At 44.9% G+C, this 144,179-nt stretch overlaps 2 protein-coding genes across 3 annotated transcripts; both read left to right on the forward strand.

Moving 5' to 3' along the window:
* Positions 1 to 6,943: 6,943 nt before the first annotated feature.
* LOC130357457 (uncharacterized) lies at positions 6,944 to 17,698 on the forward strand (the record flags this gene model as incomplete). Its single annotated transcript, XM_056560152.1, has 2 exons — positions 6,944 to 7,126; positions 16,688 to 17,698. Coding segments are annotated over exons 1-2 (1,194 nt in total), but the record flags the coding sequence as incomplete, so codon positions are not given.
* A 16,928-nt stretch (positions 17,699 to 34,626) lies between these two features.
* Positions 34,627 to 53,031, forward strand: LOC130356398 (uncharacterized). 2 transcript variants are annotated; one of them, XM_056557908.1, is made up of 10 exons: positions 34,627 to 34,836; positions 37,746 to 37,853; positions 37,937 to 37,993; positions 42,043 to 42,195; positions 43,362 to 43,530; positions 43,685 to 44,140; positions 44,759 to 44,874; positions 49,905 to 49,981; positions 50,070 to 50,109; positions 52,637 to 53,031. In XM_056557908.1, the coding sequence occupies exons 1-9, from the start codon at positions 34,831 to 34,833 to the stop codon at positions 50,104 to 50,106; spliced, it is 1,179 nt and encodes a 392-aa protein (XP_056413883.1). In that variant the 5' UTR covers positions 34,627 to 34,830; the 3' UTR covers positions 50,107 to 50,109; positions 52,637 to 53,031. The 2 variants fall into 2 exon arrangements, with proteins under 2 accessions (XP_056413883.1, XP_056413882.1); XM_056557907.1 differs by having other exon boundaries at positions 43,685 to 44,874.
* Positions 53,032 to 144,179: the final 91,148 nt, after the last annotated feature.

The raw sequence follows: 144,179 nt of genomic DNA on the forward strand, positions 1-144,179 counted from the left end.
CGTACAGTTGGTGTAGTTCATAATATAGTGTATGTACCTGTGTTTGATGGACAGTCTCGCGATTCTGATGTGATCTTTGCCCCATTGTTCATTTTAGCAGCATTTTTAGGATCATACAGTACAGGTGTTGAAAGGGAGCCTGTATGTGATTCAATGGGTGTAGCGACCACTGGGTGGGAGGAAGATCATTCTCCACAGAATCACAGAACACATGGAAGGGAGCTCAGCTGTGCTACAATGGGTGGTTGATGTGTGGGAGGGAGAAAAGTGACCTTACACTTACAAACATGAGATCCTGGGACTTGTAGTTGGAAGGAGGGAACTCCAACAGTAAATAGCCATTTCACAAAAAGAAAGCATCAGAGTTATGGAGAACTAAGTGACTTACTAAGTGAGTTTACTTGGATTTTGCTTGAAGGCCGGACTAGGGAATTGTGGCCTATTTGTTTTAAGTGTGCCTGATTTTAGCTATATCCAAGGCTCATCGTTGCAGTCTCTTTACGTGTGTGACAGGAGCTATAGAGCAACACATGCTCTTTTAAAGGCCATGGCTTGCAGTAGTTATTTGCCGTGGTTCCTAGTTCCCTGCACCCCACTTCGACAGGGGAGTCAATGGAACATGCTCTGCAACACTTGAAGTAGGATCATCCTCATCTCCTCCTCCCATGATTGGGTCTTGTCTACTTAATCAGGCATTTCCCCGCCCCCTTGACTGAACTACATGGGTTCTACTCACAACAGGCATGACTGGCTGCTGTTAGGGGGTTGGGTTGTCTAGGATGGGGTGTGCCAGTTGGAACATGTCCCTCTCCAATTGCCTTTCTTGATACATCCGATGACTTTGTTAGCCTTGGCAGTAGCTGCATGGCACTGTTCACTAAAGTTGAGCCTAATGTCCACCAGTACCATCAAGTCCTTTTTTGGTAGAAGATTTACGTAATATTTTACCATTTAGCACATACTTGTATATTTTGTTTTAACGGCCCAAGTGCATAACCTTACATTTATCAACATTAAACTTAATTTGCCATGTCTGTGCCCAAGCCTCCAGCTTCCTCAGATCCCTTTGTAATATTGTGTTATTCTGTTCAGTATCATCTGCAAGTATTGAAATTCTACTCTGTAATCCCTCTACAAGGTTATTAAAAAAAAACATATTAAAAATAGAAATATTTCTAGAAAATGAAGTATTTCTCACAGAAAAGGATTGCAGTAACACGTTTTGCTATACATGTTTATTCCCTTTGTGTGTATTGGAACTAAACCAAAAAAAGGGAGGAAAAAAAGCTAATTTGACAAAATGTTACACCAAACTCCAAAAATGCTTAATGTGGCACACACAGACACACAATGCAAAGACTAAGTGAACTTCTCTCATTTTTATCTGCTTTCAGGTGTGATTTTTATATTGCCCACACTTGTTACTTGCCCCATGTGAGATTAAAAGAGCATCACATGCCTGAAACAATCTTATTTTTTCACAATTTTGAAAGGGTGCCAATCATTTTGTCCAGACCATTTTGGAGTTTGGTGTGACACTATGTCCAATTTGCTTTTTTTCCTCCATTTTTTGGTTTAGTTCCAATACACACAATAGATAAACATGTATATAGCAAAACATGTGTTACTGCAATCCTTTTCTGTGAGAAATACTTCCTTTTCTAGAAAAATGTCAGGGGTGCCGACATTTACAACCATCACTTTATTCTCCCCTAAGACAAAAAGAAGAAAAAGGACACGCGCCCCTAGTGTAATACTTCCAGACCTTAACCCCTTAAGGACCAAGGACGTACCGGTACGTCCTTGGTCCTGCTCTTCTGATATAACGCGGGGTTACACAGTCATATCGTCATATCACGGCGGGCCCGGCGTCATAGTGAAGCCGGGACCCGCCTCTAATAGCAATCAGCGCCGATCGCGGCGCCGCGCGCTATTAACCCTTTAGCCGCGCGCTCAGAGCTGAGCCGCGCGGCTAAAAGTGAAAGTGAAAGTTCCCGGCTAGCTCAGTCGGGCTGTTCGGGATAGCCGCGGCTAATCGCGGCATCCCGAACAGCTGACAGGACAGCGGGAGGGCCCCTTCCTGCCTCCTCGCTGTCCGATCGCCGAATGACTGCTCAGTGCCTGAGATCCAGGCATGAGCATTCATGCAGCAGAATCGTTGATCACTGGTTTCTAATGAGAAACCAGCGATCAGCATAGAAGATCAGTGTGTGCAGTGTTATAGGTGTTATCCCCCCCTATGGGACCTATAACACTGCAAAAAAAAAAGTGAAAAAAAAAGTGAATAAAGATCATTTAACTCCTCCCCTATTAAAAGTTTGAATCACCTCCCTTTTCCAATAAAAAAAAAACACAGTGTAAATAAAAATAAAAATATACATATATGGTATCACCGCGTGCGGAAATGTCCGAATTATAAAAATATATCATTAATTAAACCGCTCGGTCAATGGCGTGCGCGCAAAAAAATTCCAAAGTCCAAAATAGTGCATTTTTGGTCACTTTTTATATCATTTAAAAATGAATAAAAAGCGATCAATAAGTCCTATCAATGCAAAAATGGTACCGTTAAAAACTTCAGATCACGGCGCAAAAAATGAGTACTCATACCGCCACATATACGGAAAAAAAAAAAAAGTTATAGGGGTCAGAAGATGACAATTTTAAACGTTTTAATTTTCCTGCATGTAGTTATGATTTTTTCCAGAAGTCCGACAAAATCAAACCTATATAAGTAGGGTATCATTTTAATCATATGGACCTACAGAATAATTATCAGGTGTCATTTTTACCGAAAATGTACTACGTAGAAACGGAAGCCCCCAAAAGTTACAAAACAGCGTTTTTTTTTCAATTTTGTCGCACAATGATTTTTTTTTTCGTTTCACCGTAGATTTTTGGGCAAAACAACTGACGTCATTACAAAGTAGAATTGGTGGCGCAAAAAATAAGCCATCATATGGATTTTTAGGTCCAAAATTGAAAGAGTTATGATTTTTTAAAGGCAAGGAGCAAAAAACGAAAATGCAAAAACGGAAAACCCCCGGTCCTTAAGGGGTTAAGGTAAGGGAAGGGGTTAATATTCCACTTACCGAGTGGTGTTGCGCTATGGGCACAACACCTAGATGAGCTTGAGTTTTAATGTGGTGTGCTGAATGCAGCCTGGATCCTCCGAGTATCAGCGTGGCTGGCCGGCATGCAGTGATATCAGGAACAGGAAAGGAAAGATGATCCTCAATAGGCGCAGTTAACAGCAGTGAAGAAGATTTCAATAGTCATTCATTATTCATGTAGAGGCTTTATTGAGCACACAATGGCAACGCGTTTCTTGCCCGGATCGGGCACTTCCTCAGGCAAATGCACATTTACATGAGGAAGTGCCCGATCCGGGCAAGAAACGCATTGCCATTGTTTATTCTCCCCTAGTCACAGCAGCTTCATTTTTATGTACTTTTTGTGTGGCACAGTATTAAATACCTTAGAGAAGTCTAGATACAGAAAGATATTTTCATTAAGATACTTAAGATCAATTTGTTGAGAAAAACCCCTTTCTATGTTTTAGGGAGTCCTGATCAATGAATATTGGTTTTGGTTCATGGAAGCCACATGACACAGTACTCACGATGTGCTATAAGAACAATTACCTTTATTTAGTTACTCACAGGTTTTATACACAAGTGAACAATATAAAGGCAACATGGTAACACGGTCAAACATGGTGTTATCTTTTGTGAGGACAATAATTTTTTAACTTAAACATGCTGTGTAAGCAGTGCTTGAGTCCTGCAGAAACACGTGGGAATGGCATTCCTGCACTTTCTCCAGTTCCTGTTACAGTAGTGCTGCAGGTCCGACCCATTAATTATGCGTACCCTTCCTCCGCACATATCTTTCTGCTCTTTCTTTATTTACTTTGCTGCCATGCAGATAGGCGACAGCAGTTGTGGCAGAGGAAGGGAGCACCTACTCCCCCAACCTGGCCTAGTAGATGCTGTAGGTGTATGACCTGTGATTATATCACCATTGAGTGACCAGTAGTGTTGAGCGGCATAGGCCATATTCGAATTCGCGAATATTCGCGAATATATGGACGAATTTTCATCATGTTCGCGAATATTCGCATATTCGTGATATTCTCGTTTTATTTTCGCATATGCGAATATTCACGTGAGCGAAAATTAACATAAGTGAAAATTCGTATATGCGAAAATTAGCATATGCTAATTTTCGCATATGCGAAACTTCGCACACCAGTCTCACACAGTAGTATTAGAGCCTTCTTACACCACATAAGCTGGAAGCAGAGAGGGATGATCACTGTGAATACGAATATTCGTAATTACGAATATATAGCGCTATATTCGCGAATATTCGCGAATTCGCGACTATGCGATATTCGCAAATAAAATTCGAATTGCGAATATTCGCGAGCAACACTAGTGACCAGTAACATTTTGGGGGCAAAGCTCAGCTGTGCAGGATAGAAAAGATCATAGTTGAAGGGCCTGTGGTGATGCTGTCCTATGTTTCCTGCACAGTCACTGCTGTTGAGTTGTGTGTGGAAATCTCTGCTTCTTAGTGTCACTGATATTAAACTTTGATTTGTGACTTCTCACAGACAACTTGTTGGTCTCGCTGTTTTTACCATATGATTACTGATTCTATATAGAGACTTCAACATTTTTTCTTTAATCTTCCTTAAAAATACTCAAATAAAAATAATTCACTATCTGTACGTGAGTACTATAAACAATCCACTGATGCGCACAAGCCTATTCGTCTGCCATCAATCTCTGTTATGTTATGTTATTATTATATATTCCATACAGGTGACATGAAGCTTGCACTTATATAAGGAGATCTCATAAGACATAACAGTTCAGGACTTATACTTTTACTATATACTTATGTATGCAAACGTTTAGGCACTCCTTACAATTTCCATGATTTTTATTTATAAATAACTGTGTTTGGATTAGCAATTTAGTTTTGAACTATCAAATATCTGAAAGACACAGTAATATCAGTAGTGAAATGAGGTTTATTGGATGAATAGAAAATGTGCAATATGCATGAAAATGAAAGTGCATAAATTTTAACACCCTTGTCATTTTGCTGATTTGAATACCTGTTACCTAGCAGTGATTAATTGAGACACAAATATGGTTGGGGGAGCTTATTATTATTTTAAGCCTTAAACTTTATAGACCTTTTGGAATGTCCGTTTTTGTATTTTTGTGTTTTTATGTCTTGGGGTCTGTTCAGACAATGGTATTCTTGTCTGAGCAGTTTCTGTGCTTGGAAGAGTTAATGCTCTGAGCCAATTGCAACTCAGGTGTGGCTATTTAAACCCTAGCTTTGCTATACTCTGGTTACTGTTGATTGAACTTCCTTGTCTGTTTTATTATGCACCTTGTATTTATTTTGCGATATTATCTGAGTTTTAGCCATGGTTAATAGTCCTGTTTATTATTTTAGTCTGTAGTACATCTGTCGGTTTTTAGGATTGTATGTCTGCTTGTACCTTGTTTCCTAGTCTCTGTTCACACTATAAGACTCCGGACCTGTGTCCCTTCACATTGTAAAGTTTGGTTTTCTTGTATCCGTTTTTATAGAGTTCATTATAGCTCATCTTTAGAGTTTTTAGTACATGCACTGATCATAGAGTTCATGATCACTTATCTAGTGTTTCCTCTGTGCTTTACCTTTGGTCTATAGTGTCCTCTGTGCTAACTCACTGATCTGTGTCCTCTGAACTTAATCTGTTTATGTTAGTGTTACATGCATTATATTTCTGTTTCCTTCTAGGCCAGTATCCTGTTCACACACTGGAGTGTGCCAGCTGGCTAGAAGTCTATCTGGAGTTATTATTTCTGTCTACTCCTTTTGTGGACTGGGGTGTCCAGTGTGTTTTTGTTCTGTGTCCCAGTGTGAACAGTGTTCTATGTTCCTGATCAGTTTAGTGTTTAACATTCAGTTCTTTTGTTGATCCCCTGCATATCCTGGATTCTGCTATATACTTGTTCCATACCTAGTCTTGTTCATTTATTCATGTCTGTCATTCATCTGGATTCCGGTTTATGAACTGTTTGTTAGTACACTGCATACTGTCCTGTTTGTTAATTTATATTCTGTCTGGTATATTTGGTTGTTTGGTAGTTTTCACGTTCTCTTTCTGGCTAGTGACAGACTATGGGGGATATTTATCAAAGGATTTAGACTGTTTTTTCCTGTCTAAATTTGTCGCACAGAAAGTCGCAGGCTAAATATGTGCGACTTTTCTGCGACTTTTGCTCTATAGGATTTTTAGAACACGATGCATGCTAGTTTAGTGCATTCTAGTCTATTTTTGATGGAAAAATGCATTGGTGCTGAATTTATCAAAAGCGACTTTTCAGCGACAAGTCGCATCGGCTGAAAGTACGCCGAAATGTCAGAAAAAATGTTGGAGCAGGTTTAAATACAGTCTACAGCATAGGTCCTGAAGTCCATGCGCAGAATTTATCAAGAGCCTTACACCTTTTTATAAATTAGAAAGACCGGCCTAACCCTCTGTAGTTTAGTCTGTATTGATGCGGGACATAGACAGCTTTGATAAATATCCCCCTATGTATATAATTCTTAGTTTTTACACCCACTGCACTTTAGCACAGGTAGGGACTGGAACCATGGTTGTCGTTCTGCCGTTTATGGTGGATGGGCAAGTAGGGACAGCTTAGGGTCATGACACCTTTAATTAATTTAAGGTGGCCAATTGCAAGTTGTTGTTCTCTTTGACTCTTCTCTAAAGAGTGTCAACATGAGGGCATCAAGTTATCGCAAGGTTTTAAGCTGTCAGTGTCAACTGTAAGGCATAGTGAGGAAAAAGAAGACCACAGGCACTGTTCTTGTTAAGGCCAGATGTGGCAAGCCAAGTAAAATATTGGAGAGTCAAAGGCAAAGCATGGCGAGAAAGGTCAAAAACAGCCCACAGACCACTTCCAAAGACCTACAACATCATCTTGCAGCAGATGGTGTCACTGTGCATCGTTCAAACATTCGGTGCACTTTGCACAAGGAGAAGCTGTATGGGAGAGTGATGCAGAAGAAGCCTTTTCTGCACACACCACTAACAGAGTCGCTTGAGGTATGCAAACACAAGCCAGCTTTTATTTTGGAAGAAGTTTCTGTGGACTAATAAAACAATACGCTCCAGTGTATTATGCAGCGAAATATTATATGTCAATTCCACATGGCATCCTCAGTTTTACTCTTTTACAAATGACGCACCAAGTGGCGCAGTGTCACAACTGGCATTGCTTACCACACTTATATCTCTGCTAATAGCATATTGGACTTTGTTAGTCAATCAGTACTGAATTATTGCACAGTCCCATCAACGCATTCAGGCTTAGCACTTTACAATCCCTTCTCAGGGCTCACAATTTTCTGTTAAATTGTTAGTTAGGATAAGTCACATATAACACTGGCAATTGTACTATCCCATCAAAACATCCAAATTTGGCGATCCGCAATGCATGGACAGGACTTTGTAAACTTTGCTGTTCAGTGACTAAACATCCAATTGGTTTAGATATTGCATAATCCAATCACACACATAGAATTTGCTTCCTCTATATCCACACCTCAGTATTAGTGTTAAAGGGGTTTTCCATAAATCCATTTGACTATGCTACAGGGGCTGTAAAGTTAGTGTAGTTCATAATATAGTGTCTGTACCTGTGTGTGACGGTTTTCTCACAATTATTATGTGATTTTCACCCCAATATTTATTTTTAACAGCACACGAAATGACTGTTGTCTCAGATTTCTCCCAACTTGCAATGTAGCCGAGAGCTGACTCACTAATCAGCTGATGACAGGGAGCCTGTTTGCTTCAATGGGTGGAGGGATCGCTTGGTGGGAGAGAGATCAATCTGCAACTGATGATACAGCTGTAGGCACCCTGATTGAAAACCACAGGTCTTTTGAATGGATACAGCTCATTTATGTTTCAATGGGTTGGGTGGCTGATGTGTGGGAGGGAGGGAAATGGAATTTTGGGATTTGTAGGCAAAAAAGAAAACTCAAACAGGAAATACCAGTTCACAAAAAGCTAGCCACAGTGTTATGGTAATCTCCCAACATAGCAATTTAGCACCAAGACAAGTGAAGATCCTTCCTAAGCATGTCCATTACTGTCTGGCAGGTACATACTAAAATCACCTTATGGTGGATAACCCCTTTAATCCTCTTAGGACTTCCAATGCTGCGTGCAGCAATACAATAAAGCCTAGTGTGTGCAACAATACAATAAAAAAAAAAAAGATTATCAATAGAGAAATACTTTTTAAAGTTCCTGCCAATGTCACGAACTGTCCAGAGCAGGAGCAAATCCCTATAGCAAACCTCTCCTGCTCTGAACAATTCCTGACATGGATGTGGCAGCAGAGAGCACTGTGGTCGGACAGGAAAGAATTATACAACTCCTTATGGCGCTTACAGTACCTAATAAGTACTGGAAAGATTAAGATATTTAAATAGAAGTATTTTAAAAATCTGTATAACTTTCTAACACCAGTTGGTTTAAAAAAAATTCCACCAGAGTGCCCCATTAAGCCTCCTTAGTGTCCCTCCAGCCCTAAGGTTATTACATGAGGAGGGGGTTAGTTACAGTGTGTTATCTCAGTAGTAAGGTAATTACATGAAGAGTAGGTTTGTTACCATGTGTTATCAAGGTTGTAGTAATATGAGCAGGTTTTTGTTGCGGTGTATTATCAGGATGCTAATTCCAAAAGAAAGAGTTTGTTAAAGAGTTTTATCATTAAGGTAATTCCATGATGAGGATTTGTTGCAATGTATTATCAGGAAGGTAATTCCATGAGGAGAGTTTGTTACAGTGTATTATGGCAATGTTAATTCTAAGAGGAGGGTTTGTTACAGAGTTTTATCAGGAAGGTATTCCGTATGAAGAGTTTGTTACAGTGTGTACTCTTGAGTGACAGTCGCCCAGGGCCTGCACCCCCACATTATGAATGCAGATGTCCTCTACCACTTTAAATGAGCAGTGGCTGCTGAGAGCAGATGTGTCAGGTACAGGCACCCGTGCCTACTCACCAAAGAGGAGCGGGATAGCCGCCGCTGTGGAGTCAGACTGTGGTGATAACTAACTTCAGTCGGGGCCTACAACTTGTGGGCTATACAGGGGGGGTTGGTAATTCCTACAATGGGGGGGGGCATTATTACTGTTTGGGGAACTTTAGGTGCCTGAAAAGTGCAGAGCCTAAAATATTTAGCCAATATCCGTCCACGCCCAGGGAGATTAGCTCACGTGCCATGGGTTGCAAGCTTTTTGATAATGTTGCGCACTGTGGACAAAGGCAAATCTAGATCTCTGGAGATGGACTTGTAACCTTGAGATTGTTGATATTTTTCCACAATTTTGGTTTTCAAGTCCTCAGACAGTTCTCTTCTTCTTTTTCTGTTGTCCATGCTTAGTGTGGCACACACAGACACACAATGCAAAGACTAAGTGAACTTCTCTACTTTTTATCTGATTTCAGGTGAGATTTTTATATTGCCCACACCTGTTACTTGCCCCAGGTGAGTTTAAAGGAGCATCACATGCTTGAACAATCTTATTTTTCCACAATTTTTAAAGGGTGCCAATAATTTTGTCCAGCACTTTTGGTTGGTCAATATATCTGAAAGTTCATATGCAGGTGGTCTATAAGTATTGGGGTACACAGCAATGCCAAACATGTTTTGTGGGGGTCCCCTTCCTCAGTAGCAGTGTATAGTAGCAGGGGCGTACCTAGAGTATTTGGCACCCGGGGAGGACCCTTTGTTTGGCACCCCCCTCCCTTCCCCTCTTTAATTACACCCCCTCCCTCCACTCCCCCCAGGAGCAGACTGACAACAATCAGGGCCCTCAGATCAAAAAAAGGCAAGGGCCCCTGCTAGGCTCTGCAGCTTGTCAATCTTCTGCCACGCCCCTATTCCACCCAAATCCCCCACACACAATAAACTAAAATTTATATATGTAAGAAACACTTTAATGTAGGCAAATTTCCATGACCAATAATACTGGTATACAAGGAGTAAATATATACCACCACACAATAGCTGTATAATACCGCCATACTGCACTGAATAAAACCATTATACACAGACCAGTATACTATACAGGATCTGTATAAGTGATTATATACAGGACCATATGGCGGTAGATAACAGCTGTACACAAGATGTGTATACCATATAAGTGATTACAGTTACAATTTGGGACTCACAATTGCGCCTTTTCTGATCAGCGGCATCCTCTTTCCTTTTCTTCTCCATCCGGATAAGACCGCCATGTAGATCTCTTAACATCTGCAGGAAAAATATTTCAGATTTTGCATTTTTCCAGTGGTCGACCCTCCTCTACACAATCTTTCCATCTATAGGCCCACAAACTGTAATAATGCCCTCCTTGGTGTCCTGCACAGTAAAAGGGAAGGTAGGTAGGTAGCCAGGTAAATAGGTAACTAGGTAGGTAGATCAGGAAGCCAGATATGTAGGTAGGTGACAAGTTAGGTAGGTAGGGGGCTAGCTAGGTAGTTAGGCAGCCATGTATGAAGGCCAGGTATGTACATAGCTGGGTATGTAGGTAAGTAGTTAGGCATTCAGGTATAAAGTTAGGTAGCCCCCCTTCCCTGTAGGTATAGGCAGCAGGGTTAACCCCCCCTTCCCCAAAGGTATAGGCAGCAGAGTTAGCCCCCCACCCTCCCCCATAGGTTTAGGCAGCAGAGTTAAACCCCCTTCCCAATAGGTAAAGGAACAGAGTTAACCCCCTGTTCTCCTTAGGTATAGGAAGCAGAGTCCCCCCACCCCCTTTCCCCGTAGGTATAGGCAGAGTTAAGCCCCCCCCCCCGGTTCCCCATAGGTATAGGCAGAGTTAAACCCCTTTTTTCCCATAGGTGTAGACAGAGTTATCCCCCTCCTTTCCCCATAGGTATAGGCAGAGTCCCCCTCCTCTTCCCCATTGGTATAGGCAGACGTACGTCTATCGCGCATACAGGAGAATGTAGCGATGTCTGCTGGGGATCTAGGACGAGTGTCCCGGATCCTCAGTAGTAGTGGCGGCAGGTCAGTCCGCCCCTGGCACCCCCCTTTTGAGTGGCACCCGAGACGGGACACCCCCCCCCCCCCACCCCTTGGTACGCCACTGTATAGCAGTCTCCATGTTGAATCTGAGTGTTTGTATAGTCTTTGGCTTCTGATTAACAGGTGTCCCTGTCATTGTGAAAACATGGATTATAAAACATGGGCTGGACTTATAGATTGCATCTGACACATGGAAGAATCTTGGTTGCCAGAATACATTGAGAGCTGGATTAAAAACTTTTTTAAATGCATTAATAACATTAATAGCATTATCTAGAACTAGCCATATCAATGTTGAAGTTCATGTTACATGGAATATTAATATAATAAAATGTTAATATAATAAAATATTGATATAATAGAATGTTGTAATAGATATACTATATATATATATATATATATATATATACACATATATATGTATATATATATATATATATATATATAGATTCTAGTAATATAAAGTACGATCGAACAGAATATAAAATAAAATACATGAAATGTTAAAATGAAAAACATGAATATAACCATATTTATAAGGTCAAAGATCGTAATAGCCTCAATGGTAGGTAAAAATCAGGTGAAAAATCATGTTGTACTGACTCTCTTCCCATTGTTTTTGAAAAGAAAAAAAAAGAAAAAAAAATGAAAAACATGAATATAACCATATTTACAAGGTCAAAGATTGTAGTAGCTTCAAAGGTAGGTAAAAATCAGGTGAAAAATCAGGTAACAAGTCAATAATACGGATGTGGACAATTGTCCAATGCCTGTTACATTTATATCTAGATATAGACCGCATAATAATAGTTGATGTAGATAATTGGGCCAGACAAATAGGCTGGAAGTAAGAAAACTCAGTATGGGAGTATGTGTTGAAGGTCTGTGTGATAGTGTGGTACATATGATAGGTAACAAAATGGAACGAGAATGAGAGATTGGCAGGGTAAAAATAATGAGAAAAATAAGAGCAATAATAGTATATAGATATAAATAGATGCAATATAATATAATAGAATAAAATAATAAATAAATAATGGGAAATAGAAATGAAATAAAAATAATAAATAAAAAATAATAAAAAAAAAATAATAAATACTAATAGATAAATAACTACCAGGTGGGCTCCGCCTCTCGACCTGTCTAGTGCCAGGCTGTATACCCAGCGCCTGGATGGGTCCATGGTAAAACATGGTCTCAAACATTTTCACCCTGTGTTTTATTTAAGTTTATTAAAAAAAAATTATGTTTAATATTTCTTTTATTATTTATCTATTAATATTTATTTTTTATTTTGATAATTTATTTTTTATTACATTTTTATTTATATTATTTTTATTTCATTTCTATTTCCCATTCTTTATTTCTTATTTTATTTTAGTCAATTATATTGCATCTATTTATATCTATATATCTGAATTAATACTATTATTGCTCTTATTTTTCTTATTATTCTTACCCTGCCAATCTCGCATTCTGATGTTCCATTTTGTTACCTATCCTATGTACCACACTATCACACAGACCGTCAACGCTGGGCTATTAACTTAATAATAACAAAACAAAATATATTTAATATTTTATACCGAACTCTAACAACGTACATCGCTCTCTCCCTTCATTTACCCACCCACCCTCTCTTCTATATGGCCCACCCTCTCTTCTATATGATCATGCAAAGTAGGAATTGCTTTTTTTGAAAAATAACGGCGACCAGGTATGCGCCACTTGGGCTGAGCGCACCCAGTTAGTTGTCTAAAGGTGGTGGAGTTTGCAGAGATGGTACTGTGCTTGGTTTTCTGCATCTGGTAAGGTAAAAAAGACTGCAGGCCCCCCTGTAGACAGCAGCCCCCCCATAGACAGTGCCCCCCCCCCCGTTTAGACAGCAGCAGAGCCCCCAGTTTAGACAGCAGAAGCCCCCCCCCTCGTTTAGACAGAAGCAGCAGGGCCCCCCCCCCTTTAGGCAGCAGCAGGGCCCCCCCTTTAGGCAGCAGCAGCAGGGCCCCCCCTTTAGGCAGCAGCAGCAGGGCCCCCCCTTTAGACAGCAGCAGGGCCCCCCCTTTAGACAGCAGCAGCAGGGCCCCCCCTTTAGACAGCAGCAGCAGGGCCCCCCCTTTAGACAGCAGCAGCAGGGCCCCCCCTTTAGACAGCAGCAACAGAGCCCCCCTTTAGACAGCAGCAGCAGAGCCCCCCTTTAGACAGCAGCAGGGCCCCCCTTTAGACAGCAGCAGGGCCCCCTTTAGACAGCAGCAGCAGGGCCCCCCCCCCCCCTTTAGACAGCAGCAGCAGGGCCCCCCCTTTAGACAGCAACAGCAGGGCCCCCCCTTTAGACAGCAGCAGAAGGGCCCCCCTTTAGACAGCAGCAGCAGGGCCCCCCTTTAGACAGCATGCCCCCCTGTAGACATTAGCAGCAGCACACAGCTCACCTGCGGCTGTCCTCCATCGGGTGCTACCGCTCCACTGCCCCGTTCTTCCGTCCTCCCGGTCCGCATCATGGCGTCCTATGGAGGAGCATGTGACATATACGTCACTCCGCTTCCTCCGTAGCGTTACGCTGGGCGCAGGGGGGGAGGCGGAGTGACGTGTGTCACATGCTCCTCCATGGAACACTATGAAGCAGACGGGAGGACCGGAGAACGGGGCAGCAGAGCGGCAGCAGGTATCGGACGTGGTATCGGGGACAATAAACGAGTCCCTGATACCATGTAAATGGCTAGTATCGGCCCCGATACCGATACTAGTATTGGTATCGGGACATCCCTAGAAAAATTGCTATGTCCCACAGCAACCAATCAATCACTTCTTTTATATTTCACAGGTCTTTTTAAAAATAAAAGAAACAACCTGATTGGTTGCTATTGGCAACTGCACCACTCTATCTCTACACAGGTTTTGATAAATCTTCCCCATGTGTTTCTTATTCCTCATATTCTAGTGCCAGTACCATTCACCCAAAGTGAACCTGGAAAAGTTCTATTGTTCGCCGATCATCGAAATTCTGAGCGAAACCAGGTTCTTCAGTACTGAACTTTGCCTTAAATGACCTATGGATTCTGATAACTCTGCTAAGGCTGCATTCACACTATGTTTTGTCCATATGGGGACCGGATCCAGCAGGGGGATGGGAAAACTGGGCACTCCCGTATCCCAGCCAGCCCCATCTCATTCATTTGAATGATCCGACTGAAGTCAGATAGTGACTCCGGTCGGCTCATTTTTGCCCCATATCCGGTTTGCCGGCCAGACTGAAAACTGTAGCATACCACAGTTTTCAGTCCGGCCAGAAAACCGGATACAAGGCAAAAATGAGCCGACTGGAGTCATTATCTGACTCTGGTCAGATCATTCAAATGAATGAGATGGGGCTGGCTGGGATACGGGAGTGCCTGGTTTTCCCAACCCCCAGCCGGATCCTGTCCCGTATGGACAAAACGTAGTGTGAACCCAGCATAAGACAGGTTCCATTCTCCCAAATCTATTGTTGCCCCTGAGATGAGCAGAAAAGTAAATCACAGGGGTAAAAGGTTTGCAATTCTACAAATTCCTTTGTGACTACTATTTTCCTTATGGAATGTTCAAGGGTTTGTCTGGGAAGTCATTTTTATGTGCAAATGTAGTCAGAAAGGGCTAAAAAATTATCCTCTGATGCCATTCTGATGGTGTCCAGGGTCCTAATGTTAAGCACTTCCTGCTCCGGTCTTGACAAAAAGAAGTGCCCACTCAGTCAATCACTGGTAGCACTCTCTTCACAGCAGTGACTTTAGAGCAGAAAATCAGAGGAGAGGAGGGAGTGTTACAAAGCGGTGTTCTGAAGTCATTTATTGTTTTTTTCTTATGTGAGTCAAATGTATCAACCCCTTGTGATAGTATGATAAATATGTAGTGCATAAGTAAAACTAAAGCAAAAAATAAATAAAAAAATACTTCAGAACTCACTTACCAAAGCAACAATGATAAATGTCCCCCTTTGTCTCCTGAATGAGTAATGATACAGTTATGTTGCTAAACCAGATGTGGCTGGAGCATATGTGTCAGGCTCAAGGCCTGATTATTAACATCCTATATGTGTATTATAAATTATAACTGTGTGTGATGGATTATCCAAGACATGGGTGAGTTTGCGTATTGCATTTTGACGTTTGTGTATTGCATTTCAATGGGGGTCTGGCTGTTTGTTTGTATCTCCTTTGAAGTCAGAGGCTCTTTTGAAGCAGCAGAATGTAAGGGCACTCTGGTCCCATCATATAATCACACAGATAAGAGGGCCAGGAACAGAGATGCCCCCCCCTCCCCTGCCCCTGGTGGGATCAGAGGGGAGGGGGGAATGGAGTCTCCCTCCAAAAAGGCAGATATATAATATTTAACAATGCTAGACTCAGGTTGTTCAATGCTGTGCAACAAGCTGACAAGACCATCCTAAGAACAGCTGGAACTCACTCTCATGGACTGCTATATCATCATGCTGTAAGAACTTAATCTTTTGTTTTCTGAACTTGCCTTGCTAAATTCTTTCATATTTTTGTAACTGTATGTCATTTGTTTCTGTATTTTTATATAGTCAGCACTGTGATACCTTTTATCAGATTAAATGTTTAATTAATCAGCTCTGGTCTTTGATCTCTAAATATATGAGCTCACCTTTCTGAAGGCAGCTCTGGTGGAAACACGTTTATCTAAGGGTTAATTTGGTGACTTGCTGGGACTAGTAGTGGATACCCAGAGGTCTGGTGGCCTTAACCCTTGCACCATCACACTCTCTCTAGAGTCTTAGCTGGACCGATAGGGTGTGATCGTGACAACTGGTGGCAGCGTCAGGATATATTTAGAGATTTTTAGTGCTTGCTGGATTTTACCTGTAAGGAAATCTTAGCACTAAAAAGAAATTGCATACATATTCTTGTGTGTAAATTCCAAAGACAGAGCTCAGTGGTGGTTTAAAAGACATACAAAAAGAGTGCAAGACAGTTCTGTCCTCCTCATCTCCTGTTTTACCTCCTCTGTCTCATCTCGGAAATATGGAGGCATATTGCAAACAGTCCAAGCCTGCACTGGAGCTAATGTGCCAAGGAAAGGATATCCCTACTGCAGGAAAGAACAAGGAACAACTTATTGCTGATCTTGTGGAGTATGATGCCCGTGCAGAAGAGCTGAGTGACATGAGACAAAGTCCTACAGCTGGAACTGCCATCCAAGGACTGATATCTCCTGGGGAATACAACATTACTCCCCATCAGGACAGTACTCCACATGAGGCCTTGGACTCTTATATGCGGACTGCCTTACAACACCTTGGGAATGTGGATGCCAATATGAAACTCCAACTGCTTCTCCAGTACCAAACTGCAGAGAGAGAGGCACAGATACGAGCTGCAGAGAGAGAGAGGCGGCAGAGAGAGAGGCCCAGGCACGAGCTGCAGAGAGAGAGGCAGCAGAGAGAGAGGCCCAGCGGAGGCATGAACTGGAGGTTCTGAGGCTGAGAGAGGATGCTTCATCCGCACGGAGTGATGTGCAGGATCAAGGAGACCACAAACCCCGCTTGGAACATTTCCCTATGTTGGAGAAAGATGGTGATCTGGATGTGTTCCTGAGGGGATTTGAAAAGGTTCGCCGGCAGTTCCATCTACCTAAGGAACAGTGGGGACGATATCTAACCCCACGGCTGCGAGGGAAAGCTCTGGATGTGTTTGCTTTGCTTCCCTCTGAAAGTGACCAGGACTATGAGGCAATAAAATCTGCCCTGCTAATAAGTTTTAATCTGACTCCAGAGGCTTATCGGAAAAGATTTAGGACTTTGCAACAAAGCGCCACAGAAAGCTGCACTGAACATGCAGGTCAGCTAAGGACTGCATTCAGGCAATGGACTGGGGGCCTACAAGTCACTACCTATGAGGCCCTGGAGGACTTGATGGTCCTGGATCAGTTTCTCCAAACACGGAGCTTTGAAGCCAGAGAGTGGATTTTGGACCGCAAGCCCAAGACAGCAATGGAAGCAGTAGAACTAGGAGATGACTTTGCCAATAACCGGGTGCCAGCAGCAAAGCGTGGATCTGCACAAGCTGGAGCAAGTACCTGGAGGGGAGCCACACAACCACAAAGCACCACCAGGCCAGCCAGGAAATTCTTGCCATCATCCCCAAAAGCAACAGGAGCCACATTGGGTCCAGGGGACACCCGCCGATGTTACAGATGCAACAATATTGGGCACCTGAGTGCCACTTGCCCCAACACAAAGAATTCTCCACCAGTAGCTGGAGGACACACAGCCGTTCTTCTGGTGTCCGGAGCGGTGGAGAAAAGAGCGGATAACCTGCAGAGTGTAACTGTGGGTGACCGGGTGACAGTGGGTTTGCGAGATTCTGGAGCCTCCTTTACCTTGGTGCGGCCTGAAGTGGTGGATACAGAGGACATCATCCCTGGAAGAACCATGGCTTTAAAAGGAATTGGAGGTGTGCGGCCTGCTATGCCCATGGCCTGTGTGTACCTGGATTGGGGTACAGGCAAAGGTTTGCGGGAGGTGGGGGTCTCTAAGGACATCCCTGTTAATGTTCTGCTGTGGAATGATTTGGGTCGGATGCTCTGTGATTATGCTCCAGAGGACACTACCTGCACACCGGAAGGGCTAGGAGAGAGCCCTGTTCATTCTGAGGTACTGTGCGAGACTTTGGGAGACACTGCGAAATGTGGTAACTGTGAGGGAGTGCAGGGGATTGATAATTGTTTACCTGTGACTGAACCAGTAATGTTTTCCAAAAGTGGAATGGGGTGTATTGTGAAACATGGTAACTGGGAGGGAGTGCAGGGGATTGATAATTGTTTACCTGTGACTGAACCAGTAATGTTTTAAAAAAAAAGTGGAATGGGGTGTATTGTGAAACGTGGTAACTGGGAGGGAGTGCAGGGGACTGATAATTGTTTACCTGTGACTGAACCAGTAATGTTTTCCAAAAGTGGAATGGGGTGTATTGTAAAATGTGGTGACAATGCATTGCCAATGCCAAAACCTAGTGGAGATGGGCTAGGGGGAGGGGTTGGTGTTCCCCTGGTGACATGTAAGGATGAGGGACCAGCAGTGAGTGATATGTCCCAATCCTGTGAGCCTAATGAGGAGGAGGGTAGGAGTGATAGCCCTGTGTATGATGCCTGTATTGTTATGTCTGGAACTGAGGGGGAGGAAGGTAAACCCCAGGGAGGCATACCAATGGTGGCAGTGGTAACGCGTCAGCAGCATGTCAGGGCTGCAGCTTTGAAAGGAAGGGAGGATGGTGATGCAAGGTGCAAGCTGTGTGACTTGCAAGCTCCAGCAGAGGAAGGCGGAGATGCTAGTTCACCTGGGGGAAATGTGCTCCCTGATACCACGAGATGGGGGGAGGGAAATGAGCATTTCCGGGAAGCTTTGCGCAGTGACCCTTCCCTTGAAGGGCTGAGACAAAGTGCTGAGCATACAGATGTTGACACAGAGGGGCATCGGGTATATTGGGAAAATGATACCTTGTACTGGGAGTCCCTTTCCAAAGGCATGCTAGGGGCCCAGGAGAGAGAAAGGCAGTTAGTGGTTCCTAGGCAGTACAGGAAAGAGCTGCTGAGGTTGGCCCATGAGACCCCCCTGGCAGGACCTTTGGGAGTGGCCTATGCGGTCATAGAGAAGGAATGTCTAGCTGTGGTCTGGGCTTTGCAAAAATTACAGCCATACCTGTATGGCAGGGATTTTACTGTTATAACTGATCACAACCCTCTACATTGGTTGGACAGAGTGTCCGGTAACAATGGCACCTTGAAACAAATGCTAAAAACATTTGTAGAATCGGAGGGCAGATACTGGGAAAAGTAATTACCCCATCTGTTATTTGCTTACAGGGAGGTACCCCAAGAGCCTACAGGTTTCTCGCCCTTTGAGTTATTATATGATCACAAAGTGGGGGGACCCCGAGATTAAGTTAGGGAAGAATGGGAAGGGGGGCTACCTGCCCCTGAGACTTCTGTGGTGGAGTATGCTCTGAGATTCAGGGACAGGATGTAGACATTGACTGGGCTGGCACATGACAACCTCACAGCAGCACGGGGGACCGGGTCTATGAAGTGGGACAGAAGGTAATGGTTCTGAACCCCATCAGGCAGAATAAGTTGCAGCCTGCCTGGGAGGGTCCCTTCCCCATTTTGTAGTGCCTAGAACCCACCACATATGTAGTTGCCCTTGATGAGAAAGGTCAGAGGCAAAGACAGTAGCACATTAATATGGCATACTATGACCCTGAGAAGGTGGTACTCAGTGTATGTAGAGCACCAGAGGAAGGGCTGGGTAGTGATCCCCTACTAGACCTAGTGGAGGAAGCTAAGAGCCAGGGATCCCTTCAGAATGTAGAGCTCAATCCACAGCTCTTAGCTGCAAAGAAAAGGCAGCTAAATGAGGAAATAGGCCCCTTCAGTGCCATCTTTGCCTGGGAATGCAGGGCCTGTGGTGTCAAGAAAAGAAATAGATGGTTAATGGAGACAGATCTATCAGCCTGGCAAGGCAAGATCTCTCTGTCCCCATCTTAAGGGGGAGGTGTCAGGCTCAAGGCCTGATTATTAAAATCATATATGTGTATTATAAATTATAACTGTGTTTGATGGATTATCCAAGACATGGGTGAGAGGTCATTCAGACGGTGAATCCATTTGTGTATTGCATTTTATTGGGGGTCTGGCTGTTTGTTTGTATCTCCTTTGAAGTCAGAGGCTCTTTTGAAGCAGCACGATGTAAGGGCACTCTGGTCCCATCATATAATCACACAGATAAGAGGGCCAGGAACAGAGATGCCCCCCTCCCCTGCCCCTGGTGGGATCAGAGGGGAGGGGGGAATGGAGTCTCCCTCCAAAAAGGCAGATATATAATATTTAACAATGCTAGACTCAGGTTGTTCAATGCTGTGCAACAAGCTGACAAGACCATCCTAAGAACAGCTGGAACCCACTCTCATGGACTGCTATATCATCATGCTGTAAGAACTTCATCTTTGGTTTTCTGAACTTGCCTTGCTAAACTCTTTCATATTTTTGTAACTGTATGTCATTTGTTTCTGTATTTTTATATAGTCAGCACTGTGATACCTTTTATCAGATTAAATGTTTAATTAATCAGCTCTGGTCTTTGATCTCTAAATATATGAGCTCACCTTTCTGAAGGCAGCTCTGGTGGAAACACGTTTATCTAAGGGTTAATTTGGTGACTTGCTGGGACTAGTAGTGGATACCCAGAGGTCTGGCGGCTTTAACCCTTGCACCCTCACACTCTCTCTAGCGTCTTAGCTGGACCGATAGGGTGTGATCGTGACAATATGCAGGAGGAATCAGGATATAGGGGGGATTTATCAAGCTAAGGGTGCATTCACACCAAGTTTTATACATACGGGTGCCGGATCCGGCGGTGGTAGGTGCAAACCGGGCACTCCCGTACACCCGCCGGATCAGCCCGTGACTCCATTTACTTTAATGACCCAACCGGAGTCAAACGGTGACTCTGGTCAGCTCAGTTTTGACCCGTATGCGGTTTCCTGACCGGACCTAAAACCGTAGTTTACTACGGTTTTAGGTCCGGTCCAAAACCGCATACGGGTCAAAACTGAGCTGACCGGAGTCACCATTTGACTCCGGTCGGGTCATTAAAGTAAATGGAGTCACGGGCTGATCCGGCCGGGGTACGGGAGCGCCCGGTTTGCCCCTCCCCCCGCCGGATCCGGCACCCTGTACAAAACGTGGTGTGAATGCACCCTAAGTCTTTGGTATGCATGTTTTCATTTTTTTAAATTTTGCTCTTTGTTGTGCCTTATGTGCGACAAATTTATCAAAAGGTTAAATTATTAATTTTGTTGCATTTATTGCAAAGTGAGGGAAATCACCACTAAGGTTCACCTTCCAAGACAGCTTTGATGTGATGTAGGTTTAAGATGTGTTTTTGCTTGTGCGACTGTTTTTAGTTTTGCAAAATTTGGATGTTGATAAATTTGTGATCACTGCAAGGTGAAATAAAAAAAGCCATACTTATGAGTGTTTGGAAGTTTTGCAATTTCTGCACAGCTAACAGAAAAGTCGTAAAAAAAAATAAATAAATAAAAAAAAACAGGCTCACATGCGACATTCTGTGTGACAAATGTAAGGGGGGAAATCCATAAATGCAATGATAGCTCTCTGTCATAGTCACTTCTGCCAAAATTGTCTTCCCTAGAGTACAGCAAGGAAACAGTTTTCACAGGAGGGATCAAAAGCTCCTTCTATGTATTGTCTTTGGCTGCACCAGTAGCACAATAATTGACTTTTATTGGTGGGGTCCCAGCAGAGAAAGTCTGAGGTTCTGAAGTTCTGGCCTAGTATACAAGCAGCATTTTCATATGTAAATATATGTGGCATAACAAAGCACAAATAAAAGGGAGAAGGATTTGCATTGGAGGATAAGAGGTAGCTCGAGTAACATGTAATGTAGGGACTGATACTAGGATGTTGTGAGTCTGCAGCACACTGATCTGATAGCAGAAGCATTACAGGTACTCCGGTGGAAAACTTTTTTTTTTTTTTTTTTTTTTTAAATCAACTGGTGCCGGAAAGTTAAACAGATTTGTAAATTACTTCTATTAAAAAATCTTAATCCTTCCAGTACTTATTAGCTGCTGAATACTACAGAGGAAATTCTTTGCTTTTCGGAACACAGAGCTCTCTGCTGACATCACGAGCACAGTGCTCTCTGCTGACATCTCTGTCCATTTTAAGAACTGTCCAAAGTAGGAGAAAATCCCCATTGCAAACATATGCTGCTCTGGACAGTTCCTAAAATGGACAGAGAAGTCAGCAGAGAGCACTGTGCTCGAGATGTCAGGAGAGAGCACTGTGTACCAAAAAGAAAAGAACTTCCTCTGGGCACTATTGTGTAATGTAATAATTCTAATCTCATTGATATCAGACTGATCATATCAGATGGGGGGCACTATTGTGTAATGTAATAATTCTAATCTCATTGATATCAGACTGATCATATCACATGGGGGGGCACTATTGTGTAATGTAATATTTCTAATCTCATTGATATCAGACTGATCATATTAGAAGGGGGGGCACTATTGTGTAATGTAATAATTCTAATCTCAGTGATATCAGATTGATCGTATTAGATGGGGGACACTATTGTGTAATAATTCTAATCTCATTGATATCAGATTGATCGTATTAGATGGGAGACACTATTGTGTAATAATTCTAATCTCATTGATATCAGACTGATCATATCACATGGGGGGCACTATTGTGTAATGTAATAATTCTAATCTCATTGATATCGGACTGATCATATCAGATGGGGGGCACTATTGTGTAATGTAATAATTCTAATCTCATTGATATCAGACTGATCATATCACATGGGGGGGCACTATTGTGTAATGTAATATTTCTAATCTCATTGATATCAGACTGATCATATTAGAAGGGGGGGGGCACTATTGTGTAATGTAATAATTCTAATCTCATTGATATCAGATTGATCGTATTAGATGGGGGACACTATTGTGTAATAATTCTAATCTCATTGATATCAGACTGATCATATTAGATGGGGGGCACTATTATGTAATGTAATAATTCTAATCTCATTAATATCAGACTGATCATATCAGATGGGGGGCACTATTGTGTAATGTAATAATTCTAATCTCATTGATATCAGACTGATCATATTAGATGGGGGGCACTATTGTGTAATGTAATAATTCTAATCTCATTGATATCAGACTGATCATATTAGATGGGGTGCACTATTGTGTAATGTAATCATTCTTATCTCATTGATATCAGACTGATCATATCACATGGGGGGCACTATTATGTAGTGTAATAATTATAATCTCATTGATATTAGACTGATCATATTGGATGGGATGCACTATTGTGTAATGTAATAATTCTAATCTCATTGATATCAGACTGATCATATTAGATGGGGGGCACTATTGTGTAATGTAATAATTCTAATCTCATTGATATCAGACTGATCATATTAGATAGGGGGGCACTATTATGTAATGTAATAATTCTAATCTCATTGATATCAGACTGATCATATTAGATGGGGTGCACTATTGTGTAATGTAATAATTCTAATCTCATTGATATCAGACTGATCATATTAGATGGGGGGCACTATTGTGTAATGTAATAATTCTAATCTCATTGATATCAGACTGATTATATTAGATAGGGGGGCACTATCGTGTAATGTAATAATTCTAATCTCATTGATATCAGACTGATCATATCAGATGGGGCACTATTGTGTAATGTAATAATTATTTTCTCATTGATATCAGACTGATCATATTAGAAGGGGGGGCACTATTGTGTAATGTAATAATTCTAATCTCATTGATATCAGACTGATCATATCAGATGGGGGGCACTATTGTGTAATGTAATAATTCTAATCTCATTGATATCAGACTGATCATATCAGATGGGGGGCACTATTGTGTAATGTAATAATTCTAATCTCATTGATATCGGACTGATCATATCAGATGGGGGGCACTATTGTATAATGTAATAATTATAATCTCATTGATATCAGACTGATCATATTAGATAGGGGGGCACTATTATGTAATGTAATAATTCTAATCTCATTAATATCAGACTGATCATATTAGATGGGGTGCACTATTGTGTAATGTAATAATTCTAATCTCATTGATATCAGACTGATCATATTAGATGGGGGGCACTATTGTGTAATGTAATAATTCTAATCTCATTGATATCAGACTGATTATATTAGATAGGGGGGCACTATCGTGTAATGTAATAATTCTAATCTCATTGATATCAGACTGATCATATCAGATGGGGCACTATTGTGTAATGTAATAATTATTTTCTCATTGATATCAGACTGATCATATTAGAAGGGGGGGCACTATTGTGTAATGTAATAATTCTAATCTCATTGATATCAGACTGATCATATCAGATGGGGGGCACTATTGTGTAATGTAATAATTCTAATCTCATTGATATCGGACTGATCATATCAGATGGGGGGCACTATTGTATAATGTAATAATTATAATCTCATTGATATCAGACTGATCATATTAGAAGGGGGGGCACTATTTTGTAATATAATAATTCTAATCTCATTGATATCACACTGATCATATTAGAAGGGGGGGCACTATTGTGTAATGTAATAATTCTAATCTCATTGATATCAGACTGATCATATCAGATGGGGGGCACTATTGTGTAATGTAATAATTCTAATCTCATTGATATCGGACTGATCATATCAGATGGGGGGCACTATTGTGTAATGTAATAATTCTAATCTCATTGATATCAGACTGATCATATTAGATAGGGGGGCACTATTATGTAATGTAATAATTCTAATCTCATTGATATCAGACTGATCATATTAGATGGGGTGCACTATTGTGTAATGTAATAATTCTAATCTCATTGATATCAGACTGATCATATTAGATGGGGGGCACTATTGTGTAATGTAATAATTCTAATCTCATTGATATCAGACTGATTATATTAGATAGGGGGGCACTATCGTGTAATGTAATAATTCTAATCTCATTGATATCAGACTGATCATATCAGATGGGGGCACTATTGTGTAATGTAATAATTATTTTCTCATTGATATCAGACTGATCATATCAGATGGGGGGCACTATTGTGTAATGTAATAATTCTAATCTCATTGATATCAGACTGATCATATTAGATGGGGGGCACTATTGTGTAATGTAATAATTCTAATCTCATTGATATCAGACTGATCATATTAGATGGGGTGCACTATTGTGTAATGTAATCATTCTTATCTCATTGATATCAGACTGATCATATCACATGGGGGGCACTATTATGTAGTGTAATAATTATAATCTCATTGATATTAGACTGATCATATTGGATGGGATGCACTATTGTGTAATGTAATAATTCTAATCTCATTGATATCAGACTGATCATATCAGATGGGGGGCACTATTGTGTAATGTAATAATTCTAATCTCATTGATATCAGACTGATCATATTAGATAGGGGGGCACTATTATGTAATGTAATAATTCTAATCTCATTGATATCAGACTGATCATATTAGATGGGGTGCACTATTGTGTAATGTAATAATTCTAATCTCATTGATATCAGACTGATCATATTAGATGGGGGGCACTATTGTGTAATGTAATAATTCTAATCTCATTGATATCAGACTGATTATATTAGATAGGGGGGCACTATCGTGTAATGTAATAATTCTAATCTCATTGATATCAGACTGATCATATCAGATGGGGCACTATTGTGTAATGTAATAATTATTTTCTCATTGATATCAGACTGATCATATTAGAAGGGGGGGCACTATTGTGTAATGTAATAATTCTAATCTCATTGATATCAGACTGATCATATCAGATGGGGGGCACTATTGTGTAATGTAATAATTCTAATCTCATTGATATCAGACTGATCATATTAGAAGGGGGGGCACTATTGTGTAATGTAATAATTCTAATCTCATTGATATCAGACTGATCATATCAGATGGGGGGCACTATTGTGTAATGTAATAATTCTAATCTCATTGATATCGGACTGATCATATCAGATGGGGGGCACTATTGTATAATGTAATAATTATAATCTCATTGATATCAGACTGATCATATTAGATAGGGGGGCACTATTATGTAATGTAATAATTCTAATCTCATTGATATCAGACTGATCATATTAGATGGGGTGCACTATTGTGTAATGTAATAATTCTAATCTCATTGATATCAGACTGATCATATTAGATGGGGGGCACTATTGTGTAATGTAATAATTCTAATCTCATTGATATCAGACTGATTATATTAGATAGGGGGGCACTATCGTGTAATGTAATAATTCTAATCTAATTGATATCAGACTGATCATATCAGATGGGGCACTATTGTGTAATGTAATAATTATTTTCTCATTGATATCAGACTGATCATATTAGAAGGGGGGGCACTATTGTGTAATGTAATAATTCTAATCTCATTGATATCAGACTGATCATATCAGATGGGGGGCACTATTGTGTAATGTAATAATTCTAATCTCATTGATATCGGACTGATCATATCAGATGGGGGGCACTATTGTATAATGTAATAATTATAATCTCATTGATATCAGACTGATCATATTAGAAGGGGGGGCACTATTTTGTAATATAATAATTCTAATCTCATTGATATCACACTGATCATATTAGAAGGGGGGGCACTATTGTGTAATGTAATAATTCTAATCTCATTGATATCAGACTGATCATATCAGATGGGGGGCACTATTGTGTAATGTAATAATTCTAATCTCATTGATATCGGACTGATCATATCAGATGGGGGGCACTATTGTGTAATGTAATAATTCTAATCTCATTGATATCAGACTGATCATATTAGATAGGGGGGCACTATTATGTAATGTAATAATTCTAATCTCATTGATATCAGACTGATCATATTAGATGGGGTGCACTATTGTGTAATGTAATAATTCTAATCTCATTGATATCAGACTGATCATATTAGATGGGGGGCACTATTGTGTAATGTAATAATTCTAATCTCATTGATATCAGACTGATTATATTAGATAGGGGGGCACTATCGTTTAATGTAATAATTCTAATCTCATTGATATCAGACTGATCATATCAGATGGGGGCACTATTGTGTAATGTAATAATTATTTTCCCATTGATATCAGACTGATCATATCAGATGGGGGGCACTATTGTGTAATGTAATAATTCTAATCTCATTGATATCAGACTGATCATATTAGATGGGGGGCACTATTGTGTAATGTAATAATTCTAATCTCATTGATATCAGACTGATCATATTAGATGGGGTGCACTATTGTGTAATGTAATCATTCTTATCTCATTGATATCAGACTGATCATATCACATGGGGGGCACTATTATGTAGTGTAATAATTATAATCTCATTGATATTAGACTGATCATATTGGATGGGATGCACTATTGTGTAATGTAATAATTCTAATCTCATTGATATCAGACTGATCATATTAGAAGGGGGGGCACTATTGTGTAATGTAATAATTCTAATCTCATTGATATCAGACTGATCATATCAGATGGGGGGCACTATTGTGTAATGTAATAATTCTAATCTCATTGATATCGGACTGATCATATCAGATGGGGGGCACTATTGTATAATGTAATAATTATAATCTCATTGATATCAGACTGATCATATTAGAAGGGGGGGCACTATTTTGTAATATAATAATTCTAATCTCATTGATATCACACTGATCATATTAGAAGGGGGGGCACTATTGTGTAATGTAATAATTCTAATCTCATTGATATCAGACTGATCATATCAGATGGGGGGCACTATTGTGTAATGTAATAATTCTAATCTCATTGATATCAGACTGATCATATTAGATGGGGGGCACTATTGTGTAATGTAATAATTCTAATCTCATTGATATCAGACTGATCATATTAGATGGGGTGCACTATTGTGTAATGTAATCATTCTTATCTCATTGATATCAGACTGATCATATCACATGGGGGGCACTATTATGTAGTGTAATAATTATAATCTCATTGATATTAGACTGATCATATTGGATGGGATGCACTATTGTGTAATGTAATAATTCTAATCTCATTGATATCAGACTGATCATATTAGAAGGGGGGGCACTATTGTGTAATGTAATAATTCTAATCTCATTGATATCAGACTGATCATATCAGATGGGGGGCACTATTGTGTAATGTAATAATTCTAATCTCATTGATATCGGACTGATCATATCAGATGGGGGGCACTATTGTATAATGTAATAATTATAATCTCATTGATATCAGACTGATCATATTAGAAGGGGGGGCACTATTTTGTAATATAATAATTCTAATCTCATTGATATCACACTGATCATATTAGAAGGGGGGGCACTATTGTGTAATGTAATAATTCTAATCTCATTGATATCAGACTGATCATATCAGATGGGGGGCACTATTGTGTAATGTAATAATTCTAATCTCATTGATATCGGACTGATCATATCAGATGGGGGGCACTATTGTGTAATGTAATAATTCTAATCTCATTGATATCAGACTGATCATATTAGATAGGGGGGCACTATTATGTAATGTAATAATTCTAATCTCATTGATATCAGACTGATCATATTAGATGGGGTGCACTATTGTGTAATGTAATAATTCTAATCTCATTGATATCAGACTGATCATATTAGATGGGGGGCACTATTGTGTAATGTAATAATTCTAATCTCATTGATATCAGACTGATTATATTAGATAGGGGGGCACTATCGTGTAATGTAATAATTCTAATCTCATTGATATCAGACTGATCATATCAGATGGGGGCACTATTGTGTAATGTAATAATTATTTTCTCATTGATATCAGACTGATCATATCAGATGGGGGGCACTATTGTGTAATGTAATAATTCTAATCTCATTGATATCAGACTGATCATATTAGATGGGGGGCACTATTGTGTAATGTAATAATTCTAATCTCATTGATATCAGACTGATCATATTAGATGGGGTGCACTATTGTGTAATGTAATCATTCTTATCTCATTGATATCAGACTGATCATATCACATGGGGGGCACTATTATGTAGTGTAATAATTATAATCTCATTGATATTAGACTGATCATATTGGATGGGATGCACTATTGTGTAATGTAATAATTCTAATCTCATTGATATCAGACTGATCATATCAGATGGGGGGCACTATTGTGTAATGTAATAATTCTAATCTCATTGATATCAGACTGATCATATTAGATAGGGGGGCACTATTATGTAATGTAATAATTCTAATCTCATTGATATCAGACTGATCATATTAGATGGGGTGCACTATTGTGTAATGTAATAATTCTAATCTCATTGATATCAGACTGATCATATTAGATGGGGGGCACTATTGTGTAATGTAATAATTCTAATCTCATTGATATCAGACTGATTATATTAGATAGGGGGGCACTATCGTGTAATGTAATAATTCTAATCTCATTGATATCAGACTGATCATATCAGATGGGGCACTATTGTGTAATGTAATAATTATTTTCTCATTGATATCAGACTGATCATATTAGAAGGGGGGGCACTATTGTGTAATGTAATAATTCTAATCTCATTGATATCAGACTGATCATATCAGATGGGGGGCACTATTGTGTAATGTAATAATTCTAATCTCATTGATATCAGACTGATCATATTAGAAGGGGGGGCACTATTGTGTAATGTAATAATTCTAATCTCATTGATATCAGACTGATCATATCAGATGGGGGGCACTATTGTGTAATGTAATAATTCTAATCTCATTGATATCGGACTGATCATATCAGATGGGGGGCACTATTGTATAATGTAATAATTATAATCTCATTGATATCAGACTGATCATATTAGATAGGGGGGCACTATTATGTAATGTAATAATTCTAATCTCATTGATATCAGACTGATCATATTAGATGGGGTGCACTATTGTGTAATGTAATAATTCTAATCTCATTGATATCAGACTGATCATATTAGATGGGGGGCACTATTGTGTAATGTAATAATTCTAATCTCATTGATATCAGACTGATTATATTAGATAGGGGGGCACTATCGTGTAATGTAATAATTCTAATCTAATTGATATCAGACTGATCATATCAGATGGGGCACTATTGTGTAATGTAATAATTATTTTCTCATTGATATCAGACTGATCATATTAGAAGGGGGGGCACTATTGTGTAATGTAATAATTCTAATCTCATTGATATCAGACTGATCATATCAGATGGGGGGCACTATTGTGTAATGTAATAATTCTAATCTCATTGATATCGGACTGATCATATCAGATGGGGGGCACTATTGTATAATGTAATAATTATAATCTCATTGATATCAGACTGATCATATTAGAAGGGGGGGCACTATTTTGTAATATAATAATTCTAATCTCATTGATATCACACTGATCATATTAGAAGGGGGGGCACTATTGTGTAATGTAATAATTCTAATCTCATTGATATCAGACTGATCATATCAGATGGGGGGCACTATTGTGTAATGTAATAATTCTAATCTCATTGATATCGGACTGATCATATCAGATGGGGGGCACTATTGTGTAATGTAATAATTCTAATCTCATTGATATCAGACTGATCATATTAGATAGGGGGGCACTATTATGTAATGTAATAATTCTAATCTCATTGATATCAGACTGATCATATTAGATGGGGTGCACTATTGTGTAATGTAATAATTCTAATCTCATTGATATCAGACTGATCATATTAGATGGGGGGCACTATTGTGTAATGTAATAATTCTAATCTCATTGATATCAGACTGATTATATTAGATAGGGGGGCACTATCGTTTAATGTAATAATTCTAATCTCATTGATATCAGACTGATCATATCAGATGGGGGCACTATTGTGTAATGTAATAATTATTTTCCCATTGATATCAGACTGATCATATCAGATGGGGGGCACTATTGTGTAATGTAATAATTCTAATCTCATTGATATCAGACTGATCATATTAGATGGGGGGCACTATTGTGTAATGTAATAATTCTAATCTCATTGATATCAGACTGATCATATTAGATGGGGTGCACTATTGTGTAATGTAATCATTCTTATCTCATTGATATCAGACTGATCATATCACATGGGGGGCACTATTATGTAGTGTAATAATTATAATCTCATTGATATTAGACTGATCATATTGGATGGGATGCACTATTGTGTAATGTAATAATTCTAATCTCATTGATATCAGACTGATCATATTAGATGGGGGGCACTATTGTGTAATGTAATAATTCTAATCTCATTGATATCAGACTGATCATATTAGATAGGGGGGCACTATTATGTAATGTAATAATTCTAATCTCATTGATATCAGACTGATCATATTAGATGGGGTGCACTATTGTGTAATGTAATAATTCTAATCTCATTGATATCAGACTGAATATATTAGATAGGGGGGCACTATCGTGTAATGTAATAATTCTAATCTCATTGATATCAGACTGATCATATCAGATGGGGCACTATTGTGTAATGTAATAATTATTTTCTCATTGATATCAGACTGATCATATTAGAAGGGGGGGCACTATTGTGTAATGTAATAATTCTAATCTCATTGATATCAGACTGATCATATCAGATGGGGGGCACTATTGTGTAATGTAATAATTCTAATCTCATTGATATCGGACTGATCATATCAGATGGGGGGCACTATTGTATAATGTAATAATTATAATCTCATTGATATCAGACTGATCATGTTAGAAGGGGGGGCACTATTTTGTAATATAATAATTCTAATCTCATTGATATCACACTGATCATATCACATGGGGGCACTATTGTGTAATGTAATAATTCTAATCTCATTGATATCAGACTGATCATATCAGATGGGGGGGCACTATTGTGTAATGTAATAATTCTAATCTCATTGATATCAGACTGATCATATTAGAAGGGGGGGCACTATTGTGTAATGTAATAATTCTAATCTCATTGATATCAGACTGATCATATCAGATGGGGGGCACTATTGTGTAATGTAATAATTCTAATCTCATTGATATCGGACTGATCATATCAGATGGGGGGCACTATTGTATAATGTAATAATTATAATCTCATTGATATCAGACTGATCATATTAGAAGGGGGGGCACTATTTTGTAATATAATAATTCTAATCTCATTGATATCACACTGATCATATCACATGGGGGCACTATTGTGTAATGTAATAATTCTAATCTCATTGATATCAGATTGATCATATTAGATGGGGGGCACTATTGTGTAATAATTCTAATCTCATTGATATCAGACTGATCATATTGGATGGGATGCACTATTGTGTAATGTAATAATTCTAATCCCATTGATAACAGACTGATCATATCACATGGGGGGCACTATTGTGTAATGTAATAATTCTAATCTCAATGATATCAGACTGATCATATCAGATGGGGGGCACTATTGTGTAATGTAATAATTCTAATCTCATTGATATCAGACTGATCATATCAGATGGGGGGCACTATTGTGTAATGTAATAATTCTAATCTCAATGATATCAGACTGATCATATCAGATGGGGGCACTATTGTGTAATGTAATAATTATTTTCTCATTGATATCAGACTGATCATATTAGAAGGGGGGGGCACTATTGTGTAATGTAATAATTCTAATCTCATTGATATCAGACTGATCATATCAGATGGGGGGCACTATTGTGTAATGTAATAATTCTAATCTCATTGATATCGGACTGATCATATCAGATGGGGGGCACTATTGTATAATGTAATAATTATAATCTCATTGATATCAGACTGATCATATTAGAAGGGGGGGCACTATTGTGTAATGTAATAATTCTAATCTCATTGATATCAGACTGATCATATCAGATGGGGGGCACTATTGTGTAATGTAATAATTCTAATCTCATTGATATCGGACTGATCATATCAGATGGGGGGCACTATTGTATAATGTAATAATTATAATCTCATTGATATCAGACTGATCATATTAGAAGGGGGGGCACTATTTTGTAATATAATAATTCTAATCTCATTGATATCACACTGATCATATCACATGGGGGCACTATTGTGTAATGTAATAATTCTAATCTCATTGATATCAGATTGATCATATTAGATGGGGGGCACTATTGTGTAATAATTCTAATCTCATTGATATCAGACGGATCATATTAGATAACGGGCACTATCGTGTAATGTAATAATTCTAATCTCATTGATATTAGACTGATTATATTGGATGGGATGCACTATTGTGTAATGTAATAATTCTAATCTCATTGATATCAGACTGATCATATTAGATGGGGGCACTATTGTGTAATGTAATAATTCTAATCTCATTGCTATCAGACTGATCATATCAGATGGGGGGGCACTATTGTGTAATGTAATATTTCTAATCTCATTGATATCAGACTGATCATATCACATGGGGGGCACTATTGTGTAATGTAATATTTCTAATCTCATTGATATCAGACTGATCATATTAGATGGGGGGCACTATTGTGTAATGTAATAATTCTAATCTCATTGATATCAGACTGATCATATCAGATGGGGGGCACTATTGTTTCTAGTCCCATTGTTACTGCAATGAACATACCAGAAGGGGGGCACATTATTAATGCCGGACTCAGCAGAACTTTTATAGTAATGCATAAACTGTACACCACAGGCTCCAATAGAAATGAATGGATGTTTCGTACGGATTGGATGTCGGAATCTGCGTAAAACCTATTCAGTGTGAACATAGTCAGAGGCAGCAGTAATCCAGAGCGCACAGATCTTTGAACCTGGTAGAAGGCATAGGTCATAGGTCATTCACACCACATTTTTTAAATACAGTTCCCGTATACGTTTTCAATGTGTAAACCGTATGGAACCGTATTGAAAACCGTATGCATTGACTCTCCATTGAAAACCGTATGCATTGACTCTCCATTGAAAACCATATGCATTGACTCTCCATTGAAAACCGTATGCATTGACTCTCCATTGAAAACCGTATGCATTGACTCTCCATTGAAAACCATATGCATTGACTCTCCATTGAAAACCGTATGTATTGACTCTCCATTGAAAAACGTATGTATTGACTCTCCATTGAAAACCGTATGCATTGACTCTCCATTGAAAAACGTATGCATTGACTCTCCATTGAAAACCAGATGCCAAAAGATGCATCAGGTTGTGTCCGTTTTGCATCCTGTACGGTTTTGTCAGTTTTTTTTCCCATACCCAAAACCGTAGCCTTTTTTTTTTTTAAACATGAGAGTCAATGGGAACGTACAGAACCGTATGTTCATACGTTTCCATCCGGTTTTCACCATACGTTTTTTGACTTTAAACAGTTTTTTTTCTTGGAATTTCAATCAAGCAAGTGAAACTTTATTCGAAATGGAGTGAAAAGTTAAAAACGTATACGTTTTTTTCTTACAAAGTGGATGCAACCGGACATCATTTTGCAAACCGTATACGGTTTTTAACTGTATACGAGTTGAAATTTGTAAACACGTTTTGATAGAGTTTTGTGATAGGAAGCAGCATCTTTCTCCCATTGTTCTCTGGCACAGAATTCCCATTCTCCTTACCGAACGAGCCAATTCTGTTCACAGAACCAAGTCCTGGGAAGAGCAGGCACATTGTCTGGCAGCCGCCCAGCTGGGCTTTTCCCGTAAAACATGTGTCTATGTGGTGGGAGAGGCTCTAAGCAGCGAGGTTCTTTATAAGCAGCAAGCGGCGCCTGGCGTTCACATAGGAGCTGACAGACTGCACGACGTCCTCCAGCTCCGCTTCCGTCCCGCGTCACAGAGCCCGGGCTCCCCGCATCTAGGAGGTGGCGACAAGACCCCCGACTGCAGCCGTGCTGTCCGCTCCCCACATTGGTCACCATCGAGCCCCGGGCAGGACAATGCTGGTGAGTGCCTGCTAGTGCGCGGCGGGCATGATATGAAGTTTAGGAGCTTTGTGTCTGGCACAGCTGGCTCAGTCACATGCGCGGTGCCTGCAGAGCTGTAAGCTGGCATGTTAAGGCACTGGCAAGTTCACTGCTCTGAGCTCTATGTAGCCCAGTACTCCATGTACTGGGGCACAGCAGCGACATTGAAACACTCATGGGCATAGGCACTACCAACTTCTCTCATATTGTGACAGTTCTTACCACACGGGTGTCCTGTCTCCTGGGATGATGGCTACTTGGGTATGTTGGGGGTCACCATACCCTAACTACATGTTATGGGCTCAGGCTACTACAAGCTTTGGCTGCCTTCACCTCCATTGCACTTTAGTTTCTGAAGCTGAATTTACAGATAATGTTTAGTATTATTCTGCATTGCTAATAGTGAACAACAAATGTACAAACTATAGAAGCAGCCCATGCAGCTGGCAAGGTGCCTATGTGAAAAGGGGGCCCGGCTGAAGGAAGCCATATTGCTTTAAAGGGGTACTTCCGTGGAAAACTTTTTTTTTTTTTAAATCAGCTGATGCCAGAAAGTTAAATAGAATTGTAAATTACTTCTATTAAAAAATCTTAATCCTTCCAGTACTTTTCTAGTTGCTGTATACTACAGAGGAAATGCTTTACTTTTTAGATTTTTCTGATGTCACGACCACGGTGCTCTCTGCTGACCTCTGTTGTCCATTTTAGGAACTGTCCTGAGCAGCATATGTTTTCTATGGGGATTTTGTCCTGCTCTGGACAGTTCCTAAAATGGACAGCAGAGAGCACTGTGGTCGTGACATCAGAGAAATCTAAAAAGTAAAGCATTTCCTCTGTAGTATATATAGCCCCTAAAAAGTACTGGAAGGATTAAGATTTTTTAATAGAAGTTATTTACAAATCTGTTTAACTTTCTGGCACCAGTTGATTTAAAAAAAAAAAAAAAGACGTTTTCCCCTTTAAACGTGAGGGGGATATAGGCAGAAGGTCAGACTGTTGGTGATGCAGAGATAAGGGAGGTCAGTCACTGGGTGCTCCTGTCTGGAGATGATGGAGTGGGTGGGCATGCCAGCAATAGCAGGGCCCCTGTTTAGATTATTGCTGTCAGTTCCCTTTGTAGGGGTTTGTGATACAAGTAAAAACCTCACTTTTTACCCCAGGATTTTTGTCAATATGTCTGCAGTACACCCTAAACCAGGGGTCTCCAACCTGTGGACCTCCAGATGTTGCAAAACTACAACTCCCAGCATGCCCGAACAGCCAACGGCTGTCCCGGCATGCTGGGAGTTGTAGTTTTGCAACATCTGGAGGTCCGCAGGTTGAACTGCCATAAACCCACCACAAACAATAATAAATATATGAATAGGAATTAAGAAATTATTGTTAACTGCCCCACACGTCTGTCCTTTGTGGCGTGTCCTTATACCGAGTAGCTCACTGGGCTGTCTCATGTGTCTCATAGGTTTACACGGTCACTTTTCTGCACGCTATAGGGAAATACCAGTTTTCCCCACACAATTGGACTTTTGTTATATACCTAAGCAATGTCCTTTGCCGGAAAACCCCTTTTGAGGGAGTGTCACTTAATGTTGTTTACTGAAAGGAAGGTAATAATTTAAAAACATTTTTTTTTTCCAAAATTCTGAGAAATCTGCCCCCTACTGTCCCTTATCAGCTTTTATAGTGTCACCCTAATTCTCTTGGTGAACTCCAGCCCTGGTCCTTATATTCTCTGGACACATCTGTCGCTGCGTACATATGGCTTTTCATATCATTATTGTAAATGCCATGTGGAAGGCTCCTGCAGCTTCTAAGCGTGCGCAGTGGTGGCAGAAGGCAGAGTTAGTTTCTTTATATATACATATATATATATATATATATATATATATATATATATGTGAATTCGGGTAGAAAACAGACATGGTGCACATCTACAATCTTGTATAATGATCTAATTGCTTCTCAGCATAATATCAGAAACTAACAGGTTGTTAGTATACATTTTTGATCAAAAAGTACAAGCCCACTCGCCACGTCAAGGCCACCTATTTAGAGTGGGTCCCTAACGTCCCTAGCATAAAATGGCGTAGCAATGGGCGGCGACCACCACGGCCGCGATACCAAGTGCCCACGGGGGGGGGGGGGACACGACCCACTGGCAGAGCGGCCCCAGTGCCACTCAAACCAGTCTATGGACCGCACCCCCCCACAGACACGGCGCCAACGGACGCCGCACAGCACCACACCAGACCATGCCTGTTTTTTCTACCTGAATTCACATTGAGGGAAATTTATCAAAACCTGTGCAAAGGAAAAGTTGCCTATAGAAACCAATCAGATCTCTTCTTTCATTTTGCAGAGGCCTTGTTAAAAATGAAAGGAGCGAGCTGATTGGTTGCTATGGGCACCTGGACAACTTTTCCTCTGGACAGGTTTTGATAATCCTCCCCCATTTTTAATATATAATATATATATATATATATATATATATATATATATATATATATATACAAAGAAGGAAAGGAAGAAGCACCGTAATGCAGGATTCCAGAGCCGTCTGGGTGCTCAGCTTCAGGGGCAGACCGACCCCCAATGTAATATCCACAAAGAAGCAGAAGCGGCACTCCAAAGTCACATCAAATCATGGTTTATTCACTCATCTGTGAAAGCGACGTTTCGGCTTATCAATAAAGCCTTTCTCAAGCATGCTTGAGAAAGGCTTTATTGATAAGCCGAAACGTCGCTTTCACAGATGAGTGAATAAACCATGATTTGATGTGACTTTGGAGTGCCGCTTCTGCTTCTTTGTGGATATATATATATATATATATATATATATATAGTTACTTGTAGAAAGTGGGAATTTAATAATAATGTGTTCTTTCTAGGCCATAAGCTCATGGATTGTATTGCTGATCTACATGGCTCCACGCATCTTTGCCCAAAATTGCCATCTAAACATTTCAGATGCCCACTACATGTTAATTGACGAAATGGTAAGAACTGATTCCAAGAACATGTAGAAGAAATAGTTGTCGCCTCCACATCCTCTTACGCATGTCTGTTATTTCTTTTACAGATAAGTACCCAAGCAAATCTTTGTAAAATCCCTGTAAAAATCCTAAATAGAAATGTGGTGAGTATTACTATATTTGAATAGATAAAACAATATTTAGTGATGTATGTTACAATCAGTGGCTTCAATATTCCCAGCATTGTCTAGCGCTTTTGAAATGAAAGGCTTCTATAAAAATGCACAATACTTATAGGTTTCTGTAACCACATGGGCATCCTTGAAAAGGTGGCAGTGCCTCTATGGTCATCTCACCATGTAAGTTGTGATGTGGCTCTTGTGATTTCTGTACATATTGGAAAATATCATCTAACCCCTGGGAATCTTGCAACATGGGTTGTTCACCTATACCTGTGTTTCCCAACCAGGGTGCCTCCAGCTGTTGCAAAACTACAACTCCCAACATACCTGGGCAGCCAAAGGTTTGCAACAGCTGGAGGCATCCTGGTTGGGAAAAACTGACCTATACTATATGGAAGAATATAGAATATAATTTAGAATAGAAGGTGGGGATGGCAGAGGTACAACTGTGTGAAGCTGCTGAAAATATGCATCGCCCTGTCATTAGCTCTTTCTATTGATTCCGAAGGAGTTTACCATTGAATTTATTTTTAGAAAAATCTATTACCAACCATTCTCATCTCTGATGCAGTGGACAAAGGGGCAATTTGGGACTAGCTGGTTGCTAGGTAACATAAAACAACATATGTATAGCAACCAATCTTAGATTAATCTGGTCTAAAGATGAATTGGTATGGAAATGAGAGACAGAGAAGCTTGACAGTATCGGGCTTGTTAATCAGAATTTAGAAGTAAAATATTGTGAGAAATAGAATTCCGAATCACGTAGAATTTTCCGGGTGCAGCAATGCTGAATGTATTATTTGTCACATCATATTATAGTGTCAGTGTGTTATCCTTCACTGGCTGTTGCCTAACACTAGTGCTGGGCAGTATACTGTCATACCGAATACTGACATTTTTGTGCTGCACAATATGAATTTTTCACATACCACAATACCGGTTGGGCCCCTCCCCCAATAAATTATCAGCCCAGCGCTGCGCTGTCCCCATTGGGGTACTTCTCACGTCACCCACAAGCGATGCCCTCCTGGTCCTCCTGTTTGTTGCGGGCCGCCGGCGCTGTAACTCTGTACTGTACGTTGTATCGCTATGCCCAGGCTGCAAAAGATAAACAAAATAAACTTTAACGCACCTTCCTTTCCGGACCTGCTTCCTGGGGACGGGAACATCGGAGAGCTGTCAGTCTATCATCGGCCGCAGCGATGTTCCGCCTCGGCCGGTGATAGGTTGAGCCCACTGTCATGTAAGAAGCAGGCCAGTTTCTTACATGACAGTGGGTTCAGCCTATCACCGGCCGAGGCGGAACATCGCTACGGCCGCTGATAGGCTGACTGCTTTCCAACGTTCCCATCACCAGGAAGAGAGTGAGGCCGACGTACGAAGGTGTGCTAAAGTTTATTTTGTTTATCTTTTGCAGCCCGAGCATAGGGATACAACGTACAGTACAGAATTCCAGCGCGGCGGCTCGCAACAAACAGGAGGACCAGGAGGGCAGTGCTTGCGGGTGACGTGAGTAGTACCCCGATGGGGACAGCGCAGCGCTGGGCTGATAATTAATTTGGGGGGGGGAGCAGAACAGCGATCGCAGGTCTCACATGATTTGGGGGAGGGGAGAAATACCGTTACATAACGTGGAACCGCCATAAGTTACAAAAATCCGGTGATACACTTAATTGGTCATACCGCCCAGCTCTACCTAACACCTAGATAAATTCACAGTACAGAATAGTAAATTCTGTTAAACAGTACAGTAGTCTTCAAAAAAGCCAAAAAAAAGTCTCCTAAACCACCCAGAAGCTTGGAAAATGAAGACAAAAGCATGAAAACAGGGCTGAAAAATTTTACTTTTTCAGAGGTTCCATTTGGAAGCTCACAAGAGGGGCTTCAGAAAAGCCACAAGAAAAACCATATCAAAAGAAACGTTGAAATCGGAGGGGGGTTTTGAAGCGGTTCTTGCAAGTGAAGTTTAAAAAGCTCCATTTAACTGTGTGAACATACCCTTTAAAGAAAGGCTCAACAATAAGTAAGCCTTCCTTACATCTGAGCATGTACAGTCATGGCCGTAAATGTTGGCACCCCTGAAATTTTTCTAGAAAATTAAGTATTTCTCACAGAAAAGGATTGCAGTAACACGTTTTGCTATGCACATGTTTATTCCATTTGTATGTATTGAAACTAAACCAAAAAAGGAGGAAAAAAAGCTAATTGGACATAATGTCACACCAAACTCCAAAAATTGGCTGGACAAAATTATTGGCACCGTTAACTTAATATTTGGTTGCACACCCTTTGGAAAAAACTAAAATCAGTCACTTCCTATAACCATCAATAAGCTGCTTACACCTCTCAGCCGGAATGTTGGACCACTCTTCCTTTAATACAATACAGGAATATGGGTTCACTACTGTGGTAGATGTATACAATGACATTGGCTATCCCTCAACACTCTTCCTTTGCAAACTGCTCCAGGTCTCTCTTATTGGAAGGGTACCTTCAGCAATTTTAAGATCTCTCCTCAGGTGTACAATGGAATTTAGATCTGAACTCATTGCTGGCAACTTCAGAACTCTCCAGCGCTTTGTTGCCATCCATTTCTGGGTGCTTTTTAATGTATGTTTGGGGTCATTGTCCTGCTGAAAAACCCAACATCTAGGACACAAACCCAGCCACACATTCAAGGCACCCAGTGCCAGAGGCAGCAAAACAACCCCAAAACATCATTGAACCTCCATTATATTTCATTGTAGGTACTGTGTTCTTTTCTTAGTAGACCTCATTCTGTTTTCGGTAAATAGTAGAATGATGTGTTTTACCAAAAGCTCTATCATCTGTCCACAAGACGTTTTCCCAGAAGGATTTTGGCTTACTCAAGTTCATTTTGGCAAAATGTAGTCTTGCTTTTTTATGTCTCTGTGTCAGCAATGGGGTCCTCCTTGGTCTCCTGCCATAGCGTTTCATTTCATTTAAATGTTGATGGATAGTTTGCACTGACATTGATGCTCCCTGAGCCTGCAGGACAGCTTGAATATCTTTGGAACTTGTTTGGGGCTGCTTAGCCACCATCTGGACTGTCCTGCGTTGACACCTTTCATCAATTTTTCTCTTCCATTCACGCCCACGGAGATTAGCTCCAGTGCCATGGGTTTCAAACATCTTGATAATGTTGCGCACTGTGGACAAAGATAAATCTAGATCTCTGGAGATGGACTTGTAACCTTGAGATTGTTGATATTTTTCCACAATTTTGGTTCTCAAGTCCTCAGACAGTTCTCTTCTCCTCTTTCTGTTGTCCATGCTTGGTGTGGGACACACAATGCAAAGACTAAGTGAACTTCTCTCCTTTTTATCTGCTTTCAGGTGTGATTTTTATATTGCCTACACCTGTTACTTGCCCCTGGTGAGTTTAAAGGAGCATCACATGCTTGAAACTATCTTATTTTTCCACAGTTTTTAAAGGGTGCCAATCATTTTGTCCAGACCATTTTTGGAGTTTGGTGTGACATTGCGTCCAATTAGCTTTTTTCCCCCTCCCTTTTTTGGTTTAGTTCCAATACAAACAAAGGGAATAAAAATGTGTATAGCAAAATAAGTGTTACTGCAATCCTTTTCTGGGAGAAATACTTCATTTTCTTGAAAAATTTCAGGGGTGCCAACATTTAGGGCCATGACTGTAGCATGTGACCACTGTGCTTCTCAGGAGAACAACACAATTGCTGCTGTTCTGCAGATATACTGATATTGTGCCTACAGGACTCGTGGCTTTTGTATTTCTATGTAAAAGGTGGCCATCACATGCAATGGCAGACTTTTTTTTAACAGCATCACTCCTGGGCATGTGCTTTGCTTTCAAAGGTAAAAAATAAACATTGCTCCTTCAGGAATGATACATTTTACTTGCAGGACAGTGCATGTGTGGACAGTGGATGTTTCATAAGAATAGGATGTTATAGAATATCTTAACTGGTTTAGTCATTTATAGGTTTCATCCTGGCCCATAATGTCTTAAATGAATTCTATCTTTTTTTCAGACAGATACGTGTGACTTCTGGGCCCTGGTACATGAGGTAGATGGCCTCTTGAAAAAATTTATTTTCACCCCAAATACAGCAAATTTTAACAGGACATATGACTTGAAACAAATTTACTACGGCTGTTTGAATCAGATCCAAAGTGATGAAAAGGTATGTTCTAAATTATTATGTTAAGAAAGCTTCATAAGCTGCTTTGATGGTCCCACATATATCTGAGTAAGGCTGTGTTCACATGGGAGAATGTCTGCACGGTAAACATGGGCACGTGCACATTTGCTTGCTAGGATCGCTCGGAAATGCAAACATTGAACAGGTTTAACCGTCTTCATAGACGCCAATGCATTTCTGAGTGGAATCTGCAGAAACATTGAACAGGTTTAATGTTTCTGCAGATGCCGGAATCGGGATTTCTGCGGAATCCCTGCTGTTTGCACAGTGCAACAGAATCCCATTAAAATCAAGCTACAGCATACGGAATCCTGCTGGGAAATCCCGCCATGTAAACATAGCCTAAGAGGGTTTCATCATCTGATATTACTATACAGCCTGGATTTAGGACACATTCCAGTATTTGTTTAGTTAAAACCAAGAGTAGATCCTTGGGTAATCATTGGCAAAAATTCCTAAAGTGTTACTGTCATTTAAAACAAAAGTTTCCATCTGTGAAATGTTTTCATTAGTCATTGTCTGGGTGCTAAGACCTTCATCAAATACTAGAATGAGCCAGGAAAATTGCTCAGTTGAAGTGTTCTGCAGCTAGGAAAGAGAAGTAGGGGTCTCAGTACTGAGACCCCAACTGATCAAACTTTTGCCATGTCTTTTTTAAATGACAGTAACACTTTTAGGGTCATTTTAGTCCAGTGATTTACTTTTCTAATGTATTATCTAAAAGGTTAATGAAGACTTCAGGTGTAAATTAGCCAGTTAATATTTCCACCGTAACTGAAGTTGCAATAGCAGCCTCAGTTACAGAAAAAAAGTGCCACAATTTGAGCTAATTCATGGAAATAAGATAGATAATTGCATCCTGTCTTAGAAGAGCTGACTTTTTTTTAAATTAATGTATCAATTATAAATGCTCATAAGCTTGCAAATTGTAGCAATAGCCAGTCCTTAAGACACAAGAGCACATAACCAGCACTGGCATCCCACTGATCATGTGATCGGTAACATGATCACTATGAGTAGTAGGGCCAGATACCTACAATCTTTATAACTACAATAAGCTTAGGTTTACGTGATCTGTTCACAAAGTCAGTTCTTTCTTTCTTTTTTTCTTTCGCTTCAGGGATCTAAAATTATTCTTTATTTAACAGAAAGCGCTTGATATTTACCTCCAAACCAGCGATATGACTGCTACGGAGATTTTGACAAAAGTAAAGGACTCTTTAAAAAAACTGAAAGTGTTAAAGGCCTCTGACTTAAATGAGGACTGTATATCTTATTATGAAACACACGGACAGCATAATAATGATGTTCTTAAAGGTAAGACATATTTCTGTACATATTCTTTTTTTCTGCATAGCAGATTGTGAAGCAGTGTAAACTGTATGTCTGTGCCTGAGCTTGAACTGTATTTTGTATCATGACAGATCATGGCTTCATCGAAGCCTCTTTCTGTCTTTTCTGAATCTTGCAGGTCCTCATTGTACATGCCCTTCCCCAACACCATCTATTTCCTCCAGTGAAGCTTCTCAGACATCTCTAAGTTACTTATCAGAACTTGCAAGCAGCACACATACAAGTTATTTCTTAGATACCAGTTCCTTGGCAGAGGGCATGAGTGGCAGTTATCCTGAGAAACCGATGAGTCCTCAGAAGAACTCACAGGGGTTAGATTCTTCACCATTCATCTCTACAAAGACACCAAGTGATTTAAAACCTCTGTTCACCACCTTGGTGCATTCATACACTGGTGCCAAAGAACAGTCTGGGGCTTATACAAACTCTCCCCTCACCAATTCAGATTTTACAGTGCATAGCACCGAATTTACAAAAGGTTTACACGAACCATCATATGTTAGCCTGAATCCATCTCAAACTAGAACAGATTCTGAGCAAGTCAGTACATCAACGTCAGATGCAACGTCAGAGGGTACGTATGGATTCTCTATTGCCACGGAACCTAATGAAAGACAGGACAGAACTGCAATGAGTGAATTTGGTTCACAAAAACCTAAGGGGTCTGTGTTTCAAACCTTTCTTCCTCTGCCCAGCAAGGAAACTAGCATTGAAACCTCTTCCATCTCTGTGACCAAAATACGTAGATCTCTTGCAAATATGGATGACATTTCCACTGCAGCTGTGACAACTGAGCCAGTCTCTAGCTTATCCGCTAGTGCCAATGATCCAAACCTCCCCTTTCAAAATTCTGTGCACACAAACATCCCATCTAGTGAAATGGGATTGTTAAACACTGAAGCTCCTGAATTCGTGTCACAGGGAAAAGTCACAATGGACAGAAACCTTGGCTGGGCTTCCTCCTATTTTTCCTCTACTATGTTGACTACTGAAACAGAACTATCTATGTCCTCTTCTACGCCTGGAGGCAAGCTTCTTCTATCAGACATTATACCTAGTCCAGTGTTAAATGCTCAGACATCATACAATAATCTTTCACAGCAAGAAAGAGACATAGCAATAGATGACAGGCAAAACAGTTCTTCATATCCCACCCAAGGATCTAATAAGCTCCCTCTCATTGCAACAGCAGAAGAAAGAAATGAAAAACTCAGTCAAAGCAACCTACATGTGATCATCATTGCATTCCTTGTGGTGTTAGTGTTACTGCTGCTATGCGGATTTCTCTATTACCGGCATCAATATAGGGTAAGTCATCATTTCATTTTATGCAAGCAATATGATATAAAGAAGTATTAGATTAGATTTCAGTAGTTTAAACATATTTATAGTTTGGAAAATACATATATTATGTACTGCACCTTTCTGATTCCATAATTTTATGTTATGTATTATGAAGTACTAATACTAAGCATATTCAATAACCTCTTTCTGCAACATACAAATCACCAACATAATCAATTATTTAATAAAATAAATGATAAAGGGGTATTTCAGCTACACACAATAGTTTTGCAATGGATTCTGAGAGCGCTTTAAATGAAAAAAAAGCCATACTTAACTTGCCTAGATTCCATTTCAGAACAATTGTGTGGCATATACCCCTTAAAGGGTAGGGTCACAAGTAACGGATCTGCAGCGTATTTACACTATGAATCCGGTGATGACCGACCCTAGAGTGTGCCTCCTGCTGTACCTGCTCGTAGCAGCAATCCGCCGCTACGAGCAGACACACAGGACCTGTGAATCACTGTGTGCATGCGCAGTGTACTCGGACATCACAGCTGCTCTTGGCCTAGCCCGGGGAGCAGGGGGAGTGGCCGCGATATATGGGAGTACACTACGCGTGAGTGTGGCAACTCTCAGGTCCCTGTGTGTGCTCATAGCAGCGTATTGCTGCTACGAGCAGGCACAGCAGGAGGCATACCGTAGGGCCGGGCATCGCCAGATCCATAAAATACGTGTGACCCTACCCTTGATCTAAAACGTGATATTTTTATTTCACACAAAACTATATATTTAACCCCTTCAGGACGGAGCCCATTTTGGCCTTAAGGACCGGAGCGTTTTTTGCACATCTGACCACTGTCACTTTAAACATTAATAACTCTGGGATGCTTTTAGTTATCATTCTGATTCCGAGATTGTTTTTTCGTGACATATTCTACTTTAACATAGTGGTAAATTTTTGTCGATACTTGCATCCTTTCTTGGTGAAAAATCCGTAAATTTGATGAAAAATTTGAAAATTTAGCATTTTTCTAACTTTGAAGCTCTCTGCTTGTAAGGAAAATGGATATTACGAATACATTTTTTTTTGGTTCACATATACAATATGTCTACTTTATGTTTGCATCATAAAATTGACGTGTTTTTACTTTTGGAAGACACCAGAGGGCTTCAACGGTCAGCAGCAATTTTCCGATTTTTCACAAAATTTTCAAACTCAGTATTTTTCAGGGACCAGTTCAGGTTTGAAGTGGATTTGAAGGGTCTTCATATTAGAAATACCCCATAAATGACCACATTATAAAAACTACACCCCCCCAAAGTATTCAAAATGACATTCAGTCAGCGTTTTAACCCTTTAGGTGTTTCACACGAATAGCAGCAAAGTGAAGGAGAAAATTCACAATCTTCATTTTTTACACTCACATGTTCTTGTAGACCCAATTTTTGAATTTTTACAAGGGGTAAAAGGACAAAATTTTTACTTGTTTTTGTAGCCCAATTTCTCTCGAGTAAGCACATACCTCATATGTCTATGTAAAGTGTTCGGCGGGCGCAGTAGAGGGCTCAGAAGGGAAGGAGCGACAAGGGGATTTTGGAGAGTACGTTTTTCTGAAATGGTTTTTGGGGGGCATGTTACCTTTAGGAAGCCCTTATGGTGCCAGAACAGCAAAAAATACCCACATGGCATACCATTTTGGAAACTAGACCCCTCGGGGAATGTAACATGGGATAAAGTGAACCTTAATACCCCACAGGTGTTTCACGACTTTTGCAAATGTAAAAAAAAAAAAAAAAATTTTACCTAAAATGCTTGTTTTCCCAAAATTTTTTTATTTTTTAAAAGGGTAATAGCAGAAAATACCCCTAAAAATTTGAAGCCCAATTTCTCCCGATTCAGAAAACACCCCATATGGGGGTGAAAAGTGCTCTGCTGGCGCACTACAGGTCTCAGAAGAGAAGGAGTCACATTTGGCTTTTTGAAAGCAAATTTTTCTCTGGGGGCATGCCGCATTTAGGAAGCCCCTATGGTGCCAGGACAGCAAAAAAAAAAACACATGGCATACCATTTTGGAAACTAGACCCCTCGGGGAACGTAACAAGGGGTTAAGTGAACCTTTATACCCCACAGGTGTTTCACGACTTTTGCATATGTAAAAAAAAAAATTTTTTTTTTACCTAAAATGCTTGTTTTCCCAAAAATTTAACATTTTTAAAAAGGGTAAAAGCAGAAAATACCCCCCCAAATTTGTAACACAATTTCTCCCGAGTACGGCGATACCCCATATGTGACCCTAAACTGTTGCCTTGAAATACGACAGGGCTCCAAAGTGAGAGCGCCATGCGCATTTGAGGCCTAAATTAGGGATTGCATAGGGGTGGACATAGGGGTATTCTACGCCAGTGATTCCCAAACAGGGTGCCTCCAGCTGTTGCAAAACTCCCAGCATGCCTGGACAGTCAACGGCTGTCCGACAATACTGGGAGTTGTTTTGCAACAGCTGGAGGCTCCGTTCTGGAAACAGTGGCGTACCAGACGTTTTTCATTTTTATTGGGGAGGGGGGCTGTGTAGGGGTATATGTATATGTAGTGTTTTTTACTTTTTATTTTATTTTTTGTGTTAGTGTAGTGTAGTGTTTTTAGGGTACAGTCACACGGGCGGGGGTTCACAGTAGTTTCTCGCTGGCAATTTGAGCTGCAGCAGAAAGTTTGCGGCAGCTCAAATTTGCAGCCAGATACTTACTGTAATCCTCCGCCCATGTGAGTGTACCCTGTACATTCACATTGGGGGGGGGGGGGGGGGGGGGGGGACATCCAGCTGTTACATAACTACAACTCCCAGCATGCCAGTTGGCTGTCGGTGACTGCTGAGAGTTGCAGTTTTGCAACAACTGTAGGCACACTGGTTATGTATCACTGAGTTTGTGACCTAACTCAGTGTTTCACAACCAGTGTGCCTCCAGCTGTTGCAAAACTACAACTCCCAGCATGTACGGTGCATGGTGTACGGTGACTGCTGAGAGTTGTAGTTTGCAACAGCTGGAGGCACACCGGTCGTGAAACACTGAGTTAGGTAAAAAAAAACTCTGAGTTTCACAACCAGTGTGCCTTCAGCTGTTGCAAAACTACAACTCTCAGCAGTCACCGACAGCCAACGGGCATGCTGGGAGTTGTAGTTATGCAACCAGCAGATGCACCACTACAACTCCCAGCATGCACTTTAGCTGTTTGTGCAAGCTGGGAGTTGTAGTTATACAACAGCTGAAGGTACACTTTCCCATAGAAAGAATGTGCCTCCAGCTGTTGCAAAACCATAAGTCCCAGCATGCCCATAAGGGAATGCTGGGAGTTGTGGTGGTCTGCCTCCTGCTGTTGCATAACTACAGCTCCCAGCATGCCCTTTTTGCATGCTGGGAGCTGTTGCTAAGCAACAGCAGGAGGCTGTCACTCACCTCCAACGATCCTCGCCGCACAGGTCAGTCCCTCGTCGTCTCCGCCGCCGCAGCTGCTCCTGGGGCCCCGATCCCAACAGGGGCGCCGGGGATCGGGGTCCCCAGCACCCGGGGTGCACATCCCGCACCCGCTCACGTCCTCCGGAAGAGGGGCGGAGCGGGTGCGGGAGTGACACCCGCAGCAGGCGCCCTGATTGGTCGGCCGGTAATCCGGCCGACGAATCAGGGCGATCGTGAGGTGGCACCAGTGCCACCTCACCCCTGCAGGCTCTGGCTGTTGGGGGCCGTCAGAGACGGCCCCGAACAGCCAGTAATTCCGGGTCATCGGGTCACTGGAGACCCGATTGACCCGGAATCGCCGCAGATCGCTGGACTGAATTGTCCAGCGATCTGCGGCGATCGCCGACATGGGGGGGCATAATGACCCCCCTGGGCGATATGCCGGGATGCCTGCTGAACGATTTCAGCAGGCATCCGGCTCCGGTCCCCAACCGGCTAGCGGTGGGGGCCGGAATTCCCACGGGCGTATGGATACGCCCTCGGTCCTTAAGGACTCGGGATTCAGGGCGTATCCATACGCCCTATGTCCTGAAGAGGTTAAAGGGGTATTCCTATCTGGGACAATTATGGCATATCTACAGGATATGCCATAAATGTCCCATCTTTAAATCGAAGGCTCTCTGGTTGGTTGTCTTAGGCAATTTGCATAACTCCCAGCTGGATGTCTGGGTTTGTGTTACTCCCATTGATTTGTGAATTGTGCATATGGAGGAAATCTGCAAGTTATTTGTGTATCTCTGGGAACAGCATTGCATGCAGAGCTAAGCTGTTTGCGCAACTGCGATTAGCCAATGGAAATTCAGCAAATTGTATAAGACAACAGACTTGGCTGTCTTTAGCTTGTCAAACACCTCAGGCGACTGCAGGCAGGACAAAGAAGCCAGGAGACATGTTTATCCTAGATGGGAACACCCTTTTAGGGTCTATTCACATGTACAGTATTCTGCGCAGATTTGATGCACAGGATTTAAAGCTGTGTTCAGTCATTTAGTTTACATTGGAATCTGCAACATAAAATCCTGCCCATCAAATCTGCGCAGAATACTGTACGTGTGAATAGCCCATTAACGTTTCCCATGAACAGACCTCTGAACTGAGAGTTCCATCTATGTTAGATACACTGTGCAAATAGCAATAAGTTTATACAAAACATCCAAAAAGATTTAGACAAGGCTTTTCTATGATCTTTCTCTAATTAAAAAAAAAACTAAAAAACCTGTGTCAACAGTCAGCCTGCTTGCTTTTATTTTTAAGTCTATGATTACTGTTCCTTTAAACTTTTGATCTCAAGGGCTATTTGTTGCAAGATCACCTCAAAATTATTTCACAAGAAGTGGAAAAGATAATGGATAGAATAGAAATATTAGAGGTGGACTTGAAGATACATAAACTGCTAGTCCTATGTTGTGAACTTCACACACTATGTATGAGGTATCCGCAATAGTATAGTTGACACATAAAACTGAAGTTATCTCTGGCTGAGCAATACGTTATTATTGGTTTTGTAAGTATCTTTCCTAATTTCTGATCTATAGGTTTTAAAAAGAAGATTAAGTATAAATTGTGACGTTAATCTTACCAGAAATCCTGGAGCAGTGTTACCTGAAGAGAGGTACGTTCCATACCTGGTAGCTAAGACTGCTTGTGTTTTTTGATCCTGCATTCCTGTATCTGATCTCAGGTCTTTTTTTTGTCCCCAGGGTGCAATTACACATAATTGAGTGCGACGTAGTGTAAATGGTAAGTACTGTATTTCAACATTGGTTCATTATTGTAAATCACCAAGTTACTTTGTGTGGGTTTCTTCATTTATATACGTTGCAGTTTTCTATGTTCTGCTGGTTGCGCTATAAGCAATCAGTGGTTTAGCTGAACCTTGCAGACAGATATGTGATCTAACTAGTGAGCCCTATACTCCAATATATTCACACTAGGGCAGTGAGAATGAGGGGGTATATAGATATAATATCTCACATAAGTGAGTACACCTCTCACATTTTTGTAAATATTTTATTATATCTTTTCATGTGACAAAACTGAACAAATGACACCCTGTACAGTGTTTAATGCTGTGTCTCCTCAAAATAATTCAACACACGACCATTAACCTCTAAACCTTAACGACAAAATGGAGTACATCCCTAAGAAGAAATATCCAAATTGCGCCCAATTAGCCATTACAAGGTCTTAAATTTGGTTTTATCGCTCTGACACTTCCTAATACTGGTCACTGTAAGTTCCAGAAATAAAGAATTGTTGCTGTACAAAAAGATGGCCTAGGCTATAAGAAAATTGCCAAGACCCTGAAACTGAGCTACAGTATGGTAGGCAATATAAACTGTTTCACAGGACAGGGTCCACTCAGAGCAGGCCTTACCATGGTTGACCAATGAAGTTGAGTGCACATGCTCAGTGTAATATCCAGAGGTTGTCTTTTGGAAATATGAATGCTGCCAGCATTGCTGCAGAGGTTTAGGCGTAGTGGGGTCAGCCTCAGTGCTTAGACTATACGTGGTGGAGTGCAAGGTCTCTAACAACCACCAGCTCTGTAATATCATGGAGTAGAGGAAGAGGACTCCAGTGGCAACCTCTGAAGCTCTGGAGAACTCTATGCCCAAGAGGCTTAACACAGTGCTGGAAAATAGGTGGCTACACAAAATATTAACTCTTTGGTCTGTACTCACTTTTGTTGCAAAGGTTTAGACATTAATGGCTGTGTGAGTTATTTTGAGAAGACACAACATTAAACAGTGTTCTACAGACTGTGCACTCACTACTTAACATTGTAGCAGAATGTCACTTCTTTTTTTATAACTGTTTATTTATGTATAGTTTTTAGAAAATGTATCAAAAGAATGAACAATAAAAATTTATAAAAACATCTGAATTCTACAGAAATAAGGAAAGAAAATTTAAGAAAAATAAAAAAATATCAAGGCTGCATTACAGACCTGAAAGGTTATTACAGAGTTGTGATGAAGGTTGTTAGGTTGTGATGAAGTAAGAAATCCAAGTGTCATTTCTTCAGTGTTGTCACATGAAAAGATATAATAAAATATTTACAAAAATGTGATGGTTGAACTCACTTATGTGAGATTTTCTGCGGTTTCCGCTTGGAAATGTATTGCCGTCTAGGAGACAGCGCATTTCCAAGTGGTCCTAGCGCCCAATGTGCTGAATGTCTGCCTGTATTTTCCAGGTGAACATTCTGCCTTATTTCAGCCATGTGAACATGGCCTAAGAGGTAGAGGGAAATTACCAAAGCAAATTTCCCAAATACTTGGTATAAGTAGCATGCAATATGTCTAGCCCATAAATGACCCTCCCTTCATTGCATCAGTAAGAACTGTAGTGAAGACATGTTAACAATGGAAAACATGGAAAATGTACTACAATAAGGAGATGAATTGAGGTTAAAGGGGTACTCCGCTGCTCAGCGTTTGGAACAAACTGTTCTAAACGCTGGAGCCGGCACCGGGAGCTCGTGACGTCATAGCCCCGCACCCTCATGAAGTAACGCCCCGCTCCCTCAATGCAAGTCTATGGGAGGGGGCGTGACAGCCATCACGCCCCCTCCCATAGACTTGTATTGGGGGAGCTGGGTGTGACGTCATGAGGGGGCGGGGCTATGACGTCACAAGCTGCCGGCTCCAGCGTTCGGAAGAGTTTGTTCCAAACGCTGAGAAGCGGAGTATCCCTTTAATGATGAAGGATGCAAAAAAAAAAATTTATGTATTCAAATAAATGAAAAAATTATTTACATTAAAAGAGAAATGTTGCTTAACAATGGTAGATTTATTTTTGTGTTCACTTCAAAAAAAAAAAAAAAAAAAAGAATTATACATATCCAACTCTGTGTACTCTAAAAAGATCAACTGCAGTGGTGCCGTTGGTTTGCATAGACTTCTATGGCTGTATACAACTTGTAGCTTGTACAGGATCACAATATGGCCATCTGCAGAAAAAAAGCCTAACTGTATAAGGTATTCTAGCAAACTTAACTTACCTTTTACAGTTCTAAAACTAGGCATACTCTAACCCAGAACCATATCAGTTATCGCTGAAGACTAGATTTTATAGGTTCAGTTTCCAGAGCGGTCAGAATAAAGTGCTCTGTAAATGATCAACTCAGACAGGTGTGTTGCAACCATCCCTAGCAAGGCCTTTAAGGAAAGTTATGTTCTAATCTTTGTTGGCTTAGTAAACATAAAGACAGTACTGTGTTAACTCTTTGCATTGCATATTACTGTCAATCTTTCTCTTTTAGGTTGCATGGAAATGCTTGAAAAGGCCTATATCGTTTTTTCAGGGCTGACGGACCACAGCTCTCTGGACAGTGCGGGAAGGATGAATACATACAGTCAGTCCGTGTCATGTGTTCTGTGTATTATCACAAGGGAGGATCCCTTAAGAAGAAAAATACTTGATGTATCGTGTCCGTCCGAGGGACTTGCCTTTCCATGTGAATACTGTCTGTTTTACGAAAGGACATATTTATTTGGCACAGTCATCCTACTGACCTACTGGAGGACAGCAAGCGCTTCCTAAGGGAATTGTTTGGAAGTCTGTTTGCACAAATATATTTTGATGAATTCCATACAAGCAGCTAATGTATTGTGTAAGTAAGAAAAAGGCAGCCTTGCATCTCTGTAAACCCCCCCCCCCCCCCCCCCTTTTTTTTTTTGTACATAAGCTGATATTTGCACAAATTGTACTCAGTAGGCTGCTGGTAGTCCTGCTCACTTACACAGTAGTCTTGTATAAGTTTTTATGGAGGTTTTTAAGACATCTTTATGAATGAATGTAAAATAGCTATGTTTAGCTATGTATAGCTATTCACAACGTACTCCTATATTAGCAACTTACTTCAACTATGCTTATTTATTTATTTTTTAAATATATTTTTAACATTTTTTTAATGTTCCTAATGATTGCACTCTAAGGTAATGTTCACATGAGACATGGTTTCGCCCTAATCAGTAGGGTTAATCCACTCCCAAATGTGTGTATTCTTTGGATTTATGCAGCAGATCCAAACTGGATTTTTCTGCTGGGTGCATTTTTATGTTTTATCTATTTTTTGTAACTATAGTTTTTATGAATCTAATTTTTATACTAGGTTAACATCGCAATTTGTGCCTCCCAGGTACATATATATTGGAAAACTGTCATAATAATAGGCATGGGCCCCGTTCATTTTAATGGCACAAACATAAACAGCTAGTGACTATGTCCAGGTCATTTATGAGCACACAAGTTTTGGCACTGATTGAGTAGCATGGCTTGTAGCCATTTTTAGAGAGATATGTTTGGAAATTAACCCGCACATAGTCACTTGCGGTCCATTTAAGGGGTTTTCCGGTAGAATTATTATTATTTTTTTTCAAATCAACTGGCTCCAGAAAGTTGTACATATTTGTAAATTACTTTTATAAAAAAAAAAATGGAATCCTTCCAGTACTTATTTTTCAGCTGCTGTATGCTCCAGAGGAAGTTGAGTTGTTCTTTTCACTCTGGCCACAGTGCTCTCTGCTTACACCTCTGTCTGTGTCAGAGTAGGAGCAAATCCCCATACCAAACCTCTCTGCTCCAGACAGGAGCAGAGAGGTTTGGTATGGGGATTTGCTCCTACTCTGGACAGTTCCTGACATGTACAGAGGTGTCAGCAGAGAGCACTGTGGTCAGACAGAAAAGAACAACTCAACTTCCTCTGAAGCATAGAGCAGCTGATAAGTACTGGAAGGATTAAGATTTTTTTAAAGAAATAATTTACAAATCTGTATAACTTTCTGAAGCCAGTTGATATGAATTTTTGTTTCCCACAGGAGTACCCCTTTAAAATGAATCAAGCCTTGCCTGTCCAAGCGTGGATATGTCAGTGTGTCATTTTGACAGTTTCCTGACATATATGTGCCTTAGAGGCAGAAATCGTGATGTGAACCTAGCCTTAAGTCACAGTTTATAACTTGTTTTTTTGGGATTGTGAAAGCACCCTTAGGAAGTAGCTGCCAGAATTAGAGAGTGAGTAAGTTAGTAGAAATGGCATAATAAAAGCTATATCCTATTTTTGTTTGCCATAAGGAATGCTAATTTGCACGTAAATAGAAATAATATTTTTTTTTATACATGTGTTTTTTTTGTTTTAAGGACCACATTTAATGTACTGACTGGAAAGGGGTTGTCCAAGAGTTTAATAAATCAAACAATTGGTCCCCCGCAAGTCTTTGTATACTTTTTCCTGGAGCGTTGATAAATTGTAAATACACACGGCTACTGAAGTCAATAGCTGGTCTAAGAATCAATGCTAGTATTTATGGCATCAAACCACTGAGGTCAGATCAGAGTTCCATGAAAATATACAAAGACCAGTAGGGACCACCGGAGCATTGGCACTGATCAGCAGGGGATTAACCAATCAAGTTATGTTATTTGTAAATTCACCCACCGTCAAATAACAACACTATAATATTATTATAATCATGTTCTAACCACTTTGACAAATAAATGATAAAAATCTGGTCAGTCCCAAAATTCCAGGCATCCATCCACCAGTACACACTACCTCTGATCGGCATATGATCAAAAGTCAATGGATTGACAACCAGGGGTAGTTAGTACTGGTAAATCAATGTCTCGAATTGTGAGTATTATAATTTATTTGTCACAGTGGTTAGAACATGATTATAATAATATAGGGTTGCTATTTGATGTGGCTGGGCACATAGTCAGGGTTTTATTTGGGACTTGTGTATACTCTCCTTCAGTTGTTATTGAGGCACATTGAAACAGGGCTCTGTGCTGGTAGCCTTTAGCTTCATATAATGTTTGATTTGTTTTATATCTGTAGAAAGAAGCTTTTTCTTAGTGGACATTTTTCACAATGTATTTACTTAATAAGACGTTTCTAACATTGCGTTGTAGATATGTTATAGAAGAATGTGGAATATTTTTGCATTAAATAAAGATAGGAAATATATAAAATAGGGTTTAATATAGCCTTATTTTACCCTCTATAACGTGTTGCCACCAGTTATATAGGGTAAAATCTGGTGACATGTACCCTTTAAGATAGGAAGAAATAGGCAGCTGCTTTAAATGCCATTTATTGAAATCTGTACAAAATAATGAAATGCATTGTATAAAAGATGTAGTCATACTGTAGGTGCTGGTTTTATGTGTAGATTTTTGTTTGTTTGTCTGTTGTTTGCTGCAATTATTGCAAAATCCGCCACAAAACCAGCATGTGTAAATTCATATGAAAGCACATAAAACCACAATAATGAAAGTAAAACCACTTTACATCGCTGGTATATTAGTATTAGTTCCTATAAAATAGCAAAAAAAAGTCAAATATTGTGTAATTATCAATAATGTGTGGATTATTCCAAAACAAGAAATATGTGGAATGAAATAGAATCTTACTCTTGCATGTTTTTATTATACGGCCCTTCAATGCTTCTGCCGAAGAGATACAGAATATTCTCATTCAAAATACTAAATAGATTCAGGCTGGGATGCACAGAGATGGGAGAGGTCTATTCCTTATGCCATCACATTAATACTCTTGGCCTGTAGATACCAGCGCTTTGCTCTTTTTTTTTTTTTTTTTTTTGTACCAGATAAAGGACAGCATAGCTTTGGAATAGAGAGGGCGCTACCTAGCGCATTGCCACTAAAACCAGGGTGAACAGAGGTAATTACAATGCTCACCCAGAATGTTACACTCGCCAAGTGTAACAATGCAAAAGGGCTTGTGTGTAAGTATGCCGGCAGCCGGTCCACCTTCTAAAAGATGCACAAAGAAACAAGGAGCCTCCAAGGAGGTGGCGGACATCAGGAGACGCTGGACACACTCGGGGGGTAAAATCAACTTTAATCACCCATCATGCAACGCGTTTCACAGATTATCTGCTTCATCAGGCATCCTGATGCCTGATGAAGCAGATAATCTGTGAAACGCGTTGCATGATGGGTGATTAAAGTTGATTTGACCCTCCGAGTGTGTCCAGCGCCTCCTGATGTCCGCCACCTCCTTGGAGGCTCCTTGTTTCTTTGAGCATAGCTTTGGGGCTAGATCTCTGATCCCTTGCACAGAAACTTGTTTAAAGGGGTCATCCAGGTATAGAAAAACAAAAATATTTTTCCAAAAACAACATGACCCCTCTTCTCAGGTTGTGTGTGATATTGCAGTATTGAAGTAAATGTAGCCAAACTGTAATGCCACACACAAACTGAGGACCAGTGTGGTGCTGTTTTTTGAAGAAATCAGCTCTGTTTTTAGATAAATCTTTTAAAGAGAGAAGGTGAGCTCTGTGCAGTTTAACATCAACCACTTGTAAGATTATGAGGTCAACATGATTTATAGCAACTCTACATGTCTCTACATGTACTCCCTTACAGCATCATCATGCTAGTGAGTGTGCTGTGACTGTGAACTGCACATTCCAGTCAAAGGCAGCCGTGACACTTTTAGATAAAATTTTAATTCCACAAAAATTGTTTTGGTAAAATAAGCATTTAAAGGGAATTTGTCACCTAGGGTTTTTTTTTCCCTAATTAGAGACAGATACTGAAAATGTCCTTTTTTTTTTTGTTTGTTTTTTAAGTTTTTGTGCATTATGGGGGCTGCCATTTTCCCGAGCTGTTTTTAATAGCATTTACTTATGCTTTTACAGCAGAAACCCATGGACAGGATGTGTCCAATTTGAATAAATTGGAAACTCTATTGGCCATTCTTTATGACCTCACAGGTCATTCTATAGAGAGGGGGAATGCTGATCTCTCCTGTGAATGATGGGGATTCACTGTTATGTTTTTAATGGTGTCACCTTTCACTGTGCTCCTGAGAAGAAAAGCATTCCTGAAATTATATAAAAAAAATCACCAAAACTTCTTAGCTAACATAAAAAATCTGATTTAAATGGGCACTGTCAGACTCAAAAACTTTTTATATGTTGTACATCTTGGCAAAACATTAACTTTTCTAATATACTTCATAAGAATTTTTTTTCATTTTTTTTATAGAAATCATGGCTTATAAAGTCATGGCTTTGTCCAAGCTGAAGCAAAGGCATGGACAAAGTCGAGTAAATGAGGGTGGGCTAGCACTCCTCTATGCTCTCTCCTCTCTGATAGCACTCCTCTGTGCTCTCTCCTGTCTGACAGTACTCCTCTGCGTTCTCTCCTGTCTGATAGGACTCCTCTGTGCTCTCTCCTGTCTGACAGCACTCCTCTGTGCTCTCTCCTGTCTGACAGTACTCCTCTGTGTTCTCTCCTGTCTGATAGGACTGCTCTGTGCTCTCTCCTGTCTGATAGCACTCCTCTGTGCTCTCTCCTGCCTGATAGCACTCCTCTGTGCTCTCTCCTTTCTGATAGGACAGGAGAGAGCACAGAGGAGTGCCAATCCACCCTCACTTCTCCATGCCTGTGCTTCAGCTTGGACAAAGCCATCATTTTATAAACCATGCTTTCTATAAAAAGGAAATAACATTTTCTTATGAAATATATTAGAAAGGTTAATATTTTGCCAAGATGTACACCATATAAAAAGTTTTTTGTGTCTGATAATGCCCATGTAAACAGTATGCCATTTTCCGAGGATACATTCCCTTTAAGTTAATGGCACAGATGTAAGATCCCTTCTATTAAAGCATTTGAGATGTTAATGGGATGGACTGAAAAAATGATTAGTCAGCGGATGTCTTGTCAGAAATAAGGAAGGAAACTTAACAAAGATGTGATAACCTGTTCATGTTTTTCTCTCCCTGAAATGTCTTTGTGATATGTCCTGATGTTAATGCAAGATTTCTAGAGTAGAGTTGATCTCCTCTGTTAAGGTATAGATCTCTTTGTGCTGGGCGCAGATTTTTGAGAGTTTTTTTTATTGTATTTTTATACTTTAACATTATGATTGTGTGTTTTTAAAATGTGTATTTAATGGAAATGTATTTTTAATAAATGTTTTAATACATGTCCAGTTGTGTTATGTTGCAATTAATATTTCTTAAACTAAAGAATAAATATAAAGTCCAAAGATGTTGAGAACTAATGGCATTCTGGTGCTATACCAGAAAAATATTTTTTTAACCTTTTTTTTGTATGTGAAGGCTGCAAATGTTACTCTTGGGTTTGCTCTGTGCATACATCTGCTATGTGTTATAGGGAGATCTATTGTACAGAAGATAAGAAAATGGCAGGAATGTTAACATTTTTGAGATTTTTACTCTCCGCTTGTAGAGAATGTAAGTATTTAACACAATGCAGACAATATAGATCAAAAAAGATGCTGATACAGAAATGATTTATATTTGACAGTGAGGTTGTCATGCAAACAAGAATGTGCAGTGATGGAAAGGGTACGGGCAGCTTTAACAATCTGCAAGTACAGCCAACACGAGCTGGGTAGACTGGCACAGCTTCCTTTTTGTAAGCATCAGTCTTGATCCCCCATTGAAACATACATAACTGTTCCCTGTCTGCTGACATAATGGAAATAGGCGGACAGGATACAAACAGCTAACACAATGCTGAATCTTAACTTTGCGCCATAACAGATCTGCCTTCAGGGTCAAGAAAATAACTTTAGAAAATGAAGGACTGGGTTTAGTCTCTGCTACACAGATTGGCTTCATAACTCTCAAAATGTATCTAGAAGAGCAGGAATAGGGAATATCGTGGTTGCTTTCAACATCCTATGCTATGTAATCCTGGCTGGTGGGAACATCAGGCTGCAGCTGGAGTAATAGGGGCTTTCTCCTTTTATATAAATAACGCTTAATCACTGAATAAACAAAGTTATGCAATGTATGGTACTATTTGTTCTTTCTTTAGGTCCCATGGTTTTGTAATATGAGTAGTGTATGTTGTACATGTGAATTTTATCCTGTGTGGAAGCTGTTGACAAACAATTGCTGTCCCATGGTTAACTTCCTGCAAGGTTTTTATTTATTTATTTATGTTTTTCCCTCTATATTGAATATTAGAATGCCTTTAACCCCTTAAGGACTCAGCCCATTTTGGCCTTAAGGACTCAGACAATTAAATTTTTACATTTTCATTTTTTCCTCCTCGCCTTCTAAAAATCATAACTTTTATATTTTCATCCACAGACTAGTATGAGGGCTTGTTTTTTGCACGACCAGTTGTCCTTTGTAATGACATAACTCATTATATCATAAAATGTATGGGGCAACCAAAAAACACTTTTTGTGGGGAAATTAAAAAGAAAAACGCAATTTTGCTAATTTTGGAAGGTTTCGTTTTCACGCCGTACAATTTATGGTAAAAATGACGTGTTTTCTTTATTCTGAGGGTCAATATGATTAAAATGATACCCATTATCACATACTTTTCTATTATTGTTGTGCTTAAAAAAATCACAAACTTTTTAACCAAATTAGTACGTTTATAATCCCTTTATTTTGATGACCTCTAACTTTTTTATTTTTCCGTATAAGCAGCGGTATGAGGGCTCATTTTTTGCGCCATGATCTGTACTTTTTTTTTATACCACATTTGCATATAAAAAACTTTTAATACATTTTTTATAATTTTTTTTAGAAGAGCAGAAGACGCCTGGAGCTGGAAGGAGGAAGGTGAGGGGACCTCCGTGCGGCGTTCTGAATGATCGGATCCCCGCAGCAGCGCTGCGGGCGATCCGATCATTCAATCAAATCGCGCACTGCCGCAGATGCCGGGATCTGTATTGATCCCGGCACCTGAGGGGTTAATGGCGGACGCCCTCGAGATCACGGGCGTCGGCCATTGCCGGCGGGTCCCTGGCTGCGATCAGCAGCCGGGATCAGCCGCGCATGACACGGGCATCGCTCCGATGCCCGCGGTTATGCACAGGACGTAAATGTACGTCCTGGTGCGTTAAGTACCACTGCACCAGGACGTACATTTACGTCATGCGTCCTTAAGGGGTTAATATATATTTCTAACATAAAAAAATGGCTGCTATTATTATTAAGATCTCAATATACCCGCATGCGGTACACCATATCACAGGTTCAAGTATTTTTTATGACATTGCCTGTTTATTTCAACTATGGTGTGTATTGGAACCTATTCTGTTTTAACATAAAGGGTTAATTTTCAGCCCTCTGAAAGTAGCTGGTAATTACACAGGTGTTTCTGCCATGAAGGGGTGGCACCTTTTTTTTTTCTTTTCTATATCCAATATATATCTTGTCGAGGGCTATTGTATCATCCTTTAAAAAGACGTTAACGAAACGCGTTGGTTTTTATTTATTTTTGTTAAAGCTGAAAGATTTTATATTCTATATAGAGTGCTGGATCATCTCCTTTCAGGAGTTTTCTCTCTGGATTCCTGCAAGGTTTAATTCTAATGCTGATGTCTAAACTTGCATTCTCGAGGCTTGATAGTCATGGTACATTCTACAGTGGGGTCCTACAACTACCTGGAGCATGTGGGGCGAACATGTAACTTGGAAATTGAGTTTATAAGACTAGGTTTCCACACAGGTTTTTTTTTTTTGTTTTTTTTTCTGCCACTTTTTGGAAAACTACCATTGCAGTGGATCCAGTAGGAAGGAGATATATAAGTCCTTTATATCAGTGTTTCTCAAGGTCCTCAAGTCCCGTCCCCCCCCCAACAGGTCATGTTTTCAGGATTTCTTAGTCTTTCACAGGTGATATAACTGTGCTAATTATATAAGAAAGAGTGGGCTACATACTGGTACTTGATAACATTCAGGCACTCACGATTATATGAATCTTTCTTTGTTTATTCAAGACGTTCTGTAGTTTTTTTTTCTTACAGCTTGTAGATGGTATATAGGCAAACATCCATGCTAGCAGAGATCTTTCCATACTAGTTGGGAGCCATCAGGGTCTGACCCGACGTTTCGGGGGACCGCCCCCTTACTCATGCGTACCAGTATGTAGCCAACTCTTTCTTATATAAATAGTCTATAGTGGAGTTGGTGAATATCCACACCATGGCTGGAATAATTGTCTACACTAAGACTTTTTTTCTATAACTGTGCTAATGCCTGATGCACTGACCATAATTATATCACCTGTGAAGTCCTGTTGGGGATACTTGAGGACCACGCTTGAGAAACACTGCTTTATATTTCCAATTCCCTTTTGAATACACTTCTGGCTTTGGCTCAAAAACTGCAGTGACAGTTTTCCCCCAAAAAATGTGAGAAAAAAACCTGTGTGGAAACCTAGCCTAAAAGTTACAAAAAGACCAGTCTGATGGGTGGAGTTGCATAGTCTCTTATTCTGAGCGGTACTGCCAGCCAAGGCCGGCCCTACAATTGGTCCTGGTGAGTCCATTGGACCTAGGCCCCAAGAAGATTTTTAATAGGCAGGGGCATCACTAAGTCAAAACATTCGTGGCCCGTGCCCCGAATGAAAATACTAGTGCACAGAATTTTAGATGCCTGCCACATCTGTGTCCACCAACAGTGATTCTGACAGTTTTTTTTTCCCCCTACCTGCCGCGTAGAAGAACCAGAGGGAGGTCCCCAGTCAGTCCTCCAGGCCCCACTGCGGCCCTTTAAGAGTACCGCAGTGGCTGCCTGGGAGAAGAGGCAATGCCACGCCCCACTGACATGCAGCATGATGGTAGGAAGAAGAGCGCACATTGCAGAGAGGGAATGCCACAATGGATGCCATCTGTATACTTGCTGTCAGGACTGGCCTGTAGACCACTGGACAGTCTTCCTGACCAGTAAGTCACCCACTCACCTACCTAATTCCCCCCATACTTACCTTACCCCCATTTACCTGCCTGCCTGCCTTGATACCTAGCAACCTGCTTACCTACCTGCCTACCCACCTAGCAACCTAATTACCTAGCAACCTTCCTGCATACTTAACAACCCACCTACCTACCTAACAACCTGTCTAGCCACCTTACTACCTGCCTAACTACCAACCAAGTTTACCACCTGCCTCCCTGGCAAATGCACTACCTCCCACCCTAGCAAATGCAGCTACCTACCTCCCTAGCAAACTCACTACCTACCTCCCTATCAAATGCACTACCTACCTCCATAGCAAATGTACTAACTACCTCCATAGCAAACATACTACCTACCTAATAAACGTACTACCTACCTAGTAATTTTACTACCTACCTATCTAGCAAACTTACTACCTACCTATATACAGGGAGCAACCTACTGGAGCAGCTTATCTACCTAATGGTGGGGGAACACCTACCTACTCCTCTTCAACTGACCTACCCCTTCCCACCAACCTACTTACCTACCCACTTTACTGTACATAATAGCAGAATTATTACTGTTTAAGACCCTATAGGTGGGGAAAAGAAGAGGAGGATGCTGGAAAATGACCTCTATCAGAAAAGGTGTCACCTGTGAGTTGCTGCATATAGCAGCACTGTAATCTGTGTTTTTGTCATAACCAAATTATTTGTGGGGAATGTAGCATGGTATTTCACTCTTGGACCCAGGCAACACAATGTCTTGGGCCGGCCCGGCTACCAGCTGTACAAGCCTAGAGATGATGGCAACCACTGAAAAGGATGTGTAAGGCTAAGTTTCTACTTTTTTTTTTTTATGCCAGTGCAATTTCCTGCATCTGGCATTTTTTCATTTTTTTGGGAAATGGCATTTTTGGCCCCTTCTGGCCCCTTTGGCATTTCTTCAAAATTTGTTGGGTACCAAAGAAAAAAAAGGATGCAGTAGTGATGGAAAAAAATGCATTTAATGAAATTTATATTTTTTATAACAACATTTTTATACATTTTTAAACAGGAATCAATTTATGTGGACGGGCAGGGCTCTAAAAATGTAGCCGACAATAATAAAAATGTAGTGTGTGTGTGTGTGTTTTTCATTTTTTTTTGTAAATATTTTTTAGATAGTACTACTACTCCCAGCATGGAACACACTGTTCCATGATGGGAGTTGTAGTTCCTGACACTATGCGATCGTCCATAATATAGCAGAGATGCGGAGCAGCTCTATACAGCGGCCGGCCCAGTGGCGGATCCAGGGGTGGGTCAACGAGGCAATTGACCCCCCCCCCCCCCCCCCCAGATTAATTCCCCCCATCACATTCGGGACATCCCTGTGTCCCGAAAGATCTTTTGAGGACACAAGGATGTCCCGGTTACCTTTCTGCGGCCCCGCATTAACTTTTAAAACACAGGGGCCGCTGGGAAGTAGCACACGCAGGGAAGTCACTGACGTCCCGTGCGTGCAGCCATAGAAACAGAGTGGAACAGCTAGGAGGATGCACGCATGGTAAGTTACCAGCACCACGTCATCTTCGGTGCTTTGACCACCGCTCCTCCGGTCCCGGGATCTACTGCTATGGCCTATAGGCCTATAGACCCCTGACCGAAGGAGTGGTGGACAGAGCACTGAAGTGGGGCAGTACACAGGCATACAGCCTCAAGCCATACACTGTATATAGCTGAAGGCTGTATGTCTGTGGGGGCCACTGCCTACTTAATGTGGGGGAACTACAACCTAATATGGGGGGAACAATACTGCCAGCCTAAAGTGGGGGAACTATACTGCCAACCTAATGAGGGGGGACTACAACCTAATGTGGGGGAACTAACTACACTGCCAACCTAATGTGGGGGAACTACAACCTAATGTGGGGGAAATATGCTGCCAGACTAATGTGGGGGGAACTATACTGCCAACCTAATGTGGCGAACTATACTGCTAACCTAATGTGGGGGAACTATACTGCCAACCTAATGAGGGGGGAACTATGCTGACAACCTAATGTGAGGGAAACTATGCTGACAATCTAATGTGGGGGAAACTATGCTGACAACCTAATGTGGGGTGAACTATGCTGACAAACTAATGTAGGGGGAACTATGCTGACAACCTAGTGTGGGGGAACTATGCGGCCTACCTAGTGTGGGGGAACTATGCTGCCTATCTAGTGTGGGGGAACTATGCTGCCTACCTAGTGTGGGGCAACTATGCTGCCTACCTAGTGTGGGGCAACTATGCTGCCTACCTAGTGTGGGGCAACTATGCTGCCTACCTAGTGTGGGGGAACTATGCTGCCTACCTAGTGTGGGGGAATAATGCTGCGTACTTAAAGGGGTACTCCACTGCCCCAGCGTTCGGAACATTCTGTTCTGAACTCTGGGTGCGGGCTGAGGGGGTTGTGACATTACAGCCACGCCCCTTGTGACGTCGCACCACTGCACGATACTCTGATAGTGCTCCTCCCGAGACTAGACTTTGGATCCGCCCCTGGGCCGGCCGCTCTTCTATGTTCCCCTGCACTGACGTATATATACACCTATTCATATTTCCCACAGAGAGTTGCGATTGGATGGAACCATCCGGCCAATCACAGCACTCTGCCGGAAATATGAATAGGTATGTATATATACAGCAGAGCAGGGGACCATAGAAGAGCGGCCGGCCGCATCTATACTGTACATTATACAGGAGGATTGCAATGGGTGTCAGAAGTACAGGTACTACTACTCCCATCATGAAACAGTGTGTTCCATGCTGGAAGTAGTACTACCACCTAAAACATGTAAAAAAACACACACTACATTTTTATTATTGTCGGCTAAATTTTTAGTGCCCTGACCGCCCAAATAAATTGATCCCTGTTTTAACCCCTCAAGGACTTTCGTTTTTTCCTCCTTACCCTTTAAAAATCATAACCCTTTCAATTTTCCACCTAAAAATCCATATTATGGCTTATTTTTTGTGTCGCCAATTCTACTTTGCAGTGACATTAGTCATTTTACCCAAAAATGCACGGCAAAACGGAAAAAAAAAATTATTGTGCGACAAAATCGAAAAAAAAACGCCATTTTGTAACTTTTGGGGGCTTCTGTTTCTACGCAGTGCATTCGGTAAAAATTACACCTTATCATTATTCTGTAGGTCCATACGGTTAAAATGATACCCTACTTATATAGGTTTGATTTTGTCGCACTTCTGGAAAAAATCATAACTACATGCAGGAAAATTTATACGTTTAAAAATGTCATCTTCTGACCCCTATAACTTTTTTATTTTTCCACGTACAGGGCGGTATGAGGACTCATTTTTTGCGCCGTGATCTGAAGTTTTTATCGGTATGATTTTTGTTTTGGTCGGACTTTTTGATCACTTTTTATTCATTTTTTTAATGGTATAAAAAGTGACCAAAATACGCTTTTTTGTACTTTGGAATTTTTTTGCGCGTACGCCATTGACCGTACGGTCTAATTAATGATACATTTTTTATAGATCGGAGATTTACGCATGCGGCGATACCACATATGTTTATTTATTTTATTTTTTTTACACTGTTTTATTTTTTTTATGGGAAAAGGGGGGTGATTCAAACTTTTATTAGGGAAGGGGTTAAATGACCTTTATTAACACTTTTTTTTTACATTTATTTTGCAGTGTTATAGGTCCCATAGGGACCTATAACACTGCACACACTGATTTCCTATGCTGATCACTGGTGTGTATTAACACCCTGTGATCAGCATTATCGGCGCTTGACTGCTCCTGCCTGGATCTCAGGCACGGAGCAGTCATTCGTCGATCGGACACCGAGGAGGCAGGTAAGGGCCCTCCCGGTGTCCAATCAGCTGTTCGGGATGCCACGATTTCACCGCGGCGGTCCCGAACAGCCCGACTGAGCAGCCGGGTCACTTTCAGTTTCACTTTAGAAGCGGCGGTCAGCTTTGACCGCCGCTTCTAAAGGGTTCATACCGCACATGGCCGCGATCGGCTATGTGTGGTATTAGCCGCGGGTCCCAGCCGTTGATGAGCGCCGGGACCGACGCGATATGATGCAGGATCGCGGCGCGATCCCGCTTCATGTCGCGGGAGCCGGCGCAGGACGTAAATATATACGTCCTGCGTCGTTAAGGGGTTAAAAATGTATAAAAATGTTGTCATAAAAAAGATCCATTTCGTTAGATATAATTTTTTCCATCACTCCTGTATCTTTTTTATTTTTTAATGGTACCCTACGAAATTCTATTAAAAAAGGTATCTCCATCACTTTTGGATCGTTAAAGTCCAAAAAAGAAGAAAAAACTCCTGCAAAAACACCAAAGTTAAAACACAACGATTTCAGGGGGAAAAACGCCATAGGCTCAACATACTGCGACTTTGCAAAGCCGCCAAGGGGCTGAAAAACGCCAAAAAAGAGTGAAAAAACAGCAAAAGGATTAAAAAAAATGAAAACTGAAAAACGCAAAGTGGAAAAAGAATTTTGCGATTTCTCATTGAGGGGCCGTTTTGGAAACCTAGCCTAGCCCTAGCCAAGGAATCAGCTACCTTTTGTATCTGGATACTGCCTTAAAAAGGATAGCATCTTCTCTTCTGTTTCGTTTCACCACTTGAACTCTTTCTTCTAGCATCTAGACAACCCATAAGCTCTTCCACATCTGGAAAATGCATGCCTATATCTACAATCAGACGGTCATTTCTTTAATAAACTGCCAGTAACATCCCTTGTTGGACACAGTCACTCTCACCGTGAACTGCCTGCTGCACTATGAAATGGCTGAATGGCACCTTTCTGTGCCAGCATAAGATGTGTCTGGCTTTACTTTATCCAGGGGTACTCCAGTGGAAAACATTTTTTTTTTAAATCAACTGGTGCTAAAAAGTTAAACAGATTTGTAAATTACTTCCATTAAAAAAATCTTAATCCTTCCAGTACTTATTCGCTGCTGAAGTCCTAGAAGGATTGCGATTTTTTATTAGAAGTAATTTACAAATCTAAAAAAGGAAAATAGTTTCCCCCACCTCAAGGCTCGTGTTTAAATTATTACAAAAATAATGCAGTAAGACGGTGCTTCAATTATTCTATTATTTATTAAAATCTATCATATAAATGTAAATTCCACTCTCACAGGGCCCTTGTGGGAGAAGAAAAATATTTAGGATACATATAAAATAAAATATAAAACAGTAAAACAGTAGAACAATATGTCACTCAAATATTATTAGCGCAATTAGATGTGTAGACAACAAATTATACTAGATGTAACTGTCCTTTAGTTTGTAGCAACAGTTGCTATAATGTAGTTATATTGTGACTGGAGACTGTAACAAGTGCTATAATGAGTATAGATCTATTACCAGTTCTTTATGGTCGGCAGTTGCAGATATACTTGCAGAAATGTGTGCTGGCATGCACAAGTGGCGGCTGGTCCTGACAGCACAGGACCCGGTTTATACCGCCCGATGTATCGAGGAGATGGATTAATCCTGGCTCTTAGAATATGACTTTACAGTATAACTAAACACATACTGTTTGCACTGTCCCATTGCCCCACTTTCATTGTCTCATTGTCCAACTAGTGAAGTGCAATACCGCTGTGTATATTTTATATTTTTAGCATTTTATACCATTGTAACCATTTTATCTAGTGACCAGTCTGCGACAAGGGCCCTGCCGCAGACCTCTCATCATTTTTCCAAATAAATGTTATCATTTTATGCTATTTTAGACACGTTTTCTTTTTTCTCTCTCTCTTTCTTCTAATTTTTGACCTTATATCTTCTACCCTGACCTAGCCTAGCAGGACTGCCTCCCCTTTTTACACTATTTGTGTTCACATGATGTTGACTTGTTGAGGATTTGTTGCAGGTTTGCTGCGAATGTGTTGTAGATTTGTTATGGATGTGTTACAGATATGCTGCAGATTTGTTGAAAATTTGTTACAGATTTGTTGTTACAGATTTGCTGCGGATGTGATACAGATCTGTTGCGGATTTGTTATGGCTTTCTTGCGACTTTGTTACAGATTTGTTGCTGATTTGTTACAGATTTGTCGCAGATATGTTGCGGATATGTTACAGATTTTGAAATTACATTGAAAAAAAAGGAGCAAATGCACTACAAATCTGCAGTGTATGAACATACCCCAAAAGCTGCCACAATAAAACTGTATATACCAGTGTGTACTACCAGTGTGTTCAGGATAAACCACTACTGCCTCTTGTGCACTATACCATGGCCACATGACATCACGATAACTGCCAACAGCGCTGCCGGCCATGTGACTGTGACCTCACAATATTGCGCTGTAGCTATAGAATGAAGAGCAGGGACCCTGAGCCTCTATCTTTCACAAAGTGTCTTTCGGGACAGACTCTTTTGCGCTACTTGCTAGTGGATTGATTTTGAAGTGCTTAGTTGAAGACTTAGTTGAAGACTCAACATGAGCAAGAGAAAGAAGATAACATTTTCTTCTTCAGAGGATGAGGAAGACAGTGCCCCAAAGCGGAGAGCAGGCACAGTGGCCGTGCCTATATCTCTATGGAAACGCATTATGGCATACCTTAAACAGGAAGGAAAGGACAACATGGCCACAGCAAATTCCCAGATTGGGATTACAAAAATCCATCAGGAACAATTGGATCTTACATCAAGTAAGAGAACCAGTGATGACTCCAGATGTCCTACAGGAACATGGCCAGAAAAAAAAAATGACCAGAGAAAGAGAGACTGGGTACATATGGACTCTACATCACTGAAGGAAGATGGCCCCGGCCCCATCAAGAAAGCCAAGGTGAGCAGTCTTATTGAAAAAGAACTTCATGATGAGAATATTACACAAACACCAAAGGCGGAGCAGCCCAGGAAATCTCTGCTCCCGCTAACAGTGGACAAGTTCACCTTCCACCATTCCCTAGGACAAGGATACTTTGGTAAGGTGATGTTTGCAACAGACCGTGTACGGGGGGAACAGGTTGCCATCAAATCCGTGGAGAAGAGAGCCCTGCTACATATGTCTAATGGTTTGGTGGAGAGGAAAGTGCTAGAGCTGGCTCGGGAGAACATCTTCTTGGTGCACGGGTATGGAGCCTTCCATACACAGAATTACATCTATTATGTGATGGAACTGGTAGGTGGTGGGACTCTCCATGAATATCTGACTAAAGTGCCATCTCCAACTTTAGGGATTGTAAAGTTTATCGGTGCTGAACTTGTTTGTGGACTGCAGTTCATTCATTCTAAAGGCGTCATACACCGAGACCTGAAGACAGAGAATATCTTACTGACCAGCAGGGGGCACATCAAGATTGCAGATTTTGGGCTTGCCCTGGACAATGTGTTTGGAAAAACACCAGGCAGAGATATTATGTCAACCCCTGGTTTGGCTGCGCCCGAAATGATATTGGGTCAACCATATGGCTGTGGTGTGGACTGGTTTGCCTTTGGGGCAATAATGCACCTGATGTTAACAGGAAAAACCCCTTTCTGTGGAAAAAGTCGTGCACAAGTGGAAAGAAACGTCTTAGAACGTCCTATAAAATCCATCTGGTTTGGACCTTTCACTGGAGACTTCTTAGCACGGCTCTTATGTAAAGACCAGTCACAGAGATTAGGGGAACATGGAGACATCCGCAATCATCCCTTTTTCTTCTCTATAAATTGGGAGAAGTTGGAAGCTGGCAAAGTGGAATCTCCAGTCATCGCCAATCAAGGTTCCTTGGAGTCATACACAATGCAGAGGATCCAGGTGCCTTACGCTGAGATATGGAAAGAGCCCATCCCGGAGATGTTCCAGCAAGTCTTCAATAGTGTGCCATTCGTGTGTTCTGCATGGGCAGAAAATTACCACAATGCCCCTATGCATCCAGACGCTGTACCAAAATTTGACCTTGAAGAAATCTGTGACATCCTAGACCTGGGCCTTCTGAGTGCGACAACTTCAGTCTTGGATGAGAGCGGTCATAACAACTCAGACACCTGATATTTCAAAGAGGACAAAGCAGCATCTCAGCACTACCCACCATTCCATCATGTAGGCATCGGCCACAAGTCATCACATGGGACCGCACACTGCTGAATCTGCAACCTCCTATTGTGGATATAATACAAATCTGTAAAAAAACAAAACAAAGTCTCATTCTCTGATTATAGGAACTGAGAAGATGCAAAAATCATATATTTGTGTGTGTGTGAAAAGTAAATTTTCTATGCATGATTATACCATATACCTCTAAATCAGTGGTCTCAAACTGTAGCCCTCCAGATGTTGCAAAACTTCAACTCTCAGCATGCAAATATCATACTATACATATTACCATAATACTGTAACACTCCAAACCCAGTATACTGAGAGCAATATTACCAGGAGCAAATAATACTGCCAAACCATACCCACTACCTGATTTTCTTTTTCTTCTCCATATGGAGACTCCGCCATGACTCCTCTGCATAAAATCTGCCAGACAAACATTTTAGGTTCCTTACTCCAGCACCATTCTAACCCCTCTACAAACCACCCACCTGTATTGCCCCACACAGTAATAGTGGCCACTTGTGTCCCCATACAGTCAGTGGCGTTGCTAGGGTTGGTGTCACCCGGTGCGGTAGAAAATGGTGTCACCCCATACCTAACCCCCCCCCCCACATAAAAGTTTTTAGCCTGTTGTGACGGATGCCACTGGTGTAGCGCATTGTGAAAAATTCCAGTATAATAATTAAATATACCAATTGCCACAGAATGGAAAAGCGCTAAAAAGGTTTTCACCATTTAAAACTACAACTCCCAGAATTACTTAAATGGGTACTCCGCTGGAAATTATTTTCTTTTGAATCAACTGGTGCCAGGAAGTTAAAATCTGAATCCTTCAAGTAAGTAATTTACAAACCTGTTTAACTTTCTGGCACCAGTTGATTCAAAAGAAAATGTTTTGCAGTGGAGTACCCCTTTAAGCAGTGGTGAGGTTATGCTGGGAGTTAAGTTTCACTCATCTAACTGCAGAACTTACAAGTGACTATAGCTCTGATAGGACATAATGAGGAGAATACACAATGATATCAGTGACTACAGGTGACGTCTTCTCTATAGTGAGGAGAATACACAATGATATCAGTGACTACAGGTGACATCTTCTCTATAGTGAGGAGAAACAATGATATCAGTGACTACAGGTGACATCTCTATAGTGAGGAGAATACACAATAATATCAGTGACTACAGTTGACGTCTTCTCTATAGTGAGGAGAATACACAATGATATCAGTGACTACAGGTGAAGTCTTCTCTATAGTGAGGAGAATACAGAATGAGATCAGTGACTACAGGTGACGTCTTCTCTATAGTGAGGAGAATACACAATGAGATCAGTGACTACAGGTGACGTCTTCTCTATAGTGAGGAGAATACACAATGAGATCAGTGACTACAGGTGAAGTCTTCTCTATAGTGAGGAGAATACAGAATGAGATCAGTGACTACAGGTGAAGTCTTCTCTATAGTGAGGAGAATACAGAATGAGATCAGTGACTACAGGTGACGTCTTCTCTATAGTGAGGAGAATACACAATGAGATCAGTGACTACAGGTGACATCTTCTCTATAGTGAGGAGAAAATAATGATATCAGTGACTACAGTTGACGTCTTCTCTATAGTGAGGAGAATACACAATGATATCAGTGACTACAGGTGACGTCTTCTCTATAGTGAGGAGAATACACAATGATATCAGTGACTACAGGTGATGTCTTCTCTATAGTGAGGAGTATACACAATGATATCAGTGACTACAGGTGACGTCTTCTCTATAGTGAGGAGAATACACAATGATATCAGTGACTACAGGTGACGTCTTCTCTATAGTGAGGAGAATACACAATGATATCAGTGATTACAGGTGACGTCTTCTCTATAGTGAGGAGAATACACAATGATATCAGTGACTACAGGTGACGTCTTCTCTATAGTCTTTCCTTACCTAATTCAGATGGAACATACCACCGGGTCCAGCTAAATGTTCTCTCTGCAGAATGTGACGCCCAGATGTCTCCTCACTATGTCAGCGCATTCGGATCCTCTATATGAAAATAATAATTATTATTATAAACCTGCCAGACACTGTATCCTCTAAATATAATAACCTAGTATACACTAGGGCTGCACGATATATCGCAAAAACAATCGAATCGCAATTTTTGCCATATATCGATATGGCCCCCGGGAAAATTTGCGATTATCTGCTCGGGCAGATCCTGTGTGCGGCTGCAGTGCGGGCCGGCCAGGGCAGATAAAAACAAATTTAAATATTTAAAGTCTGTGTTTCCGAACCGGGGTGCCTCCAGCTGTTATGAAACTACAACTCCCAGCATGCCCGGACAGCCAAAAGCTGTCCGGGCATGCTGGGAGTTGTAGTTTCACAACAGCTGGAGGCACCCTGGTAGAGAAACACTGATCTAAGTAAAGGGCGCAGGGATAAAAAATAATTAAAACATTATGCTCACCTCTTCCCGGTCCCTGCATCTGTACACCTCCCTGCGGTCCCGGTGTCTCTATACAAGCTGTAGGACATTTACCTTTAGCCAGTCACTGGCCGCAGGGGTGTCACATGTCAAGCCAGTGATTGGCTAAAAGGTAAAAGTCCTCAAAGGTCTGCAAACACACACAAACCTAGGGGAATATGTGACAAGGGGTGGAGGGGGCAGAATGTGACAAGAGGGGGAATATGTAACAAGGGGGGGGGGGGGAATATGTAACAAGGGGGGGCAGGGGGAATATGTGACAAGGGGGAGGGGGAATATGTGATAAGGGGGAGGGGGAATATGTGACAAGGGGGGGTGGGGGAATATGTGAAAAGGGGGGGGGAGGGGGAATATGTGACAAGGGGGGAGGGGGAATATGTAACAAGGGGGAGCAGAATGTGACAAGAGGGGGAATATGACAAGAGGGGGAGGGGCAGAATGTGACGAGGGGCAGAATGTGACAAGAGGGGGGGAGATGTGAAATGGGCGGTGGGCATAAAATGGGTGAATAGTTGTAAATTTGAGGAGATTGGACATGAAATAAGGGGATTTCACTATTTATTACATTGGATCACATATCGAAATCACAATATTTAGGCCCAAAATCTCAATCGCACATTTTTCTCATATCGTGCAGCCCTAGTATACACTACACTCTATGAATATAAACCTCACACACCATGCCCCCAGCAGTAGCACCCCCATCATCCACCAGCTGATGCTATTACCACAGAACAGGGGGGTAGGGGGAATGGGCGGGCGGGGGTGCCCTGGCAACACCCCCCAGCAGTAGCACCCCATCATCCACCAACACCCCCCCCATTCCCCCTATGGTAATAGAATCAGCTGCTGGATTATGGGGGTGCTACTGCTGAGGGAGGGTGCTGGTGGATGATGGGGGTGTTACTGCTGGGGGGGGTGCTGGTTGATGATAGGAGTGCTACTGCTGGGGGAGGGGGGCGGGTGCTGGTGCATGATGGTGGTGCTACTAATGGGGGGGGGGTGCTGGTGGATGATGGGGTGCAGCCTCATCATCCACCAGCAACACCTCCCCCCAGAAATAGCACCCCCATCATCCACCATGACCAGCAACACCTCCCCCCAGAAATAGCACCCCCATCATCCACCAGCACCCCCCCCCCCTTGCTGGATGATGGTGGTGCTACTGCTGGGGGGTGCTGGTGTATGATGGGGTGCAGCCTCCTCATCCACCAGCAACACCTTCCCCCCCCAGAAATAGCACCCTCATCATCCACCAGCAATAGCACCCCCATCATCCACCAGCACCCCCCCCTTCTGGATGATGGTGGTGCTACTGCTGGGGGGGGGTGCTGGTGTATGATGGGGTGCAGCCTCACTATTCACCAGCAACACCTCCCCCCCAGAAATAGCACCCCCATCATAAACCAGCACCCCCCACCCAGCTGGATGATGGTGATGCTACTGCTGGGGGGTCCTCCACCAGCAATAGCACCCCCATCATCCACCAGCACCCCCCCCTTCTGGATGATGGTGGTGCTACTGCTGGGGGGGGGTGCTGGTGTATGATGGGGTGCAGCCTCATCATCCACCAGCAACACCTCTCCCCCAAGAAATCGCACCCCCATCATCCACCAGCACCCCCCCCCCTTCTGGATGATGGTGGTGCTACTGCTGGGGGGTGGATGATGGGGGTGCTATTTCTGAGGGGGGGGGAGGTGTTGCTGGTGGATGAGGAGGCTGCACCCCATCATCCACCAGCACACCCCAGCAATAGCACCACCATCATCCAGCAGGGGGGGGGGGGGGTGCTGGTGGATGATGGGGGTGCTACTGCTGGGGGGTGCTGGTGGATGATGGGGTGCAGCCTCCTCATCCACCAGCAACACCCCCCCCAGAAATAGCACCCCCATCATCCACCAGCACCCCCCAGCAGTAGCACCCCCATCATCCACCAGCACCCCCCCCCCTGCTGGATGATGGTGGTGCTACTGCTGGGGGGTGCTGGTGGATGATGGGGTGCAGCCTCCTCATCCACCAGCAACCCCCCCCCCCCCCTAGAAATAGCACCCCCATCATCCACCAGCACCCCCACCCAGCTGGATGATGGGGTGCAGACTCATAATCCACTAGCAACAACCCCCCCCCCCCTCCCCAGAACTCCCACAGCACCCCTTTTTTCTCTGTACCTGGCTGGCTCGGCTGCTCCAACTGTCCCCGGGCTCAGTAGTGTGGGCCTGATCAGTGCGGATGGCGCGTGATGTTAGCGCCGTCCATCTAGCTCCGCCCGCCGACGTCCCGTCACAAGCCGGGACGTGTGCCGGAGCTACGGGGGGGGGGGGGGGGTGGTTTGGGGTGCTGTCAGCGCTGCGGACCGGGTGAGGGGGTGAGTGCTAGCTGTCAGCGCCAACTGAGGACCGGGGGGGGAGGGTTGGGGGGTGCTGCCAGCGGTAACTGAGGACCGGGGGGGGGGGGGTTGGGGGGTGCTGTCAGAGCGCTAACTGAGGACGGGGGGGGAGGGGGTGCTGGCAGAGTGGTCTCACCCCATCAGCCTGGTGTCACCCGGTGCGGTCCGCACCCCCCGCACCCCGGTCACAACGCCACTGCATACAGTAGCTAGACACCCTCTGTGCCCTTAGAAAGTAGTTAGGCCCCCTATGTCACCATATTGGCGGGGCAAGCTGTGCCTAACTAGTTTGCCCCCTGACTGGAGAGCAGTTTAAGGGTTAATTAATCGGTGGAGTTCCAGCACCCCTCCCCCACCTGTAATCTTCCTAGTAACCAGGGTGTTATGTCCCAAGAGTGGGGGAGATAAGGAGTGACATATAGGGTGTGAGGTTTTTCCCGGGCTGTAGGGGCTCCTTCCCTGGGTATTTATAGGGCTGTTTCTCCCCTCCCCCTCTTGTTGCCCTGGACCCGGAGCTTTGGTTATCCTGGTGCTGACGGTTGGTATGGATGTCTCTGCCCTTATTCGTGAGCGGGTTGCACAGGAGGGTGAGGGTTGGCTTGCTTGTTTGTTAGCAGAGCTTGCCTCTCCTCCTGTTGTGCCCATTCCTGAGGCTTCCACTTCGGGAGGCAGGCGGTCCTCCCATTAGTCCCGCCATCCCTCTCGCCTCAGCCTTAGTGCCCCCTCCCTTACCTCCTCAGCGTGGCTGGTCACGTGGTGCGGCTGCGGGCTCTGCTGCACAGCCGCATTCAGGTCCGGTCTCGCTTCCAGTTCCTCATCTCCTGCCTGTGGCTGCGATGGGAGCGCATGTGAGTTTCGGTTCTTCGGGTGAGTCGGGTGCCTCCGTCGCAGCCGCCTGTCCCCGCTATGATGCTCCGGTGGCCATGGCTCCGCCCCCCCAACCCCCCCCCCCCCCCCCGGTAAACATGTAAAAAAACACACACTACATTTTTATTATTGTCGGCTAAATTTTTAGTGCCCTGACCGCCCAAATAAATTGATCCCTGTTTTAACCCCTTAAGGACTCAGGGTTTTTCCGTTTTTGCACTTTTGTTTTTTCCTCCTTACCTTTTAAAAAGCATAACCCTTTCAATTTTCCATCTAAAAATCCATATTATGGCTTATTTTTTGCGTCGCCAATTCTACTTTGCAGTGACATTAGTCATTTTACCCAAAAATGCACGGCAAAACGGAAAAAAAAATAATTGTGCGACAAAATCGAAAAAAAAACGCCATTTTGTAACTTTTGGGGGCTTCCGTTTCTACGCAGTGCATTCGGTAAAAATTACACCTTATCATTATTCTGTAGGTCCATACGGTTAAAATGATACCCTACTTATATACCGTATATACTCGAGTATAGGCCGAGTTTTTCAGCACGATTTTTCGTGCTGAAAACACCCCCCTCGGCTTATACTCGAGTGAACTCCCCCACCCGCAGTGGTCTTCAACCTGCGGACCTCCAGAGGTTTCAAAACTACAACTCACAGCAAGCCCGGGCAGCCATCGGCTGTCCGGGCTTGCTGGGAGTTGTAGTTTTGAAACCTCCGGAGGTCCGCAGGTTGAAGACCACTGCGGCCTTCAACATCATCCAGCCCCCTCTCACCCCCTTTAGTTCTGAGTACTCACCTCCGCTCGGCGCTGGTCCGGTCCTGCAGGACTGTCCGGTGAGGAGGTGGTCCGGTGGGATACTGGTTCCGGGCTGCTATCTTCACCGGGGAGGCCTCTTCTAAGCGCTTCGGGCCCGGCCTCAGAATAGTCACGTTGCCGTGACAACGACGCAGAGGTGCGTTCATTGCGAACGTAATTCTGCGTCATTGCCAAGGCAACGGCTCTATTCCGGGCCGGAAGCGCGGAGAAGAGGCGCCCCCGGTGAAGATAGCAGCCCGGACCACCTCCCCACCGGACCACCTCCCCACCGGACCACCTCCTCACCGGACCACCTCCTCACCGGACAGTCCTGCAGGACCGGACCAGCGCCGAGCGGAGGTGAGTACTCAGAACTAAAGGGGGTGAGAGGGGGGCTGGATGATGTTGAAGGCCGCAGTGGTCTTCAACCTGCGGACCTCCGGAGGTTTCAAAACTACAACTCCCAGCAAGCCCGGACAGCCGATGGCTGCCCGGGCTTGCTGGGAGTTGTAGTTTTGAAACCTCTGGAGGTCCGCAGGTTGAAGACCACTGAGGGCGAATGATGAGAAGAGGATGATGAAGGGGGTGTGTGGGAATGATGAAGGGGGGGGGGGTGTGGGATGATAAGGGGATGATGAAGGGGGGATGTGTGGGATGATAAGGGGATGATGAAGGGGGGATGTGTGGGATGATAAGGGGATGATGAAGGGGGGATGTGTGGGATGATAAGGGGATGATGAAGGGGGGATGTGTGGGATGATAAGGGGATGATGAAGGGGGGATGTGTGGGATGATAAGGGGATGATGAAGGGGGGATGTGTGGGATGATAAGGGGATGATGAAGGGGGGATGTGTGGGATGATAAGGGGATGATGAAGGGGGGATGTGTGGGATGATAAGGGGATGATGAAGGGGGGATGTGTGGAATGATGACAAGGGGATGATGATGAGGATGTTAATGACGGGTCTGGATGATGACAGGGGGGGATGAGGTATTTCCCACCCTAGACTTATACTCGAGTCAATAACTTTTCCTGGGATTTTGGGTTAAAATTAGGGGTCTCGGCTTATACTCGGGTCGGCTTATACTCGAGTATATACGGTAGGTTTGATTTTGTCGCACTTCTGGAAAAAATCATAACTACATGCAGGAAAATGTATACGTTTAAAAATGTCATCTTCTGACCCCTATAACTTTTTTATTTTTCCACGTACAGGGCGGTATGAGGACTCATTTTTTGCGCCGTGATCTGAAGTTTTTATCGGTATGATATTTGTTTTGGTCGGACTTTTTGATCACTTTTTATTCATTTTTTTAATGGTATAAAAAGTGACCAAAATACGCTTTTTTGGACTTTGGAATTTTTTTGCGCGTACGCCATTGACCGTACGGTCTAATTAATGATACATTTTTATAGATCGGAGATTTACGCACTCGGCGATACCACATATGTTTATTTATTTTTTTTACACTGTTTTATTTTTTTTTATGGGAAAAGGGGGGTGATTCAAACTTTTATTAGGGAAGGGGTTAAATGACCTTTATTAACACTTTTTTTTTTTACATTTATTTTGCAGTGTTATAGGTCCCATAGGGAAACCTAGCCTAGCCCTAGCCAAGGAATCAGCCACCTTTTGTATCTGGATACTGCCTTAAAAAGGATAGCATCTTCTCTTCTGTTTCGTTTCACCACTTGAACTCTTTCTTCTAGCATCTAGACAACCCATAAGCTCTTCCACATCTGGAAAATGCATGCCTATATCTACAATCAGACGGTCATTTCTTTAATAAACTGCCAGTAACATCCCTTGTTGGACACAGTAACTCTCACCGTGAACTGCCTGCTGCACTATGAAATGGCTGAATGGCACCTTTCTGTGCCAGCATAAGATGTGTCTGGCTTTACTTTATCCAGGGGTACTCCAGTGGAAAACAGTTTTTTTTTTAAATCAACTGGTGCTAAAAAGTTAAACAGATTTGTAAATTACTTCCATTAAAAAAATCTTAATCCTTCCAGTACTTATTCGCTGCTGAAGTCCTAGAAGGATTACGATTTTTTATTAGAAGTAATTTACAAATCTAAAAAAGGAAAATAGTTTCCCCCACCTCAAGGCTCGTGTTTAAATTATTACAAAAATAATGCAGTAAGACCGTGCTTCAATTATTCTATTATTTATTAAAATCTATCATATAAATGTAAATTCCACTCTCACAGGGCCCTTGTGGGAGAAGAAAAATGTTTAGGATACATATAAAATAAAATATAAATGTCACGATTCGGCTGGCTGGAGGTGGATCCTCTGTGCCAGAGAGGGATTGGCGTGGACCGTGTCGGTGGACTGGTTCTAAGTTGCTACTGGTATTCACCAGAGCCCGCCGCAAAGCGGGATGGTCTTGCAGCGGCGGTAGCAACCAGGTCGTATCCACCGGCAACGGCTCAACCTCTCTGACTGCTGAGATAAGCGCGGTACAAGGGAGTAGACAAGAGCAAGGTCGGATGTAGCAGAAGGTCAGGGCAGGCAGCAAGGATCGTAGTCAGGGGCAACGGCAGGAGGTCTGGAACACAGGCTAGGAACACACAAGGAAACGCTTTCACTGGCACAATGGCAACAAGATCCGGCAAGGGAGTGCAGGGGAAGTGAGGTATAAGTAGGGAGTGCACAGGTGAAGATACTGATTAGGCCTGCTGCGCCAATCAGTGGCGCAGTGGCCCTTTAAATCGCAGAGACCCGGCGCGCGCGCGCCCTAAGGAACGGGGCCGCGCGCGCCGGGACAACACAGACGGAGAACGGGTCAGGTACGGGAGCCGGGATGCGCATTGCGAGCGGGCGCGTCCCGCGTCGCGAATCGCATCCCGGCTGGGGGTGAAACCGCAGCGCACCCGGTCAGGAGGTCTAAACGGGGCGCTGCGAATGAGAGGACGCTGCGAGCGCTCCGGGGAGGAGCGGGGACCCGGAGCGCTTGGCGTAACAGTACCCCCCCTTGGGTCTCCCCCTCTTCTTGGAGCCTAAGAACCTGAGGATAAGACTTTTGTCTAGGATGTTGTCCTCAGGTTCCCAAGATCTCTCCTCTGGGCCACAATTCTCCCAGTCAACCAAGAAGAATCTTTTACCTCTGACTGTCTTGGATGCTAGAATCTCCTTCACCGAGAAGACGTCAAACGAACCGGAAACAGGAGTGGGAGAGACAACTTTGGGAGAGAAGCTTTTAAGGATGAGTGGTTTAAGGAGAGAGAAATGGAAGGCATTGGGAATATGAAGAGAAGGAGGAAGAAGGAGTTTGTAAGAGACAGGGTTGATCTGGCACAAGATTTTGAAAGGACCAAGATAGCGTGGTCCCAGTTTATAACTGGGGACACAAAAGCGGACATACTTAGCGGAGAGCCATACCTTGTCTCCGGGAGCAAAAATGGGGGGAGTTCTTCTTTTTTTATCAGCAAATTTTTTCATCCGGGATGAAGCCTGTAAAAGAGAATTTTTCTTTCTATATGGTGGAAAGATCTTGAGTGACTTCATCAACAGCGGGCAAACCAGAGGGCATGGGAGTGGGGAGGGGAGGAAGAGGGTGACGGCCGTACACCATGAAAAATGGGGATTTAGCAGAAGATTCGGAGACTCTGAAGTTGTATGAGAATTCGGCCCATGGTAGAAGATCTGCCCAGTCATCCTGGCGGGAGGAAACAAAATGTCGTAAATAGTCACCCAGGACCTGATTAATTCTTTCTACTTGTCCATTGGATTGGGGATGATAAGAAGAAGAGAAGTTTAATTTGATCTTGAGCTGCTTACAGAGGGCCCTCCAGAATTTAGACACGAATTGAACGCCTCTATCCGAGACGATATGCGTGGGCAACCCGTGGAGGAGAAAAATGTGTGTAAAAAATTGCTTTGCCAACTGAGGCGCTGAAGGAAGGCCTGGAAGAGGGATAAAATGTGCCATCTTGGAAAACCGATCAACGACCACCCAAACAACTGTGTTGCCACGGGATAAGGGCAAGTCAGTAATAAAGTCCATACCAATCTGTGACCAAGGTTGTTCAGGAACAGGCAGAGGATGAAGGAGACCAGCAGGCTTCTGGCGAGGAGTCTTATCCCGGGCACAGACAGTACAGGCCCACACGAAATCAACAACGTCAGTCTCCAGAGTAGGCCACCAATAAAAACGAGAGATGAGTTGAACGGATTTTTTGATGCCCGCATGGCCTGCGAGGTGGGAGGAGTGTCCCCACTTGAGAATCCCGAGGCGCTGGTGTGGAGAAACAAAGGTCTTCCCTGGAGGAGTTTGTCTGATGGAAGCTGGAGAAGTGGAGATCAGACAGTCCGGAGGAATGATGTGTTGCGGAGAGGCTTCCACTTCAGAGGCATCTGAAGAACGAGAGAGGGCATCGGCCCTAATGTTCTTGTCAGCAGGGCGAAAATGGATTTCAAAGTTAAAACGGGCAAAGAACAACGACCACCTAGCCTGGCGAGGGTTCAGACGTTGGGCAGACTGGAGATAAGAGAGATTCTTGTGATCAGTGTAAATAATAACTGGATATATGGATCCCTCCAGCAGGTGCCTCCACTCCTCAAGCGCCAATTTTATGGCCAGTAGTTCTCGATCACCAATGGAGTAGTTTTTCTCCGCCGGAGAAAAGGTCCTAGAAAAAAACCCACAAGTAACAGCATGCCCGGAAGAATTTCTTTGTAGAAGAACTGCTCCAGCTCCCACTGAGGAGGCGTCTACCTCCAATAAGAAGGGTTTAGATGGGTCAGGTCTGGAGAGTACGGGAGCAGAAGAAAAGGCAGACTTGAGATGTTTAAATGCGTCTTCCGCTTGAGGAGACCAGGACTTAGGATTGGCATTTTTCTTGGTTAGAGCCACGATAGGAGCCACAATAGTAGAAAAGTGTGGAATAAATTGTCTGTAATAATTGGCGAACCCCAAAAAACGTTGGATAGCACGGAGTCCGGAGGGGCGTGGCCAATCTAATACGGCAGATAGTTTATCTGGGTCCATTTGTAGTCCCTGGCCAGAGACTAAGTATCCTAGGAAAGGAAGAGACTGACATTCAAAGAGACATTTTTCCATTTTGGCATAAAGTTGATTGTCCCGAAGTCTCTGAAGAACCATGCGGACATGCTGGCGGTGTTCTTTCAAGTTGGCAGAAAAAATCAGAATATTGTCCAGGTAAACCACAACACAGGTATATAGAAGATCACGAAAAATTTCATTAACAAAGTCTTGGAAGACGGCAGGGGCGTTGCAAAGGCCGAAGGGCATGACCAGATACTCAAAGTGTCCATCTCTGGTGTTAAATGCAGTCTTCCATTCGTCCCCCTCCCTGATGCTGATGAGATTATAAGCACCTCTTAAGTCCAGCTTGGTAAAGATGTGGGCGCCTTGTAGGCGGTCAAAGAGTTCCGAGATAAGAGGTAGGGGGTAGCGGTTTTTTACCGTGATTTTATTAAGTCCGCGGTAATCAATGCAAGGGCGTAGGGAGCCATCTTTTTTGGAGACAAAAAAAATCCAGCTCCGGCAGGAGAGGAGGACTTGCGGATAAACCCCTTTTTTAAGTTCTCCTGGATGTATTCCGACATGGCTTGGGTTTCTGGAGCAGACAGAGGATAGATTCTGCCCCGGGGTGGAGTAGTACCCGGGAGGAGGTCAATAGGACAGTCATAAGGCCTGTGAGGAGGCAAAGTCTCTGCTTGTTTCTTGCAAAAAACATCAGCATAGTCCAGATAGGCCTTAGGAAGACCAGATACCGGAGGAACAACAGGGTCACGACTGTGAGTACTGGGAGCCGGTTTAAGACAGTCCTTGTGGCAAGAAGTACCCCAGTTCTTGATTTCCCCTGTGGTCCAATCAAGGGTTGGGGAATGGCGTTGAAGCCACGGTAATCCAAGAAGAATCTCTGAAGTGCAGTTAGAGAGGACCAAAAATTAAATTTTTTTGTGATGGGGTTCGATGCACATTAAGAGAGGTTCCGTGCGCTAATGCATGGTACAGTTCAATCTTTCATTGTTAACAGAGTTGATGTAGAGGGGTCGGGCGAGACTGGTCACCGGGATGTTGAACCTGTTGATGAGAGAGGCCAAAATAAAATTTCCTGCAGATCCGGAATCCAAGAAGGCCATAGCAGAGAAGGAGAAGGTAGAAGAAGACATCCGCACAGGCACAGTAAGACGTGGGGAAGCAGAGTTCACATCAAGAGCTGTCTCACCTTTGTGCGGAGTCAGCGTGCGTCTTTCCTGGCGAGGAGGACGGATAGGAAAATCCTTCAAGAAATGTTCGGTACCGGCACAGTACAGGCAAAGGTTCTCCATGCGGCGTCGTGTCCTCTCTTGAGGTGTCAAGCGAGACCGGTCAACTTGCATAGCCTCCACGGCGGGAGGCACAGGAATGGATTGCAGAGGACCAGAGGAGAGAGGAGCCGGGGAGAGAAACCGCCTCGTGCGAACAAAGTCCATATCCTGGCGGAGCTCCTGACGTCTTTCGTAAAAACGCATGTCAATGCGGGTGGCAAGATGAATAAGTTCATGTAGGTTAGAAGGAATTTCTCGTTCGGCCAGCACATCTTTAATGTTACTGGATAGGCCTTTTTTAAAGGTCGCGCAGAGGGCCTCGTTATTCCAGGATAATTCGGAGGCAAGAGTACGGAACTGGATGGCGTACTCGCAAACAGAAGAATTACCCTGGACCAGGTTCAGCAGGGCAGTCTCGGCAGAAGAGGCTCGGGCAGGTTCCTCAAAAACACTTTGAATCTCCGTGAAGAAGGAGTGTACAGAGGCAGTGACAGGATCATTGCGGTCCCAGAGCGGTGTGGCCCATGACAGGGCTTTCCCAGACAGAAGGTTGACTACAAAAGCCACCTTAGACTTTTCAGGAGGAAACTGGTCCGACATCATCTCCAAATGCATGGAACATTGCGAAAGAAAACCACGGCAAAACTTAGAGTCCCCATCAAATTTATCCGGCAAGGATAATCGGAGGCTGGAAGCGGCCACTCGCTGCAGAGGAGGTGCAGGAGCTGGCGGAGGAGATGATTGCTGAAGCTGTGGTAGTAGCTACTGTAGCATCACGGTCAGTTGAGACAGCTGGTGGCCTTGTTGCGCTATCTGTTGCGACTGCTGGGCGACCACCGTGGTGAGGTCGGCGACAACTGGCAGTGGGACCTCAGCGGGATCCATGGCCGGATCTACTGTCACGATTCGGCTTGCTGGAGGTGGATCCTCTGTGCCAGAGAGGGATTGGCGTGGACCGTGTCGGTGGACCGGTTCTAAGTTGCTACTGGTATTCACCAGAGCCCGCCGCAAAGCGGGATGGTCTTGCAGCGGCGGTAGCAACCAGGTCGTATCCACCGGCAACGGCTCAACCTCTCTGACTGCTGAGATAAGCGCGGTACAAGGGAGTAGACAAGAGCAAGGTCGGACGTAGCAGAAGGTCAGGGCAGGCAGCAAGGATCGTAGTCAGGGGCAACGGCAGGAGGTCTGGAACACAGGCTAGGAACACACAAGGAAACGCTTTCACTGGCGCAATGGCAACAAGATCCGGCAAGGGAGTGCAGGGGAAGTGAGGTATAAGTAGGGAGTGCACAAGTGAAGATACTGATTAGGCCTGCTGCGCCAATCAGTGGCGCAGTGGCCCTTTAAATCGCAGAGACCCGGCGCTCGCGCGCCCTAAGGAGCGGGGCCGCGTGCGCCGGGACAACACAGACGGAGAACGGGTCAGGTACGGGAGCCGGGATGCGCATTGCGAGCGGGCGCGTCCCGCGTCGCGAATCGCATCCCGGTTGGGAGTGATATCGCAGCGCACCCGGTCAGGAGGTCTGAACGGGGCGCTGCGAATGAGAGGACGCTGCGAGCGCTCTGGGGAGGAGCGGGGACCCGGAGCGCTCGGTGTAACAATAAAACAGTAAAACAGTAGAACAATATGTCACTCAAATATTATTAGCGCAATTAGATGTGTAGACAACAAATTATACTAGATGTAACTGTCCTTTAGTTTGTAGCAACAGTTGCTATAATGTAGTTATATTGTGACTGGAGACTGTAACAAGTGCTATAATGAGTATAGATCTATTACCAGTTCTTTATGGTCGGCAGTTGCAGATATACTTGCAGAAATGTGTGCTGGCATGCACAAGTGGCGGCTGGTCCTGACAGCACAGGACCTGGTTTATACCGCCCGATGTATCGAGGAGATGGATTAATCCTGGCTCTTATAATATGACTTTACAGTTTAACTAAACAGATACTGTTTGCACTGTCCCATTGCCCCACTTTCATTGTCTCATTGTCCAACTAGTGAAGTGCAATACCACTGTGTATATTTTATATTTTTAGCATTTTATACCATTGTAACCATTTTATCTAGTGACCAGTCTGCGACAAGGGCCCTGCCGCAGACCTCTCATCATTTTTCCAAATAAATGTTATCATTTTATGCTATTTTAGACACGTTTTCTTTTTTCTCTCTCTCTTTCTTCTAATTTTTGACCTTATATCTTCTACCCTGACCTAGCCTAGCAGGACTGCCTCCCCTTTTTACACTATTTGTGTTCACATGATGTTGACTTGTTGAGGATTTGTTGCAGGTTTGCTGCGAATGTGTTGTAGATTTGTTATGGATGTGTTACAGATATGCTGCAGATTTGTTGAAAATTTGTTACAGATTTGTTGTTACAGATTTGCTGCGGATGTGATACAGATCTGTTGCGGATTTGTTATGGCTTTCTTGCGACTTTGTTACAGATTTGTTGCTGATTTGTTACAGATTTGTCGCAGATATGTTGCGGATATGTTACAGATTTTGAAATTACATTGGAAAAAAAGGAGCAAATCCACTACAAATCTGCAGTGTATGAACATACCCCAAAAGCTGCCACAATAAAACTGTATATACCAGTGTGTACTACCAGTGTGTTCAGGATAAACCACTACTGCCTCTTGTGCACTATACCATGGCCACATGACATCACGATAACTGCCAACAGCGCTGCCGGCCATGTGACTGTGACCTCACAATATTGCGCTGTAGCTATAGAATGAAGAGCAGGGACCCTGAGCCTCTATCTTTCACAAAGTGTCTTTCGGGACAGACTCTTTTGCGCTACTTGCTAGTGGATTGATTTTGAAGTGCTTAGTTGAAGACTTAGTTGAAGACTCAACATGAGCAAGAGAAAGAAGATAACATTTTCTTCTTCAGAGGATGAGGAAGACAGTGCCCCAAAGCGGAGAGCAGGCACAGTGGCCGTGCCTATATCTCTATGGAACCGCATTATGGCATACCTTAAACAGGAAGGAAAGGACAACATGGCCACAGCAAATTCCCAGATTGGGATTACAAAAATCCATCAGGAACAATCGGATCTTACATCAAGTAAGAGAACCAGTGATGACTCCAGATGTCCTACAGGAACATGGCCAGAAAAAAAAAATGACCAGAGAAAGAGAGACTGGGTACATATGGACTCTACATCACTGAAGGAAGATGGCCCCGGCCCCATCAAGAAAGCCAAGGTGAGCAGTCTTATTGAAAAAGAACTTCATGATGAGAATATTACAAAAACACCAAAGGCGGAGCAGCCCAGGAAATCTCTGCTCCCGCTAACAGTGGACAAGTTCACCTTCCACCATTCCCTAGGACAAGGATACTTTGGCAAGGTGATGTTTGCAACAGACCATGTACGGGGGGAACAGGTTGCCATCAAATCCGTGGAGAAGAGAGCCCTGCTACATATGTCTAATGGTTTGGTGGAGAGGAAAGTGCTAGAGCTGGCTCGGGAGAACATCTTCTTGGTGCACGGGTATGGAGCCTTCCATACACAGAATTACATCTATTATGTGATGGAACTGGTAGGTGGTGGGACTCTCCATGAATATCTGACTAAAGTGCCATCTCCAACTTTAGGGATTGTAAAGTTTATCGGTGCTGAACTTGTTTGTGGACTGCAGTTCATTCATTCTAAAGGCGTCATACACCGAGACCTGAAGACAGAGAATATCTTACTGACCAGCAGGGGGCACATCAAGATTGCAGATTTTGGGCTTGCCCTGGACAATGTGTTTGGAAAAACACCAGGCAGAGATATTATGTCAACCCCTGGTTTGGCTGCGCCCGAAATGATATTGGGTCAACCATATGGCTGTGGTGTGGACTGGTTTGCCTTTGGGGCAATAATGCACCTGATGTTAACAGGAAAAACCCCTTTCTGTGGAAAAAGTCGTGCACAAGTGGAAAGAAACGTCTTAGAACGTCCTATAAAATCCATCTGGTTTGGACCTTTCACTGGAGACTTCTTAGCACGGCTCTTATGTAAAGACCAGTCACAGAGATTAGGGGAACATGGAGACATCCGCAATCATCCCTTTTTCTTCTCTATAAATTGGGAGAAGTTGGAAGCTGGCAAAGTGGAATCTCCAGTCATCGCCAATCAAGGTTCCTTGGAGTCATACACAATGCAGAGGATCCAGGTGCCTTACGCTGAGATATGGAAAGAGCCCATCCCGGAGATGTTCCAGCAAGTCTTCAATAGTGTGCCATTCGTGTGTTCTGCATGGGCAGAAAATTACCACAATGCCCCTATGCATCCAGACGCTGTACCAAAATTTGACCTTGAAGAAATCTGTGACATCCTAGACCTGGGCCTTCTGAGTGCGACAACTTCAGTCTTGGATGAGAGCGGTCATAACAACTCAGACACCTGATATTTCAAAGAGGACAAAGCAACATCTCAGCACTACCCACCATTCCATCATGTAGGCATCGGCCACAAGTCATCACATGGGACCGCACACTGCTGAATCTGCAACCTCCTATTGTGTATATAATACAAATCTGTAAAAAAAAAAATAAAAGTGTCATTCTCTGATTATAGGAACTGAGAAGATGCAAAAATCATATATGTTTGTGTGTGTGAAAAGTAAATTTTCTATGCATGATTATACCATATACCTCTAAATCAGTGGTCTCAAACTGTAGCCCTCCAGATGTTGCAAAACTTCAACTCTCAGCATGCAAATATCATACTATACATATTACCATAATACTGTAACATTCCAAACCCAGTATACTGAGACCAATATTACCAGGAGCAAATAATACTGCCAAACCATACCCACTACCTGATTTTCTTTTTCTTCTCCATATGGAGACTCCGCAATGACTCCTCTGCATAAAATCTGCCAGACAAACATTTTAGGTTCCTTACTCCAGCACCATTCTAACCTCTCTACAAACCACCCACCTGTATTGCCCCACACAGTAATAGTGGCCACTTGTGTCCCCATACAGTAGCTAGACACCCTCTGTGCCCCTATAAAGTAGTTAGGCCCCCTATGTCACCATATTGGCGGGGCAAGCTGTGCCTAACTAGTTTGCCCCCTGACTGGAGAGCAGTTTAATGGTTAATTAATCGGTGGAGTTCCAGCACCCCTCCCCCACCTGTAATCTTCCTAGTAACCAGGGTGTTATGTCCCAAGAGTGGGGGAGATAAGGAGTGACATATAGGGTGTGAGGTTTTTCCTGGGCTGTAGGGGCTCCTCCCCTGGGTATTTATAGGGCTGTTTCTCCCCTCCCCCTCTTGCTGCCCTGGACCCGGAGCTTTGGTTATCCTGGTGCTGACGGTTGGTATGGATGTCTCTGCCCTTATTCGTGAGCGGGTTGCACAGGAGGGTGAGGGTTTGCTTGCTTGTTTGTTAGCAGAGCTTGCCTCTCCTCCTGTTGTGCCCATTCCTGAGGCTTCCACTTCGGGAGGCAGGCGGTCCTCCCATCAGTCCCGCCATCCCTCTCGCCTCAGCCTTAGTGCCCCCTCCCCCCCTCCCTTACCTCCTCAGCGTGGCTGGTCACGAGGTGCGGCTGCGGGCTCTGCTGCACAGCCGCATTCAGGTCCGGTCTCGCTTCCTGTTCCTCATCTCTTGCCTGTGGCTACGATGGGAGCGCATGTGAGTTTCGGTTCTTCGGGTGAGTCGGGTGCCTCCGTCGCAGCCGCCTGTCCCCGCTATGATGCTCTGGGGGCCATAGCTCCGCCCCCCCGTAAACATGTAAAAAAACACACACTACATTTTTATTATTGTCGGCTAAATTTTTAGTGCCCTGACCGCCCAAATAAATTGATCCCTGTTTTAACCCCTTAAGGACTCAGGGTTTTTCCGTTTTTGCACTTTCGTTTTTTCCTCCTTACCTTTTAAAAATCATAACCCTTTCAATTTTCCACCTAAAAATCCATATTATGGCTTATTTTTTGCGTCGCCAATTCTACTTTGCAGTGACATTAGTCATTTTACCCAAAAATGCACGGTAAAACGGAAAAAAAAATCATTGTGCGACAAAATCGAAAAAAAAACGCCATTTTGTAACTTTTGGGGGCTTCCGTTTCTACGCAGTGCATTCGGTAAAAATTACACCTTATCATTATTTTGTAGGTCCATACGGTTAAAATGATACCCTACTTATATAGGTTTGATTTTGTCGCACTTCTGGAAAAAATCATAACTACATGCAGGAAAATGTATACGTTTAAAAATGTCATCTTCTGACCCCTATAACTTTTTTATTTTTCCACGTAGAGGGCGGTATGAGGACTCATTTTTTGCACCGTGATCTGAAGTTTTTATCGGTATGATTCTTGTTTTGGTCGGACTTTTTGATCACTTTTTTTTTTTTTTAAACTTTATTTATAAATTTTCCAAATAGTACAAAACAGGTACACATATACTCCCAACATAGGAGCAACAACAATAACATTAAAATTAACATCAAGGTCCTCCTCACTGAGCAATTAGAGTACAAAAGTAGAGCGCCTTCAACGTACTCAGAATCCTAATATACAGTCCATCATATAACACCTCCAAGTTGTGATGTTGGTCAGTCCGTACCCCGGACAGAGGTCTCACAGCGCTCCGTCCACTGGGACAATGTAGAAATGCGACCAATAGGGGCCCCACATCTCTTAGCAATTAGCCCTTCCAGCATAAGGTTGCTATGAACCTCCGCCATGATGGCAGGAAGACTCGGCACGACAGTCGACTTCCAATTTCGAGCAATGTGGATTTTCACTACCGTCAATATATGATAAAGAACAATCATGTACTGTGGAGGAACCAGATCGAGGGACAAAAACAGAGGCGCACTCTCCGGCCCCCATATAAAGGGGCAGTCCACTAAGGTATCTAGAAGTCTCCTAACCTTGGACCAGAGAGGCGTAATCAGGGCACAAGTCCACCAGACATGCAATAAAGTACTCTGAGCTATACCACAGCGCCAACATATAGGGGAGGCGCTAGGGTATATTTTAGCCAAGTGCTCTGGCGTGTAGTACCAGCGGTACAGGAGCTTCCTAGAAGCCTCAAAATGATTAACACATTTAGAGTATTTTTTGTGAACATCATAGACAAATTTCCACTGCTCGGATGAGAAGCTCTGTGCCAAGTCCTCCTCCCATCTGTGTCTAAAATTAGAGATACTATCATCCCCCTTTTCAGTCAGAGCAACATAAGCAAGTGAAATACCTCTCGCAAAGGAGTTGTTATGCAAAAAATGCTTCTCATAAATGGTACAGGGCAAAGAGTCGTCCCATATGAGAGACCTCAAGAAGTGCCTAAGTCTGAGGTATTTATAAAAGTCCCTCCAGGACACCGAGAACAATTGTACCACGGTAGCGAAGGGCAGCAAACCGTGGACATCACTAAATCACTAATCACAGCTATATCAATGATACCTGCAGCGATCCAGGACGTAAAATCGATATCTACCAAGTAATCCCCTATAGCAGCCAGGGGGATATCTTTAACCCTGGGAGGGCATAGTCTTTTAATCTGTGTCTCCTTACTCCACAGCCTGACAGCCGCAGCAATAGTAGAGAAAGCCGAAGAAGTAGCAGAGGTAGGATTGAAACGGAGAGCCCAGAGGAAATTATTAAGAGAGGATACATTCAGGACAGCGGCCTCAACATCCACCCATAGGGGGGGGGTCAGTGTGCCACCACCACCTTTTAAGCTGGTCAAGTAACACCGCACGGTAATACATCCTAAGACAGGGAACACCCATGCCCCCCTCTTGTACTGGCCGATACAGTATGCTAGCGCAAATTCTGGGGCGCTTCCCAGCCCAAATAAACCTCAGGAACAGTCTCTGTAGTTGCGAGAGGAAGGAGGCAGGTATTACCACTGGTAGGCATCTAGAAAAATATAACACCTTAGGGAGGAGCATCATCTTAGCCGTGGCAATACGTCCAGCCCATGATATAGGGATCAGGGAGTAGCTATCAATCTCTGTATTCAACTGGGACCACAGAACAGCAAAATTGATGGGGATCGTCTTGGCAGGTGAAGCAGTAAGGACAACACCCAGGTAGGGAATCTGATCAGTTACCCATTTAAAGGGAAATATAGACTGCAGCCTGCGCTGTTGATCAGTAGGTATGTGTAGTGGCAGAATACAGGACTTTGTGGGGTTGATTTTATAATAGCTAACTAGGCCAAAGGTCTCAAAAAGTCTCATTACTGGGCCCAAAGAGCTCGTAGGACTGGAAAGACAGATGATGATGTTGTCAGCAAACAAGCCGATTCTATGATCTATACTACCTATACGAACCCCTGAGACGTCCAAAGAATCTCTAATAGACTGCGCAAACAGTTCCATGACCAGAGTGAAGATAAGGGGGACAAGGGGCACCCCTGTCTAGTACCGTTACTAAGGGGGAAGCTGTCAGAGAGGGTACCCATGGTGTAGATTCTAGCTGAAGGGTGCGTATAAAGAGCCATGATAGCAGACGCTAGTGGGGGAGGGAAGCCAAATCTGCGCAACACCCCCCTCAGGTATCCCCAATGTACCCGGTCGAACGCCTTCTCCGCATCCAAGGACAGCAGGAGAGAGGGCGTCCGACCGGAATGTGCTGCAGCAATAATATCGAGAAAGCGTCTCGTGCCGTCAACCGTCTGCCGCCCTCTAACGAAGCCCACCTGGTCCTTATGTATTAGGTCTGGTAAGACCTTATTCAGCCTAGCGGCAAGAGCTAGGGCATACAATTTGATATCACTATTTAAGAGAGATATTGGTCTGTAATTGGCAACGCTATCTAGCGGTTTACCTTGCTTAGGAATAGTGACAACCAGGGCTTCCAGCATCTCGCCAGGGGGCATACCAATTTCTCTAATGCTATTGAAGGCCCTGGTCAGAAAGGGGGCCACCGAGGGGCCATATCGCTTATAGAATTCGTTGGTGATGCCGTCTGGACCAGGTGATTTCGAGGGTTTGAGGGCCTGCACACAGTCAAGAACCTCTTCTACAGTGAAAGGGGAACATAAATCCGAGGCCTGTTCTTGAGATAGAGAGGGAAGAGACATAGAGGACAAAAAGGAGGAGATAGCCGCTTCATCAGGCTGTGGAGTAGCAGAGTAATTTTTAAGGTTATACAGTTCACTATAAAAATCTACAAAACAGTTAGCAATTCCCTGGGGGTCTGTAATTCTGGAGCCATCGCTTCTAGTGATAAAGGGTATCCTACATTGGTTCTGACGTTTTTTAAGCTGCCTAGCCAACAGAGAGCCAGATTTATTACCCTGCCAGTACCATTGCATCTTAAACCGTCGCAGCGCTAGCTCGTAGCTATGTAATGAAAGGGAATGTAGACTGGCATTAATCTGAGAGATCTCTCCAGCTAGGATAGGAGAGTAGGAGGCCATATTGCGTCTGTGCAAATCTGCAAGTCGCTGCTGAAGCTCCAGGATCTTGGTCTGTCGGTTTTACCTATCGTGGGCGTTTTGGCTAATGAAGTGGCCCCTAATCGTGGCCTTAAAAGCGCACCAGAGCATGGGATCGGCAACATCCCCCGTGTCATTGACCCGGAAGTATGCATCTACCGCCAATTTAGTCGCCTCAGAGTATTCAGGGTTGTGGAGGATCAGGGGATTAAGCCTCCAAATATAAGTTGGGCGAGTGGCAAAGGACTCCCTAAGAGTTACACTAATGGGGGAGTGGTCCGACCACTCTATAGGCATTATACGTGCCTCAGACACCAGTGGCAGGAGAGAGCGGGAAACAAGGGCATAATCTATTCGGGTGTATATCTTATGCACATGCGAGAAGAAAGTAAAATCCCTCTCAGTAGGGTGAGATATACGCCAAATATCATAAAAATCATTTTGGGACACACTAGTGAAGAATCCAGTAGGCTCCCTCTTAGAAGCAGTCGACGTGGAGTCAACACTAGGCCACATGGTCATGTTGAAGTCCCCTAGGAGTAAACAGTGACCCTTTTTCACAGATCCCAGCTTACGTAGAAACGACTTGAGGAAAGCACATTGCTTAGTATTGGGGCCATACAGTGTAGCCAAGGTATATTGGACATTATTTAAAAGACACAGTACAATTATATATCTGCCACGGTCGTCTATCACCGTTTGCTGAACATCAATCGATAAAGTATCCCTAAATGCAATTGCTACACCCCCCTTTTTATGCACAGCATGCACATGATAGATGTACGGAAAGCGTTTATTCTGCAGTCTACCCGCATCTTGGGCAGATAAGTGTGACTCCTGTATGCAGAGGATGTCAGCACCTAAGCGTCCTGCCTCCCGCCACACCAAAGACCTCTTATATGGTGAATTGAGACCATGCACATTCAAGAACACTACCTTAAGACCCATAAACAGGCTCGCAGCACAAGCTAAGGGAAACCAGTATCACATTAGGGATAACAGTAACTGCCACGCGTACAAGGAGACAGACATCTGGTAAGTGCAACATGGACACGGAACGCCACAGGACACTCAGCAGACAAAACAAGTGAACGAGGACCCAGCGAACGGACAACAGACATAAAAAACAAACAGCAACACAAAACATAGAAAACACATAAGCATCAATAAAGACCATGTGGTAAGTCTTGTTGGGGGAAGTAAGAACAATCCACTGCAGTTAGGCCAAAAGTCTCAGTGGAAATTGACAATATCCAGAGCGTCAATAGGCATAACAAAAGAAAACCATAATAAGGAAACGGGAACCAAAAAAAAGGAGCAAAAATGGTGCCTCCACAATAGAGTCAGAGGACAGAGTGAAGCAGTCCAGGAGTATGGCGACTCAAGCACCTTATGACTTGGGCTTCTTCTTACGATGAGAAACTACTTTCCAGTCCTCCTCAATTCTCACCCCTTGGGGTCCACCAGGGGACCGCTGAGCAGGCAGGTCAATAGGAAAGTTCCATTCAGCGCAGAGTTGCGCGAGGGCATCCGGGGAGGAGACCACATGCTTGCCCCCATTATGGGTGACGATAAGCTTCACGGGAAAACCCCACTTGTAGGGGATCCCCTTATCTCTAAGAACTCTGGTTCCCGCCCCAAACTCTCGGCGCCTGGCCAGGGTAGCCGCTGATAAGTCTGTATATAGTTGTAGCTCAGAGTATTTTTCTGGAAGGGAGGGTGCTGAGCGCGCCACTGTCATTAACCGTTCCTTAATGTGGTAGAAGTGCAGGCGCAGGATTACATCTCTAGGTGTGGAGACAGGTAAGGATTTCGGCTTAGGAGGCCTATGGACCCTGTCCATCAGCAAGTCCATAGCGGAAGCCTGGGGCAGTAACAGCGAAAAATAGTCGGTCACAAAACTATTAAGGTCCTCTGTTTTAACCGATTCTGGCACCCCTCTCACTCTCAAATTGTTCCGCCGGGATCTATCTTCCATGTCAGCAATCTTGAGTTTAAGAGCAGAGACCTCATCATCCAGAGAGTTAGTCAGATCCACCACCTCATTATGGGAGGAGGTGAGCTCCGCCATCTTGCTTTCTATATGTGAAGTACGGTGCCCCAGCGAGGAGAGCTCATGTTGAATGTCAGAGACTGAAGCTTTAATGTCTCCCTGTATAGAGGCATGCAATTCAGCAAGGAGTCCCCTCATAGTATGTTCAGAGATAGGTGCCGAAGAAGGCCCCCCCCGTGCTGCTAACAGGACCCCCAAGCTTCTGTGCAGGCTGATTCCCAGACCCCAGGGCTATAGAGGAGACAGAAGAGAACGGTACCTGCGGGGATCGCTGAGCCAAGGGCCCCGGAGATGTTGACGGAGATGCTCTTTGTCCACTGCCCGCTGGGGGAGAGGAGGACGCTGACGAGGCACTTCCAGTGTCTGGAGATGTCGAGCCGCCCAGCACGGGGAGAGCGGCTGTATGTGGAGGTGAGGCAGCTGCGCCATCATGAGAGGCCTCCGCTGCAGGAAAGAATGCCGTGAGCTTCAGCGGGCTCTTCTTTCCACGTCTCCGGGTCATCATCAGGAGCTTGGCCGAGGTAGGCACCGGTGTGGACAGGTTCCGTAGCGAAAGGCTCGGGATCTATTCTGCTTAGCCGCGATCTGGCCCGAAGTGCAGCGGAGCACAGGGATTATGCGACCGCCGCCATGCACTGCAGGATCACTTTTTATTCATTTTTTTAATGGTATAAAAAGTGACCAAAATACGCTTTTTTGGACTTTGGAATTTTTTTGCATGTACGCCATTGACCGTACGGTCTAATTAATGATGCATTTTTATAGATCGGAGATTTACGCACGCGGCGATACCACATATGTTTATTTTTTTTTTTTTTACACTGTTTTATTTTTTTATGGGTAAAGGGGGGTGATTCAAACTTTTATTAGGGAAGGGGTTAAATGACCTTCATTAACACTTTTTTTTTTACATTTATTTTGCAGTGTTATAGGTGATCAGCATTATCGGCGCTTGACTGCTCCTGCCTGGATCTCAGGCACGGAGCAGTCATTCGTCGATCGGACACCGAGGAGGCAGGTAAGGGCCCTCCCGGTGTCCAATCAGCTGTTCGGGACGCTGCGATTTCACCGCGGCGGTCCCGAACAGCCCGACTGAGCAGCCGGGTCACTTTTAGTTTCACTTTAGAAGCGGCGGTCAGCTTTGACTGCCGCTTCTAAAGGGTTAATACCGCACATCGCCGCGATCGGCGATGTGTGGTATTAGCCGTGGGTCCCGGCCGTTGATGAGCGCCGGGACCGACGCGATATGATGCAGGATCGCGGCGCGATCCCGCTTCATATCGCGGGAGCCGGCGCAGGACGTAAATATACGTCCTGCGTCGTTAAGGGGTTAAAAATGTATAAAAATGTTGTCATAAAAAAGATACACTTTGTTAGATATAATTTTTTCCATCACTCCTGTATCTTTTTTATTTTTTAATGGTACCCTACGAAATTCTATTAAAAAAGGTATCTCCATCACTTTTGGATCGTTAAAGTCCAAAAAAGAAGAAAAAACGCCTGCAAAAACACCAAAGTTAAAACACCACGATTTCAGGGGGAAAAACGCCATAGGCTCAACATACTGCGACTTTGCAAAGCCGCCAAGGGGCTGAAAAACGCCAAAAAAGAGTGAAAAAACAGCAAAAGGATTGAAAAAAACTGAAAACTGAAAAACGCAAAGTGGAAAAAGAATTTTGGGATTTCTCATTGAGGGGCCGTTTTGGAAACCTAGCCTAGCCCTAGCCAAGGAATCAGCCACCTTTTGTATCTGGATACTGCCTTAAAAAGGATAGCATCTTCTCTTCTGTTTCGTTTCACCACTTGAACTCTTTCTTCTAGCATCTAGACAACCCATAAGCTCTTCCACATCTGGAAAATGCATGCCTATATCTACAATCAGATGGTAATTTCTTTAATAAACTGCCAGTAACATCCCTTGTTGGACACAGTCACTCTCACCGTGAACTGCCTGCTGCACTATGAAATGGCTGAATGGCACCTTTCTGTGCCAGCATAAGATGTGTCTGGCTTTACTTTATCCAGGGGTACTCCAGTGGAAAATATTTTTTTTATTTTAAATCAACTGGTGCTAAAAAGTTCAACAGATTTGTAAATTACTTCCATTAAAAAAATCTTAATCCTTCCAGTACTTATTCGCTGCTGAAGTCCTAGAAGGATTACAATTTTTTATTAGAAGTAATTTACAAATCTAAAAAAGGAAAATAGTTTCCCCCACCTCAAGGCTCGTGTTTAAATTATTACAAAAATAATGCAGTAAGACCGTGCTTCAATTATTCTATTATTTATTCAAATCTATCATATAAATGTAAATTCCACTCTCACAGGGCCCTTGTGGGAGAAGAAAAATATTTAGGATACATATAAAATAAAATATAAATGTCACGATTCGGCTGGCTGGAGGTGGATCCTCTGTGCCAGAGAGGGATTGGCGTGGACCGTGTCGGTGGACTGGTTCTAAGTTGCTACTGGTATTCACCAGAGCCCGCCGCAAAGCGGGATGTTCTTGCAGCGGCGGTAGCAACCAGGTCGTATCCACCGGCAACGGCTCAACCTCTCTGACTGCTGAGATAAGCGCGGTACAAGGGAGTAGACAAGAGCAAGGTAGGACGTAGCAGAAGGTCAGGGCAGGCAGCAAGGATCGTAGTCAGGGGCAACGGCAGGAGGTCTGGAACACAGGCTAGGAACACACAAGGAAACGCTTTCACTGGCACAATGGCAACAAGATCCGGCAAGGGAGTGCAGGGGAAGTGAGGTATAAGTAGGGAGTGCACAGGTGAAGATACTGATTAGGCCTGCTGCGCCAATCAGTGGCGCAGTGGCCCTTTAAATCGCAGAGACCCGGCGCGCGCGCGCCCTAAGGAGCGGGGCCGCGCGCGCCGGGACAACACAGACGGAGAACAGGTCAGGTACGGGAGCCGGGATGCGCATTGCGAGCGGGCGCGTCCCGCGTCGCGAATCGCATCCCGGCTGGGGGTGATATCGCAGCGCACCCGGTCAGGAGGTCTAAACGGGGCGCTGCGAATGAGAGGACGCTGCGAGCGCTCCGGGGAAGAGCGGGGACCCGGAGCGCTCGGCGTAACAGTACCCCCCCTTGGGTCTCCCCCTCTTCTTGGAGCCTGAGAACCTGAGGATAAGACTTTTGTTTAGGATGTTGTCTTCAGGTTCCCAAGATCTCTCCTCTGGGCCACAATTCTCCCAGTCAACCAAGAAGAATCTTTTACCTCTGACTGTCTTGGATGCTAGAATCTCCTTCACCGAGAAGACGTCAGACGAACCGGAAACAGGAGTGGGAGAGACAACTTTGGGAGAGAAGCTTTTAAGGATGAGTGGTTTAAGGAGAGAGACATGGAAGGCATTGGGAATACGAAGAGAAGGAGGAAGAAGGATTTTGTAAGAGACAGGGTTGATCTGGCACAAGATTTTGAAAGGACCAAGATAGCGTGGTCCCAGTTTATAACTGGGGACACAAAAGCGGACATACTTAGCGGAGAGCCATACCTTGTCTCCGGGAGCAAAAATGGGGGGAGTTCTTCTTTTTTTATCAGCAAATTTTTTCATCCGGGATGAAGCCTGTAAAAGAGAATTTTGGGTCTCTTTCTATATGGTGGAAAGATCTTGAGTGACTTCATCAACAGCGGGCAAACCAGAGGGCATGGGAGTGGGGAGGGGAGGAAGAGGGTGACGGCCGTACACCACGAAAAATGGGGATTTAGCAGAAGATTCGGAGACTCTGAAGTTGTATGAGAATTCGGCCCATGGTAGAAGATCTGCCCAGTCATCCTGGCGGGAGGAAACAAAATGGCGTAAATAGTCACCCAGGACCTGATTAATTCTTTCTACTTGTCCATTGGATTGGGGATGATAAGAAGAAGAGAAGTTTAATTTGATCTTGAGCTGCTTACAGAGGGCCCTCCAGAATTTAGACACGAATTGAACGCCTCTATCCGAGACGATATGCGTGGGCAACCCGTGGAGGAGAAAAATGTGTGTAAAAAATTGCTTTGCCAACTGAGGCGCTGAAGGAAGGCCTGGAAGAGGGATAAAATGTGCCATCTTGGAAAACCGATCAACGACCACCCAAACAACTGTGTTGCCACGGGATAAGGGCAAGTCAGTAATAAAGTCCATACCAATCTGTGACCAAGGTTGTTCAGGAACAGGCAGAGGATGAAGGAGACCAGCAGGCTTCTGGCGAGGAGTCTTATCCCGGGCACAGACAGTACAGGCCCGCACGAAATCAACAACGTCAGTCTCCAGAGTAGGCCACCAATAAAAACGAGAGATGAGTTGAACGGATTTTTTGATGCCCGCATGGCCTGCGAGGTGGGAGGAGTGTCCCCACTTGAGAATCCCGAGGCGCTGGCGTGGAGAAACAAAGGTCTTCCCTGGAGGAGTTTGTCTGATGGAAGCTGGAGAAGTGGAGATCAGACAGTCCGGAGGAATGATGTGTTGCGGAGAGGCTTCCACTTCAGAGGCATCTGAAGAACGAGAGAGGGCATCGGCCCTAATGTTCTTGTCAGCAGGGCGAAAATGGATTTCAAAGTTAAAACGGGCAAAGAACAACGACCACCTAGCCTGGCGAGGGTTCAGAGGTTGGGCAGACTGGAGATAAGAGAGATTCTTGTGATCAGTGTAAATAATAACTGGATATATGGATCCCTCCAGCAGGTGCCTCCACTCCTCAAGCGCCAATTTTATGGCCAGTAGTTCTCGATCACCAATGGAGTAGTTTTTCTCCGCCGGAGAAAAGGTCCTAGAAAAAAACCTACAAGTAACAGCATGCCCGGAAGAATTTCTTTGTAGAAGAACTGCTCCAGCTCCCACTGAGGAGGCGTCTACCTCCAATAAGAAGGGTTTAGATGGGTCAGGTCTGGAGAGTACGGGAGCAGAAGAAAAGGCAGACTTGAGATGTTTAAATGCGTCTTCCGCTTGAGGAGACCAGGACTTAGGATTGGCATTTTTCTTGGTTAGAGCCACGATAGGAGCCACAATAGTAGAAAAGTGTGGAATAAATTGTCTGTAATAATTGGCGAACCCCAAAAAACGTTGGATAGCACGGAGTCCGGAGGGGCGTGGCCAATCTAATACGGCAGATAGTTTATCTGGGTCCATTTGTAGTCCCTGGCCAGAGACTAAGTATCCTAGGAAAGGAAGAGACTGATATTCAAAGAGACATTTTTCCATTTTGGCATAAAGTTGATTGTCCCGAAGTCTCTGAAGAACCATGCGGACATGCTGGCGGTGTTCTTCCAAGTTGGCAGAAAAAATCAGAATATTGTCCAGGTAAACCACAACACAGGTATATAGAAGATCATGAAAAATTTCATTAACAAAGTCTTGGAAGACGGCAGGGGCGTTGCAAAGGCCGAAGGGCATGACCAGATACTCAAAGTGTCCATCTCTGGTGTTAAATGCAGTCTTCCATTCGTCCCCCTCCCTGATGCTGATGAGATTATAAGCACCTCTTAAGTCCAGCTTGGTAAAGATGTGGGCACCTTGTAGGCGGTCAAAGAGTTCCGAGATAAGAGGTAGGGGGTAGCGTTTTTTTACCGTGATTTTATTAAGTCCGCGGTAATCAATGCAAGGGCGTAGGGAGCCATCTTTTTTGGAGACAAAAAAAATCCAGCTCCGGCAGGAGAGGAGGACTTGCGGATAAACCCCTTTTTTAAGTTCTCCTGGATGTATTACGACATGGCTTGGGTTTCTGGAGCAGACAGAGGATAGATTCTGCCCCGGGGTGGAGTAGTACCCGGGAGGAGGTCAATAGGACAGTCATAAGGCCTGTGAGGAGGCAAAGTCTCTGCTTGTTTCTTGCAAAAAACATCAGCATAGTCCAGATAGGCCTTAGGAAGACCAGATACCGGAGGAACAACAGGGTCACGACTGTGAGTACTGGGAGCCGGTTTAAGACAGTCCTTGTGGCAAGAAGTACCCCAGTTCTTGATTTCCCCTGTGGTCCAATCAAGGGTTGGGGAATGGCGTTGAAGCCACGGTAATCCAAGAAGAATCTCTGAAGTGCAGTTAGAGAGGACCAAAAATTTAATTTTTTTGTGATGGGGTTCGATGCACATTAAGAGAGGTTCCGTGCGCTAACGCATGGTACAGTTCAATCTTTCATTGTTAACAGAGTTGATGTAGAGGGGTCGGGCGAGACTGGTCACCGGGATGTTGAACCTGTTGATGAGAGAGGCCAAAATAAAATTTCCTGCAGATCCGGAATCCAAGAAGGCCATAGCAGAGAAGGAGAAGGTAGAAGAAGACATCCGCACAGGCACAGTAAGACGTGGGGAGGCAGAGTTCACATCAAGAGCTGTCTCACCTTTGTGCGGAGTCAGCGTGCGTCTTTCCTGGCGAGGAGGACGGATAGGACAATCCTTCAAGAAATGTTCGGTACCGGCACAGTACAGGCAAAGGTTCTCCATGCGGCGTCGTGTCCTCTCTTGAGGTGTCAAGCGAGACCGGTCAACTTGCATAGCCTCCACGGCGGGAGGCACAGGAATGGATTGCAGAGGACCAGAGGAGAGAGGAGCCGGGGAGAGAAACCGCCTCGTGCGAACAAAGTCCATATCCTGGCGGAGCTCCTGACGTCTTTCGTAAAAACGCATGTCAATGCGGGTGGCAAGATGAATAAGTTCATGTAGGTTAGAAGGAATTTCTCGTTCGGCCAGCACATCTTTAATGTTACTGGATAGGCCTTTTTTAAAGGTCGCGCAGAGGGCCTCGTTATTCCAGGATAATTCGGAGGCAAGAGTACGGAACTGGATGGCGTACTCGCCAACAGAAGAATTACCCTGGACCAGGTTCAGCAGGGCAGTCTCGGCAGAAGAGGCTCGGGCAGGTTCCTCAAAAACACTTTGAATCTCCGTGAAGAAGGAGTGTACAGAGGCAGTGACAGGATCATTGCGGTCCCAGAGCGGTGTGGCCCATGACAGGGCTTTCCCAGACAGAAGGTTGACTACAAAAGCCACCTTGGACTTTTCAGTAGGAAACTGGTCCGACATCATCTCCAAATGCATGGAACATTGCGAAAGAAAACCACGGCAAAACTTAGAGTCCCCATCAAATTTATCCGGCAAGGATAATCGGAGGCTGGAAGCGGCCACTCGCTGCAGAGGAGGTGCAGGAGCTGGCGGAGGAGATGATTGCTGAAGCTGTGGTAGTAGCTACTGTAGCATCACGGTCAGTTGAGACAGCTGGTGGCCTTGTTGCGCTATCTGTTGCGACTGCTGGGCGACCACCGTGGTGAGGTCGGCGACAACTGGCAGTGGGACCTCAGCGGGATCCATGGCCGGATCTACTGTCACGATTCGGCTTGCTGGAGGTGGATCCTCTGTGCCAGAGAGGGATTGTCGTGGACCGTGTCGATGGACCGGTTCTAAGTTGCTACTGGTATTCACCAGAGCCCGCCGCAAAGCGGGATGGTCTTGCAGCGGCGGTAGCAACCAGGTCGTATCCACCGGCAACGGCTCAACCTCTCTGACTGCTGAGATAAGCACGGTACAAGGGAGTAGACAAGAGCAAGGTCGGACGTAGCAGAAGGTCAGGGCAGGCAGCAAGGATCGTAGTCAGGGGCAACGGCAGGAGGTCTGGAACACAGGCTAGGAACACACAAGGAAACGCTTTCACTGGCGCAATGGCAACAAGATCCGGCAAGGGAGTGCAGGGGAAGTGAGGTATAAGTAGGGAGTGCACAAGTGAAGATACTGATTAGGCCTGCTGCGCCAATCAGTGGCGCAGTGGCCCTTTAAATCGCAGAGACCCGGCGCGCGCGCGCCCTAAGGAGCGGGGCCGCGTGCACCGGGACAACACAGACGGAGAACGGGTCAGGTACGGGAGCCGGGATGCGCATTGCGAGCGGGCGCGTCCCGCGTCGCGAATCGCATCCCGGTTGGGAGTGATATCGCAGCGCACCCGGTCAGGAGGTCTGAACGGGGCGCTGCGAATGAGAGGACGCTGCGAGCGCTCTGGGGAGGAGCGGGGGACCCGGAGCGCTCGGTGTAACAATAAAACAGTAAAACAGTAGAACAATATGTCACTCAAATATTATTAGCGCAATTAGATGTGTAGACAACAAATTATACTAGATGTAACTGTCCTTTAGTTTGTAGCAACAGTTGCTATAATGTAGTTATATTGTGACTGGAGACTGTAACAAGTGCTATAATGAGTATAGATCTATTACCAGTTCTTTATGGTCGGCAGTTGCAGATATACTTGCAGAAATGTGTGCTGACATGCACAAGTGGCGGCTGGTCCTGACAGCACAGGACCTGGTTTATACCGCCCGATGTATCGAGGAGATGGATTAATCCTGGCTCTTATAATATGACTTTACAGTATAACTAAACAGATACTGTTTGCACTGTCCCATTGCCCCACTTTCATTGTCTCATTGTCCAACTAGTGAAGTGCAATACCACTGTGTATATTTTATATTTTTAGCATTTTATACCATTGTAACCATTTTATCTAGTGACCAGTCTGCGACAAGGGCCCTGCCGCAGACCTCTCATCATTTTTCCAAATAAATGTTATCATTTTATGCTATTTTAGACACGTTTTCTTTTTTCTCTCTCTCTTTCTTCTAATTTTTGACCTTATATCTTCTACCCTGACCTAGCCTAGCAGGACTGCCTCCCCTTTTTACACTATTTGTGTTCACATGATGTTGACTTGTTGAGGATTTGTTGCAGGTTTGCTGCGAATGTGTTGTAGATTTGTTATGGATGTGTTACAGATATGCTTCAGATTTGTTGAAAATTTGTTACAGATTTGTTGTTACAGATTTGCTGCGGATGTGATACAGATCTGTTGCGGATTTGTTATGGCTTTCTTGCGACTTTGTTACAGATTTGTTGCTGATTTGTTACAGATTTGTCGCAGATATGTTGCGGATATGTTACAGATTTTGAAATTACATTGGAAAAAAAGGAGCAAATGCACTACAAATCTGCAGTGTATGAACATACCCCAAAAGCTGCCACAATAAAACTGTATATACCTGTGTGTACTACCAGTGTGTTCAGGATAAACCACTACTGCCTCTTGTGCACTATACCATGGCCACATGACATCACGATAACTGCCAACAGCGCTGCCGGCCATGTGACTGTGACCTCACAATATTGCGCTGTAGCTATAGAATGAAGAGCAGGGACCCTGAGCCTCTATCTTTCACAAAGTGTCTTTCGGGACAGACTCTTTTGCGCTACTTGCTAGTGGATTGATTTTGAAGTGCTTAGTTGAAGACTTAGTTGAAGACTCAACATGAGCAAGAGAAAGAAGATAACATTTTCTTCTTCAGAGGATGAGGAAGACAGTGCCCCAAAGCGGAGAGCAGGCACAGTGGCCGTGCCTATATCTCTATGGAACCGCATTATGGCATACCTTAAACAGGAAGGAAAGGACAACATGGCCACAGCAAATTCCCAGATTGGGATTACAAAAATCCATCAGGAACAATTGGATCTTACATCAAGTAAGAGAACCAGTGATGACTCCAGATGTCCTACAGGAACATGGCCAGAAAAAAAAAATGACCAGAGAAAGAGAGACTGGGTACATATGGACTCTACATCACTGAAGGAAGATGGCCCCGGCCCCATCAAGAAAGCCAAGGTGAGCAGTCTTATTGAAAAAGAACTTCATGATGAGAATATTACAAAAACACCAAAGGCGGAGCAGCCCAGGAAATCTCTGCTCCCGCTAACAGTGGACAAGTTCACCTTCCACCATTCCCTAGGACAAGGATACTTTGGTAAGGTGATGTTTGCAACAGACCATGTACGGGGGGAACAGGTTGCCATCAAATCCGTGGAGAAGAGAGCCCTGCTACATATGTCTAATGGTTTGGTGGAGAGGAAAGTGCTAGAGCTGGCTCGGGAGAACATCTTCTTGGTGCACGGGTATGGAGCCTTCCATACACAGAATTACATCTATTATGTGATGGAACTGGTAGGTGGTGGGACTCTCCATGAATATCTGACTAAAGTGCCATCTCCAACTTTAGGGATTGTAAAGTTTATCGGTGCTGAACTTGTTTGTGGACTGCAGTTCATTCATTCTAAAGGCGTCATACACCGAGACCTGAAGACAGAGAATATCTTACTGACCAGCAGGGGGCACATCAAGATTGCAGATTTTGGGCTTGCCCTGGACAATGTGTTTGGAAAAACACCAGGCAGAGATATTATGTCAACCCCTGGTTTGGCTGCGCCCGAAATGATATTGGGTCAACCATATGGCTGTGGTGTGGACTGGTTTGCCTTTGGGGCAATAATGCACCTGATGTTAACAGGAAAAACCCCTTTCTGTGGAAAAAGTCGTGCACAAGTGGAAAGAAACGTCTTAGAACGTCCTATAAAATCCATCTGGTTTGGACCTTTCACTGGAGACTTCTTAGCACGGCTCTTATGTAAAGACCAGTCACAGAGATTAGGGGAACATGGAGACATCCGCAATCATCCCTTTTTCTTCTCTATAAATTGGGAGAAGTTGGAAGCTGGCAAAGTGGAATCTCCAGTCATCGCCAATCAAGGTTCCTTGGAGTCATACACAATGCAGAGGATCCAGGTGCCTTACGCTGAGATATGGAAAGAGCCCATCCCGGAGATGTTCCAGCAAGTCTTCAATAGTGTGCCATTCGTGTGTTCTGCATGGGCAGAAAATTACCACAATGCCCCTATGCATCCAGACGCTGTACCAAAATTTGACCTTGAAGAAATCTGTGACATCCTAGACCTGGGCCTTCTGAGTGCGACAACTTCAGTCTTGGATGAGAGCGGTCATAACAACTCAGACACCTGATATTTCAAAGAGGACAAAGCAACATCTCAGCACTACCCACCATTCCATCATGTAGGCATCGGCCACAAGTCATCACATGGGACCGCACACTGCTGAATCTGCAACCTCCTATTGTGGATATAATACAAATCTGTAAAAAAACAAAACAAAGTGTCATTCTCTGATTATAGGAACTGAGAAGATGCAAAAATCATATATTTGTGTGTGTGTGAAAAGTAAATTTTCTATGCATGATTATACCATATACCTCTAAATCAGTGGTCTCAAACTGTAGCCCTCCAGATGTTGCAAAACTTCAACTCTCAGCATGCAAATATCATACTATACATATTACCATAATACTGTAACACTCCAAACCCAGTATACTGAGACCAATATTACCAGGAGCAAATAATACTGCCAAACCATACCCACTACCTGATTTTCTTTTTCTTCTCCATATGGAGACTCCGCCATGACTCCTCTGCATAAAATCTGCCAGACAAACATTTTAGGTTCCTTACTCCAGCACCATTCTAACCTCTCTACAAACCACCCACCTGTATTGCCCCACACAGTAATAGTGGCCACTTGTGTCCCCATACAGTCAGTTGCGTTGCTAGGGTTGGTGTCACCCAGTGCGGTAGAAAATGGTGTCACCCCATACCTAACCCCCCCCCCCCACATAAAAGTTTTTAGCCTGTTGTGACGGATGCCACTGGTGTAGCGCATTGTGAAAAACTCCAGTATAATAATTAAATATACCAATTGCCACAGAATGGAAAAGCGCTAAAAAGGTTTTCACCATTTAAAACTACAACTCCCAGAATTACTTAAATGGGTACTCCGCTGGAAATTATTTTCTTTTGAATCAACTGGTGCCAGGAAGTTAAAATCTGAATCCTTCAAGTAAGTAATTTACAAACCTGTTTAACTTTCTGGCACCAGTTGATTCAAAAGAAAATGTTTTGCAGTGGAGTACCCCTTTAAGCAGTGGTGAGGTTATGCTGGGAGTTAAGTTTCACTCATCTAACTGCAGAACTTACAAGTGACTATAGCTCTGATAGGACATAATGAGGAGAATACACAATGATATCAGTGACTACAGGTGACGTCTTCTCTATAGTGAGGAGAATACACAATGATATCAGTGACTACAGGTGACATCTTCTCTATAGTGAGGAGAAACAATGATATCAGTGACTACAGGTGACATCTCTATAGTGAGGAGAATACACAATAATATCAGTGACTACAGTTGACGTCTTCTCTATAGTGAGGAGAATACACAATGATATCAGTGACTACAGGTGAAGTCTTCTCTATAGTGAGGAGAATACAGAATGAGATCAGTGACTACAGGTGACGTCTTCTCTATAGTGAGGAGAATACACAATGAGATCAGTGACTACAGGTGACGTCTTCTCTATAGTGAGGAGAATACACAATGAGATCAGTGACTACAGGTGAAGTCTTCTCTATAGTGAGGAGAATACAGAATGAGATCAGTGACTACAGGTGAAGTCTTCTCTATAGTGAGGAGAATACAGAATGAGATCAGTGACTACAGGTGACGTCTTCTCTATAGTGAGGAGAATACACAATGAGATCAGTGACTACAGGTGACATCTTCTCTATAGTGAGGAGAAAATAATGATATCAGTAACTACAGTTGACGTCTTCTCTATAGTGAGGAGAATACACAATGATATCAGTGACTACAGGTGACGTCTTCTCTATAGTGAGGAGAATACACAATGATATCAGTGACTACAGGTGATGTCTTCTCTATAGTGAGGAGTATACACAATGATATCAGTGACTACAGGTGACGTCTTCTCTATAGTGAGGAGAATACACAATGATATCAGTGACTACAGGTGACGTCTTCTCTATAGTGAGGAGAATACACAATGATATCAGTGATTACAGGTGACGTCTTCTCTATAGTGAGGAGAATACACAATGATATCAGTGACTACAGGTGACGTCTTCTCTATAGTCTTTCTTTACCTAATTCAGATGGAACATACCACCGGGTCCAGCTAAATGTTCTCTCTGCAGAATGTGACGCCCAGATGTCTCCTCACTATGTCAGCGCATTCGGATCCTCTATATGAAAATAATAATTATTATTATAAACCTGCCAGACACTGTATCCTCTAAATATAATAAACTAGTATACACTAGGGCTGCACGATATATCGCAAAAACAATCGAATCGCAATTTTTGCCATATATCGATATGGCCCCCGGGAAAATTTGCGATTATCTGCTCGGGCAGATCCCGTGTGCGGCTGCAGTGCGGGCCGGCCAGGGCAGATAAAAACAAATTTAAATATTAAAAGTCTGTGTTTCCGAACCGGGGTGCCTCCAGCTGTTATGAAACTACAACTCCCAGCATGCCCGGACAGCCAAAAGCTGTCCGGGCATGCTGGGAGTTGTAGTTTCACAACAGCTGGAGGCACCCTGGTAGAGAAACACTGATCTAAGTAAAGGGCGCAGGGATAAAAAATAATTAAAACATTATGCTCACCTCTTCCCGGTCCCTGCATCTGTACACCTCCCTGCGGTCCCGATGTCTCTATACAAGCTGTAGGACCTTTACCTTTAGCCAGTCACTGGCCGCAGGGGTGTCACATGTCAAGCCAGTGATTGGCTAAAAGGTAAAAGTCCTCAAAGGTCTGCAAACACACACAAACCTAGGGGAATATGTGACAAGGGGTGGAGGGGGCAGAATGTGACAAGAGGGGGAATATGTAACAAGGGGGGGGGAATATGTAACAAGGGGGGGAGGAATATGTAACAAGGGGGGGGGGGCAGGGGGAATATGTGACAAGGGGGGAGGGGGAATATGTGATAAGGGGGAGGGGGAATATGTGACAAGGGGGGAGGGGGAATATGTGAAAAGGGGGGGAGGGGGAATATGTGACAAGGGGGAGGGGGAATATGTAACAAGGGGGAGCAGAATGTGACAAGAGGGGGAATATGACAAGAGGGGGAGGGGCAGAATGTGACAAGAGGGGCAGAATGTGACAAGAGGGGGGGGAGATGTGAAATGGGCGGTGGGCATAAAATGGGTGAATAGTTGTAAATTTGAGGAGATTGGACATGAAATAAGGGGATTTCACTATTTATTACATTGCATCACATATCGAAATCACAATATTTAGGCCCAAAATCGCAATCGCACATTTTTCTCATATCGTGCAGCCCTAGTATACACTACACTCTATGAATATAAACCTCACACACCGTGCCCCCAGCAGTAGCACCCCCATCATCCACCAGCTGATGCTATTACCACACAGGGGGGTAGGGGGAATGGGCGGGCGGGGGTGCCCTGGCAACACCCCCCAGCAGTAGCACCCCATCATCCACCAACACCCCCCCCATTCCCCCTATGGTAATAGAATCAGCTGCTGGATTATGGGGGTGCTACTGCTGGGGGAGGGTGCTGGTGGATGATGGGGGTGTTACTGCTGGGGGGTGCTACTGCTGGGGGGGGGTGCTGGTTGATGATAGGAGTGCTACTGCTGGGGGAGGGGGGCGGGTGCTGGTGCATGATGGTGGTGCTACTAATGGGGGGGGGGGTGCTGGTGGATGATGGGGTGCAGCCTCATCATCCACCAGCAACACCTCCCCCCAGAAATAGCACCCCCATCATCCACCATGACCAGCAACACCTCCCCCCAGAAATAGCACCCCCATCATCCACCAGCACCCCCCCCTTGCTGGATGATGGTGGTGCTACTGCTGGGGGGTGCTGGTGTATGATGGGGTGCAGCCTCATCATCCACCAGCAACACCTCCCCCCCAGAAATAGCACCCCCATCATAAACCAGCACCCCCCACCCAGTTGGATGATGGTGATGCTACTGCTGGGGGGTGCTGGTGGATGATGGGGTGCAGCCTCCTCATCCACCAGCAACACCTTCCCCCCCCAGAAATAGCACCCTCATCATCCACCAGCAATAGCACCTCCATCATCCACCAGCACCCCCCCTTCTGGATGATGGTGGTGCTACTGCTGGGGGGGGGGGGTGCTGGTGTATGATGGGGTGCAGCCTCATTATTCACCAGCAACACCTCCCCCCCAGAAATAGCACCCCCATCATAAACCAGCACCCCCCACCCAGCTGGATGATGGTGATGCTACTGCTGGGGGGTCCTCCACCAGCAATAGCACCCCCATCATCCACCAGCACCCCCCCCTTCTGGATGATGGTGATGCTACTGCTGGGGGGGGGGGTGCTGGTGTATGATGGGGTGCAGCCTCATCATCCACCAGCAACACCTCTCCCCCAAGAAATAGCACCCCCATCATCCACCAGCACCCCCCCCCCTTCTGGATGATGGTGGTGCTACTGCTGGGGGGTGGATGATGGGGGTGCTATTTCTGAGGGGGGGGGAGGTGTTGCTGGTGGATGAGGAGGCTGCACCCCATCATCCACCAGCACACCCCAGCAGTAGCACCACCATCATCCAGCAGGGGGGGGGTGCTGGTGGATGATGGGGGTGCTACTGCTGGGGGGTGCTGGTGGATGATGGGGTGCAGCCTCCTCATCCACCAGCAACACCCCCCCCAGAAATAGCACCCCCATCATCCACCAGCACCCCCCAGCAGTAGCACCCCCATCATCCACCAGCACCCCCCCCCTGCTGGATGATGGGGGTGCTACTGCTGGGGGGTGCTGGTGGATGATGGGGTGCAGCCTCCTCATCCACCAGCAAACCCCCCCCTAGAAATAGCACCCCCATCATCCACCAGCACCCCCACCCAGCTGGATGATGGGGTGCAGACTCATAATCCACTAGCAACAACCCCCCCCCTCCCCAGAACTCCCACAGCACCCCTTTTTTCTCTGTACCTGGCTGGCTCGGCTGCTCCAACTGTCCCCGGGCTCAGTAGTGTGGGCCTGATCAGTGTGGATGGCGCGTGATGTTAGCGCCGTCCATCTAGCTCCGCCCGCCGACGTCCCATCACAAGCCGGGACGTGTGCCGGAGCTACGGGGGGGGGGGGGTGGTTTGGGGTGCTGTCAGCACTGCGGACCGGGTGAGGGGGTGGGTGCTAGCTGTCAGCGCCAACTGAGGACCGGGGGGGAGGGTTGGGGGGTGCTGTCAACGCTAACTGAGGACCGGGGGGGGGGTGTGCTGCCAGCGGTAACTGAGGACCGGGGGGGGGGGTTGGGGGGTGCTGTCAGAGTAGTCTCACCCCATCAGCCTGGTGTCACCCGGTGCGGTCCGCACCCCCCACACCCCGGTCACAACGCCACTGCATACAGTAGCTAGACACCCTCTGTGCCCTTAGAAAGTAGTTAGGCCCCTATGTCACCATATTGGCGGGCAAGCTGTGCCTAACTAGTTTGCCCCCTGACTGGAGAGCAGTTTAAGGGTTAATTAATCGGTGGAGTTCCAGCACCCCTCCCCCACCTGTAATCTTCCTAGGAACCAGGGTGTTTTGTCCCAAGAGTGGGGGAGATAAGGAGTGACATATAGGGTGTGAGGTTTTTCCCGGGCTGTAGGGGCTCCTTCCCTGGGTATTTATAGGGCTGTTTCTCCCCTCCCCCTCTTGTTGCCCTGGACCCGGAGCTTTGGTTATCCTGGTGCTGACAGTTGGTATGGATGTCTCTGCCCTTATTCGTGAGCGAGTTGCACAGGAGAGTGAGGGTTGGCTTGCTTGTTTGTTAGCAGAGCTTGCCTCTCCTCCTGTTGTGCCCATTCCTGAGGCTTCCACTTCGGGAGGCAGGCGGTCCTCCCATCAGTCCCGCCATCCCTCTCGTCTCAGCCTTAGTGCCCCCTCCCTTACCTCCTCAGCGTGGCTGGTCACGTGGTGCGGCTGCGGGCTCTGCTGCACAGCCGCATTCAGGTCCGGTCTCGCTTCCTGTTCCTCATCTCCTGCCTGTGGCTGCGATGGGAGCGCATGTGAGTTTCGGTTCTTCGGGTGAGTCGGGTGCCTCCGTCGCAGCCGCCTGTCCCCGCTATGATGCTCCGGTGGCCATGGCTCCGCCCCCCCCCGGTAAACATTTAAAAAAACACACACTACATTTTAATTTTTGTCGGCTAAATTTTTAGTGCCCTGACCGCCCAAATAAATTGATCCCTGTTTTAACCCCTTAAGGACTCAGGGTTTTTCCGTTTTTGCACTTTTGTTTTTTCCTCCTTACCTTTTAAAAAGCATAACCCTTTCAATTTTCCATCTAAAAATCCATATTATGGCTTATTTTTTGCGTCGCCAATTCTACTTTGCAGTGAAATTAGTCATTTTACCCAAAAATGCACGGCAAAACGGAAAAAAAAAATCATTGTGCGACAAAATCGAAAAAAATACGCCATTTTGTAACTTTTGGGGGCTTCCGTTTCTACGCAGTGCATTCGGTAAAAATTACACCTTATCATTATTCTGTAGGTCCATACGGTTAAAATGATACCCTACTTATTGTCACGATGCCGGCTGGCAGGTAGTGGATCCTCTGTGCCAGAGAGGGATTGGCGTGGACCGTGCTAGTGGATCGGTTCTAAGTCACTACTGGTTTTCACCAGAGCCCGCCGCAAAGCGGGATGGTCTTGCTGCGGCGGTAGTGACCAGGTCGTATCCACTAGCAACGGCTCAACCTCTCTGACTGCTGAAGATAGGCGCGGTACAAGGGAGTAGACAGAAGCAAGGTCGGACGTAGCAGAAGGTCGGGGCAGGCAGCAAGGATCGTAGTCGGGGGCAACGGCAGGAGGTCTGGAACACAGGCTAGGAACACACAAGGAAACGCTTTCACTGGCACAATGGCAACAAGATCCGGCGAGGGAGTGAAGGGGAAGTGAGGTATAAATAGGGAGTGCACAGGTGAACACACTAATTGGAACCACTGCGCCAATCAGCGGCGCAGTGGCCCTTTAAATCGCAGAGACCCGGCGCGCGCGCGCCCTAGGGAGCGGGGCCGCGCGCGCCGGGACAGGACAGACGGAGAGCGAGTCAGGTACGGGAGCCGGGATGCGCATCGCGAGCGGGCGCTACCCGCATCGCGAATCGCATCCCGGCTGGAGACGGTATCGCAGCGCACCGGGTCAGTGGAGCTGCCCGGAGCGCTGCGGTAGCGAGAGAGAAGCGAGCGCTCCGGGGAGGAGCGGGGACCCGGAGCGCTCGGCGTAACAGTACCCCCCCCCTTGGGTCTCCCCCTCTTCTTAGAGCCTGAGAACCTGAGGAGCAGACTTTTGTCTAGGATGTTGTCCTCAGGTTCCCAGGAACTCTCTTCAGGTCCACAGCCCTCCCAATCCACCAAAAAGAACCTTTTTCCTCTGACCGTCTTGGAGGCCAGTATCTCTTTCACTGAGAAGACGTCAGAAGAACCGGAGACAGGAGTGGGAGAAACTAATTTGGGAGAGAAACGGTTGATGATGAGTGGTTTAAGAAGAGAGACATGAAAGGCATTAGGAATACGGAGAGAAGGAGGAAGAAGAAGTTTGTAAGAGACAGGATTAATTTGGCACAAGACTTTGAAAGGACCAAGATAGCGTGGACCCAGTTTGTAACTGGGGACACGAAAGCGGACATATTTAGCGGAGAGCCATACCTTGTCTCCGGGAGCAAAAATGGGGGGAGCTCTTCTTTTCTTATCGGCAAACTTTTTCATGCGAGATGAAGCCTGTAAAAGAGAATCTTGGGTCTCTTTCCATATGGTGGAAAGATCACGAGTCACTTCATCTACAGCGGGCAAACCAGAGGGCAAGGGAGCAGGGAGGGGGGGAAGAGGGTGACGGCCGTACACCACGAAAAATGGGGATTTGGAGGAAGATTCAGAGACTCTAAAGTTATACGAGAATTCGGCCCATGGTAGAAGATCTGCCCAATCATCCTGGCGGGAGGAAACAAAATGTCGTAAATAATCACCCAAGACCTGGTTAATTCTTTCTACTTGTCCATTGGATTGAGGATGATATGCAGAAGAAAAGTTTAATTTAATCTTGAGTTGTTTACAGAGAGCCCTCCAGAATTTTGACACGAATTGGACGCCTCTATCCGAGACTATCTGTGTGGGCAACCCGTGAAGACGAAAAATGTGTACAAAAAATTGTTTAGCCAACTGAGGCGCTGAAGGAAGACCAGGAAGAGGGATGAAATGTGCCATCTTGGAGAATCGATCAACGACCACCCAAACAACAGTGTTGCCACGGGATGGGGGTAGGTCTGTAATAAAATCCATACCAATCAGAGACCAAGGCTGTTCGGGGACAGGCAGAGGATGAAGAAAACCAGCGGGCTTCTGGCGAGGAGTCTTATCCCGGGCACAGACAGTGCAGGCTCGCACAAAGTCCACGACATCCGTCTCCAGAGTCGGCCACCAATAGAAGCGAGAGATGAGTTGCACAGATTTCTTGATGCCTGCATGACCTGCGAGATGGGAGGAGTGACCCCATTTGAGGATTCCGAGGCGTTGGCGTGGAGAGACGAAGGTCTTTCCTGGAGGAGTTTGCCTGATGGAGGCTGGAGAAGTGGAAATCAGGCAGTCAGGAGGAATGATGTGTTGCGGAGAGAGTTCAACTTCCGAGGCATCCGAGGAACGAGAGAGAGCATCGGCCCTAATGTTCTTATCGGCAGGCCGAAAGTGAATTTCAAAATTAAATCGGGCAAAGAACAGAGACCACCTGGCCTGGCGAGGATTCAGCCGTTGGGCAGACTGGAGATAGGAGAGGTTCTTGTGATCGGTGTAAATAATAACTGGAAATCTTGATCCCTCCAGCAGATGCCTCCATTCCTCAAGTGCTAATTTAATGGCTAGAAGCTCTCGATCCCCGATGGAGTAGTTCCTCTCCGCCGGAGAGAAGGTCCTAGAAAAAAAACCACAAGTAACAGCATGCCCAGAAGAATTTTTTTGTAGAAGGACCGCTCCAGCTCCTACAGAGGAGGCATCAACCTCCAATAGGAAGGGTTTAGATGGGTCAGGTCTGGAGAGCACGGGAGCCGAAGAAAAGGCAGACTTGAGCCGTTTAAAGGCGTCTTCCGCTTGAGGAGGCCAAGACTTGGGATTGGCATTTTTTTTGGTTAAAGCCACGATAGGGGCCACAACGGTAGAAAAATGTGGAATAAATTGCCTGTAATAATTGGCGAACCCCAAAAAACGTTGGATAGCACGGAGTCCGGAGGGGCGTGGCCAATCTAAGACGGCAGAGAGTTTGTCTGGATCCATTTGTAGTCCCTGGCCAGAGACCAAGTATCCTAGGAAAGGAAGAGATTGGCATTCAAACAGACATTTCTCTATCTTGGCATAAAGTTGATTGTCACGAAGTCTCTGAAGAACCATACGGACATGCTGGCGGTGTTCTTCTAGATTGGCAGAAAAAATCAGGATATCGTCCAGATATACAACAACACAGGAGTATAAGAGATCACGAAAAATGTCATTAACAAAGTCTTGGAAGACGGCAGGGGCGTTGCACAGGCCAAAGGGCATGACCAGATACTCAAAGTGTCCATCTCTAGTGTTAAATGCCGTTTTCCATTCATCCCCCTCTCTGATGCGGATGAGATTATAAGCACCTCTTAAGTCCAGTTTGGTAAAGATGTGGGCACCTTGGAGGCGATCAAAGAGTTCAGAGATGAGGGGTAGGGGGTAGCGGTTCTTTACCGTGATTTTATTAAGACCGCGGTAGTCAATGCAAGGACGTAGAGAGCCATCTTTTTTGGACACAAAGAAAAATCCGGCTCCGGCAGGAGAGGAGGATTTACGGATAAAGCCTTTTTTTAAATTTTCCTGGATGTACTCCGACATAGCAAGAGTCTCTGGGGCGGACAGAGGATAGATTCTGCCCCGGGGTGGAGTAGTGCCCGGGAGGAGGTCAATAGGACAATCATAAGGCCTGTGAGGAGGTAGAGTCTCAGCTTGTTTTTTGCAAAAAACATCCGCAAAGTCCATATAGGCCTTAGGGAGACCGGTTACAGGGGGAACCACAGAGTCACGGCAAGGGGTACTGGGAACCGGTTTTAGGCAGTCCTTGAAACAAGAGGGCCCCCAACTCTTGATCTCCCCAGTGGACCAATCCAGGGTTGGGGAATGGAGTTGAAGCCAGGGTAGTCCAAGGAGGATTTCGGAAGTGCAATTGGGGAGGACCAAAAATTCAATCTTCTCGTGATGAGGTCCGATGCACATTAGAAGGGGCTCCGTGCGGAAACGTATGGTACAGTCCAATCTTTCATTGTTTACACAATTGATGTAGAGGGGTCTGGCGAGACTGGTCACTGGGATGTTGAACTTGTTGACGAGAGAGGCCAAAATAAAATTTCCTGCAGATCCGGAATCCAAGAAGGCCATAGTAGAGAAGGAGAAGGCAGAGGCAGATATCCGCACAGGCACAGTAAGACGTGGAGAAGCAGAGTAGACATCAAGGACTGTCTCACCTTTGTGCGGAGTCAGCGTACGTCTTTCCAGGCGGGGAGGACGGATAGGACAATCCTTCAGGAAGTGTTCGGTACTGGCACAGTACAGGCAGAGATTCTCCATGCGGCGTCGTGTCCTCTCTTGAGGTGTCAGGCGAGACCGGTCGACCTGCATAGCCTCCACGGCGGGAGGCACAGGAACGGATTGCAGGGGACCAGAGGAGAGAGGAGCCGGGGAGAAAAAACGCCTTGTGCGAACAAAGTCCATATCCTGGCGGAGCTCCTGACGCCTTTCGGAAAAACGCATGTCAATGCGAGTGGCAAGATGGATGAGTTCATGTAGGTTAGCAGGGATTTCTCGTGCGGCCAGAACATCTTTAATGTTGCTGGATAGGCCTTTTTTAAAGGTCGCGCAGAGGGCCTCATTATTCCAGGATAATTCTGAAGCAAGAGTACGGAATTGTACGGCGTACTCGCCAACGGAAGAATTACCCTGGACCAGGTTCAACAGGGCAGTCTCAGCAGAAGAGGCTCGGGCAGGTTCCTCAAAGACACTTCGAATTTCCGAGAAGAAGGAGTGTATAGAGGCAGTGACGGGGTCATTGCGGTCCCAGAGCGGTGTGGCCCATGACAGAGCTTTTCCAGACAGAAGGCTGACTACGAAAGCCACCTTAGACCTTTCAGTAGGAAACTGGTCCGACATCATCTCCAAGTGCAGGGAACATTGGGAAAGAAAGCCACGGCAGAATTTAGAGTCCCCATCAAATTTATCCGGCAAGGATAGTCGTAGACCAGAAGCGGCCACTCGCTGCGGAGGAGGTGCAGGAGCTGGCGGAGGAGATGATTGCTGAAGCTGTGGTAGTAGCTGCTGTAGCATCACGGTCAGTTGAGACAGCTGTTGGCCTTGTTGCGCTATCTGTTGTGACTGCTGGGCGACCACCGTGGTGAGGTCGGCGACAACTGGCAGAGGAACTTCAGCGGGATCCATGGCCGGATCTACTGTCACGATGCCGGCTGGCAGGTAGTGGATCCTCTGTGCCAGAGAGGGATTGGCGTGGACCGTGCTAGTGGATCGGTTCTAAGTCACTACTGGTTTTCACCAGAGCCCGCCGCAAAGCGGGATGGTCTTGCTGCGGCGGTAGTGACCAGGTCGTATCCACTAGCAACGGCTCAACCTCTCTGACTGCTGAAGATAGGCGCGGTACAAGGGAGTAGACAGAAGCAAGGTCGGACTTAGCAGAAGGTCGGGGCAGGCAGCAAGGATCGTAGTCGGGGGCAACGGCAGGAGGTCTGGAACACAGGCTAGGAACACACAAGGAAACGCTTTAACTGGCACAATGGCAACAAGATCCGGCGAGGGAGTGAAGGGGAAGTGAGGTATAAATAGGGAGTGCACAGGTGAACACACTAATTGGAACCACTGCGCCAATCAGCGGCGCAGTGGCCCTTTAAATCGCAGAGACCCGGCGCGCGCGCGCCCTAGGGAGCGGGGCCGCGCGCGCCGGGACAGGACAGACGGAGAGCGAGTCAGGTACGGGAGCCGGGATGCGCATCGCGAGCGGGCGCTACCCGCATCGCGAATCGCATCCCGGCTGGAGACGGTATCGCAGCGCACCGGGTCAGTGGAGCTGCCCGGAGCGCTGCGGTAGCGAGAGAGAAGCGAGCGCTCCGGGGAGGAGCGGGGACCCGGAGCGCTCGGTGTAACACTTATATAGGTTTGATTTTGTCGCACTTCTGGAAAAAATCATAACTACATGCAGGAAAATGTATACGTTTAAAAATGTCATCTTCTGACCCCTATAACTTTTTTATTTTTCCACATACAGGGCGGTATGAGGACTCATTTTTTGCGCCGTGATCTGAAGTTTTTATCGGTATGATTTTTGTTTTGGTTGGACTTTTTGATCACTGTTTATTCATTTTTTTAATGGTATAAAAAGTGACCAAAATACGCTTTTTTTGACTTTGGAATTTTTTTGCGCGTACGCCATTGACCGTATGGTCTAATTAATGATACATTTTTATAGATCGGAGATTTACGCACGCGGCGATACCACATATGTTTATTTATTTTTTTTACACTGTTTTATTTTTTTTATGGGAAAAGGGGGGTGATTCAAACTTTTATTAGGGAAGGGGTTAAATGACCTTTATTAACACTTTTTTTTTTTACATTTATTTTGCAGTGTTATAGGTCCCATAGGGACCTATAACACTGCACACACTGATTTCCTATGCTGATCACTGGCGTGTATTAACACGCCTGTGATCAGCATTATCGGCGCTTGACTGCTCCTGCCTGGATCTCAGGCACGGAGCAGTCATTCGTCGATCGGACACCGAGGAGGCAGGTAAGGGCCCTCCCGGTGTCCAATCAGCTGTTCGGGACGCCGCGATTTCACCGCGGCGGTCCCGAACAGCCCGACTGAGCAGCCGGGTCACTTTCAGTTTCACTTTGGAAGCGGCGGTCAGCTTTGACCGCCGCTTCTAAAGGGTTAATACTGCACATCGCCGCGATCGGCGATGTGTGGTATTAGCCGCGGGTCCCAGCCGTTGATGAGCGCCGGGACCGACGCGATATGATGCAGGATCGCGGCGCGATCCCGCTTCATGTCGCGGGAGCCGGCGCAGGACGTAAATATATACGTCCTGCGTCGTTAAGGGGTTAAAAATGTATAAAAATGTTGTCATAAAAAAGATACATTTCGTTAGATATAATTTTTTCCATCACTCCTGTATCTTTTTTATTCTTTAATGGTACCCTACGAAATTCTATTAAAAAAGGTATCTCCATCACTTTTGGATCGTTAAAGTCCAAAAAAGAAGAAAAAACGCCTGCAAAAACACCAAAGTTAAAACACAACGATTTCAGGGGGAAAAATGCCATAGGCTCAACATACTGCGACTTTGCAAAGCCGCCAAGGAGCTGAAAAACGCCAAAAAAGAGTGAAAAAACAGCAAAAGGATTAAAAAAAACTGAAAACTGAAAAACGCAAAGTGGAAAAAGAATTTTGGGATTTCTCATTGAGGGGCCGTTTTGGAAACCTATCCTAGCCCTAGCCAAGGAATCAGCCACCTTTTGTATCTGGATACTGCCTTAAAAAGGATAGCATCTTCTCTTCTGTTTCGTTTCACCACTTGAACTCTTTCTTCTAGCATCTAGACAGCCCATAAGCTCTTCCACATCTGGAAAATGCATGCCTATATCTACAATCAGATGGTAATGTCTTTAATAAACTGCCAGTAACATCCCTTGTTGGACACAGTCACTTTCACCGTGAACTGCCTGCTGCACTATGAAATGGCTGAATGGCACCTTTCTGTGCCAGCATAAGATGTGTCTGGCTTTACTTTATCCAGGGGTACTCCAGTGGAAAAATTTTTTTTTTTTAAATCAACTGGTGCTAAAAAGTTAAACAGATTTGTAAATTACTTCCATTAAAAAAATCTTAATCCTTCCAGTACTTATTCGCTGCTGAAGTCCTAGAAGGATTACGATTTTTTATTAGAAGTAATTTACAAATCTAAAAAAGGAAAATAGTTTCCCCCACCTCAAGGCTCGTGTTTAAATTATTACAAAAATAATGCAGTAAGACGGTGCTTCAATTATTCTATTATTTATTAAAATCTATCATATAAATGTAAATTCCACTCTCACAGGGCCCTTGTGGGAGAAGAAAAATATTTAGGATACATATAAAATAAAATATAAATGTCACGATTCGGCTGGCTGGAGGTGGATCCTCTGTGCCAGAGAGGGATTGGCGTGGACCGTGTCGGTGGACTGGTTCTAAGTTGCTACTGGTATTCACCAGAGCCCGCCGCAAAGCGGGATGGTCTTGCAGCGGCGGTAGCAACCAGGTCGTATCCACCGGCAACGGCTCAACCTCTCTGACTGCTGAGATAAGCGCGGTACAAGGGAGTAGACAAGAGCAAGGTCGGACGTAGCAGAAGGTCAGGGCAGGCAGCAAGGATCGTAGTCAGGGGCAACGGCAGGAGGTCTGGAACACAGGCTAGGAACACACAAGGAAACGCTTTCACTGGCACAATGGCAACAAGATCCGGCAAGGGAGTGCAGGGGAAGTGAGGTATAAGTAGGGAGTGCACAGGTGAAGATACTGATTAGGCCTGCTGCGCCAATCAGTGGCGCAGTGGCCCTTTAAATCGCAGAGACCCGGCGCGCGCGCGCCCTAAGGAGCGGGGCCGCGCGCGCCGGGACAACACAGACGGAGAACGGGTCAGGTACGGGAGCCGGGATGCGCATTGCGAGCGGGCGCGTCCCGCGTCGCAAATCGCATCCCGGCTGGGGGTGATATCGCAGCGCACCCGGTCAGGAGGTCTAAACGGGGCGCTGCGAATGAGAGGACGCTGCGAGCGCTCCGGGGTGGAGCGGGGACCCGGAGCGCTCGGCGTAACAGTACCCCCCCTTGGGTCTCCCGCTCTTCTTGGAGCCTGAGAACCTGAGGATAAGGCTTTTGTCTAGGATGTTGTCCTCAGGTTCCCAAGATCTCTCCTCTGGGCCACAATTCTCCCAGTCAACCAAGAAGAATCTTTTACCTCTGACTGTCTTGGATGCTAGAATCTCCTTCACCGAGAAGACGTCAGACGAACCGGAAACAGGAGTGGGAGAGACAACTTTGGGAGAGAAGCTTTTAAGGATGAGTGGTTTAAGGAGAGAGACATGGAAGGCATTGGGAATACGAAGAGAAGGAGGAAGAAGGATTTTGTAAGAGACAGGGTTTATCTGGCACAAGATTTTGAAAGGACCAAGATAGCGTGGTCCCAGTTTATAACTGGGGACACAAAAGCGGACATACTTAGCGGAGAGCCATACCTTGTCTCCGGGAGCAAAAATGGGGGGAGTTCTTCTTTTTTTATCAGCAAATTTTTTCATCCGGGATGAAGCCTGTATAAGAGAATTTTGGGTCTCTTTCTATATGGTGGAAAGATCTTGAGTGACTTCATCAACAGCGGGCAAACCAGAGGGCATGGGAGTGGGGAGGGGAGGAAGAGGGTGACGGCCGTACACCACGAAAAATGGGGATTTAGCAGAAGATTCGGAGACTCTGAAGTTGTATGAGAATTCGGCCCATGGTAGAAGATCTGCCCAGTCATCCTGGCGGGAGGAAACAAAATGGCGTAAATAGTCACCCAGGACCTGATTAATTCTTTCTACTTGTCCATTGGATTGGGGATGATAAGAAGAAGAGAAGTTTAATTTGATCTTGAGCTGCTTACAGAGGGCCCTCCAGAATTTAGACACGAATTGAACGCCTCTATCCGAGACGATATGCGTGGGCAACCCGTGGAGGAGAAAAATGTGTGTAAAAAATTGCTTTGCCAACTGAGGCGCTGAAGGAAGACCAGGAAGAGGAATAAAATGTGCCATCTTGGAAAATCGATCAACGACCACCCAAACAACTGTGTTGCCACGGGATGAGGGCAAGTCCGTAATAAAGTCCATACCAATCTGTGACCAAGGTTGTTCAGGAACAGGCAGAGGATGAAGGAGACCAGCAGGCTTCTGGCGAGGAGTCTTATCCCGGGCACAGACAGTACAGGCCCGCACGAAATCAACAACGTCAGTCTCCAGAGTAGGCCACCAATAAAAACGAGAGATGAGTTGAACGGATTTTTTGATGCCCGCACGGCCTGCGAGGTGGGAGGAGTGTCCCCACTTGAGAATCCCGAGGCGCTGGCGTGGAGAAACAAAGGTCTTCCCTGGAGGAGTTTGTCTGATGGAAGCTGGAGAAGTGGAGATCAGACAGTCCGGAGGAATGATGTGTTGCGGAGAGGCTTCCACTTCAGAGGCATCTGAAGAACGAGAGAGGGCATCGGCCCTAATGTTCTTGTCAGCAGGGCGAAAATGGATTTCAAAGTTAAAACGGGCAAAGAACAACGACCACCTAGCCTGGCGAGGGTTCAGACGTTGGGCAGACTGGAGATAAGAGAGATTGTTGTGATCAGTGTAAATAATAACTGGATATATGGATCCCTCCAGCAGGTGCCTCCACTCCTCAAGCGCCAATTTTATGGCCAGTAGTTCTCGATCACCAATGGAGTAGTTTTTCTCCGCTGGAGAAAAGGTCCTAGAAAAAAAACCACAAGTAACAGCATGCCCGGAAGAATTTCTTTGTAGAAGAACTGCTCCAGCTCCCACTGAGGAGGCGTCTACCTCCAATAAGAAGGGTTTAGATGGGTCAGGTCTGGAGAGTACGGGAGCAGAAGAAAAGGCAGACTTGAGATGTTTAAATGCGTCTTCCGCTTGAGGAGACCAGGACTTAGGATTGGCATTTTTCTTGGTTAGAGCCACGATAGGAGCCACAATAGTAGAAAAGTGTGGAATAAATTGTCTGTAATAATTGGCGAACCCCAAAAACGTTGGACAGCACGGAGTCCGGAGGGGCGTGGCCAATCTAATACGGCAGATAGTTTATCTGGGTCCATTTGTAGTCCCTGGCCAGAGACTAAGTATCCTAGGAAAGGAAGAGACTGACATTCAAAGAGACATTTTTCCATTTTGGCATAAAGTTGATTGTCCCGAAGTCTCTGAAGAACCATGCGGACATGCTGGCGGTGTTCTTCCAAGTTGGCAGAAAAAATCAGAATATTGTCCAGGTAAACCACAACACAGGTATATAGAAGATCACGAAAAATTTCATTAACAAAGTCTTGGAAGACGGCAGGGGCGTTGCAAAGGCCGAAGGGCATGACCAGATACTCAAAGTGTCCATCTCTGGTGTTAAATGCAGTCTTCCATTCGTCCCCCTCCCTGATGCTGATGAGATTATAAGCACCTCTTAAGTCCAGCTTGGTAAAGATGTGGGCGCCTTGTAGGCGGTCAAAGAGTTCCGAGATAAGAGGGAGGGGGTAGCGTTTTTTTACCGTGATTTTATTAAGTCCGCGGTAATCAATGCAAGGGCGTAGGGAGCCATCTTTTTTGGAGACAAAAAAAATCCAGCTCCGGCAGGAGAGGAGGACTTGCGGATAAACCCCTTTTTTAAGTTCTCCTGGATGTATTCCGACATGGCTTGGGTTTCTGGAGCAGACAGAGGATAGATTCTGCCCCGGGGTGGAGTAGTACCCGGGAGGAGGTCAATAGGACAGTCATAAGGCCTGTGAGGAGGCAAAGTCTCTGCTTGTTTCTTGCAAAAAACATCAGCATAGTCCAGATAGGCCTTAGGAAGACCAGATACCGGAGGAACAACAGGGTCACGACTGTGAGTACTGGGAGCCGGTTTAAGACAGTCCTTGTGGCAAGAAGTACCCCAGTTCTTGATTTCCCCTGTGGTCAAGGGTTGGGGAATGGCGTTGAAGCCACGGTAATCCAAGAAGAATCTCTGAAGTGCAGTTAGAGAGGACCAAAAATTAAATTTTTTTGTGATGGGGTTCGATGCACATTAAGAGAGGTTCCGTGCGCTAACGCATGGTACAGTTCAATCTTTCATTGTTAACAGAGTTGATGTAGAGGGGTCGGGCGAGACTGGTCACCGGGATGTTGAACCTGTTGATGAGAGAGGCCAAAATAAAATTTCCTGCAGATCCGGAATCCAAGAAGGCCATAGCAGAGAAGGAGAAGGTAGAAGAAGACATCCGCACAGGCACAGTAAGACGTGGGGAAGCAGAGTTCACATCAAGAGCTGTCTCACCTTTGTGCGGAGTCAGCGTGCGTCTTTCCTGGCGAGGAGGACGGATAGGACAATCCTTCAAGAAATGTTTGGTACCGGCACAGTACAGGCAAAGGTTCTCCATGCGGCGTCGTGTCCTCTCTTGAGGTGTCAAGAGAGACCGGTCAACTTGCATAGCCTCCACGGCGGGAGGCACAGGAATGGATTGCAGAGGACCAGAGGAGAGAGGAGCCGGGGAGAGAAACCGCCTCGTGCGAACAAAGTCCATATCCTGGCGGAGCTCCTGACGTCTTTCGTAAAAACGCATGTCAATGCGGGTGGCAAGATGAATAAGTTCATGTAGGTTAGAAGGAATTTCTCGTTCGGCCAGCACATCTTTAATGTTACTGGATAGGCCTTTTTTAAAGGTCGCGCAGAGGGCCTCGTTATTCCAGGATAATTCGGAGGCAAGAGTACGGAACTGGATGGCGTACTCGCCAACAGAAGAATTACCCTGGACCAGGTTCAGCAGGGCAGTCTCGGCAGAAGAGGCTCGGGCAGCTTCCTCAAAAACACTTTGAATCTCCGTGAAGAAGGAGTGTACAGAGGCAGTGACAGGATCATTGCGGTCCCAGAGCGGTGTGGCCCATGACAGGGCTTTCCCAGACAGAAGGTTGACTACAAAAGCCACCTTGGACTTTTCAGTAGGAAACTGGTCCGACATCATCTCCAAATGCATGGAACATTGCGAAAGAAAACCACGGCAAAACTTAGAGTCCCCATCAAATTTATCCGGCAAGGATAATCGGAGGCTGGAAGCGGCCACTCGCTGCAGAGGAGGTGCAGGAGCTGGCGGAGGAGATGATTGCTGAAGCTGTGGTAGTAGCTACTGTAGCATCACGGTCAGTTGAGACAGCTGGTGGCCTTGTTGCGCTATCTGTTGCGACTGCTGGGCGACCACCGTGGTGAGGTCGGCGACAACTGGCAGTGGGACCTCAGCGGGATCCATGGCCGGATCTACTGTCACGATTCGGCTTGCTGGAGGTGGATCCTCTGTGCCAGAGAGGGATTGGCGTGGACCGTGTCGGTGGACCGGTTCTAAGTTGCTACTGGTATTCACCAGAGCCCGCCGTAAAGCGGGATGGTCTTGCAGCGGCGGTAGCAACCAGGTCGTATCCACCGGCAACGGCTCAACCTCTCTGACTGCTGAGATAAGCGCGGTACAAGGGAGTAGACAAGAGCAAGGTCGGACGTAGCAGAAGGTCAGGGCAGGCAGCAAGGATCGTAGTCAGGGGCAACGGCAGGAGGTCTGGAACACAGGCTAGGAACACACAAGGAAACGCTTTCACTGGCGCAATGGCAACAAGATCCGGCAAGGGAGTGCAGAGGAAGTGAGGTATAAGTAGGGAGTGCACAAGTAAAGATACTGATTAGGCCTGCTGCGCCAATCAGTGGCGCAGTGGCCCTTTAAATCGCAGAGACCCGGCGCGCGCGCGCCCTAAGGAGCGGGGCCGCGTGCACCGGGACAACACAGACGGAGAACGGGTCAGATTTGCTGCGGATGTGATACAGATCTGTTGCGGATTTGTTATGGCTTTCTTGCGACTTTGTTACAGATTTGTTGCTGATTTGTTACAGATTTGTCGCAGATATGTTGCGGATATGTTACAGATTTTGAAATTACATTGGAAAAAAAGGAGCAAATGCACTACAAATCTGCAGTGTATGAACATACCCCAAAAGCTGCCACAATAAAACTGTATATACCTGTGTGTACTACCAGTGTGTTCAGGATAAACCACTACTGCCTCTTGTGCACTATACCATGGCCACATGACATCACGATAACTGCCAACAGCGCTGCCGGCCATGTGACTGTGACCTCACAATATTGCGCTGTAGCTATAGAATGAAGAGCAGGGACCCTGAGCCTCTATCTTTCACAAAGTGTCTTTCGGGACAGACTCTTTTGCGCTACTTGCTAGTGGATTGATTTTGAAGTGCTTAGTTGAAGACTTAGTTGAAGACTCAACATGAGCAAGAGAAAGAAGATAACATTTTCTTCTTCAGAGGATGAGGAAGACAGTGCCCCAAAGCGGAGAGCAGGCACAGTGGCCGTGCCTATATCTCTATGGAACCGCATTATGGCATACCTTAAACAGGAAGGAAAGGACAACATGGCCACAGCAAATTCCCAGATTGGGATTACAAAAATCCATCAGGAACAATTGGATCTTACATCAAGTAAGAGAACCAGTGATGACTCCAGATGTCCTACAGGAACATGGCCAGAAAAAAAAAATGACCAGAGAAAGAGAGACTGGGTACATATGGACTCTACATCACTGAAGGAAGATGGCCCCGGCCCCATCAAGAAAGCCAAGGTGAGCAGTCTTATTGAAAAAGAACTTCATGATGAGAATATTACAAAAACACCAAAGGCGGAGCAGCCCAGGAAATCTCTGCTCCCGCTAACAGTGGACAAGTTCACCTTCCACCATTCCCTAGGACAAGGATACTTTGGTAAGGTGATGTTTGCAACAGACCATGTACGGGGGGAACAGGTTGCCATCAAATCCGTGGAGAAGAGAGCCCTGCTACATATGTCTAATGGTTTGGTGGAGAGGAAAGTGCTAGAGCTGGCTCGGGAGAACATCTTCTTGGTGCACGGGTATGGAGCCTTCCATACACAGAATTACATCTATTATGTGATGGAACTGGTAGGTGGTGGGACTCTCCATGAATATCTGACTAAAGTGCCATCTCCAACTTTAGGGATTGTAAAGTTTATCGGTGCTGAACTTGTTTGTGGACTGCAGTTCATTCATTCTAAAGGCGTCATACACCGAGACCTGAAGACAGAGAATATCTTACTGACCAGCAGGGGGCACATCAAGATTGCAGATTTTGGGCTTGCCCTGGACAATGTGTTTGGAAAAACACCAGGCAGAGATATTATGTCAACCCCTGGTTTGGCTGCGCCCAAAATGATATTGGGTCAACCATATGGCTGTGGTGTGGACTGGTTTGCCTTTGGGGCAATAATGCACCTGATGTTAACAGGAAAAACCCCTTTCTGTGGAAAAAGTCATGCACAAGTGAAAAGAAACGTCTTAGAACGTCCTATAAAATCCATCTGGTTTGGACCTTTCACTGGAGACTTCTTAGCACGGCTCTTATGTAAAGACCAGTCACAGAGATTAGGGGAACATGGAGACATCCGCAATCATCCCTTTTTCTTCTCTATAAATTGGGAGAAGTTGGAAGCTGGCAAAGTGGAATCTCCAGTCATCGCCAATCAAGGTTCCTTGGAGTCATACACAATGCAGAGGATCCAGGTGCCTTACGCTGAGATATGGAAAGAGCCCATCCCGGAGATGTTCCAGCAAGTCTTCAATAGTGTGCCATTCGTGTGTTCTGCATGGGCAGAAAATTACCACAATGCCCCTATGCATCCAGACGCTGTACCAAAATTTGACCTTGAAGAAATCTGTGACATCCTAGACCTGGGCCTTCTGAGTGCGACAACTTCAGTCTTGGATGAGAGCGGTCATAACAACTCAGACACCTGATATTTCAAAGAGGACAAAGCAGCATCTCAGCACTACCCACCATTCCATCATGTAGGCATCGGCCACAAGTCATCACATGGGACCGCACACTGCTGAATCTGCAACCTCCTATTGTGGATATAATACAAATCTGTAAAAAAACAAAACAAAGTGTCATTCTCTGATTATAGGAACTGAGAAGATGCAAAAATCATATATTTGTGTGTGTGTGAAAAGTAAATTTTCTATGCATGATTATACCATATACCTCTAAATCAGTGGTCTCAAACTGTAGCCCTCCAGATGTTGCAAAACTTCAACTCTCAGCATGCAAATATCATACTATACATATTACCATAATACTGTAACACTCCAAACCCAGTATACTGAGACCAATATTACCAGGAGCAAATAATACTGCCAAACCATACCCACTACCTGATTTTCTTTTTCTTCTCCATATGGAGACTCCGCCATGACTCCTCTGCATAAAATCTGCCAGACAAACATTTTAGGTTCCTTACTCCAGCACCATTCTAACCTCTCTACAAACCACCCACCTGTATTGCCCCACACAGTAATAGTGGCCACTTGTGTCCCCATACAGTCAGTTGCGTTGCTAGGGTTGGTGTCACCCGGTGCGGTAGAAAATGGTGTCACCCCATACCTAACCCCCCCCCCCCCCCCCCCCACATAAAAGTTTTTAGCCTGTTGTGACGGATGCCACTGGTGTAGCGCATTGTGAAAAACTCCAGTATAATAATTAAATATACCAATTGCCACAGAATGGAAAAGCGCTAAAAAGGTTTTCACCATTTAAAACTACAACTCCCAGAATTACTTAAATGGGTACTCCGCTGGAAATTATTTTCTTTTGAATCAACTGGTGCCAGGAAGTTAAAATCTGAATCCTTCAAGTAAGTAATTTACAAACCTGTTTAACTTTCTGGCACCAGTTGATTCAAAAGAAAATGTTTTGCAGTGGAGTACCCCTTTAAGCAGTGGTGAGGTTATGCTGGGAGTTAAGTTTCACTCATCTAACTGCAGAACTTACAAGTGACTATAGCTCTGATAGGACATAATGAGGAGAATACACAATTATATCAGTGACTACAGGTGACGTCTTCTCTATAGTGAGGAGAATACACAATGATATCAGTGACTACAGGTGACATCTTCTCTATAGTGAGGAGAAACAATGATATCAGTGACTACAGGTGACATCTCTATAGTGAGGAGAATACACAATAATATCAGTGACTACAGTTGACGTCTTCTCTATAGTGAGGAGAATACACAATGATATCAGTGACTACAGGTGAAGTCTTCTCTATAGTGAGGAGAATACAGAATGAGATCAGTGACTACAGGTGACGTCTTCTCTATAGTGAGGAGAATACACAATGAGATCAGTGACTACAGGTGACGTCTTCTCTATAGTGAGGAGAATACACAATGAGATCAGTGACTACAGGTGAAGTCTTCTCTATAGTGAGGAGAATACAGAATGAGATCAGTGACTACAGGTGAAGTCTTCTCTATAGTGAGGAGAATACAGAATGAGATCAGTGACTACAGGTGACGTCTTCTCTATAGTGAGGAGAATACACAATGAGATCAGTGACTACAGGTGACATCTTCTCTATAGTGAGGAGAAAATAATGATATCAGTAACTACAGTTGACGTCTTCTCTATAGTGAGGAGAATACACAATGATATCAGTGACTACAGGTGATGTCTTCTCTATAGTGAGGAGTATACACAATGATATCAGTGACTACAGGTGACGTCTTCTCTATAGTGAGCAGAATACACAATGATATCAGTGACTACAGGTGACGTCTTCTCTATAGTGAGGAGAATACACAATGATATCAGTGATTACAGGTGACGTCTTCTCTATAGTGAGGAGAATACACAATGATATCAGTGACTACAGGTGACGTCTTCTCTATAGTCTTTCTTTACCTAATTCAGATGGAACATACCACCGGGTCCAGCTAAATGTTCTCTCTGCAGAATGTGACGCCCAGATGTCTCCTCACTATGTCAGCGCATTCGGATCCTCTATATGAAAATAATAATTATTATTATAAACCTGCCAGACACTGTATCCTCTAAATATAATAAACTAGTATACACTAGGGCTGCACGATATATCGCAAAAACAATCGAATCGCAATTTTTGCCATATATCGATATGGCCCCCGGGAAAATTTGCGATTATCTGCTCGGGCAGATCCCGTGTGCGGCAGCAGTGCGGGCCGGCCAGGGCAGATAAAAACAAATTTAAATATTAAAAGTCTGTGTTTCCGAACCGGGGTGCCTCCAGCTGTTATGAAACTACAACTCCCAGCATGCCCGGACAGCCAAAAGCTGTCCGGGCATGCTGGGAGTTGTAGTTTCACAACAGCTGGAGGCACCCTGGTAGAGAAACACTGATCTAAGTAAAGGGCGCAGGGATCAAAAATAATTAAAACATTATGCTCACCTCTTCCCGGTCCCTGCATCTGTACACCTCCCTGCGGTCCCGGTGTCTCTATACAAGCTGTAGGACCTTTACCTTTAGCCAGTCACTGGCCGCAGGGGTGTCACATGTCAAGCCAGTGATTGGCTAAAAGGTAAAAGTCCTCAAAGGTCTGCAAACACACACAAACCTAGGGGAATATGTGACAAGGGGTGGAGGGGGCAGAATGTGACAAGAGGGGGAATATGTAACAAGGGGGGGGGGGGGAATATGTAACAAGGGGGGGAGGAATATGTAACAAGGGGGGGGCAGGGGGAATATGTGACAAGGGGGGAGGGGGAATATGTGATAAGGGGGGAGGGGGAATATGTGACAAGGGGGGGAGGGGGAATATGTGAAAAGGGGGGGAGGGGGAATATGTGACAAGGGGGAGGGGGAATATGTAACAAGGGGGAGCAGAATGTGACAAGAGGGGGAATATGACAAGAGGGGGAGGGGCAGAATGTGACAAGAGGGGCAGAATGTGACAAGAGGGGGGGGAGATGTGAAATGGGCGGTGGGCATAAAATGGGTGAATAGTTGTAAATTTGAGGAGATTGGACATGAATTAAGGGGATTTCACTATTTATTACATTGCATCACATATCGAAATCACAATATTTAGGCCCAAAATCGCAATCGCACATTTTTCTCATATCGTGCAGCCCTAGTATACACTACACTCTATGAATATAAACCTCACACACCGTGCCCCCAGCAGTAGCACCCCCATCATCCACCAGCTGATGCTATTACCACACAGGGGGGTAGGGGGAATGGGCGGGCGGGGGTGCCCTGGCAACACCCCCCAGCAGTAGCACCCCATCATCCACCAACACCCCCCCCATTCCCCCTATGGTAATAGAATCAGCTGCTGGATTATGGGGGTGCTACTGCTGGGGGAGGGTGCTGGTGGATGATGGGGGTATTACTGCTGGGGGGTGCTACTGCTGGGGGGGGGGGTGCTGGTTGATGATAGGAGTGCTACTGCTGGGGGAGGGGGGCGGGTGCTGGTGCATGATGGTGGTGCTACTAATGGGGGGGGGGGGGTGCTGGTGGATGATGGGGTGCAGCCTCATCATCCACCAGCAACACCTCCCCCCAGAAATAGCACCCCCATCATCCACCATGACCAGCAACACCTCCCCCCAGAAATAGCACCCCCATCATCCACCAGCACCCGTCCCCCTTGCTGGATGATGGTGGTGCTACTGCTGGGGGGTGCTGGTGTATGATGGGGTGCAGCCTCATCATCCACCAGCAACACCTCCCCCCCAGAAATAGCACCCCCATCATAAACCAGCACCCCCCACCCAGTTGGATGATGGTGATGCTACTGCTGGGGGGTGCTGGTGGATGATGGGGTGCAGCCTCCTCATCCACCAGCAACACCTTCCCCCCCCCAGAAATAGCACCCTCATCATCCACCAGCAATAGCACCTCCATCATCCACCAGCACCCCCCCTTCTGGATGATGGTGGTGCTACTGCTGGGGGGGGGGGTGCTGGTGTATGATGGGGTGCAGCCTCATTATTCACCAGCAACACCTCCCCCCCAGAAATAGCACCCCCATCATAAACCAGCACCACCCACCCAGCTGGATGATGGTGATGCTACTGCTGGGGGGTCCTCCACCAGCAATAGCACCCCCATCATCCACCAGCACCCCCCCCTTCTGGATGATGGTGGTGCTACTGCTGGGGGGGGGGTGCTGGTGTATGATGGGGTGCAGCCTCATCATCCACCAGCAACACCTCTCCCCCAAGAAATAGCACCCCCATCATCCACCAGCACCCCCCCTTCTGGATGATGGTGGTGCTACTGCTGGGGGGTGGATGATGGGGGTGCTATTTCTGAGGGGGGGGGGGAGGTGTTGCTGGTGGATGAGGAGGCTGCACCCCATCATCCACCAGCACACCCCAGCAGTAGCACCACCATCATCCAGCAGGGGGGGGTGCTGGTGGATGATGGGGGTGCTACTGCTGGGGGGTGCTGGTGGATGATGGGGTGCAGCCTCCTCATCCACCAGCAACACCCCCCCCAGAAATAGCACCCCCATCATCCACCAGCACCCCCCAGCAGTAGCACCCCCATCATCCACCAGCACCCCCCCCCCTGCTGGATGATGGGGGTGCTACTGCTGGGGGGTGCTGGTGGATGATGGGGTGCAGCCTCCTCATCCACCAGCAAACCCCCCCCTAGAAATAGCACCCCCATCATCCACCAGCACCCCCACCCAGCTGGATGATGGGGTGCAGACTCATAATCCACTAGCAACAACCCCCCCCCTCCCCAGAACTCCCACAGCACCCCTTATTTCTCTGTACCTGGCTGGCTCGGCTGCTCCAACTGTCCCCGGGCTCAGTAGTGTGGGCCTGATCAGTGTGGATGGCGCGTGATGTTAGCGCCGTCCATCTAGCTCCGCCCGCCGACGTCCCGTCACAAGCCGGGACGTGTGCCGGAGCTACGGGGGGGGGGGGTGGTTTGGGGTGCTGTCAGCGCTGCGGACCGGGTGAGGGGGTGGGTGCTAGCTGTCAGCGCCAACTGAGGACCGGGGGGAGGGTTGGGGGGTGCTGTCAACGCTAACTGAGGACCGGGGGGGGGGGGGGGTGTGCTGCCAGCGGTAACTGAGGACCGGGGGGGGGGGGGTTGGGGGGTGCTGTCAGAGTAGTCTCACCCCATCAGCCTGGTGTCACCCGGTGCGGTCCGCACCCCCCACACCCCGGTCACAACGCCACTGCATACAGTAGCTAGACACCCTCTGTGCCCTTAGAAAGTAGTTAGGCCCCTATGTCACCATATTGGCGGGCAAGCTGTGCCTAACTAGTTTGCCCCCTGACTGGAGAGCAGTTTAAGGGTTAATTAATCGGTGGAGTTCCAGCACCCCTCCCCCACCTGTAATCTTCCTAGGAACCAGGGTGTTTTGTCCCAAGAGTGGGGGAGATAAGGAGTGACATATAGGGTGTGAGGTTTTTCCCGGGCTGTAGGGGCTCCTTCCCTGGGTATTTATAGGGCTGTTTCTCCCCTCCCCCTCTTGTTGCCCTGGACCCGGAGCTTTGGTTATCCTGGTGCTGACGGTTGGTATGGATGTCTCTGCCCTTATTCGTGAGCGAGTTGCACAGGAGGGTGAGGGTTGGCTTGCTTGTTTGTTAGCAGAGCTTGCCTCTCCTCCTGTTGTGCCCATTCCTGAGGCTTCCACTTCGGGAGGCAGGCGGTCCTCCCATCAGTCCCGCCATCCCTCTCGTCTCAGCCTTAGTGCCCCCTCCCTTACCTCCTCAGCGTGGCTGGTCACGTGGTGCGGCTGCGGGCTCTGCTGCACAGCCGCATTCAGGTCCGGTCTCGCTTCCTGTTCCTCATCTCCTGCCTGTGGCTGCGATGGGAGCGCATGTGAGTTTCGGTTCTTCGGGTGAGTCGGGTGCCTCCGTCGCAGCCGCCTGTCCCCGCTATGATGCTCCGGTGGCCATGGCTCCGCCCCCCCCGGTAAACATTTAATAAAACACACACTACATTTTAATTTTTGTCGGCTAAATTTTTAGTGCCCTGACCGCCCAAATAAATTGATCCCTGTTTTAACCCCTTAAGGACTCAGGGTTTTTCCGTTTTTGCACTTTTGTTTTTTCCTCCTTACCTTTTAAAAAGCATAACCCTTTCAATTTTCCATCTAAAAATCCATATTATGGCTTATTTTTTGCGTCGCCAATTCTAATTTGCAGTGAAATTAGTCATTTTACCCAAAAATGCACGGCAAAACGGAAAAAAAAAATCATTGTGCGACAAAATCGAAAAAAATACGCCATTTTGTAACTTTTGGGGGCTTCCGTTTCTACGCAGTGCATTCGGTAAAAATTACACCTTATCATTATTCTGTAGGTCCATACGGTTAAAATGATACCCTACTTATATAGGTTTGATTTTGTCGCACTTCTGGAAAAAATCATAACTACATGCAGGAAAATGTATACGTTTAAAAATGTCATCTTCTGACCCATATAACTTTTTTATTTTTCCACATACAGGGCGGTATGAGGACTCATTTTTTGCGCTGTGATCTGAAGTTTTTATCGGTATGATTTTTGTTTTGGTCGGACTTTTTGATCACTGTTTATTCATTTTTTTAATGGTATAAAAAGTGACCAAAATACGCTTTTTTGGACTTTGGAATTTTTTTGCGCGTACGCCATTGACCGTACGGTCTAATTAATGATACATTTTTATAGATCAGAGATTTACGCACGCGGCGATACCACATATGTTTATTTATTTTTTTTACACTGTTTTATTTTTTTTATGGGAAAAGGGGGGTGATTCAAACTTTTATTAGGGAAGGGGTTAAATGACCTTTATTAACACTTTTTTTTTTTACATTTATTTTGCAGTGTTATAGGTCCCATAGGGACCTATAACACTGCACACACTGATTTCCTATGCTGATCACTGGCGTGTATTAACACGCCTGTGATCAGCATTATCGGCGCTTGACTGCTCCTGCCTGGATCTCAGGCACGGAGCAGTCATTCGTCGATCGGACACCGAGGAGGCAGGTAAGGGCCCTCCCGGTGTCCAATCAGCTGTTCGGGACGCCGCGATTTCACCGCGGCGGTCCCGAACAGCCCGACTGAGCAGCCGGCTCACTTTCAGTTTCACTTTGGAAGCGGCGGTCAGCTTTGACCGCCGCTTCTAAAGGGTTAATACTGCACATCGCCGCGATCGGCGATGTGTGGTATTAGCCGCGGGTCCCAGCCGTTGATGAGCGCTGGGACCGACGCGATATGATGCAGGATCGCGGCGCGATCCCGCTTCATGTCGCGGGAGCCGGCGCAGGACGTAAATATATACGTCCTGCGTCATTAAGGGGTTAAAAATGTATAAAAATGTTGTCATAAAAAAGATACATTTCGTTAGATATAATTTTTTCCATCACTCCTGTATCTTTTTTATTCTTTAACGGTACCCTACGAAATTCTATTAAAAAAGGTATCTCCATCACTTTTGGATCGTTAAAGTCCAAAAAAGAAGAAAAAACGCCTGCAAAAACACCAAAGTTAAAACACCACGATTTCAGGGGGAAAAACGCCATAGGCTCAACATAATGCGACTTTGCAAAGCCGCCAAGGAGCTGAAAAACGCCAAAAAAGAGTGAAAAAACAGCAAAAGGATTAAAAAAAACTGAAAACTGAAAAACGCAAAGTGGAAAAAGAATTTTGGGATTTCTCATTGAGGGGCCGTTTTGGAAACCTATCCTAGCCCTAGCCAAGGAATCAGCCACCTTTTGTATCTGGATACTGCCTTAAAAAGGATAGCATCTTCTCTTCTGTTTCGTTTCACCACTTGAACTCTTTCTTCTAGCATCTAGACAACCCATAAGCTCTTCCACATCTGGAAAATGCATGCCTATATCTACAATCAGATGGTAATTTCTTTAATAAACTGCCAGTAACATCCCTTGTTGGACACAGTCACTCTCACCGTGAACTGCCTGCTGCACTATGAAATGGCTGAATGGCACCTTTCTGTGCCAGCATAAGATGTGTCTGGCTTTACTTTATCCAGGGGTACTCCAGTGGAAAAAAAATTTTTTTTTAAATCAACTGGTGCTAAAAAGTTAAACAGATTTGTAAATTACTTCCATTAAAAAAATCTTAATCCTTCCAGTACTTATTCGCTGCTGAAGTCCTAGAAGGATTACGATTTTTTATTAGAAGTAATTTACAAATCTAAAAAAGGAAAATAGTTTCCCCCACCTCAAGGCTCGTGTTTAAATTATTACAAAAATAATGCAGTAAGACGGTGCTTCAATTATTCTATTATTTATTAAAATCTATCATATAAATGTAAATTCCACTCTCACAGGGCCCTTGTGGGAGAAGAAAAATATTTAGGATACATATAAAATAAAATATAAATGTCACGATTCGGCTGGCTGGAGGTGGATCCTCTGTGCCAGAGAGGGATTGGCGTGGACCGTGTCGGTGGACTGGTTCTAAGTTGCTACTGGTATTCACCAGAGCCCGCCGCAAAGCGGGATGGTCTTGCAGCGGCGGTAGCAACCAGGTCGTATCCACCGGCAACGGCTCAACCTCTCTGACTGCTGAGATAAGCGCGGTACAAGGGAGTAGACAAGAGCAAGGTCGGACGTAGTAGAAGGTCAGGGCAGGCAGCAAGGATCGTAGTCAGGGGCAATGGCAGGAGGTCTGGAACACAGGCTAGGAACACACAAGGAAACGCTTTCACTGGCACAATGGCAACAAGATCCGGCAAGGGAGTGCAGGGGAAGTGAGGTATAAGTAGGGAGTGCACAGGTGAAGATACTGATTAGGCCTGCTGCGCCAATCAGTGGCGCAGTGGCCCTTTAAATCGCAGAGACCCGGCGCGCGCGCGCCCTAAGGAGCGGGGCCGCGCGCGCCGGGACAACACAGACGGAGAACGGGTCAGGTACGGGAGCCGGGATGCGCATTGCGAGCGGGCGCGTCCCGCGTCGCGAATCGCATCCCGGCTGGGGGTGATATCGCAGCGCACCCGGTCAGGAGGTCTAAATGGGGCGCTGCGAATGAGAGGACGCTGCGAGCGCTCCGGGGTGGAGCGGGGACCCGGAGCGATCGGCGTAACAGTACCCCCCCTTGGGTCTCCCGCTCTTCTTGGAGCCTGAGAACCTGAGGATAAGGCTTTTGTCTAGGATGTTGTCCTCAGGTTCCCAAGATCTCTCCTCTGGGCCACAATTCTCCCAGTCAACCAAGAAGAATCTTTTACCTCTGACTGTCTTGGATGCTAGAATCTCCTTCACCGAGAAGACGTCAGACGAACCGGAAACAGGAGTGGGAGAGACAACTTTGGGAGAGAAGCTTTTAAGGATGAGTGGTTTAAGGAGAGAGACATGGAAGGCATTGGGAATGCGAAGAGAAGGAGGAAGAAGGATTTTGTAAGAGACAGGGTTGATCTGGCACAAGATTTTGAAAGGACCAAGATAGCGTGGTCCCAGTTTATAACTGGGGACACAAAAGCGGACATACTTAGCGGAGAGCCATACCTTGTCTCCGGGAGCAAAAATGGGGGGAGTTCTTCTTTTTTTATCAGCAAATTTTTTCATCCGGGATGAAGCCTGTAAAAGAGAATTTTGGGTCTCTTTCTATATGGTGGAAAGATCTTGAGTGACTTCATCAACAGCGGGCAAACCAGAGGGCATGGGAGTGGGGAGGGGAGGAAGAGGGTGACGGCCGTACACCACGAAAAATGGGGATTTAGCAGAAGATTCGGAGACTCTGAAGTTGTATGAGAATTCGGCCCATGGTAGAAGATCTGCCCAGTCATCCTGGCGGGAGGAAACAAAATGGCGTAAATAGTCACCCAGGATCTGATTAATTCTTTCTACTTGTCCATTGGATTGGGGATGATAAGAAGAAGAGAAGTTTAATTTGATCTTGAGCTGCTTACAGAGGGCCCTCCAGAATTTAGACACGAATTGAACGCCTCTATCCGAGACGATATGCGTGGGCAACCCGTGGAGGAGAAAAATGTGTGTAAAAAATTGCTTTGCCAACTGAGGCGCTGAAGGAAGGCCTGGAAGAGGGATAAAATGTGCCATCTTGGAAAACCGATCAACGACCACCCAAACAACTGTGTTGCCACGGGATAAGGGCAAGTCAGTAATAAAGTCCATACCAATCTGTGACCAAGGTTGTTCAGGAACAGGCAGAGGATGAAGGAGACCAGCAGGCTTCTGGCGAGGAGTCTTATCCCGGGCACAGACAGTACAGGCCCGCACGAAATCAACAACGTCAGTCTCCAGAGTAGGCCACCAATAAAAACGAGAGATGAGTTGAACGGATTTTTTGATGCCCGCATGGCCTGCGAGGTGGGAGGAGTGTCCCCACTTGAGAATCCCGAGGCGCTGGCGTGGAGAAACAAAGGTCTTCCCTGGAGGAGTTTGTCTGATGGAAGCTGGAGAAGTGGAGATCAGACAGTCCGGAGGAATGATGTGTTGCGGAGAGGCTTCCACTTCAGAGGCATCTGAAGAACGAGAGAGGGCATCGGCCCTAATGTTCTTGTCAGCAGGGCGAAAATGGATTTCAAAGTTAAAACGGGCAAAGAACAACGACCACCTAGCCTGGCGAGGGTTCAGAGGTTGGGCAGACTGGAGATAAGAGAGATTCTTGTGATCAGTGTAAATAATAACTGGATATATGGATCCCTCCAGCAGGTGCCTCCACTCCTCAAGCGCCAATTTTATGGCCAGTAGTTCTCGATCACCAATGGAGTAGTTTTTCTCCGCCGGAGAAAAGGTCCTAGAAAAAAACCCACAAGTAACAGCATGCCCGGAAGAATTTCTTTGTAGAAGAACTGCTCCAGCTCCCACTGAGGAGGCGTCTACCTCCAATAAGAAGGGTTTAGATGGGTCAGGTCTGGAGAGTACGGGAGCAGAAGAAAAGGCAGACTTGAGATGTTTAAATGCGTCTTCCGCTTGAGGAGACCAGGACTTAGGATTGGCATTTTTCTTGGTTAGAGCCACGATAGGAGCCACAATAGTAGAAAAGTGTGGAATAAATTGTCTGTAATAATTGGCGAACCCCAAAAAACGTTGGATAGCACGGAGTCCGGAGGGGCGTGGCCAATCTAATACGGCAGATAGTTTATCTGGGTCCATTTGTAGTCCCTGGCCAGAGACTAAGTATCCTAGGAAAGGAAGAGACTGACATTCAAAGAGAAATTTTTCCATTTTGGCATAAAGTTGATTGTCCCGAAGTCTCTGAAGAACCATGCGGACATGCTGGCGGTGTTCTTCCAAGTTGGCAGAAAAAATCAGAATATTGTCCAGGTAAACCACAACACAGGTATATAGAAGATCACGAAAAATTTCATTAACAAAGTCTTGGAAGACGGCAGGGGCGTTGCAAAGGCCGAAGGGCATGACCAGATACTCAAAGTGTCCATCTCTGGTGTTAAATGCAGTCTTCCATTCGTCCCCCTCCCTGATGCTGATGAGATTATAAGCACCTCTTAAGTCCAGCTTGGTAAAGATGTGGGCGCCTTGTAGGCGGTCAAAGAGTTCCGAGATAAGAGGTAGGGGGTAGCGTTTTTTTACCGTGATTTTATTAAGTCCGCGGTAATCAATGCAAGGGCGTAGGGAGCCATCTTTTTTGGAGACAAAAAAAATCCAGCTCCGGCAGGAGAGGAGGACTTGCGGATAAACCCCTTTTTTAAGTTCTCCTGGATGTATTCCGACATGGCTTGGGTTTCTGGAGCAGACAGAGGATAGATTCTGCCCCGGGGTGGAGTAGTACCCGGGAGGAGGTCAATAGGACAGTCATAAGGCCTGTGAGGAGGCAAAGTCTCTGCTTGTTTCTTGCAAAAAACATCAGCATAGTCCAGATAGGCCTTAGGAAGACCAGATACCGGAGGAACAACAGGGTCACGACTGTGAGTACTGGGAGCCGGTTTAAGACAGTCCTTGTGGCAAGAAGTACCCCAGTTCTTGATTTCCCCTGTGGTCCAATCAAGGGTTGGGGAATGGCGTTGAAGCCACGGTAATCCAAGAAGAATCTCTGAAGTGCAGTTAGAGAGGACCAAAAATTTAATTTTTTTGTGATGGGGTTCGATGCACATTAAGAGAGGTTCCGTGCGCTAACGCATGGTACAGTTCAATCTTTCATTGTTAACAGAGTTGATGTAGAGGGGTCGGGCGAGACTGGTCACCGGGATGTTGAACCTGTTGATGAGAGAGGCCAAAATAAAATTTCCTGCAGATCCGGAATCCAAGAAGGCCATAGCAGAGAAGGAGAAGGTAGAAGAAGACATCCGCACAGGCACAGTAAGACGTGGGGAAGCAGAGTTCACATCAAGAGCTGTCTCACCTTTGTGCGGAGTCAGCGTGCGTCTTTCCTGGCGAGGAGGACGGATAGGACAATCCTTCAAGAAATGTTCGGTACCGGCACAGTACAGGCAAAGGTTCTCCATGCGGCGTCGTGTCCTCTCTTGAGGTGTCAAGCGAGACCGGTCAACTTGCATAGCCTCCACGGCGGGAGGCACAGGAATGGATTGCAGAGGACCAGAGGAGAGAGGAGCCGGGAGAGAAACCGCCTCGTGCGAACAAAGTCCATATCCTGGCGGAGCTCCTGACGTCTTTCGTAAAAACGCATGTCAATGCGGGTGGCAAGATGAATAAGTTCATGTAGGTTAGAAGGAATTTCTCGTTCGGCCAGCACATCTTTAATGTTACTGGATAGGCCTTTTTTAAAGGTCGCGCAGAGGGCCTCGTTATTCCAGCATAATTCGGAGGCAAGAGTACGGAACTGGATGGCGTACTCGCCAACAGAAGAATTACCCTGGACCAGGTTCAGCAGGGCAGTCTCGGCAGAAGAGGCTCGGGCAGGTTCCTCAAAAACACTTTGAATCTCCGTGAAGAAGGAGTGTACAGAGGCAGTGACAGGATCATTGCGGTCCCAGAGCGGTGTGGCCCATGACAGGGCTTTCCCAGACAGAAGGTTGACTACAAAAGCCACCTTGGACTTTTCAGTAGGAAACTGGTCCGACATCATCTCCAAATGCATGGAACATTGCGAAAGAAAACCACGGCAAAACTTAGAGTCCCCATCAAATTTATCCGGCAAGGATAATCGGAGGCTGGAAGCGGCCACTCGCTGCAGAGGAGGTGCAGGAGCTGGCGGAGGAGATGATTGCTGAAGCTGTGGTAGTAGCTACTGTAGCATCACGGTCAGTTGAGACAGCTGGTGGCCTTGTTGCGCTATCTGTTGCGACTGCTGGGCGACCACCGTGGTGAGGTCGGCGACAACTGGCAGTGGGACCTCAGCGGGATCCATGGCCGGATCTACTGTCACGATTCGGCTTGCTGGAGGTGGATCCTCTGTGCCAGAGAGGGATTGGCGTGGACCGTGTCGGTGGACCGGTTCTAAGTTGCTACTGGTATTCACCAGAGCCCGCCGCAAAGCGGGATGGTCTTGCAGCGGCGGTAGCAACCAGGTCGTATCCACCGGCAACGGCTCAACCTCTCTGACTGCTGAGATAAGCGCGGTACAAGGGAGTAGACAAGAGCAAGGTCGGACGTAGCAGAAGGTCAGGGCAGGCAGCAAGGATCGTAGTCAGGGGCAACGGCAGGAGGTCTGGAACACAGGCTAGGAACACACAAGGAAACGCTTTCACTGGCGCAATGGCAACAAGATCCGGCAAGGGAGTGCAGGGGAAGTGAGGTATAAGTAGGGAGTGCACAAGTGAAGATACTGATTAGGCCTGCTGCGCCAATCAGTGGCGCAGTGGCCCTTTAAATCGCAGAGACCCGGCGCGCGCGCGCCCTAAGGAGCGGGGCCGCGTGCACCGGGACAACACAGACGGAGAACGGGTCAGGTACGGGAGCCGGGATGCGCATTGCGAGCGGGCGCGTCCCGCGTCGCGAATCGCATCCCGGTTGGGAGTGATATCGCAGCGCACCCGGTCAGGAGGTCTGAACGGGGCGCTGCGAATGAGAGGACGCTGCGAGCGCTCTGGGGAGGAGCGGGGGACCCGGAGCGCTCGGTGTAACAATAAAACAGTAAAACAGTAGAACAATATGTCACTCAAATATGATTAGCGCAATTAGATGTGTAGACAACAAATTATACTAGATGTAACTGTCCTTTAGTTTGTAGCAACAGTTGCTATAATGTAGTTATATTGTGACTGGAGACTGTAACAAGTGCTATAATGAGTATAGATCTATTACCAGTTCTTTATGGTCGGCAGTTGCAGATATACTTGCAGAAATGTGTGCTGGCATGCACAAGTGGCGGCTGGTCCTGACAGCACAGGACCTGGTTTATACCGCCCGATGTATCGAGGAGATGGATTAATCCTGGCTCTTATAATATGACTTTACAGTATAACTAAACAGATACTGTTTGCACTGTCCCATTGCCCCACTTTCATTGTCTCATTGTCCAACTAGTGAAGTGCAATACCACTGTGTATATTTTATATTTTTAGCATTTTATACCATTGTAACCATTTTATCTAGTGACCAGTCTGCGACAAGGGCCCTGCCGCAGACCTCTCATCATTTTTCCAAATAAATGTTATCATTTTATGCTATTTTAGACACGTTTTCTTTTTTCTCTCTCTCTTTCTTCTAATTTTTGACCTTATATCTTCTACCCTGACCTAGCCTAGCAGGACTGCCTCCCCTTTTTACACTATTTGTGTTCACATGATGTTGACTTGTTGAGGATTTGTTGCAGGTTTGCTGCGAATGTGTTGTAGATTTGTTATGGATGTGTTACAGATATGCTGCAGATTTGTTGAAAATTTGTTACAGATTTGTTGTTACAGATTTGCTGCGGATGTGATACAGATCTGTTGCGGATTTGTTATGGCTTTCTTGCGACTTTGTTACAGATTTGTTGCTGATTTGTTACAGATTTGTCGCAGATATGTTGCGGATATGTTACAGATTTTGAAATTACATTGGAAAAAAAGGAGCAAATGCACTACAAATCTGCAGTGTATGAACATACCCCAAAAGCTGCCACAATAAAACTGTATATACCAGTGTGTACTACCAGTGTGTTCAGGATAAACCACTACTGCCTCTTGTGCACTATACCATGGCCACATGACATCACGATAACTGCCAACAGCGCTGCCGGCCATGTGACTGTGACCTCACAATATTGCGCTGTAGCTATAGAATGAAGAGCAGGGACCCTGAGCCTCTATCTTTCACAAAGTGTCTTTCGGGACAGACTCTTTTGCGCTACTTGCTAGTGGATTGATTTTGAAGTGCTTAGTTGAAGACTTAGTTGAAGACTCAACATGAGCAAGAGAAAGAAGATAACATTTTCTTCTTCAGAGGATGAGGAAGACAGTGCCCCAAAGCGGAGAGCAGGCACAGTGGCCGTGCCTATATCTCTATGGAACCGCATTATGGCATACCTTAAACAGGAAGGAAAGGACAACATGGCCACAGCAAATTCCCAGATTGGGATTACAAAAATCCATCAGGAACAATTGGATCTTACATCAAGTAAGAGAACCAGTGATGACTCCAGATGTCCTACAGGAACATGGCCAGAAAAAAAAAATGACCAGAGAAAGAGAGACTGGGTACATATGGACTCTACATCACTGAAGGAAGATGGCCCCGGCCCCATCAAGAAAGCCAAGGTGAGCAGTCTTATTGAAAAAGAACTTCATGATGAGAATATTACAAAAACACCAAAGGCGGAGCAGCCCAGGAAATCTCTGCTCCCGCTAACAGTGGACAAGTTCACCTTCCACCATTCCCTAGGACAAGGATACTTTGGTAAGGTGATGTTTGCAACAGACCATGTACGGGGGGAACAGGTTGCCATCAAATCCGTGGAGAAGAGAGCCCTGCTACATATGTCTAATGGTTTGGTGGAGAGGAAAGTGCTAGAGCTGGCTCGGGAGAACATCTTCTTGGTGCACGGGTATGGAGCCTTCCATACACAGAATTACATCTATTATGTGATGGAACTGGTAGGTGGTGGGACTCTCCATGAATATCTGACTAAAGTGCCATCTCCAACTTTAGGGATTGTAAAGTTTATCGGTGCTGAACTTGTTTGTGGACTGCAGTTCATTCATTCTAAAGGCGTCATACACCGAGACCTGAAGACAGAGAATATCTTACTGACCAGCAGGGGGCACATCAAGATTGCAGATTTTGGGCTTGCCCTGGACAATGTGTTTGGAAAAACACCAGGCAGAGATATTATGTCAACCCCTGGTTTGGCTGCGCCCGAAATGATATTGGGTCAACCATATGGCTGTGGTGTGGACTGGTTTGCCTTTGGGGCAATAATGCACCTGATGTTAACAGGAAAAACCCCTTTCTGTGGAAAAAGTCGTGCACAAGTGGAAAGAAACGTCTTAGAACGTCCTATAAAATCCATCTGGTTTGGACCTTTCACTGGAGACTTCTTAGCACGGCTCTTATGTAAAGACCAGTCACAGAGATTAGGGGAACATGGAGACATCCGCAATCATCCCTTTTTCTTCTCTATAAATTGGGAGAAGTTGGAAGCTGGCAAAGTGGAATCTCCAGTCATCGCCAATCAAGGTTCCTTGGAGTCATACACAATGCAGAGGATCCAGGTGCCTTACGCTGAGATATGGAAAGAGCCCATCCCGGAGATGTTCCAGCAAGTCTTCAATAGTGTGCCATTCGTGTGTTCTGCATGGGCAGAAAATTACCACAATGCCCCTATGCATCCAGACGCTGTACCAAAATTTGACCTTGAAGAAATCTGTGACATCCTAGACCTGGGCCTTCTGAGTGCGACAACTTCAGTCTTGGATGAGAGCGGTCATAACAACTCAGACACCTGATATTTCAAAGAGGACAAAGCAACATCTCAGCACTACCCACCATTCCATCATGTAGGCATCGGCCACAAGTCATCACATGGGACCGCACACTGCTGAATCTGCAACCTCCTATTGTGGATATAATACAAATCTGTAAAAAAACAAAACAAAGTGTCATTCTCTGATTATAGGAACTGAGAAGATGCAAAAATCATATATTTGTGTGTGTGTGAAAAGTAAATTTTCTATGCATGATTATACCATATACCTCTAAATCAGTGGTCTCAAACTGTAGCCCTCCAGATGTTGCAAAACTTCAACTCTCAGCATGCAAATATCATACTATACATATTACCATAATACTGTAACACTCCAAACCCAGTATACTGAGACCAATATTACCAGGAGCAAATAATACTGCCAAACCATACCCACTACCTGATTTTCTTTTTCTTCTCCATATGGAGACTCCGCCATGACTCCTCTGCATAAAATCTGCCAGACAAACATTTTAGGTTCCTTACTCCAGCACCATTCTAACCTCTCTACAAACCACCCACCTGTATTGCCCCACACAGTAATAGTGGCCACTTGTGTCCCCATACAGTCAGTTGCGTTGCTAGGGTTGGTGTCACCCGG

This window comes from Hyla sarda, chromosome 2 (assembly GCF_029499605.1).
Source record: "Hyla sarda isolate aHylSar1 chromosome 2, aHylSar1.hap1, whole genome shotgun sequence".
Classification (NCBI taxonomy): Eukaryota; Metazoa; Chordata; class Amphibia; order Anura; family Hylidae; genus Hyla; species Hyla sarda.

Bases quoted from the DNA above. Each gene is read 5' to 3' on its own strand.
- LOC130356398 (XM_056557907.1), top strand. The intron at 42,196-43,361 runs GTATGTTCTAAA...TTTATTTAACAG, and splicing joins AGATCCAAAGTGATGAAAAG to AAAGCGCTTGATATTTACCT. The intron at 44,875-49,904 runs GTAAGTCATCAT...TCTGATCTATAG, and splicing joins ATTACCGGCATCAATATAGG to GTTTTAAAAAGAAGATTAAG.